At 41.2% G+C, this 144,179-nt stretch overlaps 2 protein-coding genes across 3 annotated transcripts; both read right to left on the bottom strand.

Moving 5' to 3' along the window:
- Positions 1 to 35,418: 35,418 nt before the first annotated feature.
- ARSF (arylsulfatase F) lies at positions 35,419 to 82,041 on the bottom strand. 2 transcript variants are annotated; one of them, XM_008976970.4, is made up of 11 exons: positions 81,852 to 82,041; positions 80,619 to 80,657; positions 76,548 to 76,697; positions 71,520 to 71,641; positions 67,204 to 67,326; positions 63,551 to 63,974; positions 58,559 to 58,695; positions 46,989 to 47,123; positions 44,288 to 44,450; positions 37,958 to 38,082; positions 35,419 to 36,035 (listed from the first exon to the last, which is right to left on the bottom strand). In XM_008976970.4, the coding sequence occupies exons 2-11, from the start codon at positions 80,627 to 80,629 to the stop codon at positions 35,653 to 35,655; spliced, it is 1,773 nt and encodes a 590-aa protein (XP_008975218.3). In that variant the 5' UTR covers positions 80,630 to 80,657; positions 81,852 to 82,041; the 3' UTR covers positions 35,419 to 35,652. The 2 variants fall into 2 exon arrangements, with proteins under 2 accessions (XP_008975218.3, XP_034807242.1); XM_034951351.3 differs by lacking the exon at positions 81,852 to 82,041 and having other exon boundaries at positions 80,619 to 81,265.
- Positions 82,042 to 124,169: 42,128 nt separating this feature from the next.
- LOC117977892 (sperm protein associated with the nucleus on the X chromosome C-like) lies at positions 124,170 to 125,266 on the bottom strand. The gene is made up of 2 exons (XM_034950859.2): positions 125,099 to 125,266; positions 124,170 to 124,450 (listed from the first exon to the last, which is right to left on the bottom strand). The coding sequence occupies exons 1-2, from the start codon at positions 125,168 to 125,170 to the stop codon at positions 124,190 to 124,192; spliced, it is 333 nt and encodes a 110-aa protein (XP_034806750.2). The 5' UTR covers positions 125,171 to 125,266; the 3' UTR covers positions 124,170 to 124,189.
- Between the last annotated feature and the right edge of the window lie 18,913 nt (positions 125,267 to 144,179).

Genomic DNA, 144,179 nt, shown 5'->3' with positions numbered 1-144,179 from the left:
ACCTGGCCAACAAATGTTTCATATTACGTATTTTTCCTTTACTGGGTCTCATTTTTAATTTTATTTTGTGAAGCACCTAAATAATCTTAGCGTTTTAATGTCAAATGTCTTCAATTAGACTTCAAAGCTGGTTCCATTCAATCAGACCTGCTAATCACACCAAACATCTGTTGTCTTCCTGATTTATTCAATCTCTAAACCCACAAAACACTCACAGAAACTTCACCCTTCCCAGAAAAAAACTATTTCCTTTAACTCTTTTCAGGAAAATAAAATAATAAAATAAAAACCTACACCCTAACACCACAGGTTTTGATGAAAACTTTAGTTCTTCAACTTTTATTTTATACCCTTCTACATCCACTTTGGAAGATTGAAAGAAAAAAAATGAATCAAATTTGCACCATTCTCTATGCTTTGTTTTTGTTTTTTCAAGTGTTAACCTTATGGCTTTGAAGCCACTATTTCTGGTGGGAAAATAGAAGTAAAATAAAAAACAAGCAATAAAAAGAATAATAAAACAGAAAAGTGTCTCTTGCAGAAAAAAACATTGTTTGTGGTATGTGTGTGACTCTGTGTGTGTGTGTGTGTGTATGTTTGTGTGTGTGACTGTGTGTGTGTGAGAGTCTATGTGTGTTTACCAGGATCCCAAGGTCTGTAACCCCTGTGAGAGATGAAAACCAAATTTTGCCCACATCCTAATCCAGATGACAGTCTCCCAAGTTGCATTGGAAAGAGTAAAAAGTCCAGTGTCCTTGCAAACTCACAGACTTGTCTGTTCTTTTTTTATACCACAGTGACAAAAATATTACATTATGTTTTGATACTGCAAGGCTCCAATGGAGAAGGGAGCAGTGAATTATGGGGTACATTTTTGGAAAATAAAATGGAGCTTTCAGAATGGAGCAGTAAGGGATGAAGACAGGTGCTCTTACTCTCCCTACAATCACTTCAGTCAACGCTGGCAACTATAGAGACTCACGAGGCTGTGACTCACCTTGTTCATGCTTCATGGAAGTTTTTACAATTTGTGAACACTCATCCTTAAAAAGAAGAAAAGGCAGTTTCAAAAATTAAAAGGGAAAAAGAGACATTCCTCCTACCTCACCACTCCACAGAAACGTGAAAAGGTGTAGCAACAAAACTAAAATCCTGAGACTAGCAAATTTTTTCTTACTTGGAAATCCCATTAGAGCTTATACCACGAAAAGTCCTAACATGCATATTCCCATATGGTTGGGAGAAAACAGCCTCACCCCTCACAAGGTGGAAACCATTAGTGCTAAGGACAGAAACATAAGTCGTGGGAAAAGGGACCTGTGGCAATTTGTGCCAGAGAACAAAAGAGATTTCTTCTTAGAGCTTGTCCACAGGCTCTTAGAACTCTAGACATCCTTGCCAGGTGTGGTGGCTCATGCCTGTAATCCCAGCACTTCGGGAGGCTGAGGCAGGAGGATCACTTAAGGCCAGGAGTTCAAGAACAGCCTGGGCAACATAGCAAGGTCTTATCTATACAAAAAAATACAAAAATTAGCTGGGCGTAGTGGCATATACCTGTAGTCCCAGCTACTTGGGAGGCTGAGGTGGGAGGATTGCTTGAGCCCAGGAGGTTGAAGCTGCAGTGAGCTATGATTGTCCAGCCTGGGTGACAGAGTGAGACCCTGTCTTAAGAAGAAGAAGGATGAGGAAGAGGAGGAGGGAGAGGAGGAGGAGGAGAAGAAGAAGAAGAAAAAGAAGAAGAAGAAGGAAGAGGGAGGAGGAGGAGGAGGAGAGAGGAAAAGGAGAGGGAGGAGAAGAGAAGAAGAAATGTGAACATTCTCATGCATGGTTACCAAAGGCAGAAGAATCCTTCTCTTTCTTTCTTTCTTTCTTTCTTTCTTTCTTTCTTTCTTTCTTTCTTTCTTTCTTTCTTTCTTTCTTTTTCTTTTGTGGAAAAACAAATGTAATTCAGGAGACAGCAGAGGGAAAAGGCACAGAAGTGAAGTGAAGCCGGCAATTTCTGCTTAGAGCTGTTTTCCACTGTCCCCTCTTCAGAGACTCAACACTCTCTGCTCCCTTTCTCCCCCATGAATGTTCATGACACCTGGGGCTGGGGTTGAGAGTCTTTGTTTTCCTTCCCTCCTGCTGGCCTCAGACTATCACAGATGCTGGGAAACTTTGATCTGCTGAATCCTGTTCCTCCTAGGAAGCCACTCTGGGGTCTGCATAAACACTCCTATGACCTCCAAAGCTCCTGTCCCACTGAGCTGTCCATGAGTCGTCCAGGGGGTCAGTGGGTCAGCTCCCTTGTGTGCATGGCATGGGGGAGGGGGAGCCAGAGGTCCCCTTCAACCTCCTTTAGCTCTTAGTGAGCTCTGTAGCTGCAACTAGAAACCAAGTCGATGCTAGGCAGATTAACAAACGAAAACATACAGATTTTGTTAATTTTCCACGGACCATGGGGATCTTCCTAAGCGTGATGTTCAAAGAGGTGACCAAACCAAGATGCTTTTATACTTTTTAAACAAAGAATGACAAATTTGAGAAGAAATGAAAAACAAAGGGGATCTGGCTAGGGGCAGTGAATTTCTGGGAAAGTCACAAGGAGATATATAGGAGGTGTTAAACTAGTGGGAAGTGCATTTGTTGAGGTCCACTGCAGGTCTCAAAGCCCAGTCTCTGGTGATGAGAGCTATTTTCTCACCCTGGTACGGGGAAGAGTCCCCTCCCAAAGGAATCTTTATGGCTTGCTGCCTGCAGGAAGAAACAGGTCGGCTAGCACTTTCTGAAACTACAATTTCTCTAGTGTTTTCAACTCAAAATATGCAAGATACCAATCCAGCATATTTTGGGAAGGCACATCCTTCATTCCTTCAACAGCCCAAATAGGTAATCACATCCTAGGGTATATATGAGCCACCCTGGTGATGTCTAGAAATCTCAATTGCTAGAAGAAATGGGAACTCTTTGCAGACTTTAATGGAAAAGGAGAGGTGAACGGGAGAGAGGAAGACAGAGAGAGACAGAGAGAGAATAAGAAAAATGAGAGACAGAGAGAAGAGAGAGGGAAAAGAAGAGAAAGAGAAAGAGAGAGGAAGACAAGAGAGAAAAAGAAAAGGAGGAGAAAGAGAAGAAGAAAGAAGGAGAAGAAAGGAGGAAGAGGAGGAGATGGGGAAGAAAAGGAGAAGGAGAGAGGGGAAAGAAAGAGTAAGGAAGTCAGAAAGGAGAGAAAAAGTGGAGAGAGAGAGAAGAGAATATGAGAAACAAAGTTAGAGAGAGAGAAGAGAGAGGATAGGAAGAAGAGAGGGAGAGAGGGAGAGAGAGAGAGAGAGAGACCAGGGAGAAAAGAGAAGCAGAGAGAGAGAAGAAAGAAAGTAAGGAGAGACAAGGGAGGAAGACAGGTAGAGAAAAGAGAGGGAAAAAGGAAGGGGGGAAGGAAAAGGGGGGAATGTGTATGAGAGAGAGAGAAAGAAAAGGAGAGAGAGAGAGAGCACGCACAAATACCTGGGGTAGCTATACTTAAAAAGCCAACGGGCCCAGGACGAGAGAGAAAACAAATCCTTGTGTTCCATCAGGTACAGGTTTTTTCTCTCTTCCCAAAAACGTCATTATTTTTCTCACCCCTGACTCACAGGAATGTCAATGAAAAGAGTCAAAGTCTGTAAAATATTTGAAGAGATTTATTTTAAACAAATATTGTTACAGGAAAGGGGTCCAGGAAACAGACCCCAAGAGAGGGTTCTTGGATCTGGCGCAAGAAAGAATTCGGGGCGAGTCTATAGAGTAAAGTGAAAGCAAGTTTATTACGAAAGTAAAGGAACAAAAGAACGGCTACTCCATAGACAAGAGTAGCCCCGAGGGCTGCTGGTTGCCCATTTTTATGGTTATTTCTTGATGATATGCTAAACAAGGGGTGGATTATTCCTGTCTCCTCTTTTTCCACTGTATGGGGTAACTACCTGACGTTGCCATGGCATTTGTAAACTGTCATGGCGCTGGTAGGAGTGTAGCAGTGAGGACGATCAGACATCACTCTACTCGCCATCTTGAGTATCTCAGTCCCACTCTGACCCAAGGCACGGTAGAAATTAGAAACCCTCCTCCCCAAGGCGAGTCCTAGAAACAAGACCCCCTTTTCCCCAAAGCCAAGCATAAAACCTAAAAATATAACTCTAATTCCCTCCACCTGCCTTTCCAAGTAAAAACTGGCCATAAAGAAATGATCTGAGGGTCAGGAACAGTGGCTTATGCCTGTAATTCCTGCACTTTGGGAGGCCAAGCCTGGAGGATCCCTTGAGTCAGGAGTTCGAGACCAACATGGGCCACTACCTTTTTCTCTCCTGTAAGGGACAAACTTTCTGTTCCTCCCCTGTGCAGGACGCACTTCCTGTGTCCCCCTGTGAAGGACACATTTTCTGTTCCTCCCCTGTGCAGAATACACTTTCTGTTTCTCTTCTGTAAAAAACAAATTTCTTCTTTCTCCCCTGTATGGCATACACTTCCTGTTTCTTTTCTGTGCAGGACACACTTCTTGTGACTCCTGTGTGCAGGAGAAACATCCTGTTTATCCTCTGTGCAAGACACACTTCCCGTTCCTGCCCTGTGCAGGACACACGTTCCGTGTCTCCCCTTGCAGGACACACTTCCTGTTCCTCCCCTGTGGAACATACACTTTCTGTTCCTTCCCTCTGCAGGACAGACTTCTTGTTACTCTCCTAAGGCAGACACACTTTCTGTTCCTTCCCTCTGCAGGACAGACTTCTTGTTACTCTCCTGAGACAGACACACTTCCTGTACCTCCCCTGTGCAAGACACATTTCCTGTGTCTTTCCTGTGAAGGACTCACTTCCTGTTACTCTCCTGAGAGAGACACACTTCTTGGTCCCACTCTGTGCAGGACACACTTCCTGTATCTCCCCTGTGAAGGATACACTTTCTGTTCCTCCTCTGTGCAGGACACACTTCCTGTGTCTCCCGTGTGAAGGACACACTTCCTTGTCTCCCCTGTGCAGGACACACTTCCTGTTACTCTCATGAGACTCACTCTTCCTGTTTCTCCCCTGTGTAGGATGCACTTTTTGTGTCTCTCCTGTGCATGACAAATTTCCTGTTCCTTCCCTGTGCAGGACACACCTCCGGCACTTCGTTTTTGCAGGACACACTTCTTACTCCTATCAGTGAAGCACACACTTTCTGCTCCTCTCCTGTACAGGACACACCTTCTGTTCATCCTTTGTTCAGGACACACTTCCTATACCTCCCCTTTTCAGGAAACACTTCCTGTGTCTCCCCTGCACTGGACACATTTCCTGTGTAGCCCTTGTGCAGGACACACTTCCTATTTCTCCCCTGTGCAGCACGCACTTTCTGTTTTTCTCTTGTGCAGGATACACCTCCTGTTGCTCCCCCGTGCAGCACACACTTTCTGTTCCTCTCTTGTGCAGGATACACTTCTTGTTTCTCCCTGTACAGAACACACTTCTGTTCCTCCTCTTTGTGAGACACGCTTCCTGTGTCTCTTCTTCGCAGGACACACTTCCTGTTCCTACCCTGTGCAGCACACAATTTCTATTCTTGTCCTGTGCAGGACACACTTCCTGTTACTCTCCTGAGAAAGACACACTTCCTTTTTCACCCTTGTCTTTCTTTTTCTTTCTTTTTTTTCTCTGTCTGTCCTCTTTCCTTCTATTTTTTTTCCTTTCTTTCTTTTTCTTTTCTTTCTTTCTTTGTCTTTCTCTCCTTTCGTCTTTTTCCCTCCTTCCTCTTCCTCCCCCACCTCCTCCTCCTTCTTCTTCCTCCTCCTCCTCCTTCTTCTTCTTTCTCCTTTCTTCTTCTTTCTTCTCTTTCTTTCTTTTTTGTCTCTCCTTTCCTTGTTATTTTTTGCTTGTTTCTTTCTTTCCTGTCTTTGTTTCTTTCCTTTCTTTTTTTTTTTTTTTTTTGTAGAGACAGGGTCTCACTATATTGCCCTGGCTGATCTTGAACTCCTGGGCTCAAGTAATCCTCCTGCCTTGGCTTCCCAAAGTGCTGGGACTATAGGTGTGAGCCACTGTGCCTGTCCCATCTTTGTTATCGATCTTTGTAGCCACAGATAATTATTTCAAAACAATTAAGTAATAGTTCTCTTACAAAAAATCTTTGTCTTCCTTCCCCCACCAAATATGCACATAGTTTCCTATGGCATGCGAATTTCCACTGCAATGCTACATTCCCACATAAATATCTTTTCTTTTACAGAGGCTTTCTCTGTTACTTAGGGTGACACCAGCTTATTTCAGCACACTTAAATATTAAAACTTTAGGCATTTTTTTCAATTGATGGCCTGATTCAAATCAGCATAACCTGTTTGTCAAGAAATCCTGGTTAACAATTCTAAAAATCGATAAAGGTGGTGTTCAAAGTTATTAATAAACTTAAGAAAACATCCAAGAATGATAGACTTTTGTACACTTTGGAAAAAGAAAACTCTGCAGAAAAAATAAGTTTTAAGACATTTTGTTCCCTATTTGACATGTATGTCTCAATATTGATTCATTTGCATAACAAAGTTTAATTCTTAACTAATAACAGTGGAGGGAATTATCGTGGGATTTATCAACACACTTACACTAGTTATAAAAATTGTGTCGGGATTTTTTTCTGTCTTTACAGCATTTAGATGAGGAGAGGCTCAAAGAAACCGACAAAAATAAATGTCTCTCTTTTGGAAGTGATTTTAAAAAACTACACCCACCATGATGATATGATTCAATGCATTTGGAACCTACAATTCATACTGGATAATTAATCCACTTGCAATGAATATGAACAATGTGATATGTTTTTATAGGATGAGCTTAATGAGCTGGAAAAGAAATGACTTTGAGGCACAGTACAATTCAATCAATCTAATTAGAAAAGTTTTGGAACAAGTTAACTTTTATTTCTAGTCTATGGAGACTAGCAGGATGACTTGCACGGATTTTCTGGCTAAATTTTTGGCAGTGCAGGAGATCTGGACAGCAGGGATGACGGAATTCAAGAGCACATTAGTTAACAGTCTTTACAAATGAAAACCCCAGTCTTTGTTGAGAATCCAAAATGGTAATCATGTGTGCATTTTAGCACTGTTGTTTTCTACCCTCACTCTCAGCAATGCCTGGAGGTTACCCTCATGTCTTTGGATAGTTTCTTATTGCCATTTTTATTTTTCCCACACACCCTTCATCTCCTATTGCCTATGGAAGCATTTGGTGACCAAGGTCTTGTTCAACATTAGACACCAGAAGTGGGCAATTGCAAAACAGGTGATGTAGTTGTTTTTTGTTGACCTTCACATCCACATTTCCATTATCATCACACAGCAACTTACCTTGATTGTCTGCATATTATGAGGACCACCCCCAAGCTAACAACTTTCTCTGCTTTATTTTAATCTGTCTTCACCATCTGTAAATTTTTTGGCATACTATGGCTATTTCAATTAAGTGGATGCTCCTTTTTGCTATCCTATACAAATATTTTTCTTCTGCATTTTTTCGTTTTGTTTTTTGTTTTGTTGAGAGTCTCCCTCTGTCAGCCAGGCTGGAGGGCAGTGGTGCAATCTTGGCTCACTGCAGCATCAACTTCCCAAGCTCAGAAGATCCTCCCACCTCAGCCTCACGACTATCCAGGACCACAGGTATGTGTCACCATGCCCAGCTAATTTTTTTGCATTTTTTGTAGAGACAGTGTTTCACCATGTTGCCCGGGCTGGTCTCAAACTCCTGGGCTCAAGCAATCTTCTCGCCTTGGCCTCCCAAAGTGCTGGGATTACAGGCACGAGCCACCGTGCCAGGTCTGCATTTTTTCATTCTAGTCCTTGCTTTTATTGAAGTGTCCACCCTACTCCCGTTGTGTTTGTGTGAATGTATGTGCGTGTGCATGTGTGTGTGTGTGTGTGTGTTGTACTTCCTGCATAAATGTCTTCTGTCTGAACTCCTCCTCTCTTCCTGTCTTTGGCACCTCATTCTCCCCCAAGAAACTAGAATTTCTCCATAGCAGTTAAATTTTCCCCATAGAAACTAGAATTTCTTTTTTTTCAAGGTGGATCATAGAATCCAGAACCTCTTTTCTTCATGACCAGCTGTAAGAACTAAAAATATTACTGTAGCTCCCCCTGCCTTTCTCGGTAAAAACTGGCTCATCTCTGTTTCTTTTAAACCCAAATGAACTGAGTAGAAGTTGACTCAAGTACATAGTTACTGTAATATTAATTTGGTAAAATTATGCCTAAGCATTTTCATAGAAACACAATTGATTACAGCAGCAATTATCCACCTTTCACTCTCTTTAATTACGGCTAGATGTGGCATTTCCATCTTTGTGTATTTGCATGCAAAGAGGTTATATGGATTCCAAATATAAGTGCAGGCTACGAAGAGGTGTCACCAGTCATTGATTCTGAGAAAGGTCCCTACAGAGCCTGCCTGAAAAGCATTTCAACAAAAAGGATGCTGTATCTGGAATTCCAGTGTGAATTCATGCATGTAACACAGTCCAGGGAAAGAGAGACCCACTGAGCCCCTCAGAGCTTCTCCGTGTATCTCAATACTTTCTGCTTTATGTTAAGTAGAGTTTCACGAGACCCACAACCTCTTATGGTTTTACTTTGATTTTCCCAATAAGAAAATTGCAATAAAATTCACATTAAGATGTCAAAGGGAAAGGAAAGAATTATTTACCAGTATTCTACCGAGTGAAAAACCAAAACTTCTCTAATATATCTAGGTAACCCAGGTAGACTTTCATTTCTAAATAAGGTCCTCTCTCTCGTTTGATTTCTCTAACTACTAACTCTATCTACACGAGGCATTTCTCCAAAATTCTTTTGGTCTTCTTCTTCACTTGCCCATCAAATATGCAATAAAACAGAAGACCAGTGATAATAAAACATGAATTGTTTATAAGAATGGCCTTTCCCTTATTCCTCAAAGAGATGATCACTCATAAGAACTTTTATTTATTTATTTATTGGTTTGTTCATTTATTTATTTATTTATTTATTTATTGAGACAGGGGCTCATTCTGTCACCCAGGCTGGAGTGCAGTGGTGCAATCTCGGCTCACTGCAACTTCTGCCTCCAGGGTTCAAGCAAATCTCTTGCTTCAGCCTCTCGAGTAGCTGGGATTACAGGTGCATGCCACCACGCCCAGCTAATTTTTGTACTTTTAGTAGAGACAGGGTTTTGCTATGTTGGCTAGGCTGGTCTTCAACTCCTGACCTCAAGTTATCTGCCCGCCTCGGCCTCCCAAAGTGCTGGGATTACAGGCGTGAGCCACCGTGCCCAGCCTGCTCATAAGAACATTTTGTGTGTAGGAAATCTCAACTTCGTGGTGGCTTCAACCTGTTTAATGGTACCTGGATAGAAATAAATGAAGCCTAAGGTCAAAGTCAAGATCAAGGTATTCTGATGTCCAATGGCAGACCTGGAGTTTCCAAAAACAAATGTAGAGTCAACAGCAAAGGGCTCAAAAGCAAAGAAGCTCACATGCATACCCTGCCTGAATTTGGGTTCTCTGAGCTGTAGTGTAAAATGAGGATGCAAACACTTTATTCACAAAGATGTTAACAACTAAATTAGGTAAGGTATATACAATGTCTGACACAGAGTAGTTATTTAAACTTCATCTTGACTAAAAAATAATGTTTTCTTTCCAAAAGAAATAATTCAGAATGTTATTTTTTAAAGTTAACTCTCTGCTGCATGCTTTCAATTATATGACATTCTGGAAAAAACAAAACTACGGAGTCAATAAAAAGATCGGTTGTTGATACAGGTTGGGGGAGGAGGGATATAAATAGGTGGAGCACAGAGGATTTTAGGAAAAGTGAAACTATGCTGTGTGATAGTATAGTCTGGGATGCATGTCATTATGGATTTGTCAAAACCCTCAGAATGCGCAACACCAACCAGGAACTTAAACTATGGACTTTGGGTCATGATGATGTGTCAGTGTGGGCCCATGGATTGTAGCAAATGCGCCACTCTAGTGGGGGATGTTGACAGTGGAGGAGGCTGTGCGTGTCTGGGGGCACAGAGTATGTGGATAGTCTCTGTACTTTCCACTCAATTTTGCTGTAAACCTAAAACTGCTCTAAAAATAAAGGTCTATTAAAAATAATAATGTGGTGGCTCATGCCTGTAATCCCAGCACTTTAGGAGGCCGAGGTGGGCAGATCACCTGAGGTCAGAAGTTCAAGACCAGCCTGGCCAACATGGCGAAACCCTGTCTCTACTAAAAATAAAAAAAATTAGTCAGGCGTGGTGATTCATGCCTGTAGTCCCAGCTACTTGGGAAGCTGAGGCACAAGAATCACCTGAACCCAGGAGGCGGAGGTTGCAGTGAACCGAGATCGTGCCATTGCACTCCAGCCTGGGTGACAGAGTAAGACTCCTTCACAAAATAATAATAATAATAATAATAATAATAAGGCGGAAGGATTGCTTGAGGCTCATAGTTCAAGACCAGCCTTGGCAAGATGATGAGACCCTATCTCTACATAAAATAGAAAAATTTATTGGGCATGGTGACGTGCACCTGTATTCCCAGCTACTCAGGAGACTGAGGTGGATGGATTGCTTGACCCCAGGAGGTCAAGATTTCAGTGACCCATGATCACAACACTACACTCCATTCTGGGCAACAAAGCAAGATCTCACCTTGAAAAATAAATTACTACTACTACTACCAATAATAATAATAATAAACAACTATATGATCTATGGAAACTTTGATGTATATTAAAAACTCTTGGCGAGGTATGGTGGCTCACGCCTGTAATCCTAGCACTTTAGGAGGCTCAGGCAGACAGATTGCTTGAACCCAGAAGTTCAAGACCAGCCTTGGCAACATGGCAAAAACCCATCTCTACCCAAAAAAACTACAAAAAACATTAGTGGGTTGTGGTGATGGCATGTGCCTGGAGTCCCAGCTACTCGGGAGACTGAGGTGGGAGGATCACTGGAGCCTGGGAGGTGGAGGTTGCAGTGATCCAAGATCACACCACTGCCCTCCAGCCTGGGCAACAGATCCAGACCCTGCCTCAAAAAAAAAAAAAAAATCCGTGTCTTATATCATATGGCAAACAACACCAGGTATTAACATCATTAATTTTAGATTCTTTGTTGACTCACTCAACAAATTCTTGATGTCTACCGTGTGATAAACCAACTCTAAGTGTAAAGAATACAAGAGAAAAAAAAACCTCTCAATATTTTCATCTGAAAAACAAAACTGTAAAGTAAGTCAACACCTTATTTAAAAAATCAGTTAATTTTTGGAGTAAATTGCTGTTTGTGTAAATTGAGCTGTGTCAGAGGCTCAATCCTGGCTCACTCAAAGTGATGTCTGTGTGAAACAAAGCCTTCCTGTATTTGAATGTGTGCACTGCAGTCTTATTGACATGCAAATGATGTTGCGAAGAACAACGCCCATCGTGTAACAGGATATCTCAGAGGTGCAGGAAGGTGGGAAGATCATATCTTGACTGAGCTTTAAAGCTAAGATTAAAATGCAGGTCTAACTGGCTTGCAAGTCCTGTTCTTTGTGCTGTCTCTGACATCATTAAACTGTTCTTTTCTCAAGGTTGGGTCAAGGTTGGACAGAGGCAAGCAGAAGTCTTAATCCTCTCTCGCCATCCCTGCATGCTCTTGTAAGCCAAAAAGAACTGTGCAGAGCCCACAGGCGAGGGCTGCCTTGAGTAGGACTGAAGTCACACAGAGCACTGATGGAGCCAGCGGACTTGTAATGGTGGCTGTCACCTGCTGTCCCGCTTCATCCCATTCCACAGCGTTGACAGCTTTCACGTTCTTTCTTTAAGGTTGAGTGCTAACCTGCAGATGTCTCTTGCATTAGGAGCTGGGACAGTGACTCCTAGTGCTAAACAGAGCACCTCGCTGCTGAGAACAAGGAGGTATCAGTGTGAGGAACAAGGGAATGAAAATCAAGGGGCCCTCTCTTGTATCTGAGAAGGGCTTTGGCTAGCACTGTTTCAGACGCATATGGAGAATTTAGGTTCAATAAATTCTGTTCTTTATCCTGCTGTCCAGACCGTTTATTCTTTCTATTTATTTCTATCTATATATCTATGTATCTATTTATCTATCATCTATCATCTATGTATGTATGTATGAATTAATGTTTCTATCTATCTATGCGTCTATCTGTATTAGTCTGTTTTCAGGCTGCTGATAAAGACATACCCAAGACTGGGTTATTTATACGGGAAAAGGAGAGTATTGGACTTACAGTTCCACGTGCCTGAGGAAGCCTCACAATCACGGTGGAAGGGGAGGAGGAGCAAATCACGTCTTACGTGGATGGCAGCAGGCAAAGAGAAGGAGCTTGTGCAGGAAAACTCCCCTTTTTAAAACCATCAGATCTGGTGAGACTCATTCACTATCATGAGAACAGGGCAGGAAAGACCTGCCCCCGTAATTCAGTCACCTCCCACTAGGTTCATCCCACAACACATGGCAATTGTGGGAGTTACAATTCAAGATGAGATTTGGGTGGGGACACAGCCAAACTATATCACTACCAGCTAGCCACCTAACTACTTAGCTACCTACCTATCCATCCATCCATCCATCCATCAATTTCATCTATGTATTCCATCCATCTATCTAAATATTCACCCATATATTCTGTCTGTTTATCTATCATCTATTTATCTACATACCTAGCTACCACCTATCTATCCATCCATGTATTCTTTCTTTCCTTTCTCTCTCTTTCTTTCTTTCTTTTCTTTCTTTCTCTCTTTCTTTCTTTCTTTCTTCTTTCTTTCTTTCCTTTTTCTTTCTACCTAGGTACCTACCTATTTTATCTATCTATCTATCTATCTATCATCTATCTATCTATCTCATCTATTATATTTATCTCATCTATTAATTATCCATCTCATCTGTCACCTGTCTATCTTTGTCTAATTATCTATCTTATCTATCTAGTCTGTCACTTATTCCTCTATCTATACCTATCACCTGTCTATCTATCTCTATTTGTCTATCTAATTAGGTATCTCACCTATTTGTCATCTCTATCTATCTCATCTATCTATCTATCTAATTTATCCTCTCTCTCTCTCTCTCTCTCTCTCTCCCTGTCTGTCTGTAAAGTTTCACCACTTTTCTAAGCTACTGCGTGGAGGTGACCATGTGAAACCAAGTATCCACTAAATTTTCAACAGAAGGCATTGTGTAGGTTGCATTTGCAATGATTTCCCCTCTCTCTCACTCCAGGAAGTGATCGGAGCCATTTGGCATTTAATTCAGCTAAACTGTGATTCCATTTGGATTTAATCAACATTTCCATGTAACTCTGCAAAAACAACAAGTGGGTCTAGATTTCATCCACAGTGTCAGAAAATCTGGGATATGCATTAACTAGAGGCGATGATTAACTTAACATTTGCATGGTATAAATAAAACTTGCCATAGGTCATTTTGTGTGTGTTTACGTGTGTGTATTCCAACTATAGTTGCATCATCAATTTTTAAAATGACTTTCTCATGCATTTGGGGAGGGTCATTGATTCCATATGGTTATGTGGTAGCCATCTGTTCAAACTTTTTTCAACATTTAAGCAATTTCCCTTAATATTTTAACTCTACAACTGAAGATCAGAGAGCTAGAGAATTTTGATTCTGATTTGATTCATTTGTTTCAAAAGCACCCATTGGACTTATGCTATTTTAAGTGGAAGTATGTTTTTTCATGTGAGTGGAATTTCCACGTGCTTTGAAAAAATAAGCAGTGATTCATGAGTTTCCCCATAATATACTTCCCCACAATTGAAACTGGGTGTATACCAAGTATTTGCAAATCCAGGAAGACATGATAACCAATAATCTTCATTTAATTTTACAAATAACCAAAATCAGTATAGGTAGACATATTTCTTTGTACACCAAATCCTGCATAACATAAGTAAAAGCATGAGTCCCTATGCTCACGTTAAATGCACGTAAATAAATCGGATTAACAAGGCATATGAAAGAGGGAGTTTCAAAGAATAATTTCAAAATCCCTTTCCACTAAGGTTACCTTATATTTTCAGCTATTCGTTTACTGCTCATATTAATGTTTCACTTCAAATCTTATAATTCTTTCCTTTACAAAAAAAAGTGCTTCACTTTCTTTTATCTCTGAACCAGCAAGTTTTGTTTTTTAATGAAAGGAAATCTTGAAAATTACTCTCTGTTCATTTTCCTAGTCTTTTCCACCCAGCTATTTTTTCCATTGGCGTAGATGTGGACATGGAACTCTCCTCCTTCAAAAATTATATTTCGTGTGCTGCTCCTGAAGCATTAAAGGTGTCTGGTGAGCTGGCAGGAGGTAGTAAGGTTTTAACAACTTTTAAGTTTTTCCCTTAATTCATCCAAGTCTCAAATCACACCCATGATACTTAATTCCCTGCTACTTATTGTAAAGATTCATTAAGCAAATCTGGGGAACTTTTATTTTGCTAAAATACCAAGGGTATTTCAGTAATGATAATTATTCCTTCCTTTTCAGCTCTTAAAACACACAGAAATCCAGTTTACATCACTGGATGCTGGGCAAATATGTCCCATGGAAGCTGTAGTAGGTTGAATGGAGACATTTAAAATATGAGTTCACATCTTAACCACAGAACCTGGGAATAGGACCTTATCTGGAAATAGGGTCTTTGCAGATGGAATCAAGTTAAGGATCTCAAGATGGGATCATCTTGGATTATCTGGATGGGCCCTAAATCCAATGATCAGTGTCTTTCTAAGAGGTGTCCTCTTCGGGTCATATGCAAAGCAGACCCCTTGTTCTTCGTGAACACAACACACTTTTTTTTCTCCATCTTTGGGCTTTTTCTTGGGAGTATAACTTTTATAGCCAAGCATCAAAGTGCTCCACTGGGGGTCAGGCATGGTGGCTCATAACTGTAATCCCACCACTTTGAGATGCCAATGTGGGAGGATCACTTGAGGCCAGAAGTTCAAGACCAGACTGGACAACATAGCAAGACCCCATCTCTATTGTTTTAAACAGTGCTCCACTGGGAAAATTCTCCTCTTTCATTTGCTACCACCATCTCCCTCTCAATGTCACCCCTACTGTAGAAGCAATGCTGTCAGACCTTTGCCATTCTCAGAGACAGACACAGAGGAGAAGGGCCATGCAGAGATGGGAACAGAGACTGGAGTGATGTGGCCACAAACCCAGGGATGCCAGGAGCCCCCAGAAGCTGGAAGAGGCAGGAAGGATCCTCCCCTAGAGCCTCCGGAAGGAAGTGAATACAAATGTAGTGGACTAAACAGTGGCCCCCAGAAAGATCTGTCCATATCCTAAAGCCTAGAATCTGGAATGAGACCTTATTTGGAAATAGGGTCTTTGCAGATGTAATTAGTTAAGGATCTTGACATGAAATCATACTGGATTACAGTGATTTCTAAATCAAACGAGAGGTGTCCCTATAAGAGACAGAAGAGCAATGGATGATTTGATGCAGAAAATACATAAATACATACAATAAAATAAGAGACAGAAGAAGTAACACAGAGAAAGACACAGAGGAACAGGCCATGTGGAGATGGAGGCAGAGACTGGAGTGGTGCGGCCACAAGCCCAGGGATGCCTGGAGCCCCCAGGAGCCGGGACAGGCAGGACGGAGCCTCCCCTAGAGCCTCTGGAGAATCGTGGCCCTGAGATGCTTTGATCTCAGGCTCGGGTGTTCTGAACTGGGGGAGAATAAAGTCTTGTTATTTTTAGCCACCCAACATATGTTGACTTGTTAGGGGCCTCAGTACATTCCTCCAGAAGTTTTCATGGAAGCTGCCAATTTTGCCTTTTTAGCAATACCCGTTTCCTTGGTCCCATAAGGCAGGAACCATTCAGGGCAAAGAGAACGGCTGGGGTGCAGCATGCCTTCTTCAAACTGTGCTTCTGCAGGTCATGGACTTCATCTCTCTCTGGATCCTGCCTGTCCAAGATGGTCACTGGCATCAAACTCTGTCTTGATTTCATGGCATAATAAAATTGTCCCATGAAATTCCTCCCCTCTGCTTTACAGCTTGCCTGACTTGTCCTCTTTTGCTCTGGGGAAAGCTATAAAATTACACACTGAAAAAAACAGATTTGGCACTCCAGTCTCCCAATTCCACGTGTCAGAGAGGCTGCATGTAAAAAATTAAACAGACAGGGTAGATTGTCTTCCCTTTATCAGAAAGTAGGAAAAGTAGACACTTGTAGAGAAAGGGGTTTCTGTTTAGAAGGAGGAAGCATCACTTTTTTTAGCATAAGAGTTTTGCAAAATGAGCATGGCTTTTGTGAACGTCTAGATCTGAATCAAAATGAAAAAACTGGCTTTCGATTCGGGAGCAAATCAAACTTTGAAATCATGAATGTTGGTGTGTTCTTTTACTCTTGTGTCTTTACTCTTGAAGGACTTGGAACTTTCTGCAAATTCTTCTCCAAATATTTGGGAGGGGCCGCCAGGTGATCTCTCTTGGGGTTATATACAAAGCAGACACCTTGTTTTTGGTAAACACAACAAACATTTTTTTCTCCATCTTTGGGCTTCTTGGGAATATAACTTTTATAGCCAAGCACCAAGGTGTTCCACTGTGTGTCAGGCGTGGTGACTCATACCTGTAATCCCACCACTTTGAGAGGCCAATGTGGGAGGATCACTTGAGGCCGGAAGTTCAAGACCAGACTGAAGAGCATAGCAAGACCCCTTCTCTATTTAAAAAAAAAAAAAAAAGTGCTACACTGGGAAAATTCTCCTTCATTTCCTACGACCATCTCCCTCTCAATGTCACCACTACTGCCGAAGCAATGCTGTCATATCTTTGCCACTCTCGGCAGCATGGAATATAAGCATGCCTCTCTCTCTCTTGCTGTTTCTCTCTGAGAAAACCCCAGAAACCTAGCTCACACCCAAAGCCTCACATAGATTGCAATGAAAGATCTCTTTCCTCTCCTCTTATACCTTCTTATTACTTCCTAAAAGGACTACAGATGTTGATCCAAACATTTACTAATAGTATGACCCCATTCATGGAATATCTTTACAATGTAGTTTTTTGTTTTGTTTGTTTTTTTTGTGTTTTGAGACAGACTCTCACTCTGTCGCCCAAGCTGGAGTACAATGGTACGATCTCGGCTCACTGCAACCTCCGCCTCCCAGTTTCAAGCCATTCTCGTGCCTCAGCCTCCCAAGTAGCTGGAATTACAGGCGTGTGCCACCACGCCTGGCTAATTTTTGAATTTTTAGTAGAGACAGAGTTTCCCCATGTTGGCCAGGCTGGTCTTGAACTCCTTACCTCAAGTGATCCTCCTGCCTTGGCCTCCCAAAGTGCTAAGATTACAGGCATGAGCCACTGTGCCTGGCCTGGAAGTTACCATTATTAACAAGACAAAATAACATATAGGTCAGAGGTATGAAAATCAAGATAGAACTCTTTTAGTATCCTCAGGTAGACATGTATTCAACTTTTGGTCAAGTGTAGATGCCTATTTTTAAAAAAATATTTGGTTGGAGAGGACACAGAGAAGGTAAAGGGGTTGGTGAATGCAAATGGGAAGAAAGAATGCTTAATGCATCTTGAGAAAAGTAGAGGCAAGCCCTGCGATCTAGTCAAAAGTTTTATAAAAGCATCATTAAAAGATGGCATGAGAATCCTTATTCTCTGTCTCCACAGATGTTCAAAGCTGAGAATAGAGGAAGCTGCGCTGTCTTATTAAAATGGAGTCAGCTACAGAGGCACGTAAGTGATTTCTTCTATCAAAACCAATCAGCAGTGGGATCTGTAGAGACCTGTCCAAGCTCCCTTCCTACCGTATATTTCCATGAACGTGCCCCAGGTTATGAAATCAGTTCCAGGACCAGAGTTCACAGTCCCTCCGAGCCCACTTAGACTTGCATTACAGAAAACGACAGGGGTCCTCAACTCTGTACTTGAAAAATAAATATGGTCCTAATTATACTAACTACCTTTCCAAGCCAGAAGTTTTATCCATTTCACCTTAAGGTCATGTATTCGGGAAAGGACAGCCTCACATGTGGAAGCCATTTCTCTACAATTTACTAGGTGATCACAGGCTTCATTTCATCAAACCATTTTTCTACAGTAGCCTCATACAATTCCCAGAAATACCAAGGTGAGGAGTGGCCATTTGCTGCTATGTTCTTTCCTTGGTTGGTTCCATTATAGCCCCTCAAGGATAGAGCAACCAGGAGTGATGGCTCACACCTGTAATCTCAGCATTTTGGGAGGCTGAGGTGGGTGGATCACTTGAAGCCAGAAGTTTGAGGCCAGCCTGGCCAACATGGCAAAACCACATCTCTATGAAAAATACAAAAATTACCTGGGCGTGGTGGTGCAAATCTGCAATACCAGGTACTCGGGAGGCTGAGGCAGGAGAATTGCTTGAAACTGGGAGGTGGAAGTTGCAGTGAACCAACATCATGTCACTGCACTCCAGCCTGGGTGACAGTCAGACTTTGTCCCCACCCCCCAAAAAAGGAAAGAACAAAAGATCAAAGAAGGCTTCTCACAATAATCCTACTTCTTTCTCAGAGATGGTGGTCTGGAACAAGAAAACAAGGATGAATAATAGTGAAGTTGATTTATTGGAGGCTGCGAATATCATTTAATCATGAATCATTTAATCTTCCTGTCTTGTGGCTTGACCCTAAATAGCTCCTGGACCAGTCTACATCGTGCCAGCTCTCATAATGTCAGGAGGCAGGTGGAAGATTTCATCATCTCTTCCTTTCTTGATTGCAACACCCCGCTAACTTGTACCACCTCAATTCCCAGCCTTATTCTTCTCTAGTCCAAAACCCTCTGGACACAGTAGAAGATGAGATTATAGACCTGACCATGCTGTGTTCTGTGTAGACCCATTTCATGGTTTTCCACTGTTCCTGGGATAAAGAAGAAGCTCCTCATCTCGGACCACGAGGTCTGAATCATCTGTACTTGTTGCTTCTTTCCTGCTACCTCTCCGTCCTCAATGTTTGCCATCGTTTACCTCATTCTGTGTCTCCCAGCCACACTGCAGTTCTTACTGCTCTTCAGGGTTGCGTCACCCATTTTGTTACTGAGCAATGGGCTTGCTGCTTGACATGTATATAAGCCAATACTAGGGCATTGCTTTGGGGATTTTGTTGTTATTGTTTAAGACAGGGTCTCACTCTGTTGCCCGGGATGGAGTGCAGTGGCATGATCTTGACTCAGCGCAGCTTCTGCCTCCCAGGCTCAAGTAATCCTCCCATCTCAGCCTCCCGAGTAGCTGCGACCACAGGCACACATCACCATGCCTAGTTAATTTTTGTATTTTTGGGTAGAGACTGGGTTTTGCTGTTTCCCATGCTGGTCTCCAACTCCCGAGCGGAAGCAATCCACCTGCCTCAGCCTCCAAAGTGCTTGGATTACAAGTGTGAGCCACCACGCCGTGCTGTAGGGTACCGGTTTTTTTTTTCTTTTTTCTTTCTTTTTAAGACTTTATTGTGAGGTCAACTGGCAAGGAGACAGGAGGCAGGGCTCAAATCTGTCTCCCTGATCTGGGGAGTTAGCTCAAATGTTTATGGGTTAAGAAGTATGTGGCTGGGCACAGTGGCTCATGCCTATAATGATGGCACTTTGGGAGGCCGAGGCAGGAGGATTGCTGGAGGACAGGAGTTCAAGACCAGTCTGGGCAACATAGCGAAACCATATTTCTACAAAAAATACAAAAACTAGCCAGGTGTGATGGTGCATGCCTGTGGTCCCAGCTACCCACCCAGGAGGTGGATGTGGGAGGATCAATTAAGCCCAGGAGGTCAAGGCTGCAGTGCACCATGATCACGCCACTGTACTCCAGCCTGGGCAAAAGAGCAAGACCGTGTAAAAAAAAAAAAAAAAGAAAGAAAAGAAAAGAAAAGAAAAAGAAGTGTGTGGAAGTGCTGGTGCGGCAAGTTTTAATCAAAGGGCTTTAACCTTGGCTATTATAATAAGGTATGGAATGGTGGATTTCAGCACAATGTCTTCTGGGAGAGTAGACCTTTTGCTTCTGAATGGGTTTCTGCATCCTGGTTCTGGTCATGTCCAGCTGTCTTTGGTTCCATAGGGAAGCATCATCAGTTTCCGGTGTGATTGGAGGTCAAAGCTTTTTCCCTTTGCCTGTGCCCAGGCTACACAACATGCAATGTTGGTTCTGTTGCAACTGTATAACAGCTTAAACAATGGTTAAACAATTGAGTTGAACTGGTTCAACCTGATCTCATGGTTAGTTTCCCTACTCCATTCCTTGCTAAACTCTACCAGGAAGGACCCAATGCTCCATATCACCACCCCTTACCCTACTCACCCATCAGATTTTCCTTCAAACATCACTTTCTCGGGAAATCCTTCCTTCCTTTCCAAACTTGGGGAATTTCCTCCAACGTTCCTTTATTTCTACTGCCAAACACTCCTCCTGGTACTAATGAAGTAGGAACTAGTACTGTTATTTCTCTCTCCACTAAAACATAAGAGAAAGACAAATATGGTAACCACATTGCTAGCATGTTCCCTCGGGGTATTCTCCACTCATTACATGCTTTTTGAATATGTAATATGTAAATTTGCCGATATGTAAATATTCAATATGTAAATATGCCGATATGTGAATATTCAATATGTAAATATTCAATATGAAACATATTGAAATCTACTTCAAAGCTCATGGGTTTTTTGGAGTTTTCTTTGTTTTTTTTAATCGATGCATAATGGATCTACATAGTTTGGGGATACATGTAATAATTGAATAGATTCATATAATTTGTAAAAATCAGATGAGTACTTGGGATCTTCATCACCGTAGATATTTGTCTTTTCCTTGTACTAGAACCATTTGAATTCTTTTCTTCCAGCAATTTTGAATACGTAATAGATTACTGTAAACTATAGTCACCCTCCTGACCTATCTAACATTAGGACTGTTTTCCTTCATGGAACTTTATATTTGTACCATTGAATCAACAAAACTGATGTTGATTCATGAGATTAAACATCTGAAGAGATATCATCAATTCTCACTTTGCTGGGGACACACTTCTTCCCCTTGTGGGTAATAATTGTATCTACACTGATGACATGTGACTCTGAGGTACTCTGTTTTTTTAATTTTTATTTTTTAATATAAATAGAAATGGAGTCTCACTATGGTGTCCAGGCAGATCTCAAATTCCTGGGCTCAAGTGATTCTCCCACCTTTGCCTCCCAACATGCTGGGATTACAGGCTGAGCCACCAAGCCTGGCTTACTCTGTTTTTGTTTGTTTTGTTTGTTGGCTTGTTGTTGTTGTTTTGTTTGTTTGTTTTCTCAAGACAGAGTCTTTCTCTGTCACCCAGGCTGGAGTGCAATGGTGCGATCTCAGCTCACTGCAACCTCCACATTCCAGGTTCAAGCGATTCTCCTGCCTCAGCCTCCCAAGTAGCTGGTATTACAGGCATGCGCCACCAGTCCTGGCTAATTTTTTGTATTTTTAGTAGAGATGGGGTTTCACCATGTTGGCCAGGCTGGTCTCAAACTCCTGACCTTGTGATCCGCGTGCCTCGGCCTCCCAAAGTGCTGGGATTACAGGTGTGAGCCACCGCACTCGGCCTGTTTTGGGTTTTTTTGTTTATTTGTTTGTTTGTTTGGTTTTTTTTTCAGACAGGGTCTCAGTCTGTTACCCAGCTTGGAGTGCTGTGGCACAATCTCGACTGACTGCAATCTCCATCTCCCAGGCTCAAGCTATTCTCCCACCTCAGCCTCTTGAGTAGCTGGGACAGCATGCACTACCACCATGCCCAGCTGATTTTTGTGTTTTTTGTAGAGACAAGGTATCTGGACGGGCGCAGTACCTCACACAGGTAATCCCAACACTTTGGGAGGCTGAGGTGGGCAGAACACTTGAAGCCAGGAGTTCGAGACAGCGTTTTGCCATGTTGCCCAGGCTAGTTTCTAACTCTTGGGCTCAAGCAATCCTCCTGCCTCGGCCTCCCAAAGTGCTAGGATTATAGGCATGAGCCACCCTGCCCATCCATTGAAAGTGTTTTCCGTTTTAAGAGAATGTTCTTTCATTGAAATGCACTATCTTGTTTATTTTTTTCTTTTCTTTTGAGATAGGGTCTCACTCTGTCACCCAGGCTGGAGTACAGTCGTGCATTCATAGTTCACTGCAGCCTCGAACTCCCGGGCTCAAGCCATCTTCCCGCCTCAGCCTCCTGAGTACCTCGGCCCACAGGCATGAGCCAGGGCACCTTAAAAGAAGTATACATTGGAGCCTTTGTAGCATCAGAGGAGTAAAACAAAAAACAACAACAAAAGAAACATGTTGGGACTGTGTCCCCAGAAGGCCAGATATGACTTGAACTAGTATGAGATGTAAATTTAAAGAAAACCACCCAGTGTGGCTGAAACCAGGATCCCCTAGTACCTCTGTCTCACATGCAGACCAACAGTCTCCTGTCATCCAGCCTTCCACTCCTTCCTCGGCATTTCCCCTGAGGTATCTCAGTGGCATCTCCAACCCAGGGTTTGCAATGCATAGGTTCTTCCATCAGATCTGCCAGTGGCACCAGGATTCCTCTAGCAGCTAAAGCCAAAAAAAAAGAAAAAAAGAAAAAACAGGCTTACACCTATGGTCCCAGCTACTCGGGTGGCTGAGGCAGGTGGGGGACATCTGTACTCTTAGCTATTTGGGAGGCTGAGGTGGGAGGCTGCAGTGAGCTATGATGCTGCCACTGCACCCCAGTTTGGGTGACAGAGTGAGAACCTGTCTCTAAAAAAAAAGAAAAATAACAATATATAAGTAAAATAAATGTAACAGAGTTTAACTGAGCAGAGAACAATTCACAAATTGGATAGCCCATGGAACCAGAGTAGGTTCAGAGAGACCCCAGCACTGTCTCATGTTGAGAGAAGATCTGTGGACAGAAAAAGGAAAGTGGTGTGCAGAAAACAGAAGTGAGGTACAGAAATAGCCAAATTCCTTCCAGCTGACCATTGGCCTTATTTGAGCATGGTTTGGACAGTTGACTTCCTTCGGACAACACTTTGTGATTGGCACAAAAGTAGGTTCCAGCCTGTTTACACATCCAGTTAGGTTTCAGTGCACTGCGTACGGAGAAACCTTTAGGCAAACCTTAAAATATGTCAGGGGGCAGCTTTAGGCTAAACTGAATTCGACGCATCTTTTGGCGCTCAGCTTAAATATAGCTCTTGCCTTAAACATGAACAGTCTAAGAAGAGGGCCGTGCCTGTCTAGTGAGACCTGAAATTTCGGCTGGGTTTTGGAAAACCAGTGACACTTGCCCTAAGTTACCGTGAAGGCTCCAGGTGTTGTCTGGGTGATATTACCCATGTTCAGGGTGAACTTCAAGATGAAGGACCTCCACTGTTGCACAAGGCCCTGTCATCAGAGAGACCAAAATAAATGCCCCTTTAGCAACTAAAACAGACCCTAAGGTTAAGGAAAGAAAAGTTTGCTACAGGCTGAGTTCACAGAGAGGCTAGGGTGGCAACTTCCTAAATTCCTACGGCTATAAGAAAAACCACACTCTTGCTAAATTCCGTAAGAAGACAAGCTACCCAGGCAAATTATCAGAACCTTCTAACACTTTTTTTTAAACAAGGTCTCACTGTATAGCCCAAGCTGGAGTGCAGTGGTATGATCATGGCTCACTGCAGCCTTGACCTCCTGGGCTCAAGCAGTCCTCTCACTTCAGCCTTCTGAGTAGCTGGGACCACAGGTTCATGCCACCATGCTCAGCTAATTTTTGTGTGTGTATTTTTTGTAGAGATGGAGTTTCACCATGTTGCCCAGGCTGTTCTCAAACTCCTGAGTACAAGCAATTTGCCTGCATCTGCTTCCCAAAGTGCTGGGATTGCAGGCATGATCCACTGCGCCCAGCCCCTTCTAAGTATTGACAACCCAGACTACTATTCAGACAGAGGAGCAGCTATACACACATTCTTTTCTGATAAGCAACTGCAGACCTTACTCCAGTTTCACCAGCTCATAGAGGCTTCACACAAACTGTCTTTGTGTCCTATAGTTCACCTCTTCATATGAAGAGCCAAATCCCATCTCTTTTTTTTTTTTTTTTTTGGATACACAGTCCCACTTTATCACCCAGGCTGGAGTGCAGTGGTGCAGTCATGGCTTACTGCAGCCTCAATCTCCTGGGCTCAACCGATTCTCCCAACTTAGCCTCCCAAATAGTTGGGACCACAGGTGTGTGTCACCATGCTTGGCTCTTTTATTTTTATTTTTTGTAGAGACGTGGTTTCACCCTGTTGCCCAGGCTGAGCTCAAGTGATCCTCCTGCCTTGGCCTCCCAAAGTGCTAGGATTACAGGCATGAGCCACCACACCCGCCTCATTTTAATGCTAAAACATAGCCCCAAAGTGAACATGGGACATATGTTACATATATGTTTACCCATTGGGCATGCACTCAGCTCCCCTCATAAATATGCATAGCTTCTCCCCCAAATCTGCTGAATATGCATGACTCTATTGTATAATATGATCCCTATGAGGGATGAGATCCAATCTCTCTTTTCCCTCTTCAGAGAGAGAGCACCTTCTGTTTATGCCAGGGACACTCACTACCCAGTTTGCAAACTGACATCACCAATAAAACTCTCCTTTTTCCATGCTCATGGGTAGGAAGAATCAATATCGTGAAAATGGCCATACTGCCCAAGGTAATTTATAGATTCAATGCCATCCCCATCAAGCTACCAATGACTTTCTTCACAGAATTGGAAAAAACTACTTTAAAATTCATATGGAACCAAAAAAGAGCCCGCATAGCCAAGTCAATCCTAAGCCAAAAGAACAAAGCTGGAGGCATCACGCTACCTGACTTCAAACTATACTACAAGGCTACAGTAACCAAAACAGCATGGTACTGGTACCAAAACAGAGATATAGATCAATGGAACAGAACAGAGCCCTCAGAAATAACGCTGCATATCTACAACTATCTGATCTTTGACAAACCTGAAAAAACAAGCAAGGGGGAAAGGATTCCCTATTTAATAAATGGTGCTGGGAAAACTGGCTAGCCACATGTAGAAAGCTGAAACTGGATCCCTTCCTTACACCTTATACAAAAATTAATTCACGATGGATTAAAGACTTAAACGTTAGACCTAAAACCATAAAAACCCTAGAAGAAAACCTAGGCATTACCATTCAGGACATAGGCATGGGCAAGGACTTCATGTCTAAAACACCAAAAGCAATGGCAACAAAAGCCAAAATTGACAAACGGGATCTAACTAAACTAAAGAGCTTCTGCACAGCAAAAGAAACTACCATCAGAGTGAACAGGAAACCTACAAAATGGGAGAAAATTTTTGCAACCTACTCATCTGACAAAGGGCTAATATCCAGAATCTACAATGAACTCAAACAAATTTATAAGAAAAAAACAACCCCATCAAAGAGTGGGTGAAGGATATTAACAGACACTTCTCAAAAGAAGACATTTATGCAGCCAAAAGACACATGAAAAAATGCTCACCATCACTGGCCATCAGAGAAATGCAAATCAAAACCACAATGAGATACCATCTCACACCAGTTAGAATGGCAATCATTAAAAAGTCAGGAAACAACAGGTGCTGGAGAGGATGTGGAGAAATAGGAGCACTTTTACACTGTTGGTGGGACTGTAAACTAGTTCAACCATTGTGGAAGTCAGTGTGGCAATTCCTCAGGGATCTAGAACTGGAAATACCATTTGATCCAGCCATCCCATTACTGGGTACCTACCCAAAAGACTATAAATCATGCTGCTATAAAGACACATGCACACGTATGTTTATTGCGGCAGTATTCACAATAGCAAAGACTTGGAACCAACCCAAATGTCCAACAGTGATAGACTGGATTAAGAAAATGTGGCACATATACACCATGGAATACTATGCAGCCATAAAAAATGATGAGTTCATGTCCTTTGTAGGGGCATGGATGAACATGGAAATCATCATTCTCAGTAAACTATCGCAAGGACAAAAAACCAAACACCACATGTTCTCACTCATAGGTGGGAATTGAACAATGAGAACACTTGCACACAGGAAGGGGAACATCACACAACGGGGACTGTTGTGGAGTGGGGGGAGTGGGGAGGGATAGCATTGGGAGATACACCTAATGTAAATGACAAGTTAATGGATGCAGCACACCAACATGGCACATGTATACATACGTAACTAACCTGCACGTTGTGCACATGTACCCTAGAACTTAAAGTATAATAAAAAAACAAACCTCTCCTTGGTCTTCTGCAAGACAGCTGTAAACTTTGCTGAAGGCTCTTGTGGGGGAGCAGGATAGGTCACCCCAAAAGATAGCCCTTTGGCATAAGGGTTATTTTGAGCTGAAGACAAATGAGAAGCAAGAGCTGCTAAAAGAAAACAGAATAAACCTCTCATGGGGGTTTGTTATACAGATTAGTTCATCACCCAGGCATTAAGCTTAGAACCTGTGAAAGGATAATATATCTTGAGGTCTCCAAGTCACTAAGCTAAAGGGAAAAGTCCAGCTGGGAATTGCTTAGGGCCTCTGCCTCCCATTCTAGTCAAAGTCCCCCCTCTGCTCACTGAGAGATGCGTATCTGATCGCCTCCTTTGGAAAGGCTCATCAGAAACTCAAAACAATGCAACTGTTTGTGTCTCACCTATCTGTGCCCGGGAAACCCCCTCCCTGCTTCCAGTCTTCCTGCCTTTGCTTCAAGCTGTCCAGCCTTTCTAGACCGAATCAATGTGCTTCTTACATATATCGATTGATGTCTCATGTCTCCCTGAATGTATAAAACGAAGCTGTGCCCCAACCACCTTGGGCACATGTCGTCAGGACTTCCTGAGGCTGTGTCACGGCACGTCCTCAACCTTGGCAAAAGAAACTGTCTAAGTTAACTGAGACCTGTCTCAGACTTTCTGGGTTCACATATCCATTAGTTATTTTTCCTGATCCTCTCCCTCCTCCCACGCTCCACCTTCCGAAAGGCCCCAGTGTGTGTTGTTCCCCTCTTTGTGTCCGTGTGTTCTCATCATTCAGCTCCTATGTATAAGTGAGAACATGCGGTATTTGGTTTTCTGGTCCTGTGCTAGTTTGCTAAGGATAATGGCCTCCAGCTCCAACTGTGTTCCTGCAAAGGACATGATCTCGTTCTTTTTTAACTCAAACAATAAAAGCAAGTCAGCTAAGGGAGTGGAAAAAAAAAAAAAAAACTCTCTGCACTCTCCTATTAGCCTGAAAGTAGGCTTAGACTGTTAATTACCAGAGACACAGGCCTAGAGGAATCTACATAACAAACCTTACTCAATTTGCCTTTATCTTCCATTTGTTTCCTCCTGTATTTGTCTTCTCAAAGTTTGCAGCTCCTAGGAGCTTAAAAGGCCTTTTTCCTTTGCCTTTTTCCTTCTTGACAAATGTATTGTTCTTGGCTGATTTGTTGTATGCGCCCCAAGTTCTAACCATGTTTTTGAGTTATTCATCACTGAGTTTCACCACATGTGTATATGCACTGCATGTCTTAATAAATTCTGCTTTTCTTTTGTTCTTTTGACAGTTTAATTTCCAGAGCAGTAGCTGGAGAACTGAGGAGGACAGAGGAAAAAGTTGTTATTGTTGTTGTTGTTTTTCCTTCTGTTCTGCTGGCACCCTATCGAAATTCTTAAACATTTTGGAACAAGGAGCTGTTAAAAGAAAACTTCAGACAAGTGAAATTTGATGGAGTTTAATTGAGCAAAGAAAAGATTTGATTGAATCAGGCAGCCTCCAGAATCACAGCAGATTCAGACAGACTGCAGGGGTGCCTCATGGTTGGAACAAATTTATAGACAAAAAAAGTAAAGTGGGCCGGGCGCGGTGGCTCACGCCTGTAATCCCAGCACTTTGGGAGGCCGAGGCAGGCGGATCACGAGGTCAGGAGATCGAGACCATCCTGGCTAACACAGTGAAACCCCGTCTCTACTAAAAATACAAAAAAAAAAAAAAAAAAAAAATTACCCGGGCGTGATGGCGGGGGACTGTAGTCCCAGCTACTCGGGAGGCTGAGGCAGGAGAATGGCTTGAACCCGGGAGGCCGAGCTTGCGGTGAGCCGAGATCGCACCACTGCCCTCCAGCCTGGCGACAGAGTGAGACTCCGTCTCAAAAAAAAAAAAGGTAAAGAGAGGTACAGGAATCGGAAGTGCGGTACGGAAACAGTGAAATGGATTACTGCTCGGCGTTTGCCTGATTTGAACGCAGTTTGAACACTCAGCAGTCTATGAGTGGTTGAAGTATGGCCGCTGGGATTGGCCAACACTCAGCTATTGTTACAGATGCATGCTATTAACTTAGGTTTTCAATTTTGTTTGCCTATTAAGCTAGGATACCCTTCATCCACAAGGACTCAAATACAGAAGTACGGAGTATTTCTCGGGCCATATTTAGTTTGCTTTAACAGACATAACCATTTTATTTTTACTTTTACCTGTTTCCCCAAGAGCTGAGCGTTTTCATTTTGCATTCGGCCTTGCAAACTATATATCTGGTTCTATCCACAAAGGAATGATGCCAAGAACTGAGGTTGCTTAAGTCATTATTACTCATACTGATAGCAACAGTGGGTTTCTTCAAAAGTTTCCTCTTAAATATGCATATTTCCTAAGTCTATACCATTGAGAGCATTTCTCTGGCAAGGACCTAAATTCGGCTCTTGGGGTTAAAGTTAGGGAATCTGGATTGCTGATCAAAATTCTGCTTAGAAGAAACAAAAATAGGCTGGGCATGGTGGCTCATGCCTGTAATTCCAGCACTTTGGGAGGCCAAGATGGGCGGATGGCTTGAGCCCAGGAATTTGAGACTAGCCTGGGCAACGTAGTGAGACCCCATCTCTACAAAGTATACAAAAATTAGGAGGGAGTGGTGGCTCGTACCTGTGGTCCCAACTGCTTGGGAGGCTGACGCAGGACGACACTTGAGCCTGGGAGGTCGAGGCTGCAGTGAATGATGATTGCAGCACTGCACTGCAGCCCGGGTGACAGAGCAAGACCCTGTCTCAGAAAAAAAAAAAAAAAAAAAAGAAGGAAGGAAGTCTTTACTGTTTAAAGAATGGATACAGGCTGGAGATGTGGGTGGATATTTGGCATTTTCCAAGTGGGGGTTTCACTTGCATGTCATCTAAATGCAATGGAAAATCAAACAAGGCATACTTGAAGAGGCAGGATTTTTCTGAACCAGAATCCAAGCTTTCTATTCTGCAGAATCTGACTGTCATCCTGCCATCCGCAGCTGGAAAATGTCCATTGCTCAATTACCCTCACCAAGAGGTGGCCGGGCAACTGATCATCGCCCCATAACATCACCCCAAGGTATCCACCCATACAAACTGTGCTTCCATGCAATGTGTACTTCCTGTATCTCCCGCTTTTTTTTACAACACTGCTAAGGAAACCCGCTCCAGCCAGAGGCAGGGCTTCTGAGGCCATTTGCAGATTTGAGTAAGGAAAACCCTATAACCCTAACCCTAGGAGTCTTTACCATTTGTGGGTCCATCCAATTTGGGATTTGCTCTTGAATCCCTGTACCACCCAAGTCAAATTTCATAAAAGATTTGGATTTGAAAAAATCATTGCAAGTAGGTTTCTAAATACACTGCTTCCTTAGCTAAATTATATCCAAGATCTGAGGTACGGGTGCTGCTTTCAGCCAAGCCTTTTGAGATTATTTATTGTTGGCCCATCTCAACTCTAATTCACGTTGCTTTACTCATCCTCCGAACACGGTCTTGAGACAGAAGAAACTACGTATCTTTTCTCCAACTTTAGACCAGTGCCTGGATTATTCTAGGTTCTCCATTTATGTTCACCCTCTGGGGGATGAATGAGTAGCACGGATCACACATGCTAGTTGTAATTAAAATATATGTGCTTAGAAAAATCCAGATGATAAATGATGCACTTTGATACTTCTGTCTCTCTCCCCCGCTACCCTTCTGTCTGTCTTTCTTTCTCTAATTTTTGCTTTCTGTTATTCCTGTCTGAAACTTTAGGCAATGCATTCCATTCCTTCAAAGCTACTAAGGGTTTGAGGAGCTTATGTAAAATACTGACCACCTCAGATGGATAAAGTAGGTGGAGGTGAATTTCTGGATGTAATCAAACAATATGGGTTGAAAAAGGTGTCTTTCCTTTTCAAATTCCTCTCCTGAGAATAAAGTGAAAATGTATGCTATCTTTACAAAAATGAAATAAACGCACACATTTATCATCTTAGGAGTTTGGAGCTAGCTGTGCGGCAGCTAGGTTAGCACGCCACCTAGTGTTTAAATTCGTGTCATGATTAAAAACACGCAGTGCTCAATCAGGCTTGTATTCCTCCAAGCGAAGGAAAGAATATAAATTATTTAAAGGATGATTCAGAATGAGGAAATAATAGACATCCCTTAAGTAACTATATTTGCAGACTGAATTGTATAATTTATCTTTCTATTTAGGGAAAAAGGTTAATTAAGGGCTTAAGGGGCATATGGAAAATATTGACCACCTCGGATGGACAAGGCAGGTGAAGGTATTTTCTCGATGCAATGGGTCATGATAGGTTAATTAAGCATTGAGTTTGGAGTGTTTAGACCAATGGCAAAGGTTTGTATCATTTTGATAGATGACATTCTTTCAATTTTAATCTTAAGGTATTTTCAAAATAACCACTAGAAAAGGAAATATAATACTTATTAAGAGCTACCTATGGGCCTATGGGCTATGTGCAAAGTCTTTTACAGATATTATCTCCATGAATCTTTGTAAGTCTGGTAATATACTTTTTAATTGCATTTCACAGAGGGAACAATTGAAGTACAGATAGATTAGGGAATATGTCCAAAGATATTTAGCTGGCAAGAAGAACAATTCCCATTCACCCCATTGTGTCAAACCCTAGAGAACATTCTTTCCACCTCTGAACACCACTGTGTGGAAAAGAACGTGTTCCCTTGGTTGTACATAGCTTGCTTTTATCTACTACCTTCTCCTTGCCATGTGGTTAAAGAAAATGGAAGGACCGGAGCCAGGGAGGGAGAAGGACCTTGCATTTGGGGTTGACAACCTTGGGTTCAGACCTCATGGTCCTGCTCCCTTTACAGTGCAGACTCATCAAAGCCTCTTCGTGTCTTCACACTCTGTGTTCTTCATCTGCAAATATAAGAGCATTTGAGAAAATGATTTCAGAAGTTATTTCTCAGGCTAAAATCCTAAGATTCTGTTCTAGGGTATTCTAAATTCAAAATGAACCTCCTCCTAAGAGTGATGAAAAAACGAAGATGTCTTAGAGATCTTAGAACAAAGAGTGGCAGAAAAATGCTCAGCCTTTGTAAGAAATTCTTTTGTGGACAAATAAGGTCTAATATGGTTGCCCCAAATCACTTAGGAAAAAGATATCCTTGTTTAATAGTTAATATTAAGACAGTTATTTGTATTTCACTTGACACATTCATATTACTCCTTAGTAAAGACAAGGCAACAGTATCGGTCCATTGAAATAAGTCAAACACACATAATTTTCTAATTTTTTTTTTATTTCCATAGGTTTTGGGGGAACAGGTGGTGTTTGGTTACATGAGTAAGTTCTTCAGTGGTGATATGTGAGATTTTGGTGCACCCATCACTGAGCAGTATACACTGCACTCAATTTGTAGTCTTTTATCCCTTACCCCCTTCCCACCCTTTCCCCCAGAGTCCCCAGAGTCCACTGTGTCACTCTCAGGCCTTTGCATCCTCATAGCTTAGCTCCCACTTATGAGTGAGAACATACGATGTTTGGTTTTCCGTTTCTGAGTGACTTCGCTTAGTCTCCAAACCCATCCAGGTTGCTGCAAATGCCATTAATTCATTCATTTTCATGGCTGAGTAATATTCCATTGTACATATATATACCATAATTTCTGTATCCACTCATTGACTGATGGGCATTTGGGCTTGTTCCACATTTTTGCAATTGCAAATTGACGAACACACATGATTATATTACTCCTGGGGTTGCACCTTTGAGAGACACTCCTGGAGGACAAGTGAGTCTCAAAGTGGGGCTTAGCCCGCAAGTGTTCTTGGCTTAGCTCGGGAAAGAATTTAGGGGCAAACCAGAGGTAGAAGAAAACTGCTTTATTGAAGTGACAGTGTTATAGCTCCGTGACTGCTCTTGCAGAACAGGGCTACCCTGCAGGCAGAGAGTAGCAGCTCAGGGCATATTTTTTTTGAAGTCATATTTATACCCATTTATTTTGATTTGTATTTTTTCCTTGTTGGAGACCGTGCCTCACTCTGTCTCCCAGGCTGGAGCACAGTGGCACGATCTTGGCTCACTGCAACCTCTGCCTCCCGGGTTCAAGCAATTCTCCTGCCTCAGCCTCCTGAGTAGCTGAGACTACAAGCATGCTCCACCACACCCAGCTAATTTTTTTTGTATTTTTAGTAGAGACAGGGTTTCACCATATTGGTCAGGCTGGTCTCAAACTCCTGACCTCAAATGATCTGCCCGCCTCGGCCTCCCAAAATATATACCCATTTTTAATTGCATGCAGATTAAGGTGCGGGTTATGCAGAAATTTCTAGGGAAAGGGTAGTAATCGTTGAGTTATTGGGTCATTGCCATGGAAAGAGGTGGTAACTCCTGGGTGTTGCCATGGCAATGGTAAATTGACATGGCACACTGATGGGCGTGTCTGACTGAAAGCTGCTTTGGTCTGCCCTGTTTTAGCTAGCCCTCAATCTGGTCTGGTGTCCAACCCCCACCTCTGGAGTCAAGTCCCGCCTCCTACTTCAACACCATAGGGTTGATGTACATGGAGATTTGGGATTGGCATGGCTAGGGTGCCAGTCTCAGCCCAGTAACACCTAAGCTGTGTTCTCCTGAGCAAATTAGAGAGCATTTCCAAGTCCCAGGTACTCTTCTTGGTATATAAGGGTGCAAAGGGTTAAATTATGACCTCCTCGAAGGTTACATTAAAGTCCTAAATCCTGGTACCTGCACATGAGACTTTATTTGGAAATAGGGTCTTTAAAGATGCCATCAAGAGAAAATGAGGTCATACTAGATGAAGGTGGGTTCTAAATTCCATATGACTATAATCTCTCTCTATAAGGAGAGAGAGATTTAAAGACACAGAGCGTAGACATTCATGTAATGACAAAGGCAGAGATTGGAGTGATATGTCCACAAGCCAAGGAATTTCAAGGATTGGCAAGGACGGATTCTACCCAGGGCCTCCGAGGAAGCACCTTGATTTTTGAACTTCTAGCCTCCAGAATTGTGGAAGAATGAATGTCTGTTTTCTTAAACCACCAAGTTTATGGTGATTTTTATGGCAGCTCTGGGCAATCTCACACAAGTGTTTATACCTAAATCATGAGGCTGAATTAAGAAGGAAATAAGAGACTTCATCAAAGCTCTGGCACATTCTGGGGGGATCAAAGCAGTGTTGCTCCGAGGTTGTTGATGACTACTTCTCTTTGCTTTCTAGAACCTGGCTGCTCACCACGCTGTCTTATCAGCTGTTGCTGAAATTTCCAGACTGCCAGGAGACCAATTGCTATGTCACTCAGTGCTAGCATGTGTGAAAAAAAAATATCCTGGGCCCCCAAAATGACTCAGGAAAACTCAAGCTGGAAACTGCTCAGGGCAAACCTGCCTCCCATTCTATTCAAAGTCACCCTTCTGCTCACTGAGATAGATGTATATCTGATCGCCTCTTTTGGAAAGGCTAAGCAGAAAGTCAAAAGAATGCAACTGTTTGTGTCTCACCGTCTGTGACCTGAAAGCCCCCTCCCACTTCAAGTCTTCCAGCCCTTACTTCAAGTGGTCCCGCCTTTCCAAAGCGAACCAGTGTACTTCTTACATATGTTGATTGATGTCTCATGTCTCCCTAAAGTGTACAAAATGAAGCTGTGCCCCAACCACCTTGGGCACATGTTGTCAGGACTTCCGGAGGCTGTGTCACAGGCACGTCCTCAACCTTGGCAAAATAAACTTTCTAAGTTATCTGAGACTTGTCTCAGACTTTCTGGGTTCACACACGTTTTGCTGAATTATTGCACCACTCTTGATTCAATTTCTATCTGTTGTTGACAAACATAAACCCTTTTGGTTGGTTAGTGGCCACGTTTAGACTTGATCCTCTTAATGCACTGTTTAAATGCCTCGTATGTTGCCTCCTGATGACACAGGGCCTTATATTTAGAGCAAAGCAACTGAGCAGATGGCACAAGTGTCTGTAGGTGCTTGTTTTCTGGCACGGAAAGACACGTTTAGAAAATGGAAATTAGGCTTGATGCAGTGGCTCATGCCTATAATTCCAGCACTTTGGGAGGCTGAGGCAGGAGGATCACTTGGGGACAGGAGTTTGAGATGGGCCTGGGCAACATAGCAAGACCCATTCTCTACAAAAGAATAAAAAGAGCCGGGTGTGGTGGTGTGTGTCTGCAGTGCCACCTACTCCAGAGGCTGAACTGGGAGGATTGCTGTGGAGTCTTCAGTGAGTTATGATGGTGCCAGTGCCCTCAGCTGTCAACATGGATGACATAGTAACTATCTACACAGGAAGGTCATGAGCTACTGACTTCTTCAGAGGCAACAAATGGTCATTGATGTCCTTCACCCCAGGAAGGCAACAGCACCTAAGACAGATATTCAGGAAAAACTAGCCGAAATGGACAAGACCACACAGGATGTCCTGGTTTTTTGGTTGTTTTTGAAATGGAGTCTTGCTCTGTTGCCCAGGCTGGAGGGCAGTGGCGCAATCTTGGCTCACTACAACATCTGCCTCCCAGGTTCAAGCAATTCTCCTGCCTCAGCCTCCCCAGTAGCTGGGATTACAGGCATGTGTCACCACGCCTGGCTAATTTTTGTATTTTTAGTAGAGACAGGGTTTCATGATGTTGGACAGGCTGGTCTCAAACTCCTGGCCTCAAGTGATCCCCCCACCCCAACCTCCCAAAGTGCTGGGATTATAGGAGTGAGCCCCCGTGCCCAGCCAGGATGTCCTCTTTGTATTCATATTCAGAATTCATTTTGGTGGTGGCAAGACAACTGGTTTTGGCACGATTTACAAATCTTCAGATTATGCAAAGAAAAATGAACCCAAACATAGACTTGCAAGACACAGCCCATGTGAGAAGAAAAAGACCTCAAGGAAACAGCAAATGGAATGAAAGAACAAAACAAAGAAAGTCAGGAAGACTGCAAAGGCCAGTGTTGGTGCTGGCGATAGGCAAGGTGGAGACTGGGTGAAAAACAGAAGAAGTAGCAATTCTGCAGTGACATTATCAGCAGCCATCGTGCGGATTTTTTTGTAAGAGAATTAGTAAATTATAAGCTTTCGGGAAATAAAACAAATTTCAATCAACATTTATCCACAGGAATCCAAAAAAAAGCAGCAAGTGGAACAACCAGTGGGCCTTTAATAATCTGGAATGGTAGATGAATTTATTGACTATTAAATGCACTCCTTGCCAACTTGAAAGCACCAAAGTTAGTGCTTCCTTTGGTAGCCTGATTGTAATTATCTCTTCTCGTTAGGACCAAAGGCTTCCTCTGGTAGCCTGATTGTAATTATCTCTTCTCGTTAGGACCAAAGGCTTCCTCTGGTAGCCTGATTGTAATTATCTCTTCTCGTTAGGACCCCGAGGCTGAGAGAGTTCCTCTTCCTTGTCACACAGACAAAATGGGAACACCCCACAGCAAGGCTTCAGCCACGTCCTGCCCTGATTCAGTTCTGAGAGTTGGTAGGTCACAGGCACGATGGTTTCCTGGTGTTCCTTCAGGGCGTTGGCCACCTTTTTAATCACAAAATCATGGAGGGGCTCTGTGGCAGGTGTCAGGGGTGTGGACTCTGAGGGGTCCCTGGAGAGATCGAAGAGCAGAGGGGGGTTGTGGTAGGTAACCTGTTCTCCGAAACATCTGCATAATGAGGTGACATAGCAGCCACCAGAAGCTGGTGGCTGGAATACCGGGGTCACATAGTGAGCCTTCCAAACTGACCCACCTGGAGGAGAAAAGAGAGACTCGTCAAATGATGCGCACTTCAGCCAGATCAAAGGAAGAAGTCCTAGTGTTCTATAGCAGGGGTCCCCAGTCCCCAGGCCACAAACTGATACCTGTTCGTGGCCTGTTAAGAATCTGGTCACACACAGGAGGTGAGTGGTTGGGGGAGAGAGCGAAGCTTTATCTCTGTATTTACAGCCATTCCCTATCGTTGGCATTATTGCCTGAGCTCTTCCTCCTGTCAGATATCAGTGGCTGCATCAGATTCTCATAAGAGCACGAGACCTATTGTGAACTGCGCATGCGAGGGATCTGGGTTGCAGGCTACGTATGAGAATCTAATGCCTGATGATCTGTCACTGTCTCCCATCACCCCCAGATGGGACCATCTAGTTGCAGGAAAGCAAGCTCAGGGCTCCCACTGATTCTACATGATGATGAGTTGTAGAATTATTTCATTATGTAATACAATGTAATAATGATAGAAATAAAGTGCACAATAAATGTCATGCATTTGAATCATCCCAAAACCATCCCCCACCCCAGTCTGCAGAAAAATTATCTTTTACAAAACTGGTCCCTGGTGCCAAAAAAGTTGGGGACTCCTGTTCTAAACACTGTAGAATAACTATAGTTAACAATAATATGTTACATAGTTACAAATAGCTAGAAGGAGGATATTCAATGTTCCCAACACAAAGAAATTATGCATGTTTGAGATGATGGATGTGCCAATTATTCTAATCTGATCGCTATGCATTGCCTATCTCAAAATATCACTAGATACCCCCAATTTTCATGTGCAATGTGTGCATATTATTATATGTGTGTCACTTTTTAAAAATTTAAAAAACTTCCAATTTCTGGGTCATAAACTCATTTTCTTCTAACACTTTTAATCTTACATTTTATCTTTAGTCTGCCTAGAATTGATTTTTATAAATGAAAGTTTAGCCATGACCACTTATGCCTACAAAATAACCTGCCCATAGAAGATATTCAATACATATTTTTTTATCTCCAAAAAAAAAAAAAAAGAAAGAAAGAAAGCACATCAGAGGCATGCACCCAAGGTGCTGGCTTCTCTTGTCTTCTTCCATCTTCTCAAGGCTGGTTCTTGGGCTTCTTTTTGCCCACACATCAATGCTAAATATTATGCAATCCTTACAACAAAACGAGAACATTAGAGTTCCCTGGTGAAATGATATACACATTTTCCAGCAGATATCAGTCCTGTTTCTAAAAATGTATATATATTTTTTGGTTTTGTTTTTGTTTGAGATGGAGTCTCACTCTGTCTTCCAGACTGGAGTGCAATGGTGTGATCTCAGCTCACTGCAACCTCTGCCTCCTGGGTTCAAGTGATTCTACCACCTCAGCCTCCCAAGTAGCTGGGACTACAGGTGTGCACCACCATGCCTGGCTAATTTTTGTATTTCTTAGTAGAGACAGGGCTTTGCCATGTTTGCCAGGCTGGTCTCAAATTCCTGACCTCAAGTGATCTGCCCGCCTCGGCCTCCCAAAGTTCTGGGATTACAGGCGTGATCCACCACACCTGGCTAAAAATGTATGTTTCGTAAAAGTGTCTCCCTGACTTTATAGGCAAATCTTATGTTCATACATCTGTTTTCTTTATTAAAGTGTAATCGATAAGTAAAAATTGCATAGATTTTCCATGCACAATGTGATGTTTTAATGTATGTGCGACTGCTGAGATAATTAAGTGAAGCCAATTAGCATCTCCATTACCCCCGCCTGCCTTTCTGCAGAAGAGCAATTCTGAGAAACTTCTCCAAAAACATGTGTTCAGTGAGCCCTGGAATGAAAGGACCGGTCTAGAGAGGAAAGGAAGAATGCATTCAGGATACACCTGAGTGACCCTGCTCCTGGCAGGGAACAGGAAGCAACGGGTTGAGCACTCACTGTCGTCCTTGGGGATCCACCGCACGGCGTGCAGGTAGGAGCCACAGTAGTGGAAAAGAAATTCATGCTCCGAGTGCCTGACGTTGCCCTGCAGCAAGGGCATGAGGTCTCGGCCGTCAATGACCCTGCAGAGACACAGACAGTGCAGATAAGGAAAATGGGGAGAAGGGACGTTGGGTCCCAAGCTACCTGAAGGGTACTTGGTGAAGACTGCGTCATGCCTCAGGTCCAGAGGACAGCGTACTGAGTCTTTAGGAAAACTCATGCATGCTCTCTGGGAGATTACACTCCAGTGGACAAGAGAAGAAAGCTAAGTTCTGATCCTGAAATGATGAGGCCGAGGAATGTGACAATGCATGCCCCAAAGGCGAAAAGATCAGACAGCCTTGGTTGCGACACAGAGCTCTCCACAGCTCAGCAATTTATGGCAATTTCATAAATCTGAACTTCATTTGCAATTATATTGCTACCCTTTGAAAAAATTTTATGTAGTCACTAAAAAGTCATATACTTCTAATTTTATATGAGAAATGGAGTAAATGAACGCACAAACAGAAAACCAATCACCATGTTCTCACTTACAAATGGGAGCTAAACACTGGGTACACATGAACATGAACATGGGAACATTAGACACCGGGGGGCTCCAAAAAGCAGGAGGGAGGGAGGAGGGAAGGGTTGAAAAAGTACCCGTTGGGTACTGTGTTCACTGCTTGGCTGATGAATTTAATAGAAACCTCAGCATCACACAATATATCCAAATAACAAACCTGCACATGGGACCCTGAATCTAAACTAAAATGAATTTTAAAAATTTATATTATAAAATATATCTTATGCCTTGTATTAGAAAGCAATAATAATAAAACCTGCTTTGTAATGGGACACATAATAATACATCCCAGATAAGGATTTTTCTCTTTTATTTTTTTTGAGATGGAGTTTCACTCTTGTTTCCCAGGCTGGGGGCAGTGGTGTGATCTCTGCTCACCGCAACCTCTGCTTCCCGGGTTCAAGGGATTCTCCTGTCTCAGCCTTCCGAGTAGCTGGGATTACAAGCATGTGCCGCCACACCCAGCTAATTTTGTATTTTTAGTAGAGATGGGGTTTCTCCATGTCAGTCAGGCTGGTCTTGAACTCCCAACCTCAGGGGATCCACCCACCTCGGTCTCCCAAAGTGCTGGGATTATAAGCGTGAGCCACCGCGCCCAGCCAGGATTTTTTTTTCTTTCTTGGAGACAGAGTTTTGCTCTTGTTGCCCAGGCTGGAGTGCAATGGCACGATCTCGGCTCAATGCAACCTCCATCTCCCAGGTTCAAGCAATTCTCCTGCCTCAGCCTCCTGAGTAGCTGCGATTACAGGCGTGTGCCACCATGCCTGGCTAATTTTGTATTTTCAGTAGAGACGGGGTTTCACCATGTTGGTCAGGCTGGTCTCGAACTCCTGACCTCAGGTGACCCATCTGCCTTGGCCTCCCAAAGTGCTGGGAATACAGGTGTGAGCCACCGTGCCATGCCTAAAAAGGATCTTAAAAGAAATAAAACTATATTTACTATCAGATACAATGATTTCCTATGTTAATTATCACTGAAAAAACTGCCGGAAATAATGAGTAAGACTAGCAAGATCACACAATACAATAACAACTTTTAAAAATGTCTATATATTTACAATGAATAGCTGGGAATAGCTTTTTAAAGTATCATGTACTATAACATGAGAAAGCATGAAGTATTTAGGGACAGCATTTTTATGTGAAAAATTTGTATGAGAAAAGCCACAAAGCACCAAATAAGAGAAATAAATGGAGAAATGAACTATATTTATTGATTGGAAAATTCAAAGTTTTTTAAGACATCAATTTTCTGCAAATTGATCTATAGATTTAAAGCAATCTCAATCACAATTTCAGAAAGGTTTATGTTGAAAGGAAGAAACTTATTCCAAAATTTACATGGGAAAATAAAGATCCTAGAATGGTTTAAAATTTTTTGAAGAAGACAATAGTTTGAAGACTCACTACATAACTCCCAGATTTACTATAAAGCTAGACTAATTGAGACAGCGTAGTGTTGAAATAAGGGTTTCAATGGATCAATGAAATAGGAGAGTCCAGGAATTGACCAACACGAATACTGCTTTTCAACAAATGCTCAAAATAATTCAGTAGAGATAGGACTGTCTTTCAATAAATGACAGTAGACAAATTGGATATCCAAATGCAAGGAAAATAAATCTCAGCCTATACCTCAAGCCACATTAAAAAATTAACTCAATGTGGACCATAAGCCTAAATGTAAACCCAAAACTATAAAACTTCTAAGTGAAAACATAGGAGAAAATCACTGTGATCTTTTGATAAGAAAATTTTTTTTAAGTTTTATCACAAAAATCACAAGTTATAAAAGAAAAAAAGATAAATTAGCCATTATCAAAATGTAAAACTTCTGCTTTTCAAATGGCAATGTCAAGAAAATAAACATGTGACCTCACTCCATTAGTGGGGAAAAAGAAGAAAAGAAAAAAATTAAAATATTAAATATCAATTTTAAAAAGTTTAGAGCATTAGAACACCATCCTGATTACTCTTTTAAACTTGATTACTCTAGCTTTATAGTAAATTTTGGAATTATGTAGTGAGTCTTCAAATGATTTTCTTCTTCAAAAAATTTTAGGCTATTCTATATTCTTTATTCTAGAAAATCCTATGAAATACTTTTGATCTGCAGTTGATTGAATTCGCAGATGCAGAACCTCTGAGTTCAGAGGGATGACTATTTGCTTCTACTCCACGGCTTGTCTTTTTCTTTTCTTTTAAACTTTCTTTTAAGTTCATATTTAATATTTTAATTTTTTCTTTCTTTTCTTTTTTTCTCCACTAATGGACTGAGGTCACATGTTTATTTACTTGATATTGACATTTGAAAAGCAGAAATTTTAAATTTTGATAATGACTAATCTATCACTTTTTTCTTTTATAGCTTGTGACTTTTTTGATAAATCTTAAAAAAATTATTTTCTTATCTGAATATTACAATGATTTTCTCCTATGTTTTATTTAGAAGTGTTATAATTTTGGGTTTACATTTAGGCTTATGGTCCTTTTAGGGACGGTCTTGTCTGTACTGAATATGTACAGACTTTTTCTCGTCATTATTCCCTAAAGGATACAATATTAACAACTATTTTATGTGGCATTTACATACATTGTATTAGGTATTATGAGTAATCAAGAGATGATTTAATATATACAAGAGGATGTGTGTAGGTAATATGCAAATACTACAGTATTTTACATCAGGGACGGGAGCATCTGGGTATTTTGGTATCCACGTGAGGTCTTGAGACCAACCCCCCATGGATACCAAGGGACAGCTGTATTGGTAAACCACATACCTGATAAGTCATTTTTTCCCAACACTTTGATAAACCATTGCATCCTCAGATTCCCGTGTTTCTACACATTAATGGTGTCCTCTGTTTTATCTTTACTTTTCTTTTTTGTCTATTCTACACTCTTGTTCAGGATCTCTGGTTATAAATCTGTCCATCTCTATTTTTGGTTGTAATTTGCTTTATCTGTTTTGTGTGATGAGGTGGTGAAACAAATTGTGTTAATTCTAAAAATAAATAACTATTTGGCTTTTACAGTATTAGCAGCCTTCATTTCTGTACAGGTGAGAGCCGCTTTTGAGTTCTTCTTGTTGATTTCATTGTGTTGGGGATTGAAGCAGACAGGAGAGAGGTATCCACAGGCCCTCATGATGCTGGTGTCATAGACAGTGAGCCTGATACTGTGAATTTGCTGTTTGTTCCCTTCTACGTAGTACAGCTATTCTCTATTAGCAAGGACATATTTAACTGGTCAATGCACATGCCAAAGAAGTCATGAATTCAAAGAAAGAGGCTTGGGAGAACCAAGCATAGGAATAACCAAAAGGTCAACCTGATGAGTAGTACCCGGCACGCCAACCTGTACGTGAAGCTGAGGTTAGGTCTCCCACCACAGTGCCTTAGTCATCTCCGCGATATTCTTCCACTTCCCGTTTAACTACAAAGATGGTGCGTCCTCTGAGGACTTAGCCTATGGCTAGTGGAGTCATGGTTGCAGGCAGGAAAGGACAGCTGTACTATACATCTTATCAAGGACACCAAACTCATAACCCTAAACCCCTGACCAAATGAGCATGTAATCTCATGGCGCCGAATGCACTGGAGTGATGAGTGACTCCAATCAACTCGTTCTTCTTTTTAACGTGAGGACAACGGCTGGAACTTGGCAGCAGTTGCCTTCCACCCTCATGCAACGTAACAATATTGTGCCTGGACATTTGCCGTCTCCCTAACAGGCTGTTGGGCTATGTGGAACGACAGACTTCTTAAAACAACTATTTCTAAATGGTAGAACAGGAAAGCTGGGCTTCTCCATAGTTTTTTGATAGGTTCTTTTTGCAATAACTTCACAGTGGTTTTTAAAATATTTTTTCTGGGCTGGACATGATGGCTCATACCTGTAAATCCCAACACTTTGGGCGGTTGAGGAGGGAGGATCACTTGAGGTCAGGAGTTCAAGACCAGCCTGGCCAACATGGCGAAAACCCATCTCTACAAGACATACAAAAATTACCCAGGCGTGGTGGCCGGTGCCTGTAGTCCCAGCTACTGGAGAGGCTGAGGCAGGAGAATTACTTGAACCCGGGAGGCAGAGGTTGCAGTGAGCTGAGATCGTGCCACTGCACTCCAGCCTGGGCAACAGAACGAAACTCTGTCTCAAAAATAAAATAAATAAAAATAATAAAATATTTTTTCTTTCCTGTGTTAGCATCATCAATGACTAACTTCTTTCCAGGCAGAAAATAAAAATGTCTTCATCTAAAGTTCAGTCCCGAAAATTATAAAATAAATTCCAGCCTTAGTGTGTTGATACAGATATCTGCTAGCATCAAACATAAATTTTTAAATATTAGAAAGGCAAACTTGGGGATGTGTCTTGATTAGTTCTTGATAGTTTGTTTTTTAGTAAGTTAACCATGACTTCTAAAATATTTTTCTTTTCTGTATTAGTGCCAACAGAACCTATTTCTTCAGAAATAGATTAGCTTTGTTACGTGAAGAAAGAAATATTACAAGAACTCTGTGGGCTTGGAGGAGAGACATAGCTGCGGTTCTAACCCATCTGGATTCCCTTGCAGAGCTGTGATCAATGAACTGTCAATCAATCAGCAGCAAACCTACCTAGGCTGGTTGCTGCCGGGGAATGGAGCAATGTAGTATGAATGATCTCCTTTTGAAGAAATTCAAAGTATTCATGATAGAGTTCAAAGCATCCTGAAACATCTTACCTTCTTCTCAGTCTTCCAGATCTTTCATACCAGAGACTAGGATTATTTTTCCCTTTCTTATAGAGATGAGTGAGTTTTACCTACCATGTCTTCATCTCCAAAGCTTCCTGTCTCCATCTTTCTCTCAATTGAAAATGTTAAAGTATCTAAGATGGTCCGCATTAGATTAGTATCTAAGACTGGTCTCTGATACTTGTTCAGGACCTCTGGTTATAAATCTGTCCATCTCTATTTTCGGTTGTAATTTGCTTTATCTGTTTTGCGTGGTGAGGTGTTCCTCAGAAAACCAAAAATAGAGCTACCATGTGATCCAGAAATCCAACTACTTGGTATACACCCAAAAGAAAAGAAATCAACAGATCAAAGGAATAGCTGCATTTCCATGTTTATCGCAGCACTCTTCACAATAGCCAAGCTATAGAATCAACCTAACCACCTATCGGCAGACAAATTAACTTTTTAAAAAGTGTTATATATGCACAAGGGAATACTATTCACCCCTAAAAAAGAAGGAATTCCTGTCATTTGCAGCAACATGAATGGAACTGGTGGCCATTATGTTAAGTGAAATAAGCCAAGCCCAGGGAAAGGCAAACATCACATCTTCTTACTCAGTGTGGGAGCTAAAAATAAATAATAGTGAATCTTAGGAAGATAGAAAGTAGAATAGTGATGACCAGAGGGGAGAGATGAGAGGAAAATGAAGGGGAAAAAAAGAAAATAAGTATGTTTATTACCACTGAACTGTATACTGAAAAATGGTAAAGATGGTAAATTACATATGTATATTTTACCTCAATAGAAAAAAAGAAAAGACTGATCTCTTCTGAAAAATGCTGAATAGACACAGTCATATAGGAAGGTAAAACTGTGTAGATACTAGGGAAAAAGTGGGTCTGCCAGGATAGAGTCAGTCTCCTTGTTCTGAATCTTCTGAGAAGGAAGAAGGGTGAAAATAAGCTCTTGTTAACAGTTTATATGACATCACCTGTCCTGAGGGAGACTTCCTCCTGACACTGATGCGACAGTTGGTAAAATATCCATTAAACTTGTAGGTTCCTTAATCAACCGTCCAGCTGGTACCTTTCCAGGCCATCGGACAATTCCTGGGACGCGGATTCCACCTTCCCAGCCCCCCATGCCTTTTCCACCTATAAGACAATGCAATTAAGTTCAATTATTGTGCCTAGTTAAAATAGTCACTCTATTGAATGTATTTAAAAGGTAAGCTAGTATCAAAAGAGATCACATTTGTATAGTGTCTACTCTATGTAGAGTCCTAGTGGGGTAAGTAGTGCACGTCTACAGAATTATATTTTCCTGTGCTGCTGGTAGGTTTTTGATTAAATAACTAAGCATATGTAATATTGGACATTTACATTCTATTTGCATGGCTATTTTCTCTACTTAAAGTGTTCTTATCTCAAATATACACCTACTTCATTTCCAACCTCCCTCATACCTTTGCTCAAAGTAACTTCCTATATTTTTTTAAATTAATATTTTTCTTGTATCCAGCCCCCAATTTTATGGAACTCACAGTAACCTCAATGAGGCATGCCTGAACATTTTATTTGAAATGGCAGTCCCACCCCAGAATTCTTTACTCTCGTGTTTTTTTCATATTTACAGCCACCTTCTAATATGCCATATTATTTATTTATTTTATTTTATTTTCTGCTGTGCCTCCCCCCAGTAGGATATAAACTCCATGAAGACGAGGATTTCTGCCTATTTTGCTCACTGTTGATTCATGCACCTTGAAAACAAATGGAATACTATGGACATATGGTAACTTATTGTCCACATCAAGGTATTATTGAGAATAAAAGCAGAAAGTTGTCTTAATTATACCAAGATGACAGGCATACACCAGGATTTCCAGGGGGAAATTAGGAGAAGTGGCCACTGTCCTGTGTTAATTGACTCTTATTTTATTAAGTTAATCAGAGTAAAATCTACATTATGTCATGGCATGCTGAAAAGTTAATTTCTTTTTTTATGAGATGGAGTCTCGCTCTGTTGCCAGGCTGGAGTGCAGAGCTGCTATCGCGGCTCACTGCAACCTCCGCCTCCTGGGTTCAAGTGATTCTCCTGCCTCAGCCTCCTGAGTAGCTGGGACTACAGGTGTCCGCCACCATGCCCAGCTAATTTTTGTATTTTTAGTAGAGATGGAGTTTCACCATGTTGGCCAGATGGTCTCGATCTCTTGACCTTGTGATCCGCCTGCCTCAGCCTCCCAAAGTGCTGGGATTACAGGCGTGAGCCAAAAATTTTTAAAAACAGTTCCCATAAGCAAACATACAATGTCTAACATGCACACGCATGCTTATAGCAGTGCAATTCTCAATTGCAAAGATATGGAACCAGCCTAAGTACCCATCAACCAACAGGTGGATAAAGAAAACGTGGTGTACATACACCATGGAATTCTACTCAGCCATAAAAATAAATGAAATAATATCTTTTGCAGTAACTTGGATGGAGCTGGAGGCCATTATTCTAAGTGAAGTAACTCAGGAATGGAAAACCAAACAGCCTGTTTTCACTTATAAGTGGGAGCTAAGCTACAAGAATGCAAAGGCATAAGAATCATATAATGGGCTCTAGTGACTTTGGGGAATGATTGGGAGTAGGCTGAGGAAAAAAATACTACATATTGGGAACAGAGTACATGCTCAGATGACGGTGCACTAAAATCTCAGAAATCACCACTAAAGAACTTATCTATGTAACCAAAAACCACTTGTAGCCCCAAAACTACTGAATTTTTTTTTAAAATAGAATGTCTATAATAATTTCCACTAAGGATTTGTTTTGGGTCCTAAGTGCACACTTTAGTGCTACACGCTCTAAAGAGTACACATTCATACCCTCTGCAAGATGGAGGCAGAGCCTTTACCTCATTCATACAGAAATTATAATTTCCTACCGAATCCAAGACTGTGGAATCTGTAGTTGCATGAATAACAACGTATTTTCCTCTAGAAAATACTTTAAAATCTCTCTCAAGACATATGATAAAATATACTCGACATTTTCCAGATAATTATCTTTTTTCTTTTTCCCTTTTTAATCCTCATTTCACAAATGAAGATAATATTCTAACATCAGGTTACACATTATAGACCTGGCCAATGTAGTAGCTTATGGACCTATTTTGTGGACTAAATGTTACAGCAGGACATAAAATCAGTATATGTGAATTTAATCATGAAACCCAAGACAGGCTTGTCTACTTTCTATGCTATACTATATCCTTGGAAGAGAGTGTCGAAGACTTCTTAATGATGAAGGATCCCTGGTTTCTGATCTCTGTTCTCTAGGAATCACACTCCCCCTCATTTAATCTCTCAATAATCTCATAAACGGAATGAATGAGTGGATATTTCTTTAAAGACCCCATAAAAGCATCTGCTTGTGCTAACTCCTCATAATTTGATAGGGTTGTCAGAAAGGCATATTTCTAGATGCTCCCTCTACATACATGGCTTCCTTCCACAGAAATGTTAACAAATGTAAGACCAATTTTCTTGACCTTGGTCCGATACTTCATTTTACTAAGAGTCAAATTAAACAAACTTGTTCAGTTTTTCAGGCCTCATTTCTTTGTGTCATGGGCTTTAATTATAAGAACCACAAAAAAGCTTATTCACCACCAGATCACTTGCATGAGTTCCTCTCCTCACCTTTGTATATTCCATTCCATCCACCAAGTTGGGCATGCCCTCGCCTAGCTTCCAAATGCCCTCCGTGATCTGATGTAAAGTAGACAAAGGTGTTGTTCCTTAGGCCAAAATCATCGATAGCATCAAGAATCTTGCCTAAAATAATATACAAGAGACAAGTAAAAATAATGACATTATGAGGTATTTCACCCCTAAGTCAAATGGGCATGAGCTATCTAAAGGAAAACAAGGATGGTGTGACCCTATGTCAAAAGCCACAAAAGAAAAGAAATGTGCATTAACAGTTTAAATTGACAAACCATTGAAAGAGAAAAAAATTGAGAGTCAGGCCGGGCGCGGTGGCTCATGCCTGTAATCCCAGCACTTTGGGAGGCTGAAGTGGGTGGATCACAAGGTCAGGAGTTCAAGATCAGCCTGGCCAAGATGATGAAACCCTGTCTCTACTAAAAACACAAAAATTAGCTGGGCATGGTGGCACAGGCCTGTAATCCCAGCTACTCAGGTGGCTGAGGCAGAGAATTGCTTACACCCAGGAGGCAGAGGTTGCAGAGAGCTCAGATCGTGCCACTGCACTCCAGCCTGGGTGACAGAGTGAGACTCATCTCAAAAAAACAAAAAACAAAAAAACAAAAAACTGAGAGTCCAAAATTTTTAAGAAATAAAAGATGACCTGCTTTAAGAAAAAAATATTATGGCAATACAAATGAACATCAGTTGCTACTGGTATCATTTAAAAGGACAAATTCTCCTTGATAATTTCCTTCATGCAGAATGAAAACATTAAACAGAGAAATACAGTTTTTCCCATTGGATATGAAACGAAGGACTGTAGTGGTATTCTGACTGATGTTGCACAGAATGGCAGTCACGGTTTATGCAACCTCTCTGCTCACGGAAGGCAGACATTGTTACAGAATTTGAGGAGACAGAGGCAAGAATAAGACACTCCCACTGTTGGGTTCACATAATTTATTTGATATATTCTTGCAGATGATTTAGATAAGTAATTCTTTAACCATTTTCCCTTCCCTTCTTATTTGATATTTTAAATAGAGAATAGGATGACTAGGTTGGGAGAATTCGACTCAATGGGCAAGTTAAAAGAGGAAGAATGTATTCAAAATAAACCACATTTCCAATCATTTTTATAGGAAAATAGCTAAATTCCTAGAGTTCCCAAACCCAGTCTGTATTATGCATAATTATGAAAAAGCTTATTAGTCTCAAACGTGTCTAATTCTATGTGTTCTACTGTTGGTTATCTCAGATAACATTACATTAACATTCCTAAAGTACTATACCTTAGAAATTTTCTTCTAGAGCCAAGGCACACAAGTAAGGGCAAGTTAAGAAGAACTTATATTTTAAAATACTTTTAAAAATTTACCACAATACTTTTAGCAAAAATCGCACTGAAAATTGATCCAAGAGAAAATGATCAATGGATGCTAAACCTGGCATTGAATGTTTGATAAGAACCAAAATATTGGCTTCATCTCAAAGTATCTCCCATAAAATAGTTAAAAATCTCAAATTATTAAGTAATGACAAAATAAGTAACTTTACAGTGGAGAAAACTGGAAGACACCATTTAATCAAGAGATGAAGAATTTTATAACCATTGTTGGGGCTAATTCACTTACTTGTCTACTGGATTGAGAACACACCATCACTTCCACTTCCATTGAAGGAAATGTCAAACCAACCCAATTCAAGGGACATTCTAGATGATACCCGGTCTTTATTCTCAGAAAATGTCAAGGTCTTTGAATTCAAGAAAGAATAAAGATTGCTCAGTCTTTGTCCAGATCAGAGGAGTTTAAACAGATACAACAAGAAAATCCATGGACCAGAACAGAAAGAGGGTAGAGGAAGTAGGGGTTTTGTTGGTTGGTTTTTGTTTGTCCATTGGTTTTGCTTGCTGTGTATAAATTTTCTTTTGAGGACAGGTGGAGAAGTTTGGCTGGGATTTGTGAATTAAATCCTAAGAATCCACCCATGTTAATTTCCCGATTTTGATGATTCGCAGTGATGATGTAGGAGAATGTCTTTGTTTTAGAAAATACACACTAAAGTTTCTAAATGTAATGAACATCATATCTGCATCTTATTCCCAAATATTCAGAAGCATAAGAAACATGTGGAGGTGGAAGAGAGAAAGAGAGAGAGAGGAAGAAAGAGGATGATCAGGAGAAAGGAAGAGGGGCGAGAGAAGATATATTTGATAAATTGCTAACAATTGGGAAAGATGGGTGAAGGGGACACGGGAGTTGTTTTTACTCTTCTTGCTACTTTTCAGTAAATAGTGAAAAGTAGCAAGAAAAAACAACAAGGCTAATATTTTTCTGATTATAAAAATACAAAATAGCTTGGGAAATATAAAAAAATAAAGAAAATTATAAGGAGGAAAATAAAGACCACCAATTTCCTGCCCCATTGCCATTTGACTATTTAAAAAAAATTGTTACATACTGTATTAGTCTGTTTTCACGATGCTAATAAAGACATACCTGAGACTGGGTAACTTATAAAGAAAAAGAAGTTTGATGGAATCACAGTTCTACGTGGCTGGGGAGGACACACAATCAAGATGGGAGGTGAAAGGCACATCTTACACGGTGGCAGACACGAGAGAATGAGAGCCAAGCAAAAGGAGTTTCCCCTTATAAAACCATCAGATCTCATGAGACTTATTCACTACCATGAGAACACTATGGGGGAAACTGCCTCCATGATTCAATTATCTCCCACCAGGTCCCCCCCACAACATGTGGGAATTATGGAAGCTACAATTCAAGATGAGATTTGGGTGGGGACACAGCCAAACCATATCACATACTCTTGTAGATGCATCTCTCTCTATTTGGGTTGATATTGTATGCACAGTTTTCAACTTGCTTTCTTCATCCAATATTATTTCTCGGAAAATCTTCGTGTTAAAAAATTATTCAAGACTGGGCATCATGGCTCACACCTGTAATCCCAGCAATTTGGGAGGGCAAGGAAGGAGGATCCCTTGAGCTCAGGTATTTGAGACCACCCTTGTCAACACAGTGAGACCCTGTCTCAATTAAAAAAAAATTTTAAAAATTATATGTACAATTTAATGGCTGGAAAAGTGTCCATTGTGTGTGTGTGTGTGTGTGTGTGTGTTGTGTGTGTGTGTGTGTATATATTTTTTATTTTGAGATGGAGTTTTGCATTTGTTACCCAGGCTGGAGTTCAATGGCACGATCTCAGCTCACTGCAACCTCCGCTTCGCAGGTTCAAGCATTTCTCCTGCCTCAGCTGCAGGCATGCGCCACCACACCCAGCTAATTTTGTATTTTTAGTAGAGACAGGATTTCTCCATGTTGGTCAGGCTGGTCTCGAACTCCCGACCTCAGGTGATCTGCCTGCCTCAGCGTCCCAAAGTGCTGGGATTACAGGCGTGAGCCACCACACCTGGCCTAAACAATTTATGATACTTTATTTTTAAGTACTATAAATTATTTAACCATTTTACTGTTGTTCACTATTCTGGTTAATTTTCATACTTTGCCATAATTTAAAATGCCATAATGAACAACTTTTGGCATTAATAATAGTTCATTTTCTCAATTCCTCATCAGTATCTAATGTTTGATAGGTGATTATGGTACATTATGAATGATCATGAGTTTCCTCCTGTGTCCACTCTAATATTTGTACTTTTAATCTGTAAAAGATGTTTAAAATTTTGCTGATATTTTTGGAAGGAATTATGTGTTTCCATTATTGATTTATAAGAACTCTTTATTTGTCAAGCAGTTAAAACAATGTCATGTTGTTGCTAATATTTCCTCAGTGTGCATAGGGCCTTTAGTCATGCTACTTATCAGATAACCTTTTGCTATTACTAACACTATACCTCATCCAGATGTAAATTTACTGTTTAACTATAGCTTCTTCCAATTTTTGTTTTGTTTCACTCAATGTCCTTAATGTGTATGGAAAAGCATGCTAATTGAATTGGTAATGGTTTTTCCTAAACTAACTCTGTGAATTTCCTTGGGCTGCTGAAACAAATTAGTACAAATGAGGTGGCTTAAAACAACAAACATTTATTCTTTCACAGTTCTGGGGGCCAGATGTTCAAAATCAATGTGTTGACAGAGTCACTCTCTCTCTCTGAAGTTTCTAGGGGAGGACCTTTCCTTACCTCTTCCTCACTTCAGACAGTTGGCATCAGTCCTTAGCCTTCCTTGGCATGTAGCAGCCTCATCCTAATTCACCATATCGGATTAGGACCCACCCCCAATGACCTCATCTTAACTTGATTCCACCTGCAACGACCCTATTTCCAAATAAGATCCCATTCTCACATACCTTGGATTATGACTTGAACATACCTTTTTGGGGGATGTAAGTCAACTCATAACACAAACTTTCCCCAACACCTTTCACCCCTGCCACCTTGATTTAAAAACTTTATTGTACCGAATGTAATGTCCTTCTCTTTCCCAGACCTGCTCTAAGGCTATTATTTTCTGCTTCATTGATCTAAAAGTCAAATCTTGTATTTCTGCGTTTTAATTTTTGTAGTTATCTTTTTGATAGCATTTCTTATGATCACAGAAGTGTTTCTTGATGTTTTCTACCAAAGACTTTCTCATCAGATGTTTCTGGAAAGTTTATTTCCTATCAGTTTATTCAGTGTGTATTTCATCATCACCTCTATAATGACCACTCCCCAGAGAACAGTAATTAATGCTCTAATCAGAGCTACCTTAGCCTTCAATATTAACTTTGAAATAACTAATACATGTATACAATCCACTCTTCCTTTCCATGTATTCAAGTTTTCTTTCATGAGTCAGCTTCGAGATACTCATTTACTGCTTGAAAAATTATTTCTAAATATTTTAGTTATTGACATTGGAGCTATAATGAATAGTAGCTGGTGATCCATTGTATCTTGAAATGCATTATTTTTAACAAAAAGAAAACGTCTTAATTTTGGTGCATATACCCAACAGAGAAACACTGTAGACTTCATATATATGTATAACTAATATATTTTTATATATAGCTAATATATTTATGTATAGCTAATATATAAATGTAACTAATTATACTATTGGACTAATACTATACTAACATATACTATACAAAAACAAATGTGTTTATTATATTATATATCAATCTTTAGAACATATATACTACATAACATGTAGTATATATGTGTTTATGTATATAATAAAAATGTTTTATAAGTTATATTGTTAAATATATATAAAATATAGATAATATTAACAGCATGATATATAACATGTATATAGTTAACTACATATACATGTATATAGTTAGGTAATACTAGAAAGCATGCAAGAATTTTCCTGGCTACTATCTAATTAATGCATATCTTATAAGTCTCTCAAAATGTTAAGAATTAAAATATTCAAAGCGTCAGTCAACATTATGCTTAAAAGTAAAAATTGAAACTATTTCATTAATACCAGAAAAATAAGAATATTTTTGTCATTATGTAACTTATTTTTGTACATAACCTGACTAATGCAATTAACATTAAAGTTAAATACATACTTTAACACATAAAATACAAACTTAACATTAAATGTAGTGAACATAACTATGTTGGAAACCCCAGAAAGTTTAATAAAACCTCTATGGTACTGATGTATACATGTACATAATATATAACATGCATAGCATAATTGTGATATATATAAGATAGAACCATATAATATATTAAAATCTAATAATTGTATATTAATGATATGTTTATATTATATATGAACATAATAATATAACAATGTATGTAAGTAATATAACTATAATATAAATTATATGTAATATAATTTTATTATAATATCATATGTCATCTATGTGCTGATATGTGTTTTATTAAACTCTAGGGTTTTTAACATAGGCAATTCTGTTCTTTACAAATAATATTAAATTACTTTGAGTTGTTTGTATTCTTAATATTATTCAATTATATTCAATTATTCTATTTATATCTTAAAATTTAGAGAGATTACATAGTGGCCATGGAAATGATTATTTCTGAGACAGGATTTTGCTCTGTCACCCAGGCTAGAGTGCAGTGGTGCAATCGTGGCTCACTGCAGCCTCAAACTCCTGGGCTTAAATGATCCTCCCACATCAGCCTCCAAAGTAGCAGGGATTACAACCATGAAAATGATTCATACCTTTCTAACATCAACTGAAATAAATAAATAAATATAGAAATTATATGCTACAGAAATACATAATATATATTCATTATATATGATAAAACTTTCAAATTATTAATACTAATATGTATAACAAATAATATAAATATATATAATATAAAGGGTTAAGTTATATTTTATATATGTATCTCACATATTGCATATAAATTATATATATATATATGACATAGAAATACATGTTTACAGCCTCCTTTGCAGTTCTGCCCTGTCCAGGGTTGCTGCCCAAGCTGTGTTGCTGTCCACAGACAGGCCTGCCCTGGGATTCCACCACTCACAACTGTCTGTACAACAGGCTCAGCCAAGACCCTCATCCTTGTCTCATCTCCTGCTGATAAGGCCATTTCTCCTACTCATTTTTGCACATTTTACTTTCTTATCTGCATTCTTGAGAAACCTGCTCTTCAGATCCAAGCTGATGGACTCTTGCCCATGCAGAAATGCATGACTCATTCGGCATCAGAGATTTTCCCCTGGGTGGGGCAAGGGTGGTATCTCCAATGAAAGCCTCTCGCTGGGCTCGAAGGAAGCAGGAAGCCAGGTTGGGGGAAGTTTTTGGAGTTTTTCTGACTCCTGTGAAATGACAGTCTGTAGGAGTCTAACGGGGCTACTGGAGACTACAGAGAAGAATGTAGCTCTCCTTCTTCATCATTCAACATGATTTCTTTGCCCTGCATAAGAGGTAGCTGAGCTAGGGAGTAAGAGCTTTGGAGCCCAACCCTGGCTTATCTCCAGGAGCAGCCACCAAAGGCCACATACTTTTGCCTCCTTCTCTGTGAATGGGGATAAACATGATGATGAAGATGATACTCGTCTCCGGGGATGTTGTGGGGATTCATCCAGAATACACTGGTAACAGTGCATGGCCCATAGGAAGTATCACTTTTAAAAGTGTTTATTATACCAGCTGGAAAGGCTACTATTAGGTTGGTGCAAAAGTAATTGAGGTCTTTGTCATTACTTTCAATGTATCCATCTATAATCTATCAATCTATCGTTACTTTCAATGACAAAGACCTCAGTTACTTTTGCACGAACCCAATAAGTCAAAAAAATAAAAGAGGAACAGATGCTGGTGAGGCTGCAGAGAAGATGCAACACTTATATACTATTGTTTGGAATATAAATTGGCTCAGCCACTGTGGAAAGCACTTTGGAGATTTCTCAAATAACTTAAAACAGAACTACCCTCTGACCCAGCAATCCCATTACTGGGTATCTACCCAAAGGGAAATAAATCATTCTACCAAATAGACACAGGCACTTGCATGATTATCATACTATTCACAATAGCAAAGACATAGAACCAATCTACATGGATAAAGAAAATGTGGTACAGATGCACCATGGAATACTATGCAGCCATAAAAAAGAACAAAATCACATCCTTTGCAGTAACATGGAAACAGCTGGAGGCTATTGTCCTAAGCAAATTAACACAGAAAAAGAAAACCAACTACCACATGTTCTCATAAGTGGGAGTTAAACATTGGGTACTCATGGACATAAAGATGGGAACAATAGACACTGGGGACTCCAAAAGGGGAGAAGGAAGGTGGGGGACAAGGGCTGAAAATCTATCTATTGGTTGCCATGCTCGCTCCCTGGGTGACAGGAGCTGTTGTACTTCAAATCTTGGCATCATGCAATATACCCAGGTAACAAACCTGCATGTGTACTCCCTGAATCTAAAATAAAAGGTGGAAATTACTAAAAATGAAAATAAATGTTTATTCTATCAGTAGACTCCATTATTTCAGGGCACTGCTGTGGGAAACCCATGATAATTTTTTTTTATTTTGAGACGGAGTCTCACTCCGTTGCTCAGGCTGGAGTGCAGTGGCGCGATCTCGGCCACTGCAAGCTCTGCCTCCCAGGTTCACGCCATTCTCCTGCCTCAGCCTCCCGAGTAGCTGGGACTACAGACTCCTGCCACCACGGATGTGTTTGTATTTTTAGTAGAGACGGGGTTTCACAGTGTTAACCAGGATGGTTTTGATTGCCTGAACTCGTTATCCACCCGCCTTGGCCTCCCAAAGTGCTGGGATTACAGGCGTGAGCCACCGCACCCGGCCACCTATGATAATTATAAAAGGCAGGAAGGTGATATCTCTACCAGGAATGGCCACAAATCAACTTTTCTAATAAGAAAAGCAACAATTCTTAGGACTTGGGGTATTGTTACAGCTTCTGGGATAAATAATTTCAGGGTAAATATATGTTTGCTTGAGAATTGCTAAAATTATATATTAAAGCAGATGTTTATTCTTCCTAAAGGCTTGATTCTGGCTGTGTGGACAAAACATTCAAAAACTCTGGGCACCAGTATCATGTACATCTCAGTTGTGCTTTTTCAAAATATAATTTTCAGATATCACAGCTTGTCCAACCAGATTCAACATACCCATCCATTTGTGTAATATTATCTGAATGTCACCAGAAAAATCCCATCGAAATTAAAGTCACACCCAAAGTGCCTTGTTTGAACACTATGACACATCATCAGTTTTATTAAATTAGATACTTTGGGAGCTTTGTTAATTTAAATTTTTAAAGCAAATAGTAATGTCTTTTAGTTATCACAGCCTGAGTTTGAATGATCTATTTCATCGATTTTCAAAGATCAAATCAAAAATAGGATCGCCACGATTTTTGAGATTGAGTGCAATATTAAGAATCTAAACTTTAAGGACTAGTGCTGGTGGAGGCAGAAAGTAAGAGGGGTATGCATAGCTATCTATGTATCTATGTATGTATGTATGTATCTATCTATCTATCTATCTATCTATCTATCTATCTATCATCTATCTACCTACCTATCATCTACGTATCTGTCAATCTATCCTATCATCTATCTATCTTATCAATCACCTATCTTATCTGTCATCTATCATCTGTCATATGTATCATGTACTTATCTATATATCTATCCATCTATCATCTATATATCTATTTATTCATCTATCTATTCATGTATCCATCTATAATCTATCAATCATCTGTCTCTCTGTCATCTATCATCTGTTTATCTATGTATCTATCTCTCAATCATCTATCTTTCTATCGATCATCCATTGTCTATTTATCATCTATCTATCTATCATCCATCATCTATCTATCTACCTATCATCTATCAACTATCTATCAATCCATCATCTATCTATCCATCTATCATCTATTTACCTATCATCTATCTATCCATCATCTATCTCTGTCAATCATCTGTTTCTATACATATGTACACAAACGCTACAGACACAGACACACACACTTATACCTACATAAACATCTATTCATGTTCATGTATTTGGTTTGAATATTATTTATATTTTTAAATACTTCATATTTTTTATGTGTTTAAGACTATGCAAATTGGCTTTGCTTTTTCCAGGCTTAATTTTCCAAAGCGTCTTTCTATTTAGTGACATATATTTCACAATATCTGTGTCTGGAAAATATTATACTTTAAATTTGTGTCCTGCACATATGTGAGTTTCACTCATGGTTTTCTTTCATTAATGTTGGAAAATTAAAGCCATTTTGCTAATCAATACATTTACCATGTAAGTCCTAGGACATCCCATTTACATTGTTCTCTCTACAGGATGAGTTCATGAGGGTACTGGATTCTGACTTACCAGTTAATTCCCAATCCCCAACTAAGATATTGGTGCTCAACAGACCTGAAATAAAGTTTGGCTATGTCACTAAAGAGTCTGAAAATATGATTTCTCTTTCTATCAAAAAGATATGTGGGCTGGGTGCAGTGACTCATGCCTGTCATCCCAGCACTTTGAGAGGCTGAGGCAGGCATATTACCTGAGCTTGGGAGTTCAAGAGCAGCCTGGGTAACATGGAAAAACCTTGCCTCTACAAAAAATACAAAAATTAGCCGGGCGCAGTAGCATGTGCCTATAGCCCCAGCTACTCAGGAGGCTGAGGCAGGAGAATCGCATTAGCTCAGGAGGCAGAGATTTCAGTGAGCTGAGATCATGTCATTGCACTTCTGCCTGAGTGACAGAGTGAGATCTTGTCTCAAAAAAAAAAAAAAGACATGTGCACTCATATGTTCATCACAGCACTATTCACAAGAGCAAAGACATAAATCAACCTAGGCACCCATCAATGGTGGATTGGATAAAGAAAATGTGGTACATATACACCATGGAATATTACACAGCCATAAAAAAGAACAAGATCATGTCCTTTGCAGCAACATAGATGCCGGTGGTGGACATTATCCTATGCAAATTAATGCAGACATAGAAAACCAAATACTGCATGTTCTCACTTATAAGTGGGAGCTACTGTCACCCAGACTGGAGCGCATGGAGTGCAGTGGTGCAATCATGGCTCACTACAGCCTCAATTTATGGGCTCAAGCAATCCTCCCGCTTCAGTCTCCTAAGTAGCTGGGACTACAGGCACATGCCACCACACTCAGCTAATTTTTGTATTTTTGTAGAGACAGGGTCTCACTATGTTGTCCAGGCTGGTCTCAAACTCCTAGGCTCAAGTGATCCTCCTGCCTCAGCCTCCCAAAGTGCCGGGATTACAGATGGAAGCCACTGTGCTCAGCTGGATTTTTGTTAAATAGATTTTAGCTGATCTTGTCACAAGAAAGTAACAGTGTGAGATGATAGATACATTTGCTTACTATATTACTATTACTTAATATTACTATATTATGTTACTTAATGATTACTATTTGCTTCACTATAGTAATCATTTTACTATCTATACGTATCTTTTAACATCACGTTGTGAATCTTAAAATACACAATAAAATTTATTTTTAAAAATGAAACAAAATAAGTGGGAGCATAACATCAAGTATATGTGGACACACAGATCAGTACAATAGATACTGGGGACTACCAGAGGGGTGAAGGAAGGAGTGGGGGAAGGGTTGAAAACTAACTATTGGGTGCTATGCTTAGTGTCCGGGTGGAGGGTTTGATCATATCCTAAACCTCAGCATCACGTAATACACCCAGGTAACAAACCTGCACATGTACTCCCTGAATCTAAAACAAGAGTTGAAATTTTTGAAAAGAAGACTTGATTTGTTATCTGGCCAGCACTGGAGATGCAGTCAAGTAGACAAAGACCCCAGTTGATAAGTGGACAGCATGCAAAGAAAGGAGAGGAAATGCATATAGTTTTTTTGCTGACTTTCTCAATTGCTAGCAACTATTACCTCATTAATGTCTCAGACCACTCTGTCCCATAGGCATAATTCTCTTCACTCTACAGGTTGACCAAGAGCAGTTTTCAGGTGTCCTGTCCTATCAGAATACGTTAGTTTCTGTCCACTTAAGTCCTGTGACTTACCCACCATGGAGTCCATCTCTTCCACATTATCCCCATACAAGCCATGCTTGCTGGTGCCAGTGAAATCGTCCGTGGTGGGGAGAGGTATGTGCACGTGAAGAAAGGAGAAAAAGAGAAGGAAAGTTTCCTTACGGTGCCTGAGAAGACATCAATGAAACTACTTGTGAGTTTTCAATATCTATGAATGTGAAAAATATTGTTTTGGCTTCTCATAGACATGACCTGCTTCCTTCTTCTCCAAGCTGCAGAAGATAGAGTGGGTCCACCCAAGGGTCCCATCCTGCATAGAATGGACTCCATGATCCTGCAGCACCTCAACTACTCCCTAACCCCTTTGGTAATGCTACTGAAACCATCTCTATAAACTTCATAAAATCAATCAGAGAGGAAGGGAGCGGGAGAAACAAAATGAACTAAGCTTGCAGCATACTCAGCTTTGATCCTGAGGTCAGCTTGCCCTCTCATCTATGTATTCCTACTTGTTTGGTACCTATTTGTTCTAGAATCACACAGATCCTGTTACAGGATGATAACATAACATCATGAAATGTTAAGTTTTCCATTTGCAATAATCTTTCAGGTTGTGCATACCAGGGAAACTGCTGATGTCTGCTTCTCTGAAGGACCCTATGAGAAGCTGACTTACCAAAGCATACCATTTCCACATTCTGATGATTTCATTCCCTCTTATCCCAACCCATCAGTGACCCGAAGACCCTCCATGATTCCCCTAAAAAATCCAGCCCAGAACTCCTTGGAAGGATGGGTTTGAGGACAGGCACAGTGGCTCATGCCTATAATCACACCACTTTGGGAGGCTGAAGATGGCGGATCACCTGAGGTTAGGAGTTTGAGACCAGCCTGGCCAACAGGGTGAAATCTTATCTCTACTAAAAATACAAAAATTAGCCAGATATGATGATGGGCTCCTGTAATCCCAGCTACTTGGGAGGCTGAGGCAGGAGAATCGCTGAACCCAGGAGGCAGAAGTTGCAGTGAGCTGAGATTGCACCACTGCACTCCAGCCTGGGCAACAGAGTGATACTCAGTCTCAAAAAAAAAAAAAAAAAAAAAGATGGATTTGAGGTCTCCTCTCATGTTTGCACTAATTGCCCTGTAATTATTAAACCTTTCTCTGCCATAAACCCTGCTGCCTCAGTGTATTGGTATGTTACTGTGCAGCAGGCATATGAACCTGGTAGTCCTCTGACACCATCACAGTTCCTTTGATTCTCAGATGCCAGGACAGCTGTAGAATATACTGCAAGCCATCACGGACCTCCCATATCATGCGAGTGCAAAAAGTCAAATCCAGCTCTGTTTGGTGGATGTTCTCACTGCTCATGAAGCCTCAAACTAGAGTCACACCCTGAGATACATCAAGAGACAGTGGTATGGAAGTCATTTCTTAGCCAGATCAAGAGTTTCACGAGCCATAAGCCAGTACAAACAGGAATGCCTTGGCAAGCTATTTGCACCCTGTAGGTTCTCACATGAGGATACAGGGAACTAGGCTGACCCACTGTTAATTTTGATAATCCATCTGCATGAATGATAAGTCCTCAGCTACCCAGGAAAACACACAGCACAAATGCCATTCGTTGGGAAATTTCTGCTCTGATGAGATATCAAAATATAAAGAAATAAAAAAAATGAATTTTAAAAACAAGACTTATGTCATGGTGTCTTGAACAGTGACCCCTCAAAATTCATGTTCACTTGAAACCTCAGAATGGGACCTTATTTGGAAATGGGGCCTCTGGAGATTTAATTACTTAGGATGTGATCATTCTGGATTAGGATGAGTCCCCAATCCAATAATGTTGTCCCTATAGGAGAAGAGGAGACACAAGCACAGAAGAAGAGGCCATGTGGAAATGGAGTAATGCAACCACCAGCCAAGGGGCATCTGGAGCCACCAGGAGCTAGAGGAGGCAGAAGAGATCCTCCCCTAGAGCCTCCAGAAGAAACTGGATACAATTGTAGTAGATTGAATAGTAGCCCCCAGAAATATAAGTCCATATATTTTAAAGCCCAGAACCTGGAATGAGACCTTATTTGGATATCAAGACCTTTGCAGAGGTAATTAATTAAGGATCTGAAGATGAGCTCATCCTGGAATTAGGATGGGCACTAAATCCAATGACTATTGTCGTTATAAGAGACAGAAGATGAGACACAAACACAGAGGGGAAGGCCATATGCAGATGAAGCAGAGACTGGAGTGATGCGGCTACAAGCCCAGGGATGCCTGAAGCCACCAGGAGTGGGGAAGGGCAGGAAGAATCCTCCCCTAGAGCCTACAGAGGAAGCACAGCTCTGAACATTAAATATTTAAAATTAAATAGTTTGCATCCCAAACTAAGCTGCCAAAATAAAGAGTCGTGGTCAAAGTGATCAGCTGAATAATGCCCCATTCCAAAGATATCCACATCCTAATTCTCAAAACCTGTGAACATGTGATATTACATGGTAAAAGGTTTTTGCAGATGGGAATGAATTAAGGATCATGAGACAAAGTGATTATCCTGGGTTATCTGGGTAGGTCCAGTGGAATCAGAAATGTCCTTTTATAAGAGAGATGCAGAAGGGTCTGAGTCAGAAAACAAAACCCTACAAGCTAAAGAATGCAGGCAGCTTCAAGAAACTAGAAGAAAGAGAAAACAGATTCTCCCCTAGAACCCCTAGAAGTAACTAGCCCCACCAACATCTTGATTTTAGCCCACAAGTTTAATTTTGGATTTCTTACCTCAAGAACAGCAGAATAATAACTTTGTGCTGCATTAGGCCACTACATTTGTGGTAATTTTTTTTATTTTTTGAGACAGGGCCTCACTCTGTTGCCCAGACTGGAGTGCAGTGGTGCAATCACGGCTCACTGCAGCCTCAACCTCCCAGGCTCAACTAATCCTCCCACCTCAGCCTCCTAAGTAGCTGTGACTACAGATGCATGCCATCATATCCAACTAATTTTTTTGTATTTTTTGTAGAAATATGGCTTCCATATGTTGCTTTGGCTGGTCTCAATCTCCAGAACTTAAGTGATCGCTTACCTCAGCCTCCCAAAGTGCTGGAATTACAGGCATGAGCCATTGGACTCAGCCCTATAGTGATTTGTTATAGCAACTGTAGGAGAGTCATACACTGAGAATCCAGATAAAAATAGTTTTGAGCATTCATGAACCTAAGCCATGAGCTTATTGTCACAACGTCCAAGTCTTTATATTTCCTCTTCACCATTGTTTTTTCCATTCAATATTGTGTTATTGTGGATCATATGGAACTTTTGAAACTCGACAGAGGTTTTGGTGAACAATGTACATCTCAACCATAGGATCTGTTCTTCAAGTACTCATGTAAATTCCTAAGGAGAACTGTGTGGGAATGTTTGAAGACGAACTGGCAGACAGAAGAGAATAGGATTGCTTATCATATACTTTCAGAGTGGTTGGTGCTAATTTGCACATATTGATGCTCTGTCTGTAAAAATTCATAGAACTCTGCACATTTGGAAAGGTACCAGGGAACAGAAAGATTTGCTCTAAGTGACACCAAGCATTCAGTTGCATCTACAGAGCAAATATGGCTTTATTACTCCCAGACAACATTATTTTTTTTAAGACAGAGTCTCCCTCTGTTGCTCAGGCTGGAGTGCAATGGCGTGATCTCAGTTCACTGCAACCTCCGCCACCCGGATTCAAGCGATTCTCCTCCCTCAGCCTCCCAGCTAATATGTATTTCTAGTAGAGATGGCGTTTCACTATGTTGGTCAGGCTGGTCTCAGATGATCCACCCTCCTCGGCCTCCCAGAGTGCTGGGATTACAGGCATGAGCCACCGCTGCCAGCCCCAGACTACATATTTATCACCTTCACTTGGGCTACAGAGTAAGGACAAAGCTATGTACCAGAGTACACAAGACACCTTACATCCTGAAAATCCAGATCCTAGAATGGCTATTGGTAAAGATTAAGCCTCAATCAATATGGAAAAAGCAAATGAAAAATGTGTTCACAGGCTTTTTTTAAAGAAAGAAGGTCCAACAACAGGAGGATAGATACCCTTGAAAATTTCCAGTCATTGTGTTCTGGATGCATAAAGTTTTTATAACAATCACCTTTGACCATTTACCTCATCCAATTCATGAAATAGCCCTTACGTATCACATGCTCAAAGAGAAGCTTTCCGATTTTAATTTCCCCAAGTAGCTTTTTTTTTTGTTTTTTAACAACAGGGACATAATGCAATGGAAAACTTACTTTTTTCATCTGATTTCCAGATATATATATATATTTATCTATATCTATATGTATCAGGGAACCAGACAAAAAATATTATAAAATATATTATATATATACATATATAGTATAGTATATACATATTGTATATGTACATATTCCCTGTTGTAAGTTAACATGATGACAAGATGCATTGTAAATTAACGTAAACAATTTGTGAGTTTGAGTTACCAGGGTCTGCGTCCATGGTCTGACGACATATAAATTTCAGAGCCAATAGAGAGGCCATGATTTTAATAACAGGAGCCCAAACAAGGTACCACCGCTTTAGGTACCAACTGAAGAGTCCAACTGGTCTTCAATACACTTCATATTTTTATCTAACCCTATTACACCATTTAGCAATATTCCATTTCCTAACTCAATATTTTTAATACCATCATCCCCTATTATTTTTATTAATGCATTATAGATGTGCATAGTTTAAGAGTACACGTTACAATTTAATACATTCATATAATTTGTAAAGAATTATTACAAATGATTTATTTTTTCAAATCAGTGTAATTGGGGTGTCCATCACCTTAAATATTTGTCTTTTCTTTATTCTAGAGCCATTTGACTTATTCTCTTTTAGCTATTTAGAAGTGTACAATAGATTATTATAAACTACAATCACCCTACAGATCTATCTAGGTCCTTTTAAAAAAGAGATCATTATCATTATTACATGAATTTGTAATTATTCCGCTTACCTTTCTAAAAAGGAAATCGCCTCCTTCACCATAATGGATCCAGCTCGTTCAGCCTTCATGGGCTGCTCCGTGATCTCGTGCCCCCGCATGAGGAGGCAGTCCCAGTATAAAGGGGACGTGTGGCTGGAGAACCAAGCATAGCCCAAGAGGAAAATAAACAGAATCATGGAGAAGATCAGGAGCCAGGGAACAGAGACCCAGCCGCTCAGCTTCCCAAAGGTTAGGGTGAGGACGGCAATGGCAACTAGCTGCACACAGAGCCAGAGCTGACTCTCAAAGGCTAATTCCGTGTTACGAGAGGGGTCCGGCCAGCAGCTGTCAACGAGAGTGAACGGCATGCCATAGTAGTAGTCAAACCCATAATTATGTGGATGGTGGCACTGGTCACTTCGGGAGTCGCAGTTCAAGCCTTGGTGCCATTTGCCTAAAACCAAACACACAAACACATCTACGCATCAATATGTCAACATATGCCAGCACATTGCAAAGACCATGTGAGCATTCTTCACGTGAAACAATCAGCTAATACACAAAAATAAAGTAGCAGAGATATTCTCCTTCCTCTAAAAAATCCGAGTGCCACTTAGCCACATTTTTTTTGTTCTTCTTTAGTTTACAGAGGAAGTTTGTATTCAGATCCGGTTGTGAGCAACAGGATAGGATAAACACTAAGGGAGAAAAATAGAATTGTGAGTTTCTGTCAATGACGTGAACTAGAAATTTTCTCATTCACTGAGAAGACAAAGTCATAGCCACAAAGATAGAGACATCACAGAGGCAAGGCAGGTTACAGATGATGGAAGAATAGATACATCACAGAGACAAGGCAGGTTACAGATGATGGAAGAATAGATACATCACAGAGACAAGGCAGGTTATAGTTGATGGAAGAATAGATGTATACATAGATAGAGCTAGCTAGCTAGCTAGAGATGATAGGTAGGTAGATATATAGATAGATAATATGTAGACAGAAAGATAGGTAGATAGACAGATGAACAGATGCATATGTAGATATAGCTAGCTAGATAAATAGAGATGATAGAAAGAAAGATAGATGATAGATAATATGTAGACAGAAAGATAGGCAGATAGATGATAGAGGTAGAGTGAGTGGTTGGATGGATGGATGGATAGATAGATAGATAGATAGATAGATAGATAGATAGATAGATAGGATAGAGGAGAGGAGAGGATAGGACAGATTCAAATAAATGACGGAGGATAGATGGAGCATGTATAGATGTGTGTGTAGGTGGATGGATGGATCGATAGATGACTAGCTAATTAGATAGATGCACAAATAGATCTGTGTTGTGGGTGGATGAATAGACAGATGGGATATGATAGATAAAAATAAATTATGGTGTATACATCTATGTATACATATATGTATGTATATATCAATAGAGAGATAGATGTGATAAATATGATAGATACAAATAAATGATGGATGGATAGATGGGGCATGTATGTATGTGTAAGTGGATGCATGGATAGATAGGTGGGTGGCTGAGTAGGTGAGTAGATAGGTGGATGGAGATCTATGGGTGGAAAGATAGATAGATAGGATAGATGAATGGATAGATAGATATGATGGATAGATGGATTGATAGATGAATGGATAGATAGACAAATAGATGATAGAGATAGAGTGAGTAGTTTGATAGATGGATAGATAGATAAATAGATAAGATAGGATAGGACAGATTCAAATAAATGATGGAGGATAGATGGAGCATGTATATATGTGTGTGTAGGTGGACAGATGGATACCTGGATGAGTGGGTGATTAGATAGAGAGATGCATGAATAGATCTGTGTTGTGGGTGGATGAATAGACAGGTAAGATATGGATAAAAATAAATTATGGAGTATGCATCTATGTATACATATGTGTATGTATATATCAATAGAGACATAGATGTAATAAATATGACACGTACAAATAAATGATGGAGGACAGATGGAGCATATTTGTATGTGTAGGTGGATGAAAGGATAGATGGGTGAGTAGATAGATAGATAAATAGACAGGGATAGAGATATATGGGTGGATGGATGAATGGATAGAGAGATGTCTAAATAGATGAATGAATGGCTAGATAAATAGACAGATATAGATGATAGATGGATAGATAGATACATGATAGATGAATGAGTGGATGAATAGATTATAGATGATAGATAGATGATGGGTAGATAGATTCATAGATGATAGATAAATGATAGATGATGGATCGATCAATAGACAAACAGGTAGATAGATAGACAGGTAGACAGATGGATAGATAGATGCATAGAGATATATGGGTTGATGGATGGATGGAGAAAGAGAGAGAGATGACCGATGATAGCTATAGATAAATCATGGAGGATGGACCAGCATGGATGGATGAATAGCTGGCTGACTGCAAATCCTAGGGGCTCTCATTAAAACTGATCGAAGTAAGGGACTTATTCAGTAAAACGTACCACACCTTGAATGATCACCAAAGGGTGCCTGTGAGTCCTGCTAGCATGTGGATGATCAGCAAACCCCCAGAGGCTGCGATAATGTGTATCTACTAGGAATATTAACAGCTTCCTGTATGTGGTGAGGGCCCCATCAAGAATGCCTGTGCTTCCATCAACCTCTGAGTGCCTGTGGGGATAGGTAGAGGAGAGGCAGTGCTACTGGCTTAGGCTTCCTGTCCTGCAACCCCACGGAGATTGCCTTCTCTTATCAACAGCAGATATGTTACAAAAATTGAAGGGATTTAAAATAGCATGTTATTCTCACACCAGCTGAAACCCAGGCTTCCCAAACAGGAATAGTAGTTGGAGTTCCAACTACTGGGTGGCTGAGGACTTCTATCATCCTTGGCAGTGAGAAGAAAATCTGTGTGGTCCATTTTTAGCGAAATAAAGAGGCAGATGACAGGATACACGGTGAGAGACTATGCGGGCAGGCAGAGCCGGAAAAATTTTATGTTCTTGTAATATATTCATTTTAAAACATCTCCTATCACTGAGCTGTGTGAAGAATCAGACTAGGTGTGGTGGCTCACACCCATAATCCCAGCACTTTGGGAGGCCAAGGCAGGCAGACCACTGGAGGCCAGGAGTTCAAGACCAGCCTGGCCAACATGATGAAACCCCATCTCTACTAAAAATACAAAAATTAGCCAGTCGTGGTGGCACACGCCTGTAGTCCCAGCTACTCGGGAGGCTGAGGCACAAGAATCCCTTGAACCCAGGAGATGGAGGTTGCAGTGAGCCAAGATTGTGCCACTGTGCTCCAGCCTGGGTGACACAGTGAGACTCCTCTGTTTTAAAAATAATAATAAAAAAAAGAAGTCCTGGCACAAGTAATCCTCCCACCTCAGCCTCCGGATTAGCTGGGACCATAAGCACATGCCACAATGCCTAGCTAATTTTACATTTTTAGAGACAGGGTCTTTCTATGTTGCCCAGGCTGGTCTGAAACTCCTGGTTTCCAGCGATCCTCCCACCTTGGCCTCCCAAAGTACTGGGATTGTAGGCATGGGCCACTGCGCCTTTACATAAGACATTGTAAAATACAGTGTTTCCAGGAAAGTCACAAATCAAGGGTAGAACAAAGGACATGATTACCTTATGATCAATGACTAACACCAATTCTTGTGTCTTACCTATAAGCCCCGTGCTGTATCCTTGCTTCTTTAGCAAGGCTGCAAGTGTTGTCTCATTAAGAGGGAGGCCTGCGGGGACTGCAAGATTTTGGATGACACGTCTATTACCACTAGAAACCATACCTAGACGTAGTGTGGAAAAAAGTACAATGAGTAGGTGTTGCTACGGAGGGAATATTTTTGTCACTCCAAAATTTGCACATTGAAATCCTCATCTGCAAGGTAATGGTTAGGAGGTAGGGCTTTTAGGAGGGGATGAGGTCAGGAGGGTGGAGCCTCAAGAATGGAATCAGTGCCCTTACAAAAGGGACCCCAGAGAGCTCCCTCACCCCTTCCACCATGTAAGGACACAGCAAGAGGGCGCCGTGTATGAACCAGGAAGCAGGTCCCCAGCAGACACTGAATCTGGCATGCCTTGATCTTGGACTTCCAGCCTCCAGAACTGTGAGCAGTAAATGTCTGTTGTAGATAAGCCTCCCAGTCTATGGTATTTTTGTTATAGCAGCCCAAACAGACTAAGAAAAGATCTTTTTTTTTTTTTGAGATGAAGTCTCGCTTTGTCACCAGGCTGGAGTGCAGCGGTGCCATCTCAGCTCACTGCAACCTCCACCTCCCAGGTTCAAGTGATTCTCCTGCCTCAGCCTCCCAAGTAGCTGGGACTATGGGTGCACGCCACCACACCCAGCTAATTTTTGTATTTTTAGTACAGACGGAGTTTCATCATGTTGGCCAGGATGGTCTGCATCTCCGGACCTCATGATCTGCCCGCCTTGGCCTCCCAAAGTGCTGGGATTACAGGCATGAACCACTGCACTCAGCCAAAAAAGACCTTTTCTTTCTTCTCGTCCAAAGTCAGTGTCAGCAGACTGGCAGTAGGGTTGATACGTGCGATTTTATTCTGCCTCCAAGAACCGCTATCTGGAATCCACATAATTTGGCATTAAAGTGCGGCATCTGTACCCACAAGCGAAGACTACTTCCCTCAGCTTTTTTTTTTCTTTTTTTCTCTCTCTCTCTTTTTTTTTTGTTGTTGTTGTTGACATGAAATCTCACTCTGCTGCCCAGGCTAGAGTGCAGTGGCATGATCTCAGCTCACTGCAACCTCTGCCTCCTGAGTTCAAGCAATTCTACTGTCTCAGCCTCCCAAGTAGCTGGGATTACAGGTATGTACCACCATGCCCAGCTAATTTTGTATTTTTAGTAGAGATGGGGTTTCACCATGTTGGCCAGGCTGTTCTTGAATTCCTGGCCTCAACTGATCTGCACTCCTCAGCTTCCCAAAGTGCTGTGATTACAGGTGTGAGCCACTGTGCCCCAAGCCCACTTCCCTCACCTTTAAAAATAGAACTATATGACTGGATGTGGTGACTCACACCTGTAATCCCAGCACTTTGGGAGGACAAGGCAGGGGGATTACCTGAAGTCAGGAGTTCGAGACCAGCCTGATCAATATGGGGAAACCCCGTCTCTACTAAAAATACAAAATTAGCTGGGCGTGGTGGTGCATGCCTGTAATCCCAGCTACTCAGGAGGCTGAGGCAGGAGAATCGCTTGAACCCAGGGGCAGAGGTTGCAGTGAGCCGAGATTGCGCCATTGCACTCCAGCCTGGGCAACAAGAGTGAAACTCCATCTGAAAAAAAAAAAAAAAAAAAAAATAGAACCATGCAACCCAACAATTTCACTCCTGGGGAATGTCAAAAGAATTGAGGTTCCTGAGGAACCCAAAAGGATTGAAAACTGGTATTCATAGAAAAACTTGTACATGTATGTTCATAGTTGTAGTCCTCACAATCACTAAACAGTAGAAACATCTTGACTGCCCATCAATTGATGAATGGATGGAGAAACTGTAGTGAATCCATGCAAGCGAATAGTATTCAACATAAAAATAAATGAAACTCTGACCCAGGCTACCATAAAACATTATGCTTGGTGACAGACGCCAGTCACAGACTGTCACATACTGTATGATTCCTTTTATGTGAAATGTCCAGGACAGACATGTTTGTAGAGACGGAAAGTGGATTCTTGGTGACCGGGGGCTGGGAGAAGGGGGAATGGGGAGTGATTGCTTCATGGGGACAAGATCTCCTTTGTGGGTGATGGAAATGTTCTAGAATTCGATAGAGGTGATGGTTGTACAATATTGGGAAAGAGTTACATGCTACTGAATAGCACATTTAAAAATAGCTACTTTTGGCCAGGCACGGTGGCTCATGCCTAAAATCCCAGCACTTTGGGAGGCTGAGGTGGGCCGATCACTTGAGCTCAGGAATTCAAGACCAGCCTGGTTAACATGGTGAGACCCCATCTCTACCAAAAATACAAAAATTAGCTGGGCATGGTGGCGGGTGCCTGTAATCTCAGCTACTCAGGAGGCTGAGGAGGGAGAATCACTTGAGCCCTGGAGTTTGAGGCTGTGATGAGCTGAGATTGTGACACTGCACTTCAGCCTGGGCAACAAAGGGAGACCCCATCTCAAAAGCAAAAAACCAACCAAACAAAAAAAGTCACCAGGTTGGGTGCAGTTGCTCATGCCTGTAATCCCAGCACTTTTGGAGGCCAAAGAGGGAAGATGGCTTGAGTTCAGGAGCTCGAGACCAGCCTGGGGAACACAGCAATACCCTAAGTAGTTAAAAAATTAACCAGGCATAGTGGTGCACACTTGTGGTTCCAGTTACTTAGGAAGCTGAGGTGGGAGGATCACCTGAGCCTGGAAGGTTGAGGTTGCAGTGAGCTGTGATCATACCACTGCACTCCATCCCGGTCAACAGAGCAAGACCTTGTCTCAAAATAATAGTAATAAATTAAAAAGTAATGAGAACATGACAACTAGAGCTTACGATAATTTCGTTCTTCTCATTTCATTTTTGTTTTATCTAAAATTGACATATGGCCGGGTGCGGTGGCTCATACCTGTAATCCCAGCACTCTGGGAGGCTGAGGTGGGTGGATCACCTAAGGTCAGGAGTTCAAGACCAGCCTGGCCAACATGGCGAAACTCCATCTCTACTAAAAATACAAAAATTAGACAGGCCTGGTGGCATGTGCCTGTAATCCCAGTTACCCAGGAGGCTGAGGCAGGAGAATCACTTGAACCCAGGAGGCAGAGGTTGCAATGAGCCGAGATTGCACCACTGCACTCCAGCCTGGGTAACAGAGCGAGACTCCATTTCAAAAATAATAATAATAATAATAAAATAAAATTGATATAAATTGAGCAAGGGGATAATACTACTGTCTCCATGGGTAAAATGCTGTGATGAAAGTTGTCCAAAAATCTGATAGCTATTTCTTGGTTTATGACTTTGTGGGTTTTTGGTTGTTGTTGCTGTTTGTTTGTTTTGAGACAGAGTCTCGCTCTGTCACCCAGGCTGGAATGCAGTGGCACAATCTTGGCTCACTGCAACCTCTGCCTCCCGGGTTCAAGCGATTCTCCTGCCTCAGCCTCCTGAGTAGCTGGGACTACAGGTGCATGCCCCCATGTCTGGCTAATTTTTGTATTTTTAGTAGAGATGAGCTTTCACCGTGTTGGCCAGGCTGGGCTCGAACTCCTGACCTCAAGTGATCCACCTGCCTTGGCCTCCCAAAGTGCTGGGATTACAGGCATGAGCCACCATGCCCGGCCATGACTTCGTGGTTTGAAAGAAAAAAAAAGATATTTTTTGGTGACAGACTGAATGTGTAAACACATGTTGTATTAATTACTTCATTCCAAGACAGCTTATCTTTTTTGACCTGGGAAACTCAAATGTACACCTTGTGACTTGGAATTCAGATAAAAAACTCTCATTGCATCAAAAGACAACCGAAGCACACAGGGTGATCTTGCATCTCTGAGAAGCGCAGCCATTTTGATGTGGCCAGTGCTAGCTGTGTGTGCCAGTGCACCTATGCACATGTGTGCTTTTTCTTTTCTTTCCTTTGTATCTTTTTTTTTCTTTCTAACACATGCTCTATCAACGAGGCTAGAGTGCAATGCTGTGATCACACTCACTGCAGCCTCAAACTCCCGGGCTCAGGCGATCCTCCCACTTCAGCCTCCCAAGTAGCTGGGACCACAGACACATGCCACCATGCTCAACTTATTTTAAAAAAATTTTGTGGAGATGGGGTCTTGCTCTGTTGCCCAGGCTGGTTTGAAACTCCTGGGCTCAAGCAATCCTCCCACCTTGGCCTCCCGAAGTTCTGGGATTACAGGCGTGAGCCATCGTGCCCAGCCCTTTTTTACTTGTTAACGTGGTCAAGCCACATTTTTGTTTCCTCGCATCCTAACATGAGGGCAGAGTTCAGCAGAGCCCGCCAGTTTGCGCACCTGATCGGATGGGGTATCTTCCCGTCAAGAACGCGGACCGGCTTGGGCTGCAGAGGGAGGCGGCAGAGATGTGCTGAGTCAGTCGCACGCCTTCCCTGGCAAGGCGGTCGATGTGAGGTGTCCTGAAGGGGGAGAGGGAAGGTGTATTGGAGAGAAGGAAAAGGTGGGGGGCGGGGGAAGCAGAGAGGAAGACAGAGAAGGACAAACAGAAAGGCACAGGTGGAAAGAGAGAGGAGAGACAGACAGGGAGAGAGGGAGAGACCCAGAAAGCGAGGCAGAGAGAGTGACAGACAGAAAGAAAGGATGAAAGAGAGAGAGACAGACGAGAAAGAGAGCAACAGAAAAGGATAGAAAGAGAAAAACAGAAAGAGAGAGATGAAAAGAGACAGAGAAAGAGAAAAGGGTAAGACACACAGAGAGAAACAGAGAGAGATGGAAAGAGAGAGACAAACAGAAAAAAGGAGAGAGAAAGACAGAAAGAGGGAAACAGAGAAAGACAGAGAGGGACAGAGAGAAGACAAGAGAGAGAGAGAAAGACAGAGAGAGAGAAACAGAAAGAGAGAGATGGAAAGAGACATGCAGAGATTAAGAGAGAGACAGAAAGAAATGGAAAGAGAGATAAACAGAGGGAGGGAGACAGAGAGAAACAGAAAGAGAGGTGGAAAAAGAGAGAGAGATGGAGGGAGACAGAAAGAAAAACAGAGAGAGACAAACAGGGAGAGATGAAAAGAGAGAAAGAGACACAGAGAGAGATACAGAGAGAGAGATGGAGAGAGAGAAGAAGAGAGGAAGAGAGAGACAGAGAGAGATGGAAAGATACAGACAGAGGGAGAGAGAAGGAAAGAGAGAAAGACATAGAAAGAAATGGATAGAGTGAGATAGACAAAGAGAGAGACAGAGACAGAGACAGACAATCAGAGAGACATAGAGAGACAAGCAGACAGAGAAAGGGGGAAGACAGAGACAGACATAGAAAGAGATGGAGAGACAGATGGAAACAGAAGGACAGAGAGAGGGAGAGAGAGAGACAGAAAGAGATAGAAAGAAATGGATAGAATGAGATAGACAAAGAGAGGGAGACAGAGAGAGACAGAGAGAGAGATAGAAAGAGAGACAAGCAGACAGAGAGGGGTGACAGAGACACGCATAGGCATAGAAAGAGATGTAGAGACAGAAAGAGGAGAGAGAGAGACAGAGAGAGAGAGAGAGAGATCTGAAGATAAACAACATCCCTGTTTATTATGATTTCCAGGTGCCCAGAGCAGGTAACTGCACATGGAGTTCATTTTTCTTTCTTGCCCGTGTCAAGGTGAAGTATGACTGAGATTCCAGGCAGCTGTTGTTCTGCAGGGTTCATATACATGGGTGCCACTATATGGTGTCCATTCACTGTACTTCAGCCTTACAAAATAAAATGCTTAAGGGATTGTGGTCTGATTCATCGAGGCTAATTGCTTACAGACCTTACTTATGCCTAACTACTCACAGACCCACCCACTCACTGGCTTGATAGATACATTTCCCTGCAGTCTACATAGGTTGCAAAACTGTCATATGATTAAATATTCAAAAGAAGGAAATCCCACCACTTTCGACAACACAGATGAACTGGAAGGATATTAGATTAAATGAAATAAGCCAAGCACAGAGAGACAAATACCGCATGATCTCACTTATGTGTGGAATCTAAAATAGCAAACTCAGAAGTAGACAGTAGAATGGTGGGTATCAGGGGCTGGGGTGAGGGTCGAGAACAGGTAGGTTAAAGGATACAACATTTCACGGAGCCAAACATGAATAAATCCTCTATTTGATTTATTCCTCACATAGAGGAATAAATTTAAGAGATCTGTTGCAGATTGTGGTGACTATAGTTAATAACAATGTATTCTATTCTTGAAATTGCTATAATTTTCACCACATATAAATAATAAGTATGTGTGGTTGTGCATGTTAATTAGCTTGATTTAGCTATTCCACAATGGATCCATGAATCAAAACATCATGATGTACACCAGAAATACACAGAACTATAATTCATCAATTAAAAAATAATTTAACAAGAGATTTCTGGAGGCTGGAGAGACTTCTGGAAAAAGAATCAGTCTCCTCTTGGATGAAAATAAAATATAATGAGTTCTACATTTATTCATGAGAGAAATTATGACAGGTAACTGGTGCAAGGAGAAGTTCCAGCTTTACCAAGGTGTGCATCTGATTTTTTTTTCGGATATGGAAGTCACCTACCAACTTTTAAAACATTATTTATTTTGCAAAGAAAAAAATTGTAAACTGCATTCCTGGGGCACATGTGCCTGGTTTTAGATTTCACATTATAATCTCACTTCTCAAATTGCTAGTATTTTCAGCAAAAGACCGATACCCCACGCTAACATACTCTCTGTAAATATCTGCTATTTATGGACACCGTGTTTCTGCGCTTTTGGGTGAGTCCTCTCTTCTTTTCTCATAAGCAATGGTTAATTTTTGGCGACTACTTTTTCATGACTCCTAGCTCCATTGTCGAAAACTGTGATGACTACTTTCAGCATCTATTAGTCATACAACGCAATGATCTTAAAAGCGTATGATGTACGTCTGATAACGATGTACTCCTAAGCTCAGTATAAGAATGGCTAATACAGATAGCTTCTATTATCCACCACAAAGCACTGAGTTTGTTTCATATCTGTTTTTCTTCTTTCAGAATGCCCATTGTTAAAAATACAAGCTCACCATCTTAAAGAATCTATTGGCTCACCAAATTAGGAAACAGAATGAATTCTGCTGAATATACATATTCACATTTATATATTTATGAATATATATAATTGAATATATAAATATTCATAAATTCATACATATTTATTAATATATATTTATATATTATAAATCTATATTTATAATATATATTTATTAATTATATATATTTAATTATATATTTATAATTATATATAATTTTATTTATAAATATATTTATAAATATAAATAAATATTTATATTTTATTTATATTAAAATAAATATTTATATATGTATAATTAAATATATATTAATAAATAATATGTATTTATTAATATATAATATATTATATATAACATATAAATATATGTATATATTTATAATATATAGTATATAGTATATACTATATAGTATAGTGATCAGATCAGGGTAATCAGCACATCCAGTGCCTCTAGCATTAACCAGGATGGTCATAGTAAAAGCATGGCTATCTGGACCCAAGTCCTGGCTCTGCATTTACTAGCTCTGAAGTCTTGGAGAAGTCGCTGAACCTCTCTGTGCCTGTTTTCTTATTTGTCGAATGCAGAGAAGGCTTTATATCCCTGAGTTTATGTGTGTAAAGAACTTAGAATAGTACCTAACACACAACTACCCTCTATCATACAGCCTATTATGAAGCATGATGATTGTACGTACATGTACATATACAGATATGAACATATAAATGTCATTATGTAAATATATGTGATATATTCATATATGAATATATTCTATAATATATAAAGTATATATCATACATTTATTATATTACATATCCATATATTATGAATATATGAACATATAGTCAATGTATAAACATATATGAATATATTCATAATATATGAATATATAATATTACTAATATATAAGAATATGTTATTCATATATACATGAACATATACATATTTCTATGTCTATGAATATATATTCACTTTTATATAAATGTATTTTTTAAAATTAAATATAAATATATTTAAATAAATATATAAACATATATTTATATATTTTATAAAAGTACATTTAAATAAATATATGTAAATATATATTTATTTTATATAAATAAATATTTATATAAAATGAATATATCTTCATACATATTGATAATATATAAAAGTATATATTATCAATATATTGATAATATATAAAAGTATATATTATCAATATATAGATAATATATAAATATATAAAGTATATATCATTTATATATAAATATATATTTATATATTATCAATATATATTGATAATATATACTTTATATATTATCAATATGTATGAAGATATATTCATTTTATATAAATATTTATTTACATATATTTATTTAAATGTACTTTTATAAAATATATAAATATATGTTTATATATTTATTTAAATATATTTATATTTAATTTTAAAAAATACATTTATATAAAAGTGAATATATATTCATAGACATAGAAATATGTATATGTTCATGTATATATGAATAACATATTCTTATATATTAGTAATATTATATATTCATATATTATGAATATATTCATATATGTTTATACATTGACTATATGTTCATATATTCATAATATATGGATATGTAATATAATAAATGTATGATATATACTTTATATATTATAGAATATATTCATATATGAATATATCACATATATTTATATAATGACATTTATATGTTCATATCTGTATATGTACATGTACGTACAATCATCATGCTTCATAATAGGCTGTATGATAGAGGGTAGTTGTGTGTTAGGTACTATTCTAAGTTCTTTACACACATAAACTCAGGGATATAAAGCCTTCTCTGCATTCGACAAATAAGAAAACAGGCACAGAGAGGTTCAGCGACTTCTCCAAGACTTCAGAGCTAGTAAATGCAGAGCCAGGACTCGGGTCCAGATAGCCATGCTTTTACTATGACCATCCTGGTTAATGCTAGAGGCACTGGATGTGCTGATTACCCTGATCTGATCACTATACTTTGTATGTATCCAAACCTCACTGTGTACCCTGTGAAGATGGACAATTATTATTTCTTAAGTTTAAAAACTGAAAGAGATTCAAATTAAAATTATTAAAAATGCAATTGTAAAACTATTACATAATCTAAATAATTTAAAACTATCAAAAAGTTTAAAGTAACTAAAAAAAAAAATCCCAACAAATACATTTGGTTTTGCACATAGATGCAGCCGTACAGCCAGCCTGCTGAACCTGAACGACTGACGAACGTATGACTGGCCATGAAACCGCCTTACCTGATGGTGTCATTGCCGTAGCAGCCCAGATCTCCAATACCCAGGTCATCAACCATGATTAGGACAATATTAGGCTTGTTGTCATGCACCCTGTGTGCCTGGCATGTGTTCAAGAGTGCACACACCAAAGACATGAAGACCAAGGGTCTCCTGGAAAGCAAGCAGGGATTTTATTGGTATCAGGCTTCTCTGGGTGGATTCAGGATCCACCTCCCAACACAACACAACAGGGGTCTTTGGAGATCACGTGGATCTCCCAGGCATCTCCTCAAGCTCAAGAGTGTCTCTCTCCAAGCACCGAGCACTGCTGCTGAATGGTAGCGGAAGTGCCCAACGTAATGCGTTCTTGGCTTCTCACTTTGCATAAAATAAAGGCTAAAACAACAGATGTTAACATGGATGCAGTGAAAAGGGAATCCTTTTATACTGTTAGTGGGAATGTACAAGCGCTGTGGAAAACAGTATGGAGATTCCTTAAAGAACTAAAAGTAGATCTACCATTTGATCCAGCAATCCCACTCCTGGGTATCTACCCAGAGGAAAAGAAGGCATTATATATAAAAGACACTTGCGGCCGGGTGTGGTGGCTCACACCTGTAATCTCAGCACTTTGGGAGGCCGAGGCAGGTGGATCACCTGAGGTCAGGAGCTCGAGACCAGCCTGGCCAACATGGTGAAACTCTGTGTCTACTAAAAGTACAAAAATTAGCCGAGTGTAGTGGCACACTCCTGTAATCCCAGCTGCTAGGGAGGCTGAGGCAGGAGAATCACTTGAACCCGGGAGGCGGAGGTTGCAGTGAGCCAAGATTGTGCCACTGCACTCCAGCCTGGGTGACAGACCGAGGTTCCATCAAAAACAACAACAACAACAACAAAAGACACTTGCACATGCATGTTTACAGCAGCACAATTTGCAGTTGCAAAAATGTGGAACCAGCCCAAATACCCATCAATCAATGAGTGGATAAAGAAAATGTGATATATAGAGATAGATAGCTATAGATTGTATACAAAGTGAGAAGCCAAGAGTGCATTTCTTTGGGCACTTCTGCTGCCATTCAGCAGCAGTGCTTGGTGCTTGGAGCGAGACACTCTTGATATCTATAGATCTGTAGATACCTATATATATCACATCTTCTTTATCTGTATAGATCTGCAGGTATCTATCTATCCATATCCAATTTTCATATTCATACACACACACACACACACACACACACACACACACACACACACACCATGGAATACTACTCAGCCATAAAAAGGAACAAAATAATGTCATTTGCAGCAACCTGGATGGAGTTGGAGACAATTATTCTAAGTGAAGTAACTCAGGAATGGAAAACCAAACATTGTACGTTCTCACTCATAAGTGGGAGCTAAGCTATGAGGCTGCAAAGGCATAAGAATGACGCAATGGACTTTGGGGACTCAGGGAAAGGGTGGGAGGGGAGTGAGGGATCAAAGACCGCACATTGTGTGCAGTGTACACTGCTCAGGGGATGGGTGCATCAAAATCTCACAAATCACCACTAAAGAACTTATCCATGTAATCAAACATCACCTGCTCCCCAAAAACTATTGAAATTTTTTTAAAAGGCTAAAGTAGATGCCCTTCCAGGAGGGAAGTCTGAAAACATGTACTCAGAGGCAAATCATTGCAGAGGACGGAGACGATAAGACTCCTGAGGTTAACTCTCTCTTCCAGGGACTTAACCTCATTTAAGGGACTTAAATGAGTCTCTACGGGTAAGGGATTTAACCTTAACTTCATTCTAAAATTAGAATTTTTATTCTAATTTAAGGGCGTGTGGGTGTGTGTGATCCTTACAGTACTATTCACAATGGCCAAACTGTGAAATCAACCTCAGTGTCCATCATTGCATGAATGGATAAAGAAAATGCGGTACATATACACCGTGGAATATTATTCAGCGTTAAAAAAAGAATGAAATTCTGTCATTTACAACAACGTGGATGAACCTGGAGGTCATTATGCTAAGGAAAATAAGCCTGGCACAGAAACACCAATACCACATGATCTCACTTCTATGTGAAATCTCAAAAAGTTGATCTCATAGAAGGAAAGGGTAGAATGATGCCTGCTAGGAGCTGGGGGGCCAGTGGAGGGGTTGGGGAGATGCTGGTCGAAGGATACAAAATTTCAATTTGACAGGAGAAATAAGTTCAAAGAATCTATTGTACTTGTGCTGACTGTAGTTAATAAGAATGTATTTTAGAGTTGAAAATTACTGATAAAATCTACTCAAAGTGTTCTCATCACAAATAGGTAAGTGGATGAGGTAACATGCATTAGCATAATTGAGCTATTCCAAAATGCAGGCGTATTTCAAAACATCAAGTTGTACACCATAAATCTATGCAATGTTTATATGTCAGCTTTTTTGACTCAAGGGACAATAAAAAAAGAAAAAGAAATTTAAAAAGGAAAAAAATTAAAAAGAAAAATGAATTTAAAAAAGAAAGAATAAATAAATAAAAATAAAATATTCATAATATAAAAAGAATAAATACATGCAATTTATCATTACTCCAAATTTTTAAAAAGTCAGGTTGCAGTGGCTCACACCTGTAATCCCAGCTCTTTGGGAGGCTGAGGCAGGAGAATCAGTTCGTCACCAGCCTGGGTAACATAGTGAGACCCCATCCCTACAAAAAAATGTAAAAATGAACTGGGTGTGGTGGTACATGCCTGTAGTCCCAGCTACTCTGGAGGCTGAGGTGGGAGGATCGCTTGAGCTCAGGAGTTCAAGCCTGCAGTGAGCTGAGATTGCGCCACTGCACTCTAGCCTGGGCTACAGGACGAGACCCTCAAAAGAAAAAAAAGTGTGAGAATAGCAGCTTTGGCTGGAGAAAAGAAAAACAAGCAAAAAAATAAATAAATAAAATAAAATAAGGAATTACCAAGTAAAGGAAAAGTGGAAGTTGGGGAAAGAACTGAATTGAGGAAAAGAAAGAAATGTGGACTCTGAGGACCACCTGAGTCCACTTCATAGTTTTGCTCAGTCCCAGCTGAGGTCATATTTTCTTAAGGAAACACATGACGCTCTTCTCAGCATATCCCTACTCAGTTATCAGGTAATGAATATTGGACATGTGGATTATTGATTCAATTCCTATGTCATCTCTATACATGTTTCAAAACCCACTTCAAATATCTCCTCTGAGAGAAAAAATACAAACAGGAGTTCATCCCTATTGGCTCTCAGAGTCCTTTGTAAATACTCTGAAACAATGACAGCCACAGAACATTATAATTTTTTTGCTGTATGCAAACATCTCCTTGAAGATTGAGAATGTCTTGCAGGCAAAAGCTACATGCTCAGGACTGTGGGCCAAATCCCCGAAGTTACAGAAATGCTTTTCATCTATGCAAAGTTAGTTGAATTTTTTTATCACCTCCTATTTTTACAATACTTTAAAATCATGTATACGGCTGGGCACAATGGTGGCTCACACCTGTAATCCCAGCACTTTGAGAGGCTGAGGCGGGGGGATTCCTTGAGCCCAGGAGTTCAAGACCAACCTGGGCAACAAAATGAGAACCTGTCTCTACAAAAAATAAAAATAAAAAATTAGCTGGGCATGGTGATAAGCACCTGAGGTCCCAGCTACTCTGGAGGCTGAGGCTGGAGGATCTCTTGAGCCCAGGAGTTGGAGGTTGCAGTGAGCTATGACTGCACCACTGTCGTCTACCCTGGGTGACAGAGCAAAACCCTGTGAAACCCTGTCTCTAAAATAAATAAAAATAAACATAAACTCATATGTATCTGTTGGAAATTTACAGTTTACATCTCTATCAATTGCCTAACTCCTACCTTTTTAAAAAACTTACACACTTACTAAGTCGAGAGAATGAACTTAGACATCTTATGGCCAGCCATATAAAGACAGCATGTTGACTCATAGTAGGTTACAAGAAAAGAAAAAGAAAAAAGAAAAAAAGGCAGATGATATTAAATGCCTCTACCTATAAGGCTGGATTCACAAATACACAGAATTATACATTAGATTCAATGTGCTCACAATGCAGTATACGGCTTTACCTACCTGGGCCTCATTGTGCAGCTTGGAATACCTTCTTGTTGTCTTTGGCAGAAGACACACACATGATTTAAAAGACCAAAAAGAAAAAAAAAAAAGTATCATTCATGTGTCAATTAAATTAGTTCCCAGCATGAAATTCTCACTAGACTTGTGAGCCATATCCCTAATTCCGACATTTTAAAATTGATTTTCCAAGGCCACTACTGCACAAATCCTGAACTTTCAATGAGTTCATTCTTTTGACCTTTTTTTTTTTTTTGAGCCGGAGTCTGGCTGTCACCCAGGCTGGAGTGCAGTGGTGCAATCTCAGCTCACTGCAACCTCTGCCTCCCGGGTTCAAGCCATTCTCCTGCCTCAGCCTCCTGAGTAGTGGGGACTACAGGCGTGCACCACCACGCCCGGCTAATTCTTGTATTTTTAGTAGAGATGGGGTTTCAGCATGTTGGCCAGGCTGGTCCTGAACTGCTGACCTCAAGTGCTCTGCCCGTCTTTTGGCCCATTTTTAAAAGAACTCCTGCTGCCCCAAGTCCTGGGGCTCTTGGATGAATTGTCTCAGTGGCAAAACCTGCCCTGAAACATGCTGGCCCAAGAGCATTGTCTCAATGTCCTGCCAAGCCTAAAAGTTTAAACTCAGAAAGCTTCTGTGTCCTGAATAAGGAAAGAGGCAATTAATCAAAATGAGCTCCCTCTTTTTTGACTGCAAAATGCAGAAACCACTGAATGACTAATGGTTATATTTAGTTGGCAGTGGCAGAGGGGTTAGGACTAAGGGATATGACAGCCAAATGCATTACGATGAAAGAAAAGCCCATCTGTAGTCCGCAAGTTATTACCCATATTTGTACCTTAAAATAACACTAAGGACAAAATACAAACGCATTCCTCCTTAAATTCATTTTGTTCCAAAGCATGGATACTCTGGTCACATACTATACACACTACACAGACACACACGCACGCACACTCACACACACACACACATTCTTGGTTAAGAAAGAAAAAGGAAGAGAGGGAGGGAGGGAAGAAAGAAGAAAGGGTATGAGAGTAACAGAAAGGAGAGAAACTTGCTCACACTAAAATTGGTTTGGAATCCATTTCTCAGTGCCTAAGCTGATGATCCATTGAGTTTCGGAATACAATAGGTCAATGGATCTTTCGACTATGCCCGTTTCTACCAGAGGTTAAAAAAAAAAACAGGCTGAGAAAATGTGCCCAAACAAGCCTTCCCCAACTCACCTATCAGCCGTATTATCTCTCTAATGTCTAGGAGCAGAACAGACAGGCTGTTCTGCAAAGGCTCTGCCTCTTTTGGCAGCTGCCTTGAATCATTACGAAAGCATTAGCCGCTCCGTGTCACCTCTCTCTCCCATGGGAGGGCTGGTCCCTGCTAGGCTCACCCAGATGGTTCCCGTTGCTAATCTGCAGCCCGCATTTGTAACTCCTACTACACGCCCAGGAAAAGAAAAACAACAGCACATCAACAACAAAACATTACATTCAGCCAAATACCTACAGCCTTTCTTGCTGACGCTGAATGTTCTTATCTGGGACAACCACAAAAGCCATTCATCGCACCAGAATTAAGACTGGCTGTTTTGAGCCAGAGCAATCCCATTTGATGTCCCTTGTGTTGTGGTGACCTCATGGTCTATAGCAGTGCCTCAGGGACATCTGTGCTCCCAATTAAAGGTGGTGGGGACGTGGGAGGGAAATGGAAGGTCTTCCCTGTCTTTATATCTTAATAATATTAAACACTGATGCAAAGCCAGATAGCAACTCTCCCAGCATTTTAAATAAAGATTTGAGAATATCAGAGGGCATACATAACCCTCTCTAAACCAAACACCACCTTGTGAGATGGAACGCTCCATGAAACATGCTGTTGTATGATTCTATAAACTCTAGAAACCAGATTTTGTTTTGTTTTGTTTTTGAGACTGGTTGTCTCTCTGTTACCCAGGCTGGAGTAAAATTATGGTGATCACAGCTCACTGCAGCCTCGACTTCCAGGCTCGAGTGATCCTCCTGCTTCAGCCTCCCGAATAGCTGGGACTACAGGCACCCACTAGTCCATGGATAATTTTTGTATTTTTACATAATCTCACTATGTTGCCCAGGCTGGTCTCAAACTCCTGGGCTCAAGCAATCCTCCCATCTCGGCCTCCCAAAGTGCTGGGATTATAGGCGAGAGCCACTGCGCCCAGCCTGGAAACCAGATCTTGCATCAGACCAGAGATGCAGATTTCTTCAGGTAAATGTACCTGGAGAGGAATTTTGAACTGGAATTGTCTAAAAACACCAAAATAATATATGTTAAGAAGATGTGAACTTATTCCCTAAAATGAAAATTTACATATAAAGGGCATGTGCATTTTTTTTTTTTTTTTTGAGACAGAGTCTCACTCTGTTGCCGAAGCTGGAGTGCAGCAGCACGATCTCAGCTCACTAAAATCTCTGCCTCCTGGTCTTAAACGATTTTCCTGTCTCGGCCTCCTGAGTAGCTGGAATTACAGGCACCTGCCACCATGACTGGCCAATTTTTTTTTCTCCTGATTTTATTTTATTTATTTATTTATTTATTTATTTATTTATTTATTTATTTTTATTATACTTTAAGTTCTAGGGTACATGTGCACAACGTGCAGGCTCGTTACATAGGTATACATGTGCCATGCTGGCCCGCTGCATCCATCAACCCGTCATTTACATTAGGTATCTCTCCCAGTGCTATCCTTCCCCCCACCCCCCACCCCACAACAGGCCCGGTGTGTGATGTCCCCCACCCTGTGTCCAAGTGTTCTCATTGTTCAATTACCACCTATGAGTGAGAACATGCAGTGTTTGGTTTTCTGTCCTTGTGATAGTTTGCTCAGAATGATGGTTTCCAGCTTCATCCATGTCCCTGCAAAGGACATTAACTTATCATTTTTTATGGCTGCATAGTATTCCATGGTGTCTATGTGCCAGGTTTTCTTAATCCAGTCTATCATTGATGGACATTTGGGTTGGTTCCAAGTCTTTGCTATTGTGAATAGTGTGCATATGTCTTGATAGCAGCATGATTTATAATGCTTTGGGTATATACCCAGTAATGGGATTACTGGGTCAAATGGTATTGCTAGCTCTAGATCCTTGAGGAATTGCCACACTGTCTTCCACAATGGTTGAACTAGTTTACACTCCCACCAACAGTGTAAAAGTGTTCCTATTTCTCCACATCCTCTCCAGGATCTGTTGTTTCCTGACTTTTTAATGATCGCCATTCTAACTGGTGTGAGATGGTATCTCACTGTGGTTTTGATTTGCATTTCTCTGATGGCCAGTGATGGTGAGCATTTTTTTCATGTGTCTTTTGGCTGCATAAATGTCTTCTTTTGAGAAGTGTCTATTCATATCCTTTGCCCAATTTTTGATGGGGTTGTTTGTTTTTTTCTTGTAAATTTGTTTATGTTCTTTGTAGATTTTGGATATTGGCCCTTTGTCAGATGGGTACACTGCAAAAATTTTCTCCCATTCTGTAGGTTGCCTGTTCACTCAGATGGTAGTTTCTTTTGCTGTGCAGAAGCTCTTTAGTTTAATTAGATCCCATTTGTCTATTTTGGCTTTTGTTGCCACTGCTTTTGTTGTTTTAGTCATGAAGTCCTTGCCCATGCCTATGTCCTGAATGGTATTGCCTAGGTTTTCTTCTAGGGTTTTTATGGTTTTAGGTGTAACATTTAAGTCTTTAATCCATCTTGAATTAATTTTGTATAAAGTGTAAGGAAGGGATCCAGTTTCAACTTTCTACATATGACTAGCCAGTTTTCCCAGCACCATTTATTAAATAGGGAATCTTTTCCCCATTTCTGGTTTTTGTCAGGTTTGTCAAAGATCAGATGGTGGTAGATGTATGGTGTTATTTCTGAGGCCTCTGTTCTGTTCCATTGGTCTATATCTCTGTTTTGGTATGAGTACCATGCTGTTTCGGTTACTGTAGCCTTGTAGTATAGTTTGAAGTCAGGTAGCGTGATGCCTCCAGCTTTGTTCTTTTGGCTTAGGATTGACTTGGCGATGCGGGCTCTTTTTTGGTGCCATATGAACTTTAAAGTAGTTTTTTCCAGTTCTGTGAAGAAAGTCATTGGTAGCTTGATGGAGATGACATTGAATCTATAAATTACCTTGGGCAGTATGGCCATTTTCACAATATTGATTCTTCCTATCCATGAGCATGGAATGTTCTTCCATTTGTTTGTGTCATTTTATTTCGTTGAGCAGTGGTTTGTAGTTCTCCTTGAAGAGGTCCTTCACATCCCTTGTAAGTTGGATTCCTAGGTATTTTATTCTCTTTGTAGCAATTGTGAATGGGAGTTCACTCATGATTTGGCTGTCTGTTTGTCTGTTATTGGTGTACAGGAATGCTTGTGATTTTTGCACATTGATTTTGTATCCTGAGACTCTGCTGAAGTTGCTTATCAGCTTAAGGAGATTTTGGGCTGAGACGATGGGGTTTTCTAAATATACAATCATGTCATCTGCAAACAGGGACAATTCGACTTCCTCTTTTCCTAATTGAATACCCTTTATTTCTTTCTCTTGCCTGATTGCCCTGACCAGAACTTCCAACACTATGTTGAATAGGAGTGGTGAAAGAGAGCATCCCTGTCTTGTGCCAGTTTTCAAAGGGAATGCTTCCAGTTTTTGCCCATTCAGTATGATATTGGCTGTGAGTTTGTCATAAATAGCTCTTATTATTTTGAGATACGTCCCATCAATACCTAGTTTATTGAGAGTTTTTAGCATGAAAGGCTGCTGAATTTTATCAAAGGCCTTTTCTGCATCTATTGAGATAATCATGTGGTTTTTGTTGATGGTTCTGTTTATGTGATGGATTATGTTTACTGATTTGCATATGTTGAACCAGCCTTGCATCCCAGGGATGAAGCCAACTTGACCATGATGGATAAGCTTTTCGATGTGCTGCTGGATTTGGTTTGCCAGTATTTTATTGAGGATTTTTGCACTGATGTTCATCAGGGATATTGATCTAAAATTCTCCTTTTTTGTTGTGTCTCTGCCAGGCTTTGGTATCAGGATGATGTTGGCCTCATAAAATGAGTTAGGGAGGATTCCCTCTTTTTCTATTGATTGGAATAGTTTCAGAAGTAATGGTACCAGCTCCTCTTTGTACCTCTGGTAGAATTTGGCTGTGAATCCATCTGGTCCTGGACTTTTTTTGGTTGGTAGGCTATTAATTATTGCCTCAATTTCAGAGCCTGTTATTGGTCTATTCAGAGGTTCAATTTCTTCCTGGTTTAGTCTTGGGAGGGTGTATGTGTCCGGGAATTTATCCATTTCTTCTAGATTTTCTAGTTCATTTGCATAGAGGTGTTTATAGTATTCTCTGATGGTAGTTTGTATTTCTGTGGGATTGGTGGTGATATCCCCTTTATCATTTTTTATTGCATCTATTTGATTCTTCTCTCTTTTCTTCTTCATTAGTGTTGTTAGCGGCCTATCAGTTTTGTTGATCTTTTCAAAAAACCAGCTCCTGGATTCATTGATTTTTTTGAAGGGTTTTTTGTGTCTCTATCTCCTTCAGCTCTGCCCTGATCTTAGTTATTTCTTGCCTTCTGCTAGATTTTGAATGTGTTTGCTCTTGCTTCTCTAGTTCTTTTCATTGTGATGTTAGGGTGTTGATTTTAGATCTTTCCTGCTTTCTTCTGTGGGCATTTAGTGCTATAAATTTCCCTCTACACACTGCTTTAAATGTGTCCCAGAGATTCTGGTATGTTGTGTCTTTGTTCTCATTGATTTCAAAGAACATATTTATTTCTGCCTTCATTTCGTTATTTACCCAGTAGTCATTCAGGAGCAGGTTGTTCAGTTTCCATGTAGTTGAGCAGTTTTGAGTGAGTTTCTTAATCCTGAGTTCTAATTTGATTGCACTGTGGTCTGAGAGACAGTTTGTTGTGATTTCTGTTCTTTTACATTTGCTGAGGAGTGCTTTACTTCCAACTATGTGGTCAATTTTTGAATAAGTGTGATGTGGTGCCGAGAAGAATGTATATTCTGTTGATTTGGGGTGGAGAGTTCTGTAGATGTCTATTAGGTCCACTTGGTGCAGAGCTGAATTCAAGTACTGGATATCCTTGTTAACCTTCTGTCTCGTTGATCTGTCTAATATTGACAGTGGGGTGTTAAAGTCTCCCGTTATTATTGTGTGGAAGTCTAAGTCTCTTTGTAGGTCTCTAAGGACTCCCTTTATGAATCTGGGTGCTCCTGTATTGGGTGCATATATATTTAGGATAGTTAGGTCTTCTTGTTGAATTGATCCCTTTACCATTATGTAACGGCCTTCTTTCTCTCTTTTGATCTCTGTTGGTTTAAGGTCTGTTTTATCAGAGACTAGGATTGTAACCTCTGCTTTTTTTTGCTTTCCATTTGCTTGGTAGATCTTCCTCCATCCCTTTATTTTGAGCCTACATGTGTCTCTGCACATGAGATGGGTCTCCTGAATACAGCACACTGTTGGGTCTTGACTCTATCCAATTTGCCAGTCTGTGTCTTTTAATCAGGGCAGTTAACCCATTTACATTTAAGGTTAATATTGTTATGTGTGAATTTGATCCTGTCATTATGATGTTAGCTGGTTATTTTGCTCGTTAGTTGATGCAGTTTCTTCCTAGCATCGATGGTCTTTACAATTTGGCATGTTTTTGCAGTGGCTGGTACTGGTTGTTCCTTTCCATGTTTAGTGCTTCCTCCAGGAGCTCTCGTAGGGCAGGCCTGGTGGTGACAAAATCTCTCAGCATTTGCTTGTCTGTAAAGGATTTTATTTCTCCTTCACTTGTGAAGCATAGTTTGGCTGGATATGAAATTCTGGATTGAAAATTCTTTTCTTTAAGAATGTGGAACATTGGCCCCCACTCTCTTCTGGCTTGTAGAGTTTCTGCCGAGAGATCCACTGTTAGTCTGATGGGCTTCCCTTTGTAGGTAACCCGACCTTTCTCTCTGGCTGCCCTTACCATTTTTTCCTTCATTTCAACTTTGGTGAATCTGACAATTATGTGTCTTCTCGAGGAGTATCTTTGCGGCTTTCTCTGTATTTCCTGAATTTGAATGATGGCCTGCCTTGCTAGGTTGGGGAAGTTCTCCTGGATAATATCCTGATGAGTGTTTTCCAACTTGGTTCCATTCTCCCTGTCACTTTCAGGTACACCAATCAGACGTAGATTTGGTCTTTTCACATAGTCCCATATTTCTTGGAGGCTTTGTTCATTTCTTTTTACTCTTTTTTCTCTAAACTTCTCTTATCACTTTATTTCATTCATTTGATCTTCAATCACTGATACCCTTTCTTCCACTTGATTGAATCGGCTATTGAAGCTTAGGCATGAATCACGTAGTTCTTATGCCGTGGTTTTCAGCTCCATCAGGTCATTTAAGGTCTTCTCTACACTATTTATTCTAGTTAGCTGTTCGTCTAATCTTTTTTCAAGGTTTTTAGAGTCCTTGCGATGGGTTTGAATGTTTCCTTTAGCTCGGAGAAGTTTGTTATTACCGACCTTCTGAAGCCTACTACTGTCAGCTCGTCAAAGTCATTCTCCATCCAGCTTTGTTCCGTTGCTCATGAGGATCTGCAACCCTTTGGAGGAGAAGAGGCACTCTGGTTTTTAGAATTTTCAGCTTTTCTGCTCTGGTTTCTCTCCATCTTTGTGGTTTTACCTACCTTTTGTCTTTGATGCTGGTGACCTACAGATGGAGTTTTGCTGTGGATGTCCTTTTTGTTGATGTTGATGCTATTCCTTTCTGTTTGTTAGTTTTCCTTCTGACAGTCAGGTCCCTCACCTGCAGGTCTGTTGGAGTGTGCTGGAGGTCCACTCCAGACCCTGTTTGCCTGGATATCACCAGTGGAGGCTGCAGAACAGCAAATATTGCTGCCTGATCCTTCCTCTGGAAGCTTTGTCCCAGAGGGGCACCACCTGTATGAGTTGTCAGTTGGCCCCTACTGGGAGGTGTCTCCCAGTTAGGCTACAAGGGGGTCAAGGACCCACTTGAGGAGGCAGTCTGTCCATTCTCAGAGCTCAAACACCATGCTGGGAGCACCACTGCTCTCTTCAGAGCTGTCAGACAGGGACGTTTAAGTCTGCAGAAGTTTCTGCTGCCTTTTGTTCAGCTATACCCTGCTCCCAGAGGTGGAATCTACAGAGGCAGTAGGCCTTGCTGAGCTGCAGTGGGCTCTGCCCAGTTCGAGCTTCCCTGGCCACATTGTTTACCTACTCAAGCCTCAGCAATGTTGGATGCTCACCCCCCCAGCCAGGCTGCTGCCTCACAGTTCGATCTTAGACTGCTGTGCTAGCAGTGAGCAAGGCTCTGTGGGCGTGGGAACTGCCGAGCCATGTGCAGGATATAATCTCCTGGTGTGCTCTTTGCTAAGACCATTGGAAAAGTGCAGTATGTGGGCGAGAGTGTCCCAATTTTCCAGGTACAGTCTGTCACAGCTTCCTTGGCTAGGAAAGGGAAATCCTCTGACACTTCCCAGGTGCGGCAATGCCCTGCCCTGTTTCGACTTGCCCTCTGTGGGCCGCACCCACTGTCCAACCAGTCCCAATTAGATGAACAAGATACCTCAGTTGGAAATGCAGAAATCACCCGTTTTCTGTGTTGATCACGCTGGGAGCTATAGACCGGAGCTGTTTCTATTTGGCCATCTTGGAATGGAATCCCAATTTTTGTATTTTTAGTAGAGATGGGGTTTCACCATGTTGGTCAGGCTGGTCTCAAACTCCTGATCTCAGGTGATCCACCCACCCCAGCCTCCCAAAGTGCTGGAATTACAAGCATGAGCCACCGTGCCTGGCCGCATTTTCAACCCAAACAATAAAATACAAAGAATAAAAGTGACTGTAATTCAGATTCCCATGGCAGCTCCATGACCATCGGTTTGCAGTCTCAGTGGTGAATTAGTTAAGTGACTCTGCTTTCTACAGATTCCTCTCCTCCCAGCTTCCAGGACTCTCTCAATTCATTCTGTTTCTCCATGGAATAAGTATTCACTTTGAGGACTTCTTTCAGAATCCCTACTTATAATCACAGAAAGGTTTTCCACCTTCGTGCAACTGCTCGTGGTAAAATCTTGGTTTCTAAAGAATTTACTAATCTCTTTTTTTCTTTTTCTTTTAGAGACAGGGTCTCATTCTGTCACCCAAGCTGGAGTGCACTGGTGTGATAAGAGCTCGCTGCAGCCTCAGCCTCCTAAGCTCGAAAGATCCTCCAGTCTCAGCCTCTGGAGTGGCTGGAACTACAGGCATGCACCACTGCACCTGGGTAATTTCTTTATTTTCTATTTTTTTGTAGAGACAAGGTCTCCCTATATTGCCCAGGCTGGTTTTGAACTCCTGGCCTCAAAGAATCCTCCTGCCTTGGCCTCATGAAGCACTGTGATTATAGGTGTGAGCCATCAGGCCCAGCCTAGATTTACTGATCTTGATATGTTCTGCCTTTTCTGACTCCCTTTTATGTTGACAAAAACAGCAAGTAGCCTGCCTGTGGTCCCGGCTACTCCGGAGACTGAAGTGGGGGATGGCTTGGGCCCAGAAGTTCTGGGCTATGGTGCGCTAGGCTGATCAAGTATCTGCACTGCATTCAGCACCAGCATGGTGACCTCCCAGGAGCAGAAGACCACCAGGCTGCCTAAGGCCTGGTGAACCATCCTAAGTCACAAATGCAGCAGGTCAAAACTCTCGTGCTGATCAGTGGTGGAATCACATGTCTGAATAGCCACTGTACTCCAGCCTGGGCAACACAGCAAGACCCTATCTCCTAAAAAAAGAAAAAGAAAAAACAAACAGTAACATAGCCACACTTAGCCAAATTCTAAACTATGGTTCATGCTACCTAATCAGTCGTGTCTATTTAATGCAATAATGCCGTTGCACACAACTGTCATAAGGGCAGGAAAAGAAAACACTAGAACACAAAATGAAAAGGAACAAACCTTTGACCAAACCAAGGGTTGTTTCCTGAGCTGTGTAAGTCAAAGACAGTCCTATTACAGGTCATGATTTGCAATGTTCTGCTGTCCATTGAGTGGTTGTCGGGGTAAGGTGCATGTGTCTGACTTCACCCAAATTGTTCAGAAATGGCACTTGCCTGCCATCTCTGAAAGACATAGATGAATCTTAATACAGTCCTTGTGCATAGCTTTTCTATGTATTTTTTTCCAGTAGGACAAGAAACACATGGCAGACTTTATTGTCATGCTGGGTATAGTGACCCAGTGAAGAGAAAGCTCCCCTAAGGAAATTGATAGCATGTCTATTTTATCAAAGTTTGCATTTCTTTCAAAGGGTAGCATCTGGCCAGGAAATATAATGTCCCCTCTTCTAGGAAATAAAGTGAAATTGTAATAAATGCAATGTTTATCATCGACACGTCTACATTCCTGAAATTCTTGGAGTTCACTTTTCTCATGGGTGAAATCAGGATTGGCGTGTTATCTGTGCATAGCCTTTGATGTAAAGATGACGACACTCCCTAGCCACATTCCCTAGACGATTTCAGCTGCCCCCTAATAAGACGTTCTGCCTGTTACTCTTCAGAATTATGGGATGAAGAGGGCTCCATAAACCATCTCACCGAAAGAGAATCAGAACCACCCACTCTTCCAGGAGCTGAAGGGAGCTTTTAAGCAGATCACAGATGACCAAGTGTCCTAGTAATGTCAGAGTTTCTGGGGAAAAAAACGCTAATAAAGAGCAAAAGTGCTCCCTGCATTTCTGATGCAACAGATAATTCTTGCTGAAGCAAAGCAAAACAAACAAACTGTTTTTTGCTTCTCATTAATATAAATTTTGCTTAACAATATTCAGCTCCAGAGAAGATATGACACATGTCATTTTGCAATAAGCAACCTGCTAGGGTGTTTTTTATGAAAAAATATCCAGGGATCTATCAAATGATGGGCAACCCACTCTTTTACCCCAAAGCCAAAGTTCATTTGTTCATGGAATATTTATAAAATCCCACCTGAGCATCTGACTTCCAGGGTAGACTTTGGAGTCACAATGAATGGAATCAGAATAGCTCCTCTCTCAGCACAGAGGATCAGTGTCAGTCGTGGCTATTAAAAAGTTCAATAAAGTGTCACAGACAACAAGCTTAATGTATCCTGGGCTGAAACAGACACAGGTTAGAAAGTGAAAGGAATTCTACCTAGGGTGATCGGAAGAGAATCATAGAAAAAGATCAATGTTCTCCCGTTTTCTAATAAAGCAGTCGGCCTGTCTACAAGAAAATTGAGTGAAGCAGATTTTGTTTAAGATTTGAGATAAAGTCAGCACTGCCTCCATCTGTTTCAGGTTGGGTGGAGAGGGTCATTCTCGTCAACAAGATGTTGTTTTGATACGATCCAATATGTTCAATTCTTTTAAATGTCTAGACTAGACATTGAAATTAAGAATGATGCTTCGTCCAGGAGTGCTGGCTCACGCCTGGAATCCCACCACTTTGGGAGTTGAGGCAAGCAGATGGCTTGAGCCCAGGAGTTCGAGACCAGCCTGGCCAACAGGGCGAAACCCCGTCTCTACTAAAAATATAAAAATTAGCCAGGTGTGGTGGCACATGACTGTAATCCCAACTACTCAGGAGGCTGAGACAGGAGAATCACTTGAACCCGGGAGGCAGAGGTTGCAGTGAGCCGAGATAGCGCCACTGTGCTCCAGCCTGGGTGACAGAGGGAACTTCATTTCCAAAAAAAAAAAAATAGGAATGATGCTGCGACCCGGCGCAGTGGCTCACGCCTGTAATCCCAACACCTTGGGAGGTTGAGACAGGCAGATTGATTGAGCCTGGGAGTTTGAGACCAGCCTGGGCAACTAGTGAGACCCTGTCTCTACAAAAAATATTTTACAAAAATTATCCAGGCACGGTGGCACACACCTGTGGTCCCAGTTACTCAGGAGGCTGAGGTGGGAGGATTGCTTCAGCCAAAGGGTTTGAGGCTGCAATGAGCCGTATCGTAATTCCACCACTGTTCTACAGCCCGGGCAACAGAGCAAGATCCCATCTCGAAAAAAAATTTTTTTTAATTAAAAATTTAAGACAAAAAGAATGATGCCGCATTTCTTTTTCAAACCTTAAGTCCAAGTAGGTTATTAGGGAGGTAATTGAGGGAGCATTGGTCAGGGAAAGAGGAAGAGAGACAGGGAAAGGCAGGAAGCCAGTAGAGGTTGTACTTATGAAGCAGCTTGCCACTGGGCTATTGAAGCTGAGTCCTGTGCAGAAACACTGAGATTCAACGACAGACCCTCAGAATTATCCAACCCAGGGACGATGAAGATGAGATATTTATCCTAGGATTCCTTTTCATCCTTCTGTCCCAGCACCTTTATTTGGTCTTCCACGCAGGGGCTGACAGCAGAGTCAATAGGACAACTTTGCCATGTGCTATGACGGCTAGTACCATGGGGCCATAAGCTGTCTGCAGACAGCATTCACCATATATACGTATTTCTGTGTTAACTTGGAGGTTTCCTTGATCATTCTTTATATTTCCTGACTGGTTGACTTGAACAAGAGGGATAAGGGGAAGCAGAAACCAGGCAATCTTGTCCAGCAATAGTTTGAAATAGGCATAGTTTACTCCCAAAAGTAGGAATTGGGGACAATATTAGATTTTTTTCTTTTTTTTTTTTTTTTTTGAAACGGAGTTTTGCTCTTGTTGCCCAGGCTGGAGTGCAGTGGCGCGATCTGGGCTCACTGTGACCTCCGCCTCCCAGGTTCAAGTGATACTCTTGCCTCAGCCTTCCGAGTAGCTGGGATTACAGGCATGTGCCACCATGCTCGGCTAATTATGTATTTTTAGTAGAGACGGGGTTTCTCCATGTTGTTCAGGCTGGTCTCGAACTCCTGACCTCAGGTGATCTGCCCGTCTTGGCCTCCCAAAGTGCTGGGATTACAGGCATGAGTCACTGCGCCCAGCCAAAGATTGGATTTGAAGTGCAGTTTTGGCTGGATGTGGTGGCTCATGCCTGTAATCCCAGCACTTTTGGGAGGCTGAAGTGGGTAGATCACCTGAGGTCAGGAGTTCAAGACCAGCCCGACCAATATGGTGAAACCCTGTCTCTACTAAATACAAAACATATTAGCCAGGCGTAGTGGCACATGCCTGTAATCCCAGCTACTTGGGAGGCTGAGGCAGGAGAATCGCTTGAACCTGGGAGGTGGAGGTTGCAGTGAGCCAAGATCGCACCATTGCACTCTAGCCTGAATGACAAGAACGAAACTCCATCTCAAAAAAAAAAAAAAATTTACCCAGGCGTGGTGGCATGCACCTGTGGTCCGGAAGGCTGAGGCAAGAGAATCGCTTGAACTCAGGAGGTGGAGGTTGCAGTGAGCCGCGATCATGCCACTGCACCCCAGCCTGGGCAACAAGAGTGAAACTCTGTCTCAAAAAATAAATAAATAAAATAAAAATACATTACAAGTAGTGACAAGCTTAGGGCTAAGGATGCTGCAGGGTAATAGCTTGATAGTTTTGTAAATCTGCCCAAATTTAAAAATTAAGTTGTAATTAGCCAGGCATGGTGGCACATGCCTGTAATCCCAGCTACTCGGGAGGCTGAGGCACTAGAATTGCTTGAATTCAGGAGGCAGAGGTTGTAGTGAGCTGAGATCCCACCACTGTACTTCACCCCAGGCAACAGAGTGAGACTGTCTCAAAAAAAAAAAAAAAAAGTTGTGGATACAGCATTCACACCTGCTGAACATTTATTTTGACCAAGAAATGATCTCTCAATGTACAACTGCAAATCAAGGAAGTTCAGATTATCGGAGGACATGTCAGAAATTCTCCCTAAATAAAACGTCTGAAAAAGTGTATTTCCAAATGTGGTCCATCTTACCCACAGTGCCCTCCCCTGGAATTTAATATGCAACTCATTATGAATGTTGGGAGCTTTCTCACAATGTCAGGCTAGTTCCTGGGCATAGTTCCCAGGAAACCGATTTTCTGCCATTGCCTCACCCCATGCCAGAACTTGCTAATTTGCAGCCTGTTCACTTCCTCCTGATTTGCATCTGCTAATTCTGGGGTAGCGACCTCACCCAGTCTTTCTCAGCAATAATAATCAAGAAAATAATTTCCTTGATAGACAAGTTAGATAAGCAGGATGAACTTCAGAGAGACAGGTTCTTTAAAACATTCCTAGATGCCTTCTGTGTGCAATAACAATAACTGTAAAACATTTTTAGTGTGTGATAGGTGTAAAAGGATTGCAGGCGTATGCATAAAACAAGGTAGCTGCAATCAGGGAGATAGGTTTTATACTGTTTTATTTTGACTTCTTTGAATGTATCTTTTTTTTTTTTTTTGAGACAGGGTCTCACTGTCACCCACACTAGAGTGCAATGGTGTGATCACAGCTCACTGCAGCCTCAACTCCTGGACTCAAGTGATCCTCCTGCCTCAGCCTCCCAACGTGTTGTGATTACAGATGTGACTGACCGTGCCCAGGCTGAATGTATCATTTTTACAGTAGAATATAATTTGAGCTGTTTCTTTTTAATCAGTGATTTCAAAAACTATAAAAGAACCTCTGTTGGTAATAGAAGAAAATTACACCCATGCTTAAGATAGGATATTTAGGCCTATACTTAAAGAATCAAAGCTTTTTGGCCAAAGTGGACTAGCAAAGCCAAAATATGAAGGACATGCAGAAAAAATAAATGAAGTATTGCAAGTGTTTGAATTTGACAAAATGTAGGTGAAAGTACTACATTGCTGAAAACTAAAATGAATGCTTAAATACAGCGAGGCATAGACCCTGTCATGGGAGATAGGTTATACAGAGTTCTGCATTTGCTTTTTCTTAGCAGAAGCTCGGTGTTATCACGAGTGCAGTTGACAAGGAAGCTTCATTTTATAAGGATGCCACTGGAATAGAAAATCTCAGAGGTGACTCAACAGTAAGTGATTAAAATAAAATTAGTTAAAAATAATCTGATGGGTGACAATAGAATACAAGTTTTTTTTGTTTTTTGTTGTTCTTTTTGTTGTTGTTGTTGTTGTTGTTTTGAGACAGCATCTCGCTTGGTTGCCCAGGCTGGAGTGCAGTGGTATAATCTTGGCTCACTGCAACCTCCAGCTCCTGAGCTCAAGCAATCCTCCCACCTCAGCCCCCCAAGTAGATGTGATTACAGGTGTTCACCACCACACCCAGCTAATTTTTTTATTTTTTGTAGAGACAAGGTCTCGCTATGCTGCCCAGGCTGCTCTTGAACTTCTTGGCTCAAGCTATCTTTGGCCTTGGGCTCTCAAAATGCTATGATTACAGGAGTGAGCCACCATGCCTGGCCAAATTTTTAACCTCAGTCAAGCAATAAAGGAAAGTGTACACCATCTCCAACTTTGCCACTTTTTTCCTAAGAGATAAAAATGAACACACTAATAACTTTGGAAGGCAAAAATCTTCTCACATAGTTACAGAGTCAGTCTGAAGAGGAAAAAGAAGCTCCCTCCTTGTATATTATCTTTGCATTCCCCAGGTAGCAGGTCCTACATGAACCATTTATGTTTCATCACGGAACTCTTTTGGACACCATTATTTCCATTAGCTTCGGTTAACATCCCATAGCAAGAGTGTATGCCTCTGCTGATGAAAAGGGTCAAACTCTGTAAACTATTCTAAGATATTTATTCTGAGCCAAATATGAGTGACTACTGGCCCATAGCACAGCCCTCAGGAGATCCTGAGAACATGTGCTCAGGGTTGTTGAGTTACAGATTGGCTTTATGCATTTTAGGGAGACATAAGACACCCCTCAATACATGTAAGATGGACATTGGTTCAGCCAGGAAAGGTGACACACTTCAAAGTGGGGGCTTGCAGGTCATAGATAGATGCATAGATTTTCTCACTGGAAATCGGTAGAAAGAGTTCAGTTATTGTTACAGTAGGTAGCTAGTCAGGCATGAGCAAGGCAGGAAAGGCTCTCCCCAGCCCCACCAGGAATGTCAGGCGAGCATCAGGCGGTTATTAAAGTGTCTCTCTAAAATAATAATTGGTCACAGTCAGCACCAGGGAAAGGCCGTCTCCCAGTAAATAGAAAACACCTAAAACTGGTGGTCAGCAGTTTCCCAATACGATCTCAGGAGGTGAGTGAGTGGGCTCAAGCATGCACACTGAGAAGCAAAACGGTGGAGTTTAACTGGTCTGTAACCTTCTAGGAACATTCAGCTGGTAAGGGAAGAACGCCTCAAGTGAGCATGCGTCCAACTCCAGTAAACACACTGCGCATGCTCCCCTCCCAAGTGCTGGCAGGCCACTGTGCATGTGGACAGCCCAACCCCAAGGGAAGACTCAGCGGAGAAGGGACACAAGACTCCAGAAGCATGCCAACCTATAAAACCCCAAGTCTAAAGGTCAACCATACACTTGATCTCTTAGGTCAGCTACTTGGCCGTCTTCCAAGTGTACTTTCCTTCTTTTCATTCCTGCTCTAAAACTTTTTTTTTTTTTTTTTTTTTTTGAGACAGAGTTTCGCTCTTGTTGCCCAGGCTGGAGTGCAATGGCATGATCTCTGCTCCCTGCAACCTCTGCCTCCTGGGTTCAAGCGATTCTCCTGCCTCAGCCTCCTGAGTAGCTGGGATTACAGGTGCGTGCCACGACGCCCAGCAAATTTTTTTGTATTTTTAGTAGAGACGGGGTTTCACCATGTTGGCCAGCCTGGTCTCGAACTCCTGACCTCAGATGATCCGCCTGCCTTGGCCTCCCAAAGTTCTGGGATTACAGGCTTGAGCCACCATGCCCAGCCTCAAGTTTTCTTAAACTTCTCCAATCTGAGGCAAATGAAGAAAACTGGCATGGGGCCCCTTCATGTTGGGGGACCAGTTGGGGCTCCCTGTGGCCTACCCAACCTTTGATCATGTTGTAAAGTCTTTTGTTTTAACTCCATCAATTTTCCTTTTCTTTTATTTCTTAACAATTATCTAAAGATTCCAGCCTGGCCAACATTGTGAAACTTCGTCTCTACTAAAAATACAAAAAAATTAGCTGGGCGTGGTGGCAGGTGCCTGTAATCCCAGCTACTCAGGAGGTTGAGGCAGGAGAATCACTTGAACCTGGGAGGCGGGGTTGCAGTGAGCCGAGATGGCACCATTGCATGTCAGCCTGGGCAACAAGAGCGAAACTCCATCTCAAAAAAAGAAAAATTAATAATAATAACAAAATAATTATCTAAAGATTTCCACCCTTCTGGCATGAGCCCTTTGACTCACTTTTCCCTTCCCTGTTTTTGTTTGTTAATTTATTAATTTTGTTTGTTAATTAGTGCAAGGAAACCAAAATCCCCAAGCCAAGGGGAAAAGGCAAGCTGGGAACTGCATCAGAAAAACCTGCCTCCCATTTTCTCCTAAATAAGACAGCTATGGAGACAAAAACAAACAAACAAACAAACAAAACAAAACAAAAAGCTGCATACCTCTTTCATGATTTGCCCACAAAGAAATTTTTTGTGGACCTCAAGATCTTTACCCTAAAACAGATCTGTTCAATTTCACCTTGGCTTATCTTCACAGGTGTGGGTCAAAGGAGAGACAGAAGTGAAAGTCAGCCCTCTCTGCTCACCTGAGACAAATGCATATCTGATAGATTCCCCTGCCCTATTGTTTACGCAAACATGCAGATTCACTGAACAGGCATCAGTCACTATTCCTCTACCCACCACCCCCACCCCCCAACCTCCGTCACATGTAAATTGTGTATTCTGATCAAAGACCGAAAAGAATGCAACCTTTTGTGTCTTGTCCATCCATGAGCTGGAATCCCCCACTTTGAGTTATCTCACCTTTTTTGAATGGAAACAATGTACGTCTTACATGTATTGATCGATGTCTCATGTCTCCCTAAAATGTAGAAAACCAAGCTGTACGCAGACCACATTGGGCGCATGTTCTCAGGATCTCCTGAAGTCTGCGTCATGGGCGGCCATGGTCACTCCTATTTGGCTCAGAATAAACCTCTTAAAAAAATTTACAGTTTGTCTCTTCTCGTTGACACCCTAGTCTTTTGGTAGCATCTGTAAGACCCATGAGGGAAAGCTACAACTGCAAATTTGATAAGGTTTCTCAAACCATTGTTTGATTCTGCAAGAGTCATGTCACCTGGGGTGCTCTTGTAGAAGGGGACCCTTGAACCACAACATTTATAGAAATAAACCTTTCCTTTCCAAATTTATGAGCTTCACAGTTCTTCAGCTAACATCATTAATACACTGAGAATCTATTGCGAACCCAAAATATCTGAGACAGGTCTCAGTCAATTTAGAAAGTTTATTTTACCAAGGTTGAGAACGTGCACCTGTGACACAGCCTCAGGAAGTCCTGACGACATGTGCCCAAGGTGTTCAGGGCACAGCTTGCTTTTATATATTTTAGGGAGACATGAGACATCAATCAATATGTGTAAGACATACATGGGCTCAGTTCAGTAATTCAGGACAACTTGAAGTGGGAGCTTTCAGATTAGAAGTAGACACGAGACAAAAGGTTACATTCTTTTGAGTCCTTGATCAGCTTTCCACTGAATACACAATTTAGGCTGGCTCCGTGAATCTGTACTTTTACATAAGCAATGGGGCAGAGGAAGTTATCAGATAAGCATTTGTCTCAGGGGAGCCTTGGAAGGATGACTTTGAATTCCGTCTGTCCTTTGTCCACAAGGAATTTCGTTAAGCACAAATTGTGAGGGGGGTATGTAGCTTCTTATCTTTGTAGCTGTCTTATTTAAGAATCAAATGGGAGGCAGGCTTGCCTGACACAGTTCCCAGCTTGACTTTTCCCTTGGCTTAGTGATTTTGGGGACCTGAGATTTATTTTCCTTTCACACTATGACCTCGGTGATATAGTTTGACTGTGTCCACACCCAAAGCTCATCTTGAATTGTATCTCCCATAATTCCCATTGCTGTGGGAGGGACCTGGTGGGAGATAATTGAATTCTGGTGGCAGTTTCCTCCATATTGTTCTTGTGGTAGTGAATGAGTCTCACGAGATCTGATGGTTTTACAAGGAGAAACTCCTTTCGCTTGGCTCTCTCTCTTTGCCTGCCACCATCCATGTAAGATGTGACTTCTTCCTCCCTGCCCTCCACCATGATCGTGAGGCTTCCGCCGCCACGTGGAACTGTAAGTCTAATTACCCCTCTTTCTTTTGTAAATTGCCCAATCTCGGGTATGTCTTTATCAGCAGCATGAAAACGGACTAATACATTGGGTAATGGGCATATTCAGCTGATGAATATCCCGGTCATCATGAAGCCAATCCCACATGGCTTGCATATGAAGCACATCGGCTGCTTTATCTAGGGTGCTCCACTTGGCATTCTATAGGGAGGGCTGGGCAGTCCCCTTTTCAGGATAAACAGACCTTGTAGGGTGCTTACCTAGTCCACCAGGCTGGCCATTTCCTCAGGAAAAACTTTCTGTGCATCTGGGTCCCATACACTCATCAGCAAGTGTTTAATAGTGAGTGAGCTGCGGGCCCTGCACCAGCCCAAACATGCTCTTTCTTTCTGTGGCATTTAAAAATTAAACATCTCGGCTGGGCAGAGTGGATCACGCCTGTAATCCCAGCACTTTGGGAGGCCAAGGTGGGCAGATCACCTGAGGTCAGGAGTTCAAGAGCAGTCTGGCCAACATGGTGAAATTCCATCTCTACCAAAAAATAGAAAAATTAGCCGGGCATGGTGGCGTGTGCCTGTAATCCCAGCTTCTCAGGAGGCTGAGGTGGGAGAATTACCTGAACCCAGGAGGTGGAGGTTGCGATGAGCTGAGATCATGCCACTGCACTCCAGTCTGGGTGACAGAATGAGACCCTTTCTCAAAAAAAAAAAACATTAAACATACTGTTCTTAAAGTAGTCATTCTTACAACCCATTTTAGAAAAGGGAACTCGGGAAGCTGACGATACCAATCTAGAAGATGAACCAATTCCTTTTCAAGCTTGTCCAATCCACGGCCCGCGGGCCGCACGTGGCTCAGGACGGCTTTGAATGTGGCCCAACACAAACGTGTAAACTTTCTGAAAATGTTATGACATTTTCTTGCCTTTTTTTTTTTTCTCATCAGCTATCATTAGTGTTTGTGTATTTTATGCAGTTTGTGTATTTTATGCATGGCCCAAGACAATTTTTCTTCCAGTGTGGCCCAGGGAAGCCAAAAGATTGAACAGCCCCGTAAATACCCTCTGGGTTTAATAGTTACTTGGTTTTGCCCTTTCTCCACATGTCTATCTTCTTGGTAATCACAGGTCTCAGAGGTAACTTTTGGTTGACGTGGCTTAATTTTTCCTTGTGTAGGAAGCTTTGAGGTCACTGGCCTGATCTGAGACCGACCCACATCTGAGCTTGGTGCTGCCTTCACGCCCAAGGCAGCACTCTTTTACTTTGGTTTTAGCAACTACATAGGCAGTAAGCAAGGGACTGAATAGTTCACTTTTTCCTTATTAATTTGCATTTGCTATACATCCAGTGAACTAAATTCCCTGGGACTATGAGTAGGATCCATCTCTAAATTCCTCTGGTGGCTTTGACCTTTAGTGACTGAAGACAAGCCAGCTGCATCTCCTTACTGATAGAGGAACTAGAAAGAAATTATTCAGGCAGATAGTGAGGGTAAAAGAGTCCTTGGCAGAATTTCCCTTTTTAAAAAGGAGCCCCCAAATCATTTCTTTTTAACAAAGAGCAGCCTGGAAAATAGAGCTGCAGGCATAGATAATAAGCAAGCTGGAAGCTTGCATGGGTAAATGCTGGCAGCTGTGCCAATGGGAAAGGGCTACCTGGAAGCCAGGTATGTTCAACATGGAGGCTCCGTCTTCCCTTTTCTTTGTCACCACGTGTACAGTAAAAAACCAGAGGCCAGGCGCAGTGGCTCACGCCTGTAATCTCAGCACTCTGGGAGGCCGAGGCGGGCGGATCATCTGAGGTTAGGAGTTCGAGACCAGCCTGGCCAACATGGTGAAACCCCGTCTCTACTTAAAAAAATACAAAAATTAGCCAGGCGTGGTGGCACATGCCTGTAATCCCAGCTACTCAGGAGGCTGAGGCAGGAGAATTGCTTGAACTCGGGAGGCAGAGGTTGCATTAGGCCAAGATCACGCCACTGCACCCCAGCCTGGACAAAATGAGTGAAACTCCGTCTCAAAAAACAAAACAAAACAAAACAAACAAAAAAAAACAGGCGACATGGCACTAGCCAGGTAAAGAGTCCATCTGCATAATAAAAGATTAGGCACCGAGTTGGGCAGATCACCTGAGGTCAGGAGTTTGAGACCAGCCTGACCAACATGGAGAAACCCCATCTGTACTAAAAGTACGAAATCAGCCGGGTGTGGTGGCAGGCACCTGTAATCCCAGCTACTCAGGAGGCTGAGGCAGGAGAATCACTTGAACCCGGGAGGTGGAGGTTGCAGTGAGCCGAGATGGCGCCATTGCACTCCAGCCTGGGCAACAAGAGCAAAATTCTATCTCAAAAAAAAAAAAAAAAAAAGATTAGGCCAGCTTTTCATGCCCTATGCAAATGACACATCTAGTCCTAACCAGCTTTACGTGCCCTATGCAAATGGTACACCTGGTCCAACCAATCTTTTGCGTCCTATGTAAATCATACACTGCCTCCTCAAGCTCATCTATAAAACTTGCTGCATTTCAGCAAAGAAGCAGCAACCCACTTCTCCAGGACCCCGCTCTGCTGCAGAGAGCTCTTCTCTTTCTTTTGCCTACTAAACTTCTGCTCTCAACCTCATTCTGTGTGTCCACGTCCTCGTTTTCTGTGGCCATGAGACAATGAATCTCGGGTATTTACCCCAGACAATGATGCCACTTCATTACCATGTGTGACCACGTGGCCACCCAAAAGTCAAAGGTTTCTCATTCCCCACCTCTTTATTTTTCTCTTTCTCCAATGAGTTTTATCTACATAATTTTCCATTTATTTTAAAGTGACCTTTAAATAGCCTCTAAACATTACATTTTCTTTGGCAAAAACCACATCTTTGTGTTTTTATAAACCTCACCAAAAATACATCTTACTCTCCTACTATTCCAACTCCCAGTAACCCTAATTTCCAGTGCAAAACCTAGGATTGCCTAATTTAATCTAACATTGATACAGGATGGCTGGGCTCCCGGCTAAACTACAACCTCAAGTCTGGAAGCTCGGCCCTAGTGAAAGCAGCTGACCTCGTTTCTCTGCCCAGATGATTGCCTTTTTGGCCTGCCCTGCCCCCTATCCTGTGCCCATAAGGACCAGACCAGCTGGCAGGAAGAAAAACGAAAAAGAAAACGAAAAAAGCAACACAAGCAGCTGACCGGCAGGGATACAAGCTACTGAGTGGCGAGCAGAGAAGTAACTGAGCATTGGAGACTACAGATAAACATGACTAACTTCAGACGGTGTGGTTTTGGAGGGGAGCCCAGCCAGAGAAGGCTAGGCTTCAGAGAAACATCACCTTCTTCACACACCATCCCCTTTCCAGCTCCTCTTCCACCAAGAGCCACTTCCACTGCTCAATAAAGTCCTCCACATTCATCATCTTTCAGTTTGTGTGACCTGATGATTCTTGGACACCAAACAAGAAGTCGGTGTCCAAAAGGACAGGTGCAGAAGGCTGTCACCTTGACCCTTCACTGAGCTGTTAACACATAGCTGTCCACAAACTGCAGGCTGAGTAACATGAGCCACTCCAGTTCCTGCCCACGAAGGGGGTCAAGGTCAGGGGAACAGTCCCATCTAACGTGACTCTAAGATTTTAAACCACTGGACAGGATTTTGAAATTAAATTTACCAAATTAGTCTTACCAAAGATTACTAAAGGAATGTCAATTAAAAGCATCTGAGCTAGCTTTTGGTTGTCTGATAAGCACTTGCTTTTCTGTAAGCCATTTGATTAGAGCTCTTTCATATAATTTGGTACTGAAATATTACTTCCTCATGACAGATAGAGACTTACAGACAAGGCCAGGCATGGTGCCGCACGCCTGTAATCCTAGCACTTTAGGAGGCCAAGACGGGTGGATCGCTTGAGCTCAGGACTGAGACCAGCCTGGCCAACATGGCAAAACCCCATCTCTACATAAAAAATACAAAAAATTAGCTGGGCGAGATAGTATGCACCTGTGGTTCCAGCTACACGGATGGCTGAGGTGAGGCAGGAGGATCCCTTGAGCCCAGTGCTCAAGGGAACAGTGAACCAAGATCACACCACTGCGCTCCAGCCTGGGTGACAGAGTGAGACCCTGTCTCCAAAATAAACAAATCAATCAAACAAACAGACAATAAATAAACTTATAGACAGACACACAGATAGAGGCACATCCTATAACATTTTTCACTTGCCTCTTTTCAAAAATTCTCTCTCTTCCTTTAGACTACTAATTTTTAAAAAATTACGGGAGCCAGCAAAAGTTGAAGGAGAGAGTTACCATCCCAGGCCTTTTCAAAAGAGGGAAAGCTCTGAGGCAAGCAGGATGCAGCAGAAGTGGAACCCCTAGGATGTCCATCTGAAGAATTTCAAGAAGAGATTATGGAATTCAAAAATAAAAAACTTCTTGCAATTTCACTGAGTACATCAGTATTTTAAGAAAATCTTGTTCTAACCAATGATCTCCTTTGGCATTACTGTATTTTTATTATTGAAGTCCAATACCTAGAATGATTATAATTTCCTTTTAGTTATAGCAAACTTAATTACATAAAAATTTTTTTGAATTCCTTTTTTACAGACTGTATTATGACTTGCACAGACCATATACATCCTGCTTGGATTTTCTGTTCTGTCCTAAACATCTCTCTTAAACAACAAGATTCTTTCTCATACAAAATTATTTTTCTTTTAACATTTCTTACCAAAAATACCTCCTTGTAACTTTCTTCTTCTTTTTTTTTTTGAGATGGAGTAGTCTCGCTCTGTCACCCAGCCTGGAGTGCAGTGGCACGATCTTGGCTCACTGCAACCTCTGCCTCCCGGGTGCAAGCAATTCTCCTACCTCAGCCTCCTGAGTAGCTGGGATTACAGGCACGTGCCACCATGCCTGACTAATTTTTATATTTTTAGTAGAGGCGGGGTTTCACTGTGTTGGTCAGGCTGGTCTCAAACTCCTGACCTCATGATCCGCCTGCCTCAGCCTCCCAAAGTGCTGGGATTACAGGTGTGACCCAATGCACGCAGCCTAACTTTCTTTACATCTCTTGTTTCTTGGTTCCTTTTACCATATTTCATAAATAACCCTTAAATAAACCTAGAATCTGGCCGGGTGCGGTGGCTTGCACCTGTTATCCCAGCACTTTGGGAGGCTTAGGTGGGTGGATCAGCTGAGGTTAGGAGTTCGAGACCAGCCTGGCCAACATGGCAAGACCCCTATCTCTACTAAAATTACAAAAATTAGCCAGGCATGGTGGTGGGCACCTGTAATCCCAGCTACAAGGGAGGCTGAGGCAGGAGAATCGCTTGAACCTGGGAGGCAGAGGTTGCAGTGAGCTGAGACTGCACCATTGCACTCCAGCCTGGGAGACAGAGCGAGGCTCCATCTCAAAAAATATAAATAAATAAACATGGAATTAGATGAAAATAACTTAGCTTTGAATAAGAACATATTTTTCAGAAAAGTTTTTCTATAATACAATTTATTTAAATTGAAAATGGCCCAGACATTTAGTGAATATCTATTATTTAACTTTAGATTCTAAATTATATTTATTTACAGGCATTTGTTTCATTACATTTACCTAATTAATTTTATAAAATCTTTTACCTAGATTATCTGTGAAAACTCTGATAGTCATCATTTAAAGTTATTTCCCTGTTAACCATTTTTATAGTCTACGAATTTTCTGTGTTTGCCTAAGCAAAAATTTTAAATATATAGATATTTTACTGATAACTTGGGATTTAGCTCTTTTTACTACACTAATAACATTAAACGTCTTATTTCTCAAAAAGTACAGAAACAAAGATTATTGTGTTTCATGCTGGGTTGCTGGGTTTATAGTTTTGTAAGCCTTATGGCAAATTTTGACACCTTATAATATCTGTCAGAGGTAAATATGAAACTGCTTGATCAGTAAATGCAAACAAACATGTATGCTGACAATTTTTAAGATATTTCTAATACTATCGTACCAATAATTTTAAAGCCAGCTTATTTATTAAAGATTTATGTAAGTCACGTGAACTTGAAAAGCGTTTTGGCTTATTATTTAATTTATGAGTACTCTTTGACTTGAAGCCAATTGGACACTTCAGGGCTAAAGCACGTAAAAAATGTATGTATGTGCACACATATGTGCATGTACATAAACACATCTAAACACGCATGCACACTCACACAAAGATCCTATAGCTTTTACTTCAGAACTCTAGCAAGAGATATCAACACAAACTCACCAGTTTATACAAACAAAAAGGTTGGATCCCAACAGTGACTTCTATCTCAACAGCAGTGGAAAAGTAACAGAAGGGCCAGGAGTGGTGGTTCACGCCTGTAATCCCAGCACTTTGGGAGGCCGAGGCCGGCGGATCACTTGAGGTCGGGAGTTCGAGACCAGCCTGGTCAACATGGTGAGAGCCTGTCTCCACTAAAAATACAAAAATTACGTAGACGTGGTGGCGCACGTCTGTAATCCCAGCTACTGGGGAGGCTGAGGCAGGAGAATCGCTTGAACCTGGAAGGCAGAGGCTGCAGTAGATAGCGCCATTGCACTCCAGCCTGGGTGACAGAGCAAGACTCTGTCTCAAAAAAAAAAAAAAAAAAAAAAGAAAAAGAAAAGAAAAGAACAAAAAGTAAACAGAAGATTTAAAGTAGGCAGAAAAGAAAATAGCAAAATAGAGGACTTAGGAACTGATTGGTTGCAGGTTGACCTTTGGGCTGGAATTTTCTCTGGTGTAATGTGTGCAGCAGTTTAAAGTGTGAACAAGCACAGACATAATATGTAACAGGAAGCTTCTTGTTTGACCTGGCATGCCCTCAAGCTTTTCCCACTTACACAAATACTTGCAAGTAGAGGAAGCAGAGAACCAAAAGGGGTGCCCAAATGGGGGTCGCTGTCTCCGCCTTTCCTCATCCTTACATGCTATGTCTCCCACTTTTATTTAAAAATGAGGAACTAAACTGTGGCCTGGGTTTTAGTAGGGTGGATTGAAGTGTGCTGGCTGTGAGAGGGACTACACTGTGTGTCACCACTGAGTCTTTCTACCCTTTCACGTGTCTGAGTTTCTCTCTCCAGAGGTCTAGACCTCTGACAGGGCTCAACATAGCAAGTGATCAGCTCTTACACCTGTCTCCTGGATGAGCCTCTTAAAATTAATTTTGTTGTGCGGTTCCCTGTAGGGTCACTGCACATCATGGCAGGAGTCAATCCCCCAGAGACTCCCACTCAACCCCTACCACCCAGGGGTGGTTTTTGGCTAGGAGGAGCAAAACTCCCTTTCTTTTCCAAGCTGAGGAGGTCAGCCTCTCATTTGGCAATTCAAAATTACGCCACAAAAGTGGCAGTTCAGTCTCTCACGCAAATGTACTCACAGGCCAATCGACATTAATTTGGGGGGGAAAGGGCAGTGGAGAAGACCATTTAGAATGCACCACCAAACGTAAAGTAGGATCCTATACAACAACTTCCTAGGAGAAAAATAAAAAGGAGGTAGAAAAACAGCTCAGAATGAACCAAGGACCATCCACCAAATGGAAGGTCCAGAGCTGCAGAGGACTCACCGGTTCCACTGGAGGAGAAACCTAAAGCCAGGGAGGGCTTCCAATGGCCCTGCGGGTAACTTAGCTCCGGGTTCGGGCAACTTCGTCAAGGATTCTGAGTCTTTTCTGAGGCCCCACGTGTAGGGCACCAATTAATGTCCATGAAAAGAGTCAAACTCTGTAAAATATTTGAAAAGAGTTATTCATTTAACCAATGGCTCACGACACAGCCCCAAGGAGGTCCTGAGAACAAGTGCCCAAGGTGGTTGGGTGACAGCTTGGCTTTATACAATTTACGGGGACAGGAGACATCAATCGACACATGTGAGACGTACATTGGCTTAGTCCAGAAAGGTGGGATTCCATTCAAAGTGAGGAACTTCCAGGTCGTAGGTGGATTCCAGGATTTTCTGATTAAAGACCTGTAATCAATAGAAAGGAAATGTCTGGGTGAGGATAAGGCGTTGAGGAGACCAAAGTTTTTATTATGCACATGTAGCCCGCAGGTAGCAGGCTTCAGAGAAATCAGGTAGTAAATGTTTCTTATTAGACTTCAAATGGTGCCAGACTCTTGCTTAACCTTTCCTGGATCAGAAAAAATAATAATTTCACAGTGGAGAATTCCAACAGACACCACTTAATCCAGGTGATGAAATTTAACATCACCAGGACAGGACATACAGACATCATGCACTCCGTAACATGACACACTGAAAACTTACATCAATTCTGATGATTTTTTTGCCAAAAATGCATAACCTCAGTCTAATCATGAGAAAACACTGGACAAAACCAAACTGAAGGCTGGGCACAGGGGCTCAAGCCTGTAATTCCAGCACTTTGGGAGGCTGAGGCGGGCGGATCACCTGACGTCAGGAGTTTAGACCAGCCTGGCCAACAAGGTGAAACCCCGTCTCTACTAAAAATACAAAAACTAGCCGGGCGTGGTGGCAGGTGCCTCTACTCCCAGCAATTGTGGAGGCTGAGGCATGAGAATTGCTTGAACCTGGGAGGCAGAGGTTGCAGTGAGCCAAGATCGCGCCACTGCACTCCAGCCTGAGGGATAAAGGGAGACTCTGTCTCAAAAAAAAAAAACAAAAAAAAAACTGAAGAACAATCTATAAAATAATTGATCATTACTTAGATTGGATAGTGGAACAGAATCATATCAAATGCATCCATTTATTTTCAACATTTTGTTTTTAATTAAGCTGCCTCCTACACTACTGTATGTCTGGATTTTATGTTTATTTTCCCATTCAGAAAGCCTATCTTTTTTAAAGGAATTTTAATCCATCCATGTTTATTATGATCATGGTTATATTTGGATTGAGTCCTGCAGTTTCACTTTATATTATTTTCCCTTTTTTACATATATCAGATTTTCTGCTTCTTCGGTGTAATTCTTTCCCACCCACCTCTGATTGCATGAATCAGGTTTTCTTCAATCCACGCATTTCCCATTAAGGCTCTGAAACTTGTACACATCTTTTCTAGTTTTCTGGTGGTAACCACCTTTCACCTGTCAGCACACGTATTTAAGCTTATATTTTCTATCAAGTATAAAGATAGTCATTACCTATGTCTTCTTCCCAGACGAAACAAAAACATGAACATATGCTCATTCTCTCTTTCTTCTCTGCTCTTTCAATTACCTCCCATGTGAAATGTTAACTCCAGATTATTTTCACAACTGTGCACTAACACATTCAGACTTTGTTTTATACATTTATTTATTCAGCACTGCTTCCTGTGTACTCTCTTCTTTTTATTATTATTAGTAGTAGTAGTAGTAGTAGTAGTATTTTGAGACAGGGTCTTGCTCTGTCACCCAGGCTGGAGTGCAGTAGTGTAGTCATAGCTCACTGCAGCTTCAATGTCCTGGGCTCAAGTGATCCTCCCACCTCAGCCTTCTGAGTAGCTGGGACTACAGGCATGTGCCACTCAGCAATTTTAAACAAATTTTTAGTAAACACTCAGCAATTTTAAACGAATTTTTAGTAAAGATGAGATTGCACTATGTTGTCCAGGCTGGTCTTGAACTCCTGGACCCAAGCGATCCTCCCACCTCAGCCTCCCAAAATGCTGTGGTTACAGGCATGAGCCACTGTGCTTGGCTACTCTCACCTTTCTTGGATGACATTCCATTTTGCTGGAGTCAATCAACTAACTTTTTCCTCAAAGGTCTTTGAGGGATAACATTTTTGAACATTTGCAAATTTGAAACCCTCTGTAAAGATCAAAAATGGCACATTCATTTCTTCAGTCTCTCCATACCTAAGGTGATATGGTTTGGCTGTGTCCCCACCTAAAGCTCATCTTCAGTGGTACCTCCCATAATTGCCACGTGTTGCAGGAGGAACCCAGTGAAAGATAATTGAATCATGGGGGTGGTTTCCGCTGTTCTCATGGTAGTGAGTAAGCCTCATGAGATCTGATGGTTTTATAAGAGGTTTCACTTGGCTCTTTTTTCTCTCTTGCCTGCCACCATGTGAGATGTGCCTTTTGCCTCCTGCCATGATTGTGAGGCCTCCCCAGTGATGTGGAACTGTGAGTCCATTAAACCTCTTTCCTTTATAAATTACCCAGTCTTGGGTATGTCTTTATCAGCAGCACGAGACTAATACCTGAGGAATATGTTCTTCCTGGCAAACATGCAGGGCAGTGAACACAAAGACACTCTGGGGCTATTTCTTAAATCTCCCTCCTACTACCTTAACAATTCTCCAAAATAATGCTGTGAGTTTTGGAAAATATAATAATGAAGGAAGGGTTTGCTCCCATCACCTCGTTGCCAGCTCTCTGGCAAAACCGCAGAAAATCTCTTCTCAGACACCTTCCAGAACTCACGTCTTTAAGGTTCATGGTAGGAGGCTTGCCGTGTGGGAGCGTCCCTGATGAAGACTCTGTCTGTCCTTCACTCTCTCTCAATTCCCCCAGTCCTCTGAATATGTGCCTTTTCATGTCCCAGCATGGGATGATAGACAGATCAGGGCAGATGGTTTGAGTAAGACTCCTACTTCAGCTACCTCATGTTTCTTATACATTCATTTAACACCTCTTATTTTGTCAGCATTTTATTTTTATTTTTAATTGATAAATTTTATATATATTATATATTATTTTATATATTATATATAATATATTGTATATAATATTTTATATAACATTATATATAATATTTTATATAATATTTTATATAGTATTTTATATATAACATCATATATAATATTTTATATATATCATTATATATAATATTATATATAGAGAGAGTACCATGGAATGCTTTGATATATGTTCACAATGTGGAATGATTACATCAGGCAAGTTAATAAATCTATCCCCTCCCAGGAGCAATAAGCTTAGTGATCTATTGCACAGAATGGTGACCATAATAAGTAATAATGCATGGTATATTTTAATGACCACTTCTTCCTAATCTAAGTTCTGGGTTAAGAAAATTCAACCTCAGTCTTTCTTGTAATAAAATAAAATTACTGTCATCTTAAAGTGCTCGTTCCAGCCTCTTGTGTTTTAGCATATTTATCTATGTAATCTTTGCAGCAACTCTATGAAGCATTTGCTATTGTAGTCATTTTAAAGTTGAGACATTGCACTACAGAGAAGTTAAGTGACACTGATTTTTCCCTAGCCAATAATTAGAAAGAACTTGAAAAGCAGACATTCAGTTTTAGACTCTGCATGTTTCAGCACCATTTTTTATTTCTCTAAAAATGCTGAATTGTGGAGGACAGATTGGCTACTTTGACTGTCTGAAATGGACATGTCTGGTTGGTACCTGTCTACCATCATATCCCCTGGATTAACATAAAACAAACCGAGTCTTTTCCTCATGGCCATTTCCTTCTAATGGCTCAAGAAAACATCAATGACAAGTCTCTGGCAAGAACACCTGTGGCATGCTTGAACGCATTGACCGAGTAGTTGAGAAATGTTTGTCTAGCGCCCTCTACTGGCCCATTAGTGAAGTGGGGGCATAATTAATTGGTTCATTTAGGTCAAAGGTTCATTTACATTGCAGTGTGGCGGCAATGTAAAGAGGGATAAGAAATAGCAGAATGGGGGCGGGTGAGGTGGCTCACGACTGTAATCCCAGCACTTTGGGAGGCCGAGGCGGGTGGATCGCCTGAGGTCAGGAGTTCGAGACCAGCCTGGCCAACATAGAGAAACCCTGTCTCTACTTAAAAATACAAAAAATTAGCTGGGTGTGGTGGCAGGCGCCTGTAATCCCAGCTACTGGGGAGGCTGAGGAAGGAGAATCGCTTGAACCCAGGAGGCGGAGGTTGCAGTGAGCCGAGATCGCACCACTGCAGAATTGAATAAAGAGAAAATGATGGATTTGGGGTGATGTAGGACCTGCTAGCTGCCCTCTCTCTCTCTCTCTCTCTCTCCACACACACACACACACACACACACACACACACACACAAATTTGAGAACAGCATTAAAGACAAGTAATACAAGGGAGCTCTGAGTGAAATAAGTAATCTTCAAACTTCAAAAATTGCAAAAGATGTTGTTATTGCATTTGTTTGTTCGGTCGTTTTTTGGGGTTTTGTTTTGTTTTTGAGAAAAGATCTCCCACTGCACTCCAGCCTGGTCGACCGAGGGAAATTCCATCTCAAAAAAATAAAAATAAAAAATTAATTACGGTAAAATAACACATAACAAAATTTACCATTTTAAATCATGTTTAAGTGCACAGGCTGGTGATATTAAGAACATTCATTGTTGCTGGCACGGTGGCTCACGCCTATAATCCCAGCATTTTGGGAGGCTGATTCAGGTGGATGGCTTGAGGTCAGGAGTTCGAGACCAGCCTCGTCAACATGGTTAAATCCTGTCTCTACTACAAATACAAAAATTAGCTGGTTGTAGTGGTGTGTGCCTGTAATCCCAGCTACTCAGGAGGCTGAGGCAGGAGAATCACTTGAACCCAGGAGGCAGAGGTTTCCGTGAGCTGAGATCGCACCACTGCACTCCAGCCTGGCTGACAGAGTGAGACTCTATCTCAAAATATAAAGTATAATAAAATAAAGAACATTCATTGTTGGCCACATGTGGTGGCTCACACCTGTAATCCCAGCACTTTGGGAGGCCAAGGCAGGAGGATTGCTTGAGCCCAGGAATGGTAAGAAGAAGAAGCAGAAGCAGACAGAGGACCAAACTGAGGACTAGCTAAAACATGGAAGCAGCATTCCATAAGACATGCCTAACAGCATGCCATGTCAGTTTACCGTTGCCATGGCAGCATCTGGGCATTACTGGCCTCTTCTATGGCAATGACCTGAGCACTCAGAAGTTACCACCCTTTTCCTAGAAATTTCTGCATAAACTGCCCATTAATCTGCATGCAATTAAAAGTGGGTATAAATATGACTGCAGCAGTGCCCTGAGCTCCTGTTCTCTGCAGGAGCGGTCACAGAACTGTGACACTACCTTCTCCATAAAGCTGTTGCTTCCACCACTGGCTTACTCTTGAATTATTTCCTGAGGGAAGCCAAGAACCCTCCCAGGCTAAGCCCCAATTTGGGGCTCACCTGCCCTGCATCCATCTGTAGATCCTTTCTTTGTCTTTTGTAGTCTGCAGTCACAAATGCTTCAAATTTTGGATTTATGTTTGTTTATCCTGCTTTGAATTGCTTCCTATGTGTATTGCCAAATGTCTTTCTTCAATTAAATAATTGTTTTAGCCATGTTTCTTTATTTTTTCTTAAATGTTGACTCTTTGCCATTTTTCTTATTTTGTGTTTAAGGAATCATGATTAACTGCAATTGATGATGCTTACAACAACATTTGTAATAATAACATTTATTGACTGCTTATTCTACACAAGGCGATTTCACATTAATTAATGCATGTAATCCTCATAGCTACTCTGTGAAGTAGACACTGGTTTTCCTTATTTTACACATGAAGAAACCAAATCACAGAGACATTTCCACGATGATATAGCTACGAGGAAGCAAAGTCAAGAACTTCAGCCCAGCATTTTTTCTCATAACCAGATGTGTATCGGACAGGAAGAGAAAAGAAGGAAAGAGAGAAAATCAAGAAGTCAAACTGACTATAATAGCACTACTTCAAGTTTTATGTGACCCTCTGCTTCATGAAAAAATTAAGTACTTATCATGATTTATTAGAAAGCTAGCATGCCTGGGTATAGAATCTGCAAGCAGAAGTTTCTAACTTATGACATTGGACCTGATGCTTCCATGAATTCTAGGAACAAAAGCTCTACAAGAATCTGCTGAAGTCACCTTGATTTGCTCTTTTCCTTGGGCAATGGCACAATTATATACCAGAAAAAAATTATACAACAAATGCTCCCCTCCAGGTTCACTGTTCTATGGGCCCACTTTAATTTCACCGAGCTCTTGAAAGAACTGATTTCTGAGGATAAAACAATGGGTTGGGCCATCAGTTTTTATCCCAAATGGAATGAATCAGTCAGGTGAGCTCTGCTCCTATGACCGTTGTAACAGTAAGTTTGTGGTGGGTAACACGTGGTCCCCATGGTCTCAGGGAGCCATGGGAAGGATGTCATCTCCCTTGTCACACCCACAGAAGGGGAAGGTCCCACAGCATGGCTGCAGCCATGGTTTCCAAATTGTGTTGAACACAGAGAACTGCTGTGGGACAGGTGTTAGTGTCCTACGATGCTCTCTTATGGCTGCCTCCATCTTTTTGATCACGGAGTCCAATAATGGCTCGTTGTCAGGGTTCAGTGGAAGGGCTTCCGAAGGGTCTCTTGAGATGTCAAAGAGGAGTGGTGGGTCGTGGTAGGTTACATCCCCCGACCATGAACATATTCCACTCCCATAGCAGGCACCTGTTCCTTCAGGGTAGAATTTAGGAGTCACACAATGAGCTTTCCACACAGTTGCACCTAAAAAACAAGTTGCATTATGTATGATACCGTCTTTGTGGTGCTTTTAGGACTCTTTTCGTTAAAGATGTTTTTCTCAAAAGCTTTTTCTAGTGATTGATAATACTCTTCTGCACAGAATTACACAGCAACAGTAGCATTTCTTCAACTCTAAGAACAATGCACAATTTCACTGCAAACTTGCAGACATTTTTAGAAATCTTGTCATGAGAATATTTGGAGATAATAATGATGACCCAGATGGGAATTGGGTAATTCTGGGAATACCAAATTAAAATTCTACCTCAATCTGATTAGGTACAAACAAAATTAAAAATGATCCAAGGCTGAATGCCACTTTCACATCTGAAATTGACAAAAGTAATTTGGCAAAGTTAATCATTCTTTATCCTTTTCTCCCTCCCTCTTCTGTCTCTCCCTCCCTCCTCTTCCCTTCCTCCCTCCCTCTTTCTCACTCTCTTCTTTCCTTCCTTTTTTCCTCCATTTCTGTTTTCTTCTTTTCTTTCTTTCCCTCCTTCCTTCTCTCCCTCCCTCACTCCCTCCTTTCCTCCTTCCTTTCCTTCCCTTCCCTTCCCCTTCCTTCCTTCCTTCCTTTCCTTCCTTCATTTCCTTCCATTTCTGTTTTCTTCTTTTCTTTCTTTCCCTCCTTCCTTCTCTCCCTCCCTCACTCCCTCCTTTCCTCCTTCCTTTCCTTCCCTTCCCTTCCCCTTCCTTCCTTCCTTTCCTTCCTTCCTTTCCTTCCTCCCTCCCTCCCTTCCTTTCTTCTTTCTTCTGATATGAAATTGTTACCAAATCTATTTTCAGAGATCAATTTTATTTTTCATTTTTTATTATTTACTTATTTATTTATTTTGAGGCAGGGTCTCACTCTGTCGCCCAGGCTGGAGTGCAGTGGCAACATCTCAGCTCACTGCAACCTCTGCCTCCTGGGTTCAAGTGATTCTCCCACCTCAGCCTCCCGAGTAGCTGGATTTACAGGCATGTGCCACCATGCCTGGCTGCAGAGATCAATTTTAGATAGAAAACATAAGCATTCCCCAGCCTCTGGTAAATGAGGATTATACCGAAGTCTACTGGTGGGGTCTTGCAGAGAAGCTGTGCTTTCCTACTAAAATAGGATCAAATCATCTAACTGGATTCTTTACCGCCTTTGGTTTTTTCCCTCCTTACTGCATGGAGTGCAGGTGTGATGCTTGGAGGAACTGCAGCCACTTTGCAACCATGGGGTGAGATGCACAAGAATGAAAGCTAGCATGTCAGAGGTGGCCAAGTGGAAAAAAAGAACCCTGGTCCCATGACCGTGGCACTGAGCACTGTGTCAGCCCCATGCTCCCAACTTCTGAAATTATGATGAGAAAAAATAATAACAAAAAATTCTACTGTATAATCCTCTATAGTTAAATTCGGGAGGCTTGTGCTGTTTACGGGGCTGTTTTATTTATCATTGATCATGTCCTGCACTCATATAGAATCTTAAAAACATAGATTTTTATTTACTTATTTTTGTTTTTTTAATTGTTTTATGTGGGACTATCCACATCAAAATGAAGATACATCACACCACAAGTGACTGATCCCATCAGAGAAAATTCCTCCTGCAAATAAAGTTAAATCCAACCAAGTAAGAATTCTGGAATTTCATGCAATGACTCCAAAAGACCTTTCTTTACAGGTCTAAGGCAAACGATACTATTTGTTAATTTATATTTGTTTGCATGACTTCCATAGCGCGAATGTGGGACAGAAACAATCACTAGGATGTTAGAAAGGAAGGAAGGTGGAGATAAGCAACCACCCGGCAGGTCACGTTGAAGAATTTACTCCTCGTTGCTAGAATAATTACTTCAGTCATCCCTAAGCTGTGGGTATTCATAGTCTCTCTTTCTCTCTTGTTCTCTCTCTCATGTACACATTCACACAAGCTAATGCATACTTACACACACACATGAATCATGTTGTCTTAATTTTCTGTATCCTATAATGTTTTGACTTTTTTTTTTTGAGACAGTGTCTCACTTTGTTGCCCAGGCTGGAGTACAGTGGCACGATCATTGCCAACTGCAGCCTCAAACTTCCCACTCAGCCTCCTGAGTAGCTGGACTACAGTTGTATGCCACCATACCTGGCTAATTCTTTTTTTTTTCTTTGTAGGGACAGGGTCTTGCAATGTTGCCCAGGCTGATATCAAACTCCTGGGCTCAAATAATCCTCCTACCTTGGCCTCCTAAAGTGCTGAGATTACAACTGTGAGCCACTGTGCCAGGCTAGTATTTTGACAGCTTGAGGGGCCTCATAGACTTGGGGAAAGACTGCTCCTCCCAGGACTAGCTGATTCCTAAAAATAGCGATATGGTTTGGCTCTGTCCCCACCCTAATCTCACCTTGAGTTGTAATAATCCCCATATGTCAAGGGCAGAGCCAAGTGGAGATAATTGAATATGGGGGCAGTTTCTGCCATACTGTTCCCATGGTAAGGAATAAGTCTCACGAGATCTGATGGTTTTATAAGGCATTTCCCTTTTCGCTTGGCTCTCATTCTCTCTTGCTTTCCACCATGTAAGATGTGCCTTCCACCATGATTGTGAGGCCTCCCCAGCCATGCAGAACTGTGAGTCCATTAAACCACTTTTTCCTGTATAAATTACCCAGTCTTGAGTATGTGTTTATTAGCAACGTGAGAATGGACTAATACAAATAGTAACAACTCACTTAGGAACACACCCTACCTATGCAAGCATCCACCTCCTTTATCTAACTCTCACACAGTAAGCTGATATTTTCTCTGTCCTAAATCAACCCAGCACCGGGTACCAGACAGCTAGAGGCAGTCTCTGTTGCTCCAAACTTACTGTAATTACTCCAACTACCAGTGTGAAGCTGTTCACCCTGCCCTGCCTGACCTTTCCCTTGGAAAGCCTAATAATAAAGGCTGTTGCTTGGGCTCCTCATTCCTTCCTGCCTCTGCTTCCAAGCCAAGCCCTGGTGCTTCCCACCGTGAACCTGTGTGGTAGGGCATATCCCCTTCTCTCGGGAAATCTAAGTCATGAAAATATTGCAATGGCATTGGTTTGTCTGTGTCAACACTCACCTCCCTAAGTTAAAATGCTTTGAGTGGATCGGCTGTGGTGAGTCACGCCTGTGGGAGGCCAAAGAGAGAGGATCACTTGAGCTCAGCAGTTCGAGACCAGCCTGGGCCACATAGTAAGATCTTGTCTCTATTTTATAAATATTTTAAAAATTTAAAATAAAACCCTTTGGGCACAAATCTCTCTCACAAACACATCTCTCTAAAATCCTACTGCAGGCCAGGCACGGTGGCTCACGCCTGTAATCCCAGCACTTTGGGAGGCTGAGGTGGGCAGATCGCCTGAGGTCAGGAGTTCGAGACCAGCCTGGCCAACATGGTGAAACCCCATCTCTACTAAAAATACAAAAATTAACTAGTCATGGTGGCACGCGCCTGTAGTCCCAGCTGCTCAGGAGGCTGAGGCAGAAGAATTGCTTGAACCCGGGAGACAGAGGTTGCAGTGAGCCGAGATCACGCCACTGCACTCCAGCCTGGGCGACAGAGCTAGACTCTGTTGCAAAAACAATTATATGTGTGTGTGTGTGTGTGTGTATACATATGTCTGTGTGTGTGTGTGTGTGTGTATACATATGTCTGTGTGTGTGTGTGTGTGTGTGTGTGTGTGTATAAATCTCGGTTCTAGTTGTTTGATGTCATGAATTTTCACATCCTATTATACTCACTAGTAATAGTTTGTAATTACTGCACACACAGTATGTACTAGGCTCTGTGCTAAAAGCTTAAATATATTAATTAATTTGTTTTTCAAAACAATCCTGAGAAGTAGGTGCTAGCATTTTTTCCATTTTTCATACGAAGAATCTAAGACTCAGAGGAGTTAAGAAACTTGACCTAGATCACCCAACTAGGACGTAGCAGAATTTCAGATTTGAACCAGGCCCATGATCTTACTTTTATTCCATATTTCCTCTGAACATAACAAGAGTAATACTAATGAGTACAACATTAATATAAGTTTAGTACTACAGTTGGCAATTTAATAACCCTTGCCACAACTGTGAGAACATGTAGCATGAATAGTACTCTATCCATTTTATTGATAGGGAATTAATCACTTACCAGCGTTGCTCCCTGACAGTTAAAACATGTAAATGCTTTCTAGTAATGAAGACTGCAATACTAAATTCAGATTAACATGCATTCATTCACCAAATATTTCTTGAAAGTTTACGTGTTCCAGGTACTGTAGTAAAATAACTGATAAAAGTGTCATTTTTTGGGAAAGAAGTACAAGTACCATTTAACGTCTTCACCATTAAATGGAGGATAGCCTTTCCAATAAAGTGACTTCTGACTAGTGACCTTAAGAAAATTCGGATACACAGGCCGGGCGTGGTGGCTCACGATTGTAATCTCAGCACTTTGGGAGGCGAAGGCAGGCGGATCACGAGGTCAGGAGTTCAAGACCAGCCTGGCCAACCAATGAAACCCCATCTGTACTAAAAATACAAACATTAGCCAGGCGTGGTAGCAGGCGCCTGTAATCTCAGCTACTCAGGAGGCTGAGGCAGGAGAATTGCTTGAAACCAGGAGGCGGAGGTTGCAGAGAGCCGAGAATGCACCACTGAACTCCAGCCTAGGCGACAAAGCAAGGCTCCATCTCAAAAAAAAAAAAAAAAGAAAAGAAAAGAAAAGAAAGAAGGAAAGAAAAAGAAAAGAAAAGAAAATGAGGATACATAGTGGATATTTTAGAGAAGAACCTTCCAGCAGAAGTGTGCAAAGACCCTGATATGGATGGCAGGTTAGAGGAATCACATGCATGGTGAGTTACAAGAGTCACAGATTGGGGAGTGTGATAGAAGCAGAGTGATTGATTCATGAGAAGAATAAGTATTAATGTCAGAGAGGTAATAGGTGCCCACATCATGTACGGCCTTATTAGGAATTTGGATTTTATTTTCATCAAGATGAAAACTCTGTGGAGTTTTCATCAAAGGAAAAACGTGATCTGGCTTAAAATATATTGTAGGAGATCACGGATAGAAGAAATAACCCATTGTCATTATTACATTACCAAATATTTTTCAGAATCATTTTGTTGTTTGCTCAGATGCTTTTCAAAAACATCTTTAGCTACTTAATTTAACTTTTTAAGTATTCAGACTTGTGAAGCTTTCTACCAATTTAGGTTTAGAGATCGTCTCCTCTCTTCTCTTCTCTCCTCTTCTCCTTTCCTCCCTCCCTCCCTCCCTCCTTCCCTCCCTCCCTTCCTTCCTCCCTCCCTTCCTTCCTTTCTTTCTTCCTTACTTCCTTGTCTTTTAATTCCTCCCAGAGCATAAGATAACACAGGACGAGGTTTGCTGTCTGAAATGCGTTCAAGTCCCCTGTTATTACAAGAGTTCAAAAACGTGATGACCTCCAAAGGATGATTAAGAAACAGAATCAGTCTTAAGTTGTAGTGTGGTGTATGGGGATCACTCTCTAGGGTCTACATTTAGTCAATGACAAAATATTTGCTGACTTTCAAATGGATCGGTGATTTCTTGTTTTTGTTTTTGTTGTTTTGAGACAGAGTCTGGCTCTGTCACCCAAGCCGGAGTGCAGTGGCACGATCTCGGCTCACTGCAACCTCCACTGCCTGGATTCAAGCAATTCTCCTGCCTCAGCCTCCCCAGTAGCTGGGATTACAGGCGCCCGCCACCACGACCAGCTAATTTTTTTTTTGTATTTTAGCAGAGACAGGGTTTCACCATGTTGGCCAGGCTCGTCTCAAACTCCTGACCTCAGGTGATCCGCCCGCCTCGGCCTCCCAAAGTGCTGGGATTACAGGCATGAGCCGCTGCACCTGGCCAGATCAGTGATTCTTGATTTTCTTGGCCATGAGGAAAATGATGCAATATGCTCTTCAAGGGCCTTTCTGCAGAATAGAGAAGATGAGATGCAAACTATTCTCATTGATTAACACCTTGGTTATAACTATATCTCTTTCTCTTACATTCAGAAAATTGTATTGGAATGCAAACGGTTGTGAGAGCTAGCACTTTCTATTGAAATAGCTGGCACATGAATATACCTGGTTACAATGCTTGGCCGAATGAGAAATGCAATGCCATTTTATGTAATTGCACTTAATATGCATGAGTCTCACACCTAGTCAATTCAGAATCTCAGAATTTCCCAATGTCGTATCCATCGAACATCTCCTGAGATGCGTATCATCCCATCTGGCCCTAAATGGCTGATTCATGCAGAACATTTTCATGTCATCCCTCAAGCCCAACCACAGGGCACCTTCAGATCCAACTCTCTTTAAAACACTTTAGTGTCCTTCTTAGGGGTATGAGAAACATTACACTGGTTTCTTTCACCATTCTGATTCTTCAAGAAAGGAAGTAGAGCTGTTATAGGCCATTTACTGACTATGTGCTGCTCTCAGGTAGCCCCACTCCCTCTGCTGTCCTGCACAGAAAAACATAGTACATGATTAACTATGTAAGACTCTCTCAGGCCCATCTTCCCAGGCAGAACACTTGGACATGTCTTTCTTCTTTATTTTTATTATTTTAAACTGAACAGATAAAATGGAATGTATCTATCATGTATCTAATGTTTGAAGTATATACATTGTAGAATGAATAAATATAGCTAATTAACATATGCATCATCCCACAAAGTTATCATTTTGTATTGAGAACACTTAACATCTACTCTCTTAGCATTTATCAATAATACAACATATTATGATCACCCGTAGTCACCGTGTTGTACAATATATCTCTGGAGCTTATTCCTTCAGTCTAACGGAAATTTGGTATCCTTTGAGCAATGTCTCTCCAGCCACCACCACCGAGCCCCTAGTCACCACCATTCTACTCTCTACCTCTGTGAGACTTCTTAATTTTTTATTATTTTATTTTTAAATTTTTGTTAACTTTTATTTTAGGTTCAGGGGTACACGTGCAGGCTCGTTATATAGGGAAATTGTGTGTCACACGGGTTTGGTGTACAGATTATTTCATCACCCAGGTAATCAGCATAATAGCTGACAGGTAGCTTTTCAATCCTCACCCTCCTCCCCATCCTTTACCCCCAAGTAGACACGGGTGTCTGTTGCTCCCTTCTTTGTGTCCATGCGTACCGATGTTTAGCTCTTGCTTAGAAATGGAAAAAGGTGGTATTCCATTTTCTGTTCCCACGTGAGTTCGCTTAGAGTAATGGCCTCCAGCTCCATCCATGTTGCTGCAAAAGACATGATCTCGTTTTTTTATGGCTGCATAGTATTCCATGCTGTTTATGTACCACAATGTCTTTATCCAGTCTGCTGCTGATGGGCCTTTAGGTTGATTCAATATCTTTGCTATTGTGAATAGTGCTGTCAAGAACATACGCATGCATATGTCTTAACGGTAGAATGATATATATCCTTTGGGTATATATCCAGTAATGTGATGGCTGAGATGAATGGTAATTCTAAGTTCTTGCAGAAATCACCAAACTGTTTTCTATAATGGCTGAACTAAGTTACATTCCCATAAACAGTGTATAGGTGTTCTCTTTTCATTTCTTTCAAGGCAGCAGGTTTCTTTCTGGCCTAGGGTGTGTCTAGAAATGTTATCCAGGAGCTAGTGCCTGGAACAGGGGCTTCACAACCCCGACCGGTGCCCTGTCCCGCTGTAGTTGAGCTGGTATTCAAGATGCAAGAAAAAAAACGCTCCTCACTATTCCATCTCCTCAAGTGGAAGGAGGGGGTCTTTCATGGAGCCGCTAGCTGGGCAGTCTGGGGCTAGGGCAGGGGTGACACCAGCACTCATTTGGCTGCCCCAGCTGGTATCTCAGTAGGTCATGTGCACCCCTCCACATACCCGCCACAATCCACTGCCTCTGGGCCCAATTCTACGCTAGAACTCACCTACGAGTTACAGGTCTTATGGCCTAGACTGCCTTTAAGGTTGTCTGAGAAACCTGGAACAGTTTTTTAGCCCTTGGTGGCAAGGTTTGCAGAAACTCAAGTTCTGATTCCTGGGATGGGTAATTTCCCTCTGGCTAGAGGTGGTTGCAATGCTCCCTTCCCAGATGGGAGTCAGCTACGTTTGGTCTGGTTTTCCTTTCTCCTGTAAGAGACAGCACTGAGTTCAGTGACCCACAACTGCTCTGCTCTTGCTCTTCCAGCTTCCAGAGATGCTCTTTACACCACACTGCCACTGCCTAGGATAGGGAAGGGGTGGGGTCAGCGATTTAAGACTGTTTCTTCTAACTCTTCAGTGCCTCTTTCAGTGATACAACCAGGTACTATGAGAGTTCCCCTGATTTTGGGTTCTTATGGAGGTGTTTTCTACTGTGTGGATAGTTGCTAAATTTGTGTCCTTGCGAGGGGGCTGATCTGTGCAGCCTTCTATTCTGCTTTTCTTGCTCCGCCTCTCTCAGCTTAGTTTTGGTTTGTTTCTGTTTGTTTGTTTTTCCTCTGCAATGCCTAAGGCTAAAGAATGTGATCCCGTATTACTATCCTAAATATGAAAAATTCTTTAATGTCACGTGCTGGATGGAAATATTAGTTTGCAATGAGGAATACCTTCAATTGTACATATCAAAGAGTAAGAAAAAAAGCATTGGGATTTTTTGTTTTTACCTTGTGGTCCGACAACTTGAAAGAATATTCTTTTATTCCAAAGATGGTACGTGGGGGATTTTGTTCTGGAAATCAGTGCTAGGTATTTAGGTATTTGGTTGGAGAAAAGCAAACTGGTTTTTGTCTATTGATATTTAGTATATTTTATTTTTTCATGTTATCCATGACAGTGTTATGACTTAGCAAACCACAGTTACAAATAACTAAAATTGTAATTGCTCCTGCATTTTTATTTAACTCCCTCATGTGTCCTGAGAAGACCTTCTTGTTTTACCTAATGATCTCTCCAACATCCCCTGAACTCTCAAGACGTAGACACTATGTGAAGGTCAATTCAAAGACAGAAACTAAAACCCCATCCACGGGTGACTCCATGGTGAATCCCTGTGGTGTCTTTTCCCGCTAACCGATGTGTATCCGCCAAGCAGTTTTCTTTTTCACTATAAATATTATACTGTTTGACATTTTAAGACACATTGTAATCAAAATCTATAGCCTTAATTAAATGACGAATTTCAGGAAATTATCATGCAAAATGGAAGTGTTAGGAAGCCGATAATAGACACACTCTCCTAAAAATGATCTCACCACATCACACCTAACCCTTCTCACCACCTTGCAGTTCACATTCCATGGAAAAAAGCTCCTCATACTTAAGAGTGTTTTACTTTCCTTTTCCCAAGTCATGGCGATTTTGAATATTCACACTTTGCGGATATCAACACATTTCTAAAGCATACTTATCTTGATTAAAGACTGCTGAGGTCATTAAAACAGTAACAAATATTTAAGATGCATTGAACATTTTGTTTTAGAATTGGCTTTTCAATCATTTCATTACAAGCAATGCTTTCCTGCCGTTTACTTACTCCTACATCTACTATCTTCTTTTGTATTGTGCTTTGTGTTTTACAGAACGTTTACTCTTTATAAAGCATATATTTCTAACCTAGGAAAATATCAGATGGAAAGGGGATGGGAATACCTTCGATATGTGCATTCAGCAGAACTATGTGCTGCCGGGTACAGTTGCGTGAACATATACACATCTCCACTTCCTGTGAGATAAAATTTTAAGAAGGAAATTTTCTTTAGGAATCAGTCCTCCCCCAGGCCTTATTTACAATGTCTGGCTTACTGTCCACCTGTGGGTCTGTCCAGCAACCCTACAGGACCTCATATCCCTCCCTTCTCAAATGCCTACCTCTTCCCTTCCCTTCCCCCCCCGCACCACCATCAGAAAACAGGCAGAGATATGCACAGCCATCAGCTTCTCAAACTTTATTTTCATTGCCCAAGGTTAACGGCAGCATCTTCCTTCTGGTTTGCAGCTGTTTGCACAGAAATCTGCGTGAATTCTTCCTCGTCTATTTGGAGGCGGTTGACTCGGTTCTCTCGGGAGTGGTCATTCACCAATTCATCGGAGACGGAGTAACGTCTTCTAACCTCTCTCCTGTAGGAAAGCACTAATACGGTCGAGGAGTCCGATGCTTTTGATTTCTTAGGAGCGGGTTCTGGCTGTGAGTCCCCCCTTGACGTCTCTGGCATCTGTTAAGAAAACAGGGAGAGGCCAGGAGGACATTATTTTGGGTGAACAGGATAGAGACTGGATAGCACGGGGGGCTTCAGGACAAGAAGGAATGCAGGTTGAGGAAGGGGTTTGATCCAGAGAAGAACAAGGTTGAATCACAGAGTAGGGATCTATGGGGAAGAAGAAGAGGAGCGTGGGTAGGGTCATCTGTTAGTCCAAACTGCACCATTCTGTAAGTTCTTTGCTATTTTGCAGACCTTGGTCAAAGTGAAACATCCCATGGGGGTTCAGGCCGTGAGAAACATCCTGCCTAACCACCTGTCCGCAAGGCGGACGAAGGCCCAACTAAAGAAACATCCCTATCATATCTTGCTTGGCAACGTTTTAAGGAACACCACAATGATATTCCAGCAGAAAAAGGGCCAAACCACCTGATGCTAAGAACATCTTATCAATATCCTGCCGGGCAGCAAGCCATACTGCCCAGGCCCCTCCCACCCATACCTACAAGCACCCCAGCCTGTAAGCGGCGGTGGGCTCTGGCATTAAGCGGGCCCACCACTTCCACAATTGTCTGCAATATTCCTGTGTTGTTGTTTGAGCCGCCCCTGCTCTGTGTGTCTTTCTTTCACCCTCGCCTTCGCTTCAAAACCTAACAATCTTACCGTCTCATTCACCTCGTTGGATTCACACGGGGTGCTTCTCTTCACCCCGCCAGCACTGGATTGTTGGCCCATTGTATATATTGGTTTGTCAATGTCTGCGGAAAGCTTTGTAGCTTTTGAATCTTCGCAGTGGCCCGGAGCTCTTGCCCTCCCTATATATACCCTCCTGGTGACAAGGCAAAGCCACACCCTTGAGCTTTGTTTGATCATACAGGCAGTGTCCCATCCAATGGCACCCCTAGGGTGGCTTCGACGTCACAAAGCCCCACTGCTGACCACTCCCTGGGCTTGCGGGCGAGGGGTGGCAGGGGTGTAGAGCAAACCAAATGCTGTTGTTGTTTCAGCATCCCCTGAAGATGCATCCCAAACCGATCTGCTGCCGCTCCTCATTTCTCCATGTTTAATGTTCATGGTTCACATGGAAGTCAGAGGATGACTCCTTCAAGCCCTTCCCCACAGCCATTCCTATGAAGTGATTCATTCTTTTGTCTTCCAGCCCTCACCATGACTTAGTATTTTCGATGTCTCACCTCAAATCCCCCAAGCTAGTGTGGCTACATTTATTTATTGGTGGAGATGTGAATTATCCCATTTCCCTCCTACAGTTCCTTCACATGCACCTCGAAGAGCATTTACTTTTGGGCTACTGCCAGGCACATTTCAACCCATGTTCTTTGACCCAATGTCCATGTAGTTCTTTTAAGTTTCCTATTTCCAATCTGAAATAATGGCCTTCAGTCTGTCAAAACTTTAGTGAATAAACATTCTTTACCGTGTATCCTAGTCTTGTTTCAAATCAGGGGTGTATATTTTTTTCTTTTTTTGAAATGGAGTTTCACTCTTGTTGCCCAGGCTGGAGTGCAATGGCATGATCTCAGCTCACTGCAACCTCTGCCTCCTGGGTTTCAGTGATTCTCTGGCTCAGCCTCCTGAGTAGCTGGGATTACAGGCCTGTGCCACCACGCCCGGCTAATTTTTGTATTTTTAGGAGAGACGGGGGTCTCACCATCTTGGCCAAGCTGGTCTTGATCTCCTGACCTCGTGATCCACCCGCCTTGGCCTCCAAAGTGCTGGGATTACAGGCGTGAGCCACCACACCCAGCCAGGACGGCCATTATTAAAACCACCATTGACAAGGAAATTTTGGTTACTTCTGTAGCATACAACAATTTAACATAAAATTTATAATTCACAACATACAGAAGTTATTTCAGAATTATAAGAGTTTCCCATAATTTTGGAGCACATATCAATAACATTTCTATAAATACAGCCCAAAGAAAGTCAAACACCATTTTATATTTGACGATGCTTCTTGTATGATTTTTATACCAAATAAGACAAATATGTCTCTTTTGGACTTCAGAGGACTCATATCAAAAAATTAATGAGGAATCAAGTTAGAATTTGACTTTGGAAAGTTCGTCAAAGATAAAAAGTTTAAAATGCTTGATATCACGAAATAGGGTCATGGGTCATTGTAAAATAAGTCATTCATTTAACCAAAGCAGTAACTCAAAGATTTCAAAAAAAAAAAAAAAAAAAAGGTGAAAATCTTTATTCTTTGAGAGAGGAGGCTTAATATCCCAAACAATAAGCCCTAATTAAAAACAGGATGCGGCAAATTAAATTTGTGTCTTTGAAATTTTATAATAAAAGTTTAATCATCTTGACTATAAAATATAATTTCTATAAACCTTGTAACCTTTATCATTTTGCATGAAGGAGTGAGTTCATGCTCCAAGAAAGCCTTGTTAAACTGACACAGCAACCTAGATACTGGTTTTGCTTTAGTGTGCCTTTGATATTAATGGTTAATTCCTAGAGAAACTGAGCTACTTTTCTCTTAATATCAGCCCTTACAATCTCACATGCCCACCTCTTCCGCAATAGTCCTCGGGCCTTGAGGAGTTGAATAGTTTTAATTTCTGGCCCTGCATCTCATGAACGCAGTTTACTTTGATTAGCATCTTCTACTGGGCCTGAAGATAAGGCTGTAATTGCTGTCAGTGTTTAAGATATAGCAGAACTTGGTGTCCTTGTTAGACCCAGAAGTCAAAGCCCTATAACTCAATGGCACAAGGACTTTAAAAGCACATACAGAAAGTTACACAGATGTAATAACCTTAAGTAAAAAAAATTTTATGTTTTTTTTTCTAAGCAATGCAGAAGTTTATAATAATGACATAGGATTTATTTCAATAAAATGTAAAATCTCTTAGGCCAGTTACCAATAAGCAAAATAAAAGACCATCTGCAGTGTACGGAATATTATGTTGGAAGAAAACACTTTTTTAGACCTTTAAGAAAAAATTTGGGGCCTGTCATTGTGGCTCATGCCTGTTATCCCAGCACTTTGGGAGGCTGAAGCAGGTGGATCACTTGAGGTCAGAAGTTCGAGACCAGCCTGGCCAACACGGTGAAACCCTGTCTCTACTACAAATACAAAAATTAGCCGGGCGTGGTGGCAGGAGAATTGCTTGAACCTGGAAGGGGGAGGTTGCAGTGAGCCAAGATTGTGCCACTGCACTCTCAGCCTGGGTGACAGAGCAAGACCCCGTCTCAAAAAAAAAAAAAAAAAAATTATGAGACATGTCTCTACCCCCATGTTCTTAGCTTCAGGTCATCCCAGAAAAAAATAACAAACTGTTACAAAATGGGAGCCACTGTACTCAGTTCTTCTTCCTCAGATTGTGTAAGAACAAGCTAACTGAACTCAATTATTTATCGTTAATACAAAAGGCAGTACGTGAACCTACTTTCCTTCTACTTTATACAGCACGGAAATGATTTCTCCTCCTGCAGTGATGACAAGAAATATATTTTTGGTCTCTGTAGTTGACATGCAAATGTACTCACTGTATCTCAAGTGAAAACTCATTAAAAGCCACTGGAATGCAATTGTGTTATCGCCCAGGAACACAGACAATAACATTCGTCATCACTCCCAATGCATTTCCATTTGCTAACACAGTGAAATCACCAACCTCACCTTCGTTCCCCTGAGGTTTCCATAGAAAGTTTTCACATTTTATTCCAGTTGATCAGACAAAAGCTCTAGGTATCTGTTTATCACCAAGACATTTTTTAAATTTAAATTGCAAAATGCAGCCACACGATCACCTATAAAACCATGGAAACTTCTGTTTCCTAATCTGTCGAGTAGGTCTGAGTTTGTAGATATTGCTAAAAATTTCCCACCAAGTGTTCAGAATTGTTGCTTAGATAATAAATATTAGGCTAAATTAGACACATAGGAGGCGCTAATACATAAGAAAAATGACATATATCATTTGAAAATATATACTTTTCTCTAATATTTTACTCATTTTGGGAAAATAATTCCTTTTGCAAAGAGATTTCCAATGCTCTTGGTTTTGTGGGTACTCTGCAATTGTGTGTATAATAGACAGTTGGGCAAATCTTACCCAAGTTTACCTTTCCTGGCTTCCCTATTTCTACTTATGATCACTATCGCATCTTGAAGCTGGCAGGAATCGTGGTAGCTATTATTCATTTGGCAATTTTTTACAGGTTTATTGAATGTTAGTTTTGGATCAGGCTCTATTTTAGGCACTGAGGATTTACACATACCCTTGGGAAACCTCAGGGGGCAAATAAAACACAACTAAATGAGTGAGGTAAGGTCAGACGGTAATGGTTGCTATAATGAAAACTGTTCGGGGAGATATTTAAATTAAGCTTTTGATCAGGAACTACTTCAATGAGGAGATGATATTTAATCTTGAGAAAGAGCTGGCCAAGTGAAGATTTATGAGGAGAGCATCCCAGATAGAGGAAACAGCAAGTGTATACAATGAGGTGCTTGACAATTTTTGATAAATGAGGAATTATCTTTAATTACCTTACAATTTTAAAGTATTTTCTTGTTTAGTGTCCATCTATATTTTAACTGATATTTGCAATTTTCTATGAGGGTAATCATATTTTAGTAGAAAGGGATTTTTTGCCTTCAAGATATTAGCCCTTTGTTACTGGTATTGCAAATACTCTCCCATTTAGTTATTATTTATGCCTTGACAAATTTTGCTCTCTTTTTAAATAAAGGTTATATGTTATATTTAATTCTATTAACCTTTTTTATGTTTCTTAGCTTTCATTATATGCTTAGAAATAACCACTCTACCTAAAGATATTTAGTAGTTAAGTCACTAGTAATTATTTATGTTAACACTTCATCTTTAATGTTTTAAAGTATTTGATATATCCTTGCATTTATTTGAGTTGAGAAACCATTTTAGTTTTTAACAAATGGTTAACTAGTAATCACAAAGAAATTAAATAATTGACATTCTCGCTGCTTATTTTATTTTATTTTATTTTTTTACTTTTTTTTTACGGGTTTTTCTTATTATATTTTAAGTTCTAGGGTACATGTGCACAACGTGCAGGTTTGTTACATATGTATACATGTGCCATGTTGGTGTGCTGCACCCATTAACTCGTCATTTACATTAGGTGTATCTCCTAATGCTATCCCTCCCCACTCCCCCCACTCCACAACAGTCCCCGTTGTGTGATGTTCCCCTTCCTGTGTGCAAGTGTTCTCATTGTTCAATTCCCACCTAGAAGTGAGAACATGCGGTGTTTGGTTTTTTGTCCTTGCGATAGTCTGCTGAGAATGATGGTGTCCAGCTTCATCCATATCCCTACAAAGGACATGAATTCATCCATTTTTATGGCTGCATAGTATTCCATGGTGTATATGTGCCACATTTTCTTAATCCAGTCTATCACTGTTGGACATTTGGGTTGGTTCCAAGTCTTTGCTTTTGTGACTAGTGCCACAATAAACATACGTGTGCATGTGTCTTTATAGCAGCATGATTTATAATCCTTTGGGTATATACCCAGTGATGGGATGGCTGGGTCAAATGGTATTTCTAGTTCTAGATCCCTGAGGAATCGCCACACTGACTTCCACAATGGTTGAACTAGTTTACAGTCCCACCAACAGTGTAAAAGTGTTCCTATTTCTCCACATCCTCTCCAGCGGCTGTTGTTTCCTGACTTTTTAATGATCGCCATTCTAACTGGTGTGAGATGGTATCTCACTGTGGTTTTGATTTGCATTTCTCTGATGGCCAGTGATGGTGAGCATTTTTTTCATGTGTCTTTTGGCTGCATAAATGTCTTCTTTTGAGTAGTGTCTGTTCGTATCCTTCACCCACTTGTCGATGGGGTTGTTTTTTTCTTGTAAATTTGTTTGAGTTCATTGTAGATTCTGGATATCAGCCCTTTGTCAGATGGGTAGACTGCAAAAATTTTCTCCCATTCTGTAGGTTGCCTGTTCACTCTGATGGCAGTTTCTTTTGCTGTGCAGAAGCTCTTTAGTTTAATTAGATCCCATTTGTCAATTTTGGCTTTTGTTGCCATTGCTTTTGGTGTTTTAGACATGAAGTCCTTGCCCATGCCTATGTCCTGAATGGTATTGCCTAGGTTTTCTTCTAGGGTTTTTATGGTTTTAGGTGTAACATTTAAGTCTTTAATCCATCTTGAATTAATTTTTGTATAAGGTGTAAGGAAGGGATCCAGTTTCAGCTTTCTACAGATGGCCAGCCAGTTTTCCCAGCACCATGTATTAAATAGGGAATCGTTTCCCCATTTCTTGTTTTTGTCAGGTTTGTCAAAGATCAGATAGTTTTAGATGTGTGGTATTATTTCTGAGGGCTCTGTTCTGTTCCATTGGTCTATATCTCTGTTTTGGTACCAGTACCATGCTATATCTGTGTTTTGGTTACTGTAGCCTTGTAGTATAGTTTGAAGTCAGGTAGCGTGATGCCTCCAGCTTTGTTCTTTTGGCTTAGGATTGACTTGGCGATGCGGGCTCTTTTTTGGTTCCATATGAACTTTAAAGTAGTTTTTTCCAATTCTGTGAAGAAAGTCATTGGTAGCTTGATGGGGATGGCATTGAATCTATAAATTACCTTGGGCAGTATGGCCATTTTCACGGTATTGATTCTTCCTATCCATGAGTATGGAATGTTCTTCCATTTGTTTGTGTCCTCTTTAATTTCACTGAGCAGTGGTTTGTAGTTCTCCTTGAAGAGGTCCTTCACATCCCTTGTAAGTTGGATTCCTAGGTATTTTATTCTCTTTGTAGCAATTGTGAATGGGAGTTCAGTCACGATTTGGCTCTCTGTCTGTTATTGGTGTATAAGAATGCTTGTGATTTTTGCACATTGATTTTGTATCCTGAGACTTTGCTGAAGTTGCCTATCAGCTTAAGGAGATTTTGGGCTGAGACGATGGGGTTTTCTAGATATACAATCATGTCATCTGCAAACAGGGACGATTTGGCTTCCTCTTTTCCGAATTGAATACCCTTTATTTCTTTCTCCTGCCTGATCGCCCTGGCCAGAACTTCCAACGGTATGTTGAATAGGAGTGGTGAGAGAGGGCATCCCTGTCTTGTGCCAGTTTTCAAAGGGAATGCTTCTAGGTTTTGCCCATTCAGTAGGATATTGGCTGTGGGTTCGTCATAGATAGCTCTTATTATTTTGAGATACATCCCGTCAGTACCTAATTCATTGAGAGTTTTTAGCATGAAGGGCTGTTGAATTTTGTCAAAGGCCTTTTCTGCATCTGTTGAGATAATCATGTGGTTTTTGTCTTTGGTTCTGTTTATATGCTGGATTACGTTTATTGATTTGTGTATGTTGAAGCAGCCTTGCATTCCAGGGATGAAGCCAACTTGATCATGGTGGATAAGCTTTTTGATGAGCTGCTGGATTCCGTTTGCCAGTATTTTATGGAGGATTTTTGCATCTATGTTCTTCAGGGATATTGGTCTAAAATTCTGTTTTTTTGTTGTGTCCCTGCCAGGCTTTGGTATCAGGATGATGCTGGCCTCATAAAATGAGTTAGGGAGGATTCCCTCTGTTTCTATTGATTGGAATATTTTCAGAAGGAATGGTACCAGCTCCTCCTTATAACTCTGATAGAATTTGGCTGTGAATCCATCTATTCCTGGACTTTTTTTGGTTGGTAAGCTATTAATTATTGCCTCAATTTCAGAGCCTGTTATTGGTCTATTCAGGGATTCAACTTCTTCCTGGTTTAGTCTTGGGAGGGTGTATGTGTCGAGGAATTTATCCATTTCTTCTAGATTTTCTAGTTCATTTGCATAGAGGTGTTTATAGTATTCTCTGATGGTAGTTTGTATTTCTGTGGCATCAGTGGTGATATCCCCTTTATCATTTTTTATTGCGTGTATTTGATTCTTCTCTCTTTTCTTCTTTATTAGTCTTGCTAGCAGTCTATCAATTGTGTTGATCTTTTAAATAAAACCAGCTCCTGGATTCATTGGTTTTTTGGAGCGTTTTTTCGTGTCTCTATCTCCTTCAGTTCTGCTCTGATCTTAGTTATTTCTTGTCTTCTGCTAGCTTTTGAATGTGTTTGCTCTTGCTTCTCTAGTTCTTTTAATTGTGATGTTAGGGTGTCAATTTTAGATCTTTCCTGCTTTCTCTTGTAGGCATTTAGTGCTAGAAATTTCCCTCTACGCACTGCTTTGAATGTGTCTCAGACATTCTGGTGTGTTGTGTCTTTGTTCTTGTTGGTTTAGCTACAAAGAAGCTTCTGAAATTTTAAAAAGCCCGCTCTATAATCTGATTGGTCAGTTTTTGTTCCATCATCAGTAAGTGGTTTCTCCGTGTTTAAGCCATTTAGGCGCCAGCTACTTCGGCGTTACTAATCTGCTCGGCATTAATGTAATATGCTATCCACACACAAGCCAAGATAGTAGCAAGTTTCAAGATGGGGTACATTACATGCCAATTGGATATGACCGTGTTTATTTCAAATGCTGCCTTATCATATACTAAATTATATATTCTTGAGTCTAAATCCAGACTTTGTACTGTGTTCCTTTTAGCTATTGCTCTTTGCCAATACCAACTGTTTTGTTTTTTCTATCTTTATAATGGCATTGATGTTGGGACCGGTCTTCCCTCATTCGTCTTTATCAAAAGTATCTTAGTATCACCTATTATTCCAGGTATATCTTTGAGTCCTTTTGCCAGTGTATTTTTAAATAATATTTTGATTGGAACAGAATAAAAATTATAATTACATTTACATAAAATAGACATTTTTACTTTGATTATTCCTAAATACATTTTGTTGTTGTTTACTGTAATACATATGCCCACTTTTTACCATACTGAACCTCTAATTAGTTCTAAAAAGATATAGAATGAATTTTCTCAGATTTTCTCGGTATATAAGAATGTAATCTACAGATAATTACATATCTTATAAGGAATTACACATTGTTATTACACATATGTGTATATTCATTTGTTTATTTATTTATAGGAACTGGAGCTCATATATTTTAATATGGCTTCACCACTTACCAGCTGTGATACTTTACGTCTCTTAACCTCAACTTTCTTTAAATCCGAGAGACGGTTACTTACCACACAAGGTGATCTGGACCATCAAAGGATCACATGAGTTCATTTAGACAAAATGCTTAGAACAATGCCTATCACATAATAAGCACTATAAAAGGTTTTTTGTTGCTGATGCCGTTATTAATATTATTTTATTGGCTGCAACTTCAAAAGAAAAGAGAAATAATAGTGGTGTAAGTAAACATCTTTATTTTGCTCTTTATCTTAGGGATGATAGTCTTTAGAGGTTTCTTTTACATGTTTATTTCATCTATATTTTTACATTATGAAGTATTTAAACTTATAGACATTTTGACATTTTGTAACTTAATTTATTGGTATGTGTATTAGTCCGTTCTCATGCTGCTAATAAAGACATACCCAAGACTGAGTTATTTATAAAGGAAAGAGGTTTAATTGACTCCCAGTTCAGCATAGCTGCAGAGGCCCCAGGAAACTTACAAATGATAACAGAAGAGGAAGCAAACACATCCTTCTTCACATGGCAGCAGGGAGAAAAATGAGTGTTGCGTTAGTCCATCTTCATGCTGCTGATAAAGACATACCTGAGACTGTGCAATTTTACTAAAAAAAAGAGGTTTATTGGACTTACAGTTCCACATGGCTGGGGAGGCCTCACAATCATGGCAGAGGGCAAGGAGGAGCAAATCACATCTTATGTGAATGGCGGCAGACAAAAAGAGAGCTTGTGCAGGGAAACTCTGCCTTATAAAGCCTTCAAATCTCATGAGACTTATTCACTATCAAAAGAACAGCATGGGAAAGACCCGCCCCCATGATTCAATTACCTCCCACCAGGCGCCTCCCACAATATGTGGAAATTCAAGATGAGATTTGGGTGGGAACACAGCCAAACCGTATCATTATGCCCCTGGCCCTTCCGAATCTCATGTCTTCACATGTCAAAACCAATCATGCCTTCCCAACAGTCCCCCAGAGTCTTAACTCATTTCAACAGGAACTCAAAGCCCACAGTCCAAAGTCTCATCTGAGACAAGGCAAGTCTCTTTCACCTATGAGCCTGTAAAATCAAAAGCAAGTTAGTTACTTCCTAGACACAATGGGGGTACAGGAATTGGGTAAATATAGCCACTCTAAAGGGGAGAAATTAGCCAAAACAAGGGGCTACAGGCCCCACACAAGTCCAAAATCGAGTAGGGGGGAGTCACATATTAAAGCTCCAAAATGATCTCCTTTGACTCCATGTCTCACGTCTGGGTCACGCTGATGCAAGAGATGGGTTCCCATGGTCTTGGGCAGCTCCACCCCTGTGGCTTTGCAGTGTACAGCCTCCCTCCCAGCTGCTTTCACAAGCTGGTGTTGGGTGTCTGTGGCTTTTCCAGGCACACGGTGCAAGCTGTCGCTGGATCTACCATTCTTGGGTCTGGCAGATGGTGCCCCTCCTTTCACGGCTCCACGAAGCGGTGCCCCAGTAGGGACTCTGTGTGGGGGGCTCCAACCCCACATTTCCCTTCCACACTGCCCTAGTAGAGGTTCTCCATGAGAGCCCCACCCCTGCAGCAAACTTCTGCCTGGACACCCAGGCATTTCCTTGCATCTTCTGAAATCTAGGTATAGGTTCCCAAACCTCTATTCTTGACTTCTGTGCACCCACAGGCTCAACACCATGTGGAAGCTGCCAAGGCTTAGAGCTTGCACCCTCTGAAGCCACGGCCTGAGCTGCATCTTGACCCCTTTTAGTCATGGCTGGAGCAGCTGGGATGCAGGGCACCAAGTCCCTAGACTGCACACAGCACAGGGACCCTGGAACTGGCCCATGAAACCATGTTTTCCTTCTAGGCCTCCAGGTCTGTGTTGGGAGGGGCTGCTGTGAAGACCTCTGACATGTTCTGGAGACATTTTCCCCATTGTCTTGGGGATTACCATTTGGCTCCTGGTTACTCATGCACATTTCTGCAACTGACTTGAATTACTCTTCAGAAAATGGGATTTTCTCTTCTATTGGATTGTCAGGCTACAAATTTTCCAAAATTTTATGCTGTGCTTCCCTTATAAAACTGAATGCCTTTATCAGCACCCAAGTCACCTCTTGAATGTGTTGCTGCTTAGAAATGTCTTCTGCCAGATACCCGAAATCATCTCTCTCAAGTTCAAAGTTCCACAAATCTCTAGGGCAGGGGCAAAATGTCACCAGTCTCTTTGCTAAAACATAACAAGAGTCACCTTTGCTCCAGTTCCCCACAAGTTCCTCATCTCCATCTGAGACCACCTCAGCCTGGATTTCATTGTCCATATCATTATCAGCATTTTAGTAAAGCCATTCAGGAAGTCTCTATGGAGTTCCAAACTTTCCCATACTTTCCTGTCTTCTTCTGAGCCCTCCAAACTGTTCCAACCTCTTCCTGTTACTCAGTTCCAAAGTCACTTCCACATTTTTGGGTATAATTTCAGCAATGCCCCCGGCACCAACTTACTGTATTCATTTGTTTTCATGCTACTGATAAAGACATATCTGAATCTGGGCAATTTTACAAAAGAAAGAGGCCTATTGGACTTACAGTTCCAGATGGCTGGGGAGGCCTCACAGTCATGGCGGAAGGCAAGGGAGAGTTCGTGACATCTTACATGAATGGTGGCAGGCAAAAAGAGAGCTTGTGCAGGGAAACTCTGCCTTATAAAGCCATCAGATCTCGTGAGACTTATTCACTATTAAGAGAACAGCATGGGAAAAACCTGCCCTCATGATTTAATTACCTCTCACAGGGTACCTCCCACAGCATGTGGGAATTTAAGATGAGATTTGGGTGGGGACACAGCCAAACCATATCAGTGTCCAGCAAAGGGGGAAGCCCCTTATAAAACCACCAGATCTTGTGAGAACTCACTCACTATCATGAGAACAATATAGGGGAATCTGTCCCCATAATTCAATTATCTCCACCTATTTTTTCCATGACACATGGGGATTATGGGAACTACAATTCAAGATGAGATTTGGGTGGGAACACAGCCAAACCATATTAGTATGTATCTCTAAAAAGCAACATTAAGAAAAGAAACTGCAATACTATTAAGATAGCAAACAAAAGTAATATCTCCTAAGGCCAGGCACAGTGGCCCATGCCCGTAATCTCAACATTTGCAATACCAAGATGGGCGGATATCTTGATCCCAGGATTCTGAAATTGTGTGCATATTTACTCATGGTGTAATTTACTTTCTTCTGATAGCTGTTGTATTTTCTATAAACTGGTAGTTCAATCTGAAGGCTTGATTGGATTACAGTTACAAATATTTTGTGAAAGAGCACCCTATACTACATGATGTGTCATTTCTGGACCTCTGGGAAGCAGATGTCGAGGCATAATTAGAAGTGCAAAAGATTTAGTGGGAAAAATGCCTGAGAGGATAGAGGAGAAGGGGAACAAGAGTTTTTATGATCTGCACAAAAATTCTGAAGCTTTTAAAAATATCTAAATTATTTAGGATTTGCACCCCATTCTCCTTCATGTCTTCACCTGCTACGTTTTCCCCTCAGAAACCCTTAATTGCAAATTTGAATTTCTCTGAGTTTTTGAGTGGGCTATGATCTTTGTCATTTCTAATACTTCCACATGCTGTTGGTTCCTTTGCTTGGAATATTCTTTCCATCGTGGTCAATGTGAACTCTTCATTATACTATAAGGATAACTTAAATATCATCTCCTCTAGTAAACTCACCTTCACTTACCTGGAGACTGGTTGACTGATTCTTTCTCTAAATTTCTGTAAATCCTCATATGTATGTGTAGAACAGTGCTTATCTTATGTTTTTTCACAAATTATTTATGTGTTTGTTTCCTCACTTAACTGTGGGTTAGGAAGACTGCAAATATGCTATTTCTTCTGTACATTATTCGTGGTTAGTACAGAGCTTGATCAATATTAGCTGTTCAAAAGAACGAGTACGTAATTCCTCAATGAAGTGTAGTTTCGAAGCCAGTTTCTCTACTCTCTTGCTCTCTGATTAAATATTCATCTTTCAAACTATTACCCAAACTGCATTTTAGGGACAATAAAACACTTAGTTGTTACGCACAAGGGCTCTGAAGCCAAACACCTGGAGTTAAAATCCTCTCTAAGCCACTTACTGTGTGACCCTAACCACCTTGGCCTTATTTTCTGCATCTGTGAAATAATAATTAGATTATCAATTTTATATGGTTGCTTCAAGGATTAAATGAGATAATAGGTAAGCTTTCAATAAACATTCGCTACCATTTCCAAAGATCACATCTCATAGAAAACCTTTATATTTACTTACCCCTGCATCACATGCTCCAGCTACATTAACATCACTGTTACCAATAATTCTATTCGCTGGCCGGGCACGGTGGCTCATGCCTGTAATGCCAGCACTTTGGGAGGCCAAGGCGGGCAGATCACGAGGTCAGGAGTTCAAGACCAGCCTGACCAACATGGTGAACCCCGTCTCTACTAAAAATACAAAAATTAGCTGGGGCATGGCGGTGCATGCTTGTAATCCCAGCTACCTGGGAGGCTGAGGCAGGAGAATCGCTTGAACCCAGGAGGCGGAGGTTGCAGTGAACTGAGATCATGCCACTGCATTCCAGCCTGGGCAACAGAGCGAGACTCCATCTCAGAAAGAAAACGAATCAATTAGCTCATAATTATTTATTATGTTCAATGCATACTTTAATTGAGCACATATTTTGAATCAGGCACTGCTCTAGATATTAGAGATACGGCAGTGAAAAAACATTAATTTTTTTTTTCCTTCACGTGGCTTATATTCTGGGGAGAAGGGGCAGGCAATAAGCAAAAATAAATATGCTAAATATATACTATTTGAGATAGTATACATTGAAATGGAGGAAATAATGTAGAACGTGGGGGTTCAGGGAATGCTGAGGGGATGCTGTTTTAAATAGGGAGTTCACGTAAAACCTCGCTGAAAAGGTGATATTTGAGGAAAAAAACCGCGAGAAAATGAGGGAGCAAGTAATGTAGATATTTGAGGAAAAGCGGTTCAAAACAATAATGAACTGCTTTTCATTCAGAACAAAGGCTGAATTCTTGAAGCAGAAATGTGCTTGGCATACATAGAGAATCATGGGGAGGTCATATCGACCAAAGAAGAATAAGAAACAGGCACAATAATGGAGGCTAAAGTCACAGAGGTAGTAGGTTCCAAATGACATAAAGTGTGTTTTTTTTTTTTTTTTTTTTTTTTTTGCTTTGAGCGAGCTGGAAAGCCATTGCCAGTTTTGAGTGAAGGAGTGATGTGATGAATTTTTAAAAGATCCTTCTAGAAGCTGTGTGCAGAATGAACTACAGATTGATAAGGATGGCAGCAGAAATACCAAGTAGGAGTCTATTCCAGTAATCCAGATGAGGGATAATGATGATTTGGTTGAGAGTTGTAATGTTAGAGATGGTGAGAAGTGGGCCAGCTTGAAAAGTATTTTAAAAGAGCATACAGGATTTGCTGATGAATTGGATTTGGGGTAAAAAAAGGAGAGGAGTTGGGCATAATAATAATAATAGCTAATGCATTTGCACTTAATACATATTCAACACTATTAAATTTTTAAATAAGTATTAGCTAATTTAGTTTTTAGAAACAATGAAGAAATAATTCCTGGAACATATGAGTACTCAATATTTACTAATTGAGGCACAGAGAGGATAACTAGCTTAGCCCACGCCATGCAGCTAGTAAATAGTGGATCCAAGATTCAAACCGAGACAGTGCAGCTACAGAGTTCATGATTTTAAGTACCGCATGATGGATGGATGCTTTGAAAGAATGTTAGGGCCAGGGTCTGGGATCCATGAGAATAAAGGAGGCCAGTGTTTTTGTGAGCTCAGCAGCCAGGAGCAGGAGTGGTGCTAAGAGGCCCAGGGAGATACCTGCTACCCCAAACATTGACTCTTTTCCCTGTGCAGGATGTTAGAAGCCCCCCCAAACTCCAGTAGTGTTCTACAGAGAGATAGTCAATAGACAATTTCTTAATTGGCCGTATTTTTTAAAAAATAGGCTTTCCATTTCATCCATACATAGGCATGTGCTTATTTTGCCTAAAAGGGTATAACACAATTTGTCGACCAAAATGAAATTAATGTGGAAATTTTGTTGTTTGCTGGAATGCCACATTGGGGAATTATTTCATAGTTTTGATGAGTGAGCAGATATTAATTGAGAGACATGGAGTGATCAGAGGAGGTCAGTCAACCTGTCTGTGTTTATCAGCAGCTGCTCCTTTATGTTTTATCTGTGTTCTGTGGGGCCAACCACTCAAGAAAGCTCAGGCCTTGGCTTAGCCTCTTCTCGGAAGCTCATAGGAGCTCCAGCCATTGCTGAGTGCTCTGGGCATGCTGTATCCATAGTGTACACTCACACCTGGACACAGAGCATGTCCTGGTGCCATGTATGGGGAGGACAAAAGACCCACTGTCTCACACCAAGCTCTCCTACAATTATGTTTTCCCATCAGTGTCATTATCAAACTGGGAGTGATTTCCACCTCCCCGTTTCTGGGAACATTCGTCAGTGTCTGGAGACATTTTTGGTTGCTGTAACTGGTGGGAGGTGAGTGCTACTGACAGTGGGTGAAGGCCAGAGATGCTTCTGAATATCCTGCAATGCACAGGAGAGTCTCTGTGCAAAGAATTATCAGGCTTAAAACAATAGTGCTGACGATGAAAACTCTGGTGTAGGATGAAGCCTTCCTTGTCTTAGTTTAGGTTGGGCTATTGGGGTAGGACAGATTACCTCAGAGCTTATAGGACACACAGAAATCTGAATGGGAATAGTTGGGGCTATTGGAAAGATGTTAAAGGCCGGGACAGTCAGAAGGTGATTGGCTGAAGAAGAACTCAGCAGAATTCATTTCCCTTGTCTTTTCCATTATTGCTAGGGAAAGAGAGGATGTCAAAACGTGAAGGAATAGTCACCTGGTGCAATAGTAGCCAATGAGAAAATGTTGCTGATGAGAAAATGATTACAACATATCGTAACAATTATTTTTCTAAATAAGAAGCCACAGATGTGTAGCCATTATCTAGCTATCTTCTCTCCTGTTAGCTTCAAGCTCTCTAAACACTTCCTTCCGGGAAAGAGGCAATTAATGGCACCTGCCTTAAAGTTTCTTTTTCTGTTCTTTCTCTCTGAGAAACAGGATTTGTTTTAACTTGTCTCTCTTCCCTTCCTTCTCTACTAAGATCAAGTTGGTGCTATCTATGTTATAGTTTCAATGTTAAGTGAATATGAAAGTGTCTCATCACTTATACAGTCTTACATCTGTTGAGATCAAGGCATCAGTCATGTTCTCGTGGTGGGAAAGCGCGGTGGCAGGACAAAACAAGCTGCAGATTTCTGATTAACCAGGAAGCTAAAATGCAGTCCGCTGGGGAGTCCGTGCATAGGTGCCTGATCTGTCCCGGGAGGTGCAGTAAACCTAACTCTAAAACCACACTCATTTGGCCTCATGAGAAAAAATAATGTTAAAAGCTTAATTTCACACAATGAATATCTATTGGTGAAGAGGTGCGAGTCTTCCACGATATAAAAAATGTATTAAAAATGGATGATTACCTAACAGAGACAGGGTTAGTCATCTATGAAATGATTCTCCAAAATAACACTGAAACGTGCGCGTGCGCACACACACACACACACACACACACACACACCACATACACATTTTGGGGGAGTAAACCCTTATGAAAGCTTATAAATTAAACTCTGCCAGTCATTTATATACCTACATGAGTGGTTTTATCAGCTCACCTCTGGAAAGCACATTGAATTTGCTATTTGTCACTAAAGGTAGGTTTTAACAGTGTTGATTTAAGACTGCTGGTGACAAGGAAAGATAACTAGCGGTCCTATGACTTAGATGTCTAAAGGATTCAATGAGATGGTTATTAGGGAAGCAAAGTGAAATTGTAGGACAAGCGAGTCTCCTGGCTTCTGTTGAATGAGGAAGTCAGAAGGCAGGCAGTCTGCTGAGAAATGTTCCTGCTTGTTCTGCCAGCCTGACCCAGGTTGGCAGAACAAGCAGTGGCCATAAAGACAGTTGGCTAATCTAGGGAAAAAAAGCAAAATAATTATGTGAATAAATAATGTTACACAGTTGGGGTTATTTCTATCCCTCCATAATAGAAATGGGCAAACTATGGCCATTTAAAAGACCAAGGTACAGAGTGACGTCACCAAGATGGCTAACAAGAGTTACCTGGTGCCCATCTTCTCCATAAAAAGGGACAAAAAACAAATGAACAACTATATTTTGAGTACAGTGACCGAGGAAGCACTCTGGAGAGCACCAGGGGAGTGGTGAAAACCCCACAGAGCAATGAAATCCAGGACAGCACCATAGCAAGGGGAATGAGGAAGCCTGCCTTTGCAACACCGTCTCCCCCATGGGGATCAGCTCAGAGTCAGGAGGAAATTAATCTTACAGTTAAAAGGTAAGCTAGAGAGCCACAGTAGTCCTCATTTATGCCACAAACATTAACAATCCTTGCTACAAGAGAGTCCCCCAGTCCTCACAGTCTCTGAATCCAGTTTGGAGAGTAGCTAGGAGTTTGTGTAGCTGCATTGCCTCAGAGTAGGAGTTCAACATGAGCACCCTCCGCACCAGCGACCTAAACTGCTGTGACTCAGCACCATCTTGAAATGGACCCACTAATACAGTGCATCCTGCTCTGGGGACCAGTAGCAACGGACTCTCTTCATCTCTGAGGTCCCACCGTCGTGCCACCAGGTGCGTATGGTTGCCTGCAGCATCACGACCCCAGCTGCCCAGAGCCTAGGCCAGACTGAATGACTGAGACCTTGACATCCAAAACTGCATGGCTACCCCACGCCCTCAGGAAACAAGCAGACCTGCACAGCATGCCGGGAGCATGACAAAGCTGAAATGGTGTGTTATTCATTGAACATTGAAAGGTGGTTTCTGATGAAATAGTCATTTCAATAATTCTGAGCATTTTTTTGGCCACATCTAACTGAAAAGCAACAATGCATTCAGTTTCTATGGAATCCAGGATGTTTAAAAAATGCAAATTTTATTATCAGTATAAATTGATACATAATTTATAAGTGTATTGCTGATTAAAGTAAAACAGGCAAGGTATAAACAGGCCTTCCTGACAATCAGCACTTTGTTACCGCTCAAAGTTCCCTGCGTTAATCACACTCTGAATCAAAATCAGATGCTACTATGTGAACTCAAAAGGAAGGGAACTAAAAACACAATTTCCTGAACTAACTACCAGTAAGCATCACAGCAGAAACAGTCCAGGCTCTAAAATCAGAGAAACCTGGATTATAATACTGTTCTCTGCATTTTAGCAATCTTGAGCAGAAAACCTCTCAGAGACTTACTTTTCTATTTGTAGTATAGGAATATTATCTTCTAATCCTTTAGTTTATTGTAAAGGTTAAACCATGGGACAATATATGTAAAATGCCTAGCATATAACGGGTACATGCAAATAGTAGCTACTATATAAAATCTATTGATTTGCCTTATTCTCAACTAATTTATCTTCATGTAGAATCTAATCTATACATTTAAAATAAATTCCCACAGATTGTCTTTTCCTCTTGAGAATTTACGTTTTATTATTTTTACTATCACAATTATTATTTCTTTTTTATTTTTTAAATTTATTTATTTTTATTATACTTTAAGTTCTAGGGTACATGTGCACAACATGCAGGTTAGTTACATATGTATACACGTGCCATGTTGGTGTGCTGCACCCATTAACTCGTCATTTACATTAGGTATATCTCCTAATGCTATCCCTCCCCTCTCCCCCGACTCCACAACAGGCCCCGGTGCGTGATGTTCCCCTTCCTGTGTCCAAGTGTTCTCGTTGTTCAATTCCCACCTATGAGTGAGAACATGCGGTGTTTGTTTTTTTGTCCTTGCGATAGTCTGCTGAGAATGATGGTGGCCAGCTTCATCCATGTCCCTACAAAGGACATGAACTCGTCCTTTTTTATGGCTGCATAGTGTTCCATGGTGTATATGTGCCACATTTTCTTAATCCAGTCTATCACTGATGGACATTTGGGTTGGTTCCAAGTCTTTGCTATTGTGAGTAGTGCCGCAGTAGTATGTTAATTGATCGGTTTATGATGATTTGGAGAATTGTCCAGAAACTAAACAATCCTGACATTTCAGAAAGAGTAGCTATGTTGTGAGCTACTCATTCACAGAGGACACTGCATGAGACAAGAAGTGTTCATTGTTATTTCCAGCCTCATGTTTTCCTTTTAGTTCATTGTCTTTGTCTGGGCTACTATAACAGAATACCTGAGACGGGGTAATTTATAAAGAACAGAAATCTATTTCTCACAGGTCTGGAGGCTGGGAAGTTCAAGATGAAGGCACCGACATCTGATGGGGACCTTCTTGCTGTGTCCTCAATAGTGGAAGGCAGAAGGGCAAGAGAGGAAGAACTTCCTCTGTCAAGCCCCTTTAAAAGGGCACCTAATCCCATTCATGAGAGAGGCGCCCTCAAGGCCTAATTATGTCTTAAAGACTCCACCTCTTAAAACCATCACACTGGCAACACCAAAATTTTGGAAGGGACATACTCAAATCATAGCAGGTATTGAAACAGAGATAGAGAAATGCAACTTAAATTGTTGGGAAAAAGAA

The sequence above is a fragment of the Pan paniscus genome, chromosome X (genome assembly GCF_029289425.2).
Source record: "Pan paniscus chromosome X, NHGRI_mPanPan1-v2.0_pri, whole genome shotgun sequence".
NCBI lineage: Eukaryota > Metazoa > Chordata > Mammalia > Primates > Hominidae > Pan > Pan paniscus.
Note: the sequence above shows the minus strand (reverse complement) of the source record. Positions and strands in the feature narration are given on the sequence as shown.

Bases quoted from the DNA above. Each gene is read 5' to 3' on its own strand.
- ARSF (XM_008976970.4), bottom strand. The intron at 47,124-58,558 runs GTAAGTCACAGG...ATATTATTTTAG, and splicing joins AGAGATGGACTCCATGGTGG to GCAAGATTCTTGATGCTATC. The intron at 36,036-37,957 runs GTGAGTGCTCAA...TTTCTCCTCCAG, and splicing joins GTGGATCCCCAAGGACGACA to GTGGGTCAGTTTGGAAGGCT.
- LOC117977892 (XM_034950859.2), bottom strand. From the start codon at position 125,170: ATGGGCCAACAATCCAGTGCTGGCGGGGTGAAGAGAAGCACCCCGTGT. The intron at 124,451-125,098 runs GTAAGATTGTTA...TTTTCTTAACAG, and splicing joins CCAACGAGGTGAATGAGACG to ATGCCAGAGACGTCAAGGGG.